The sequence below is a fragment of the Ochotona curzoniae genome, unplaced genomic scaffold, assembly GCF_017591425.1.
Source record: "Ochotona curzoniae isolate NIBS_2020 unplaced genomic scaffold, NIBS_Ocur_1.0 contig_3520, whole genome shotgun sequence".
Classification (NCBI taxonomy): domain Eukaryota; kingdom Metazoa; phylum Chordata; class Mammalia; order Lagomorpha; family Ochotonidae; genus Ochotona; species Ochotona curzoniae.
This window is the reverse complement of record NW_024465894.1, coordinates 7,759,951-7,898,680: the sequence shown is the minus strand read 5'-3', so window position 1 is coordinate 7,898,680 and position 138,730 is coordinate 7,759,951. Positions and strand designations below refer to the sequence as shown.

At 50.8% G+C, this 138,730-nt stretch overlaps 5 protein-coding genes and 1 long non-coding RNA gene across 11 annotated transcripts; 4 read left to right on the top strand and 2 right to left on the bottom strand.

Moving 5' to 3' along the window:
- Positions 1–2,932: 2,932 nt before the first annotated feature.
- L3MBTL1 (L3MBTL histone methyl-lysine binding protein 1) lies at positions 2,933–27,637 on the top strand. 4 transcript variants are annotated; one of them, XM_040981452.1, is made up of 21 exons: positions 2,933–3,068; positions 3,300–3,526; positions 3,945–4,086; positions 4,324–4,468; positions 4,626–4,743; positions 5,336–5,429; positions 10,034–10,122; positions 10,921–11,025; positions 11,834–11,969; positions 12,257–12,348; positions 13,495–13,646; positions 14,064–14,140; positions 14,684–14,769; positions 14,955–15,065; positions 15,502–15,616; positions 16,371–16,470; positions 16,641–16,841; positions 16,949–16,998; positions 20,477–20,634; positions 21,101–21,163; positions 24,864–26,603. In XM_040981452.1, exons 1-21 carry the CDS (start codon positions 2,933–2,935, stop codon positions 24,996–24,998), a joined length of 2,532 nt encoding a protein of 843 aa, XP_040837386.1. In that variant the 3' UTR covers positions 24,999–26,603. The 4 variants fall into 4 exon arrangements, with proteins under 4 accessions (XP_040837386.1, XP_040837387.1, XP_040837389.1 ...); XM_040981453.1 differs by lacking the exon at positions 21,101–21,163; XM_040981455.1 differs by lacking the exons at positions 2,933–3,068; positions 3,300–3,526 and having other exon boundaries at positions 3,896–4,086; positions 16,626–16,841.
- A 9,590-nt stretch (positions 27,638–37,227) lies between these two features.
- Positions 37,228–49,911, top strand: SGK2 (serum/glucocorticoid regulated kinase 2). Its single transcript, XM_040981240.1, has 11 exons — positions 37,228–37,394; positions 37,936–37,993; positions 38,134–38,217; positions 39,312–39,443; positions 40,425–40,537; positions 40,856–40,892; positions 41,390–41,476; positions 43,490–43,585; positions 44,607–44,762; positions 46,659–46,748; positions 49,744–49,911. The coding sequence occupies exons 1-11, from the start codon at positions 37,228–37,230 to the stop codon at positions 49,909–49,911; spliced, it is 1,188 nt and encodes a 395-aa protein (XP_040837174.1).
- A 3,710-nt stretch (positions 49,912–53,621) lies between these two features.
- Positions 53,622–78,273, top strand: IFT52 (intraflagellar transport 52). Its single transcript, XM_040981451.1, has 14 exons — positions 53,622–53,726; positions 56,589–56,713; positions 57,287–57,374; positions 58,054–58,183; positions 58,640–58,715; positions 60,323–60,394; positions 63,918–64,044; positions 66,259–66,345; positions 68,753–68,821; positions 70,923–71,077; positions 74,564–74,651; positions 75,506–75,614; positions 76,916–77,061; positions 77,917–78,273. Exons 1-14 carry the CDS (start codon positions 53,709–53,711, stop codon positions 77,962–77,964), a joined length of 1,338 nt encoding a protein of 445 aa, XP_040837385.1. The 5' UTR covers positions 53,622–53,708; the 3' UTR covers positions 77,965–78,273.
- Positions 78,274–81,241: 2,968 nt separating this feature from the next.
- Positions 81,242–87,616, bottom strand: LOC121157324. Its single transcript, XR_005883997.1, has 4 exons — positions 87,603–87,616; positions 87,491–87,499; positions 81,690–81,825; positions 81,242–81,562 (listed from the first exon to the last, which is right to left on the bottom strand). It is a non-coding gene; the product is annotated as an uncharacterized LOC121157324 (long non-coding RNA).
- On the top strand, positions 86,973–114,764 carry MYBL2 (MYB proto-oncogene like 2). Of its 2 annotated transcripts, XM_040981448.1 has the most exons (14): positions 86,973–87,131; positions 90,165–90,258; positions 94,672–94,743; positions 95,402–95,494; positions 97,153–97,373; positions 100,999–101,158; positions 105,727–106,011; positions 107,743–108,153; positions 108,307–108,446; positions 110,952–111,051; positions 112,080–112,193; positions 112,896–113,000; positions 113,608–113,757; positions 114,265–114,764. In XM_040981448.1, exons 1-14 carry the CDS (start codon positions 87,112–87,114, stop codon positions 114,391–114,393), a joined length of 2,094 nt encoding a protein of 697 aa, XP_040837382.1. In that variant the 5' UTR covers positions 86,973–87,111; the 3' UTR covers positions 114,394–114,764. The 2 variants fall into 2 exon arrangements, with proteins under 2 accessions (XP_040837382.1, XP_040837383.1); XM_040981449.1 differs by lacking the exon at positions 94,672–94,743.
- A 4,620-nt stretch (positions 114,765–119,384) lies between these two features.
- GTSF1L (gametocyte specific factor 1 like) lies at positions 119,385–120,661 on the bottom strand. 2 transcript variants are annotated; one of them, XM_040981102.1, is made up of 2 exons: positions 119,643–120,661; positions 119,385–119,567 (listed from the first exon to the last, which is right to left on the bottom strand). In XM_040981102.1, exons 1-2 carry the CDS (start codon positions 119,917–119,919, stop codon positions 119,470–119,472), a joined length of 375 nt encoding a protein of 124 aa, XP_040837036.1. In that variant the 5' UTR covers positions 119,920–120,661; the 3' UTR covers positions 119,385–119,469. The 2 variants fall into 2 exon arrangements, with proteins under 2 accessions (XP_040837036.1, XP_040837035.1); XM_040981101.1 differs by having other exon boundaries at positions 119,385–120,661.
- Between the last annotated feature and the right edge of the window lie 18,069 nt (positions 120,662–138,730).

Genomic DNA, 138,730 nt, shown 5'->3' with positions numbered 1-138,730 from the left:
GTGACCAGAGCTAGGGTGGTCTAAAGCCTGGAGCCAGGAGCTTCCTCCGGGTCTCCCACATGAGTTCAGGGGCTCAAGGCCTTAGGCTATCCGTTGCTGTTTTCCCAGGCTATCAGCAGAGAGTTGGATCAGAGGTGGAACAGCTGGGACTTGAACTGGTACCCATAAGGATGCCAGCATGGCATATGCAGGATTTACCTGCTACCCCCACTGCATTGGTCCCCCAATAAATCTTTTTACTTTTTACTTTTTAAGTTATTTTTACTTAACAGAGTTACAGAGAGAGGAAGAGGCTAAATTAAGACACATTTAAAAAAAAAAAAAGATTGTCTATTTATTACCTGTTATACTGCAGCCGCAGGCCCAGAGAGAGGAAGATACTCTACCTGATGATTTACTCCCTAAATGACCACAAAGGTTGGAGGCTGGACAAGGCTGAATCCAGGAGCCTGGGACTCCTTCTGGGGTGTCCATGTAGGTACAAAGGCCCGAGTACTTGGCTGTTTTCTGTTGCTTTCTCACCTTCATACGCAGGAAGCTGGATTGGGAATGGCACAGCCAGAACCCGTGTCCGTTTGAGATGCAATTGTACCGCAATGCCAGCTTCCAGGCTTGTTTTCTTTAGTTCATATGTCAGAAGCCATCGCTAAATCCTGCCAAAACCTAAAAGCATCCAAACAGCAATTACACAAAATACAAATTATCAACAAGGTCGAATGACTGAAATCTAGCACAGATATTTGTTGGGCACCTGCTGCATGCCAGGCACTGTTCTAAGTGCTAGCAGTATTGCAGCAGACAAGAGTCTCTGCATTTATGTGGGCCTGACTAGTCAAACACAGAAATAAAGATCATGACACTCTTTATTTAATAACAATAAAGATTGGTGACATGAAGGATGTGAAAGTAATCAACAGTGATGAGATGGGCAGTGGTGAGAGGGGGCGAGGGCTGCTGCTTGAGACGGTGTGGCAAGGAGAGATCCTTTCTAAGGAGGTAGACTGAGTCAGCCAGGCAGAGAGCTTGGGAAGAGCATTTCATATGAGGAATAGAGAAGTCTTGAAGCTGGGAATGGTGGCCCAGCAATAGACGGAAATGATTCTGTTAAGTGTGAGAATGAAGTGAGAGGGGAAGGTGGGTCATTCTGAAGGATAAAACATGTGGGTGTTAGGCTAAGGATAACAGGCAGCCAATAGAGAATTTTAGATAGGGAAATTATAGAGGTTGGTTGACCTTTCTAAAGCCCTCCTTCTCTCTCTTTTTTAAGATTTACTTATTTATTTGAAAAGCAGTTACAGAGATAGATCTTCCATCTGCTGGTTCACTCCCCAAATACATGCAGTGGCAAAAGCCAGGAGCCAGGAGCTTCATCCCAGCATCCTACATGTGTGCACAGGCCACTACTTTTCCAGATGCATTAGCAGGGAGGTGGATTGGAAATGGAATACCTGGGATTCAAACCTGCACCCATACGGGATGCTAACACAGCAGGCGATGGCTTTACCTGCTATGCTACAGTGCCAGCACAGCTTTCTCTCTGTCTCCTTAAAAAAAAAAAAAAAAAAAAAAAGTCTTTTTATTGGAAAGGCACAGTTGCAGAAAGAAAGAGAAACAGAAAGATCTTCCATCCCTTGGTTTACTCTTCAAATGGCCTCAATGGCCAGAGCTCAGCTGATTTGAAGCCAGGAGCCAGGAGCTTCTTCTAGGTCTCCCACATAGATGAAGGGTCCCCCACGTGATGCAGGGTCCCAACAACTTGGGCCATCCTCTATTGCCTTCCTAGACCATAACCACGGAGCTAGATGGGACATTAACTGGTGCTTCTATGAGATGCCAGCACTTGCAGGTAGAGAAGTAGCCCTCGAGCCACAGTGCCAGCCCTCTGAAGCGTTCTATTAATGGAGAGAGGACTTTAGCAGGAGACAGAAGCAAAAGCAAGGAAATGACGGGTTAAGCAGTAGCTCCGGTTATAGTATTATAAAGGGTACTGACCAATACATTAGTCGTGGCCACTTTTGCTGTTCAGATTTAATTTAATTAAAGTTAGTAAACTTGGTACCTGAGTCATATTAGCCACATTTCAATGCTCAGAAGTCCACACAAATAGCTAGTAGCTACTGTGGGTACTGGACCTTTCCATCAGTGTGAAAAAGTCTGCTGGACATTGGCCAGCCCATTTAGGAGATGAGTAAATGGTGGGTATTAATTATATGTGTTATGTCGTTGATTCCCCCATGCCACATGTATTTTGCTGTTCAACCAACTGTTTATTAAATGGCTCCACTATCTTTGTTTTATTAAAGCAAAAATCAAGCCTGATTAGATTTAATTCGCTGCCTCTTTGCTCTTCAAATGCATGCATCATTTTTTTCCCAACAAATGTTTGCATGCCCACACCAAGCACTTGGGGTTCAAGGAAGTGGTACAAAAAAGGGGGGGATCTGGAAAGATCTCACCTGCCAGAGTGTTTGAAGGAAAATGAGCCCTGTTTGGGTGAGGCAGAGCGTGGTCCATGAGGGTTACAAGTCCTCAGAGAGAGAGAGAATGTCGGTGGATGTCAACAAAGAAGTGAACTTGGTGTTGGTCTGGGCTCTGTTATGAGATTACTGGCTTCATCCTGTTCCCAGGAGTCACTTGTGCATGTCACACTACGGAGTGCCCTCACACCTCCATCATGCATGACTTGACAGACTAGAACAAGTACAGAGTGTGACTCCAGCCTTCTCCTCCCACCCCCAGCAGTGACCTGGGTGGAGCCAGGAGCCAGATCAAGTTACCCTACTCCCCTCTGTGCTGAAGCCTTTGCAGGTTACTGGCCTAAGGTGGCCAACTCCTCTCCAGGAAGCCCCTCCCTGTCCTATTGCCCTCGCCCTTATAGCAAAGGTCCTCTTCTGATCAGCCTGGGGATTGCTCAGCTTGTAGGCTTTTCGAAATGGAGGGGCCGGCTGAAATGGAGATGCTGAGGACACTGAAGGGGTCTTCCACAGGGGAAGTCAGCGTGCATCTGGTGGCCAGTGACAGCCCAGGCTCTGGTCCTCACCTGCCCACAACGGCCTTCATTATTCCAGGTGGGTTAAGCAGGGGGTTGGGTGGGAAGGTCATTTCCAAACCTGCTCAAGCTGATGTGGACAGTACAGCGGGGAGATGATGACACTCTTCATTTGACCTCAGCCAAAAGGCAGAACAGAGATGACGCTTTTTATCGTCCTAGGATAACTCACGTCTACCTACCAATTCGTGTACGGCACGACTGAGGCAGCGTCCCCAGGCTTACCTGTGTTGTGTCTATCTGTTCTCAGCCAGTTCGGCCACACTTGGCCTGCCCAGCAGTACCCCGGATGTGTCCTGCTTTCCTCGGGAGTCAATCCATGTGGGTGCCCCAGAACGGGTGTCCACCAATGAACCCGTCATGGCCACCGTTTTGCCCCAGCTAACCACTGTGCCAGCGGGCAGCTCTAGTGCTACCACAGTGCGACTCTTGGAGTGGACAGAGACCGCAGCCCCGCCCCCTGGGAGCAGTGTGCGGGTCAGTAGGGATTGGTCAGGTCATAAAATCCGGTGAGGAGGAGGGACCTAGGGGCGGGGTCTGAGGCCGACCGAATGGGGGGCGGGGAATGGGGAGGACGCTGGCTGGCTGAGATGTTAGTCCCTGAGGGTGGGGCTTGGATTGAGGGATTTTAGGGATATGGTTTGCGTTGAAACACTAGGATATCCCAGCTCTGGGGGTGTGGCTTGCAATGAGGCCTCCTGGCACTGGGCCTGCAGGTGCTTGGGGGCGTGGCTCTGGGGTAGGAGGCATGGCGAGTATGGCTTCCTTGGATGGAGGCTTGAGGCCTGGTAGGGACCTGAGCTGGCATGAAATGGTGAGACGGCGACCATATTGCTCCGAGTAGGATCGAGGACTGGCACAGGGGTCGCCATCCTCAGATCCTCCCTCGCTCCAGTTCCGGATAAGTGAATACGCGGCCATCAACATGGTGGAAACGGAGCAGCCACCAAACCCCCAGCCGCGGCAAGAAGGCGTGGCCAAATACGAAGATGGCGGGCCTCCGGCCAGAGGTGGCGATGCGGGCACCCAACAGCCCGGTAGGAGCCCCCGCTCCCCAGGCCCTGCGCGGGCGCTGTGTGGACGCTGTGTGGGTGGCGCGTGAGGCCGGCGCTCCCCAGGCGCCTCGGCTGGGGGCGTGGCCACAGGTGTTGCACGGATTGGTTCTGAGATGGAGGACGCCAAGGGAGGCTGTCCAGTGCGGAGAGCCGACCCTGGTGGAACCTGAGGGTGGCTGAGAAGGGGTGGGAAGCCTGAGGCCCAGTTGGCCCCCACAGAAACCCTCCCCCAGGACACTCCGGAAGATCCCTTGCAGGACACCGCAGATGGCTCCTGTCCGTGCCAGGCCTGTGGGCCTCAGCACCGTGCCGGTCCAAATCCCGGTTCCAGCAACAATGGCTGCCCTCCGCTGTTCCAGGAGCGGTAAGGGTCTGTAGCCATACTTGCTCTGTCTCTAGGCTTCCCAAACCCCATCCTGTTGCGAGCCTGGGTACTGCGCGCCTGCGCAGCCCGGGTGGGGGAGGGGAGGGTAGGTCTCGCCATAGATTGCCCTCCCCCTCCCTCTATCCCCCCGCCCCAGGTCAGTCATAGTGGAAAACTCCTCAAGCTGCGCCAGCGCTGAGCTCTTCAAGCCCATGAAGAAGAGGAAGCGCAGGGAATACCAGAGCCCATCGGAGGAGTCGGAGCCAGAGGCCATGGTAGGAAGAGGGAAAGGGGAGGCTAGAGCCTGCATCTCAATCCCCACCATACCCTCCCTCAATGCACATCATAGGACTGGGTCAGAAAAAAAAACACCCACTCGTCCTATTTTGGGCACCCATTGCAAGGCAACTACTGAACCAGGTTGGGAGGAGATGAATGCACCATTCCCCAGGTTTTCTGAGCTCCCATCTTAATCAAGTGTTAGGATTAAGACACATTCAAATGAATGAGCTCCAAAGGTAGGTGTGTGAGCAGGTGGGAAACCCTTAGTGGGGTGCAGGAGCCAGGCCTAGGGGATCACAGGGCTCTAGCTGTAGAAGCTGGAAGTCGGAGCGTGAAGATTCTCATGGGCAGGTAAAATGAGCCCAGAGCAGGCCCCAGCTCCTCGCCGTGAGGCAGTCTGTCTGTTAGGTCCAGAGGGAGTAGTCTGTCTGCAGGAGCTGGGTTCCTGCTGTCGTTTTAGCACAGATTCCACCTGTTTGGGGCAGAGCGCTCTGTGGCTAGGGAGCCAAGCGAGGGCCGGGAGTGGGGGCTGGACTTCACTCTAACCCACAAGAACAGGAAGCTGGGATTGGCTCTCTTTTACAGGAGAAGCAAGAAGAAAAGGATCCTGAAGGAAGACCCACCACTAGCACCCCAGAGAGTGAGAAATGGAGCAGCAGCCAGCCTGGAGTGGCGGCCTGTGGGTATATGTTTGTGTGACTCTGGGAGTGTGGGTTAGGTTGTGTTGGAGGAACGTGGGTCAGGGTGGATAAAAGAGAGGCACTGAGGGGTTATTCCTAGTTTGTACATTAGTATATGTGTGTATGTTCTTGGGGTTTCTATTATGCATTTGATTTTTTCCAAAGATTATTTATTTGAGCCAATGCTGTGGCATAACAGGTAAAGCCATTGCCTATGGCACTGGAATCCCCTATGGCCACCACTGTGAGTTCCAACAGAAGGTGACCAGAGGCCTCTGTACCCACTCTGGAGACCCAGAACAAACTCCCAGCTAGCCCTGGCCCTTGCCACCATTTGGGGAATGAATCAGTGAATGGAAGATTACTCTGTTTCTCTTGCCTTTCAAATAAATGATTAAATCTTTTTATTTATTTATTTATTCATTTTTATTGGAAAGGCGAATACACAGAGGAGAGACAGAGAGGAAGATCTTCCGTCCCATGATTCACTCCCCAAGTGAGCGCAATGGTCGATGCTATGCTGATCCGAAGCCAGGAACCTCTTCCGGGTCTCCCACGCGGGTGCAGGGTCCCAAAGCTTTGGGCCGTCCTCGACTGCCTTCCCGGGCCACAGGCAGGGAGCTGGAAGGGAAGCTGGGCTGCCGGGATTAGAACCGGCGCCCATATGGGATCCCGAGCGTGCAAGGGGAGGACCTTAACCACTGTGCTATTACATCGGGCCCGATTAAATCTTTTTAAAAAAGACTATGGGCCCAGCATGATGGCTCAATGGCTAAATCTTCACCTTGCATGCACCAGGATCCCATGTGGACACTGGTTTGTGTCCAGGCTGCTCCACTTCCCATCCAGCTCTCTGCTTAAGGCCTGGGAAAGCAGATGGAGAATGGCTCAAGAGTTCGGAACCCTGTACTTGTGTGTGAAACCTGGAGTTACAGAGAGAGGGAGAAGCAGAGAGAGATCTTCCAACAACTGGTTCACTTCCCAGATGGCCCTATTTATTTATTTGTTTGTTTTAAAGATTTACTTACTTTTATTGGAAAGGCAAATATACAGAGACAAGAAGAGAACAAGACAAAGATCTTCTGTCTGCTGGTTCACTCCACAAGTGGCCACAGTGGTAGGAACTGAGCTGACCTGAAGCCAGGAGTCAGGAGCTTCCCCAGGTTTCCTATGTGAATGTGGGGTCCCAAGGCATTGGCCATTCTTTACTGCTTTCCAAGGCTATAAGCAGGGAGGTGGATGGGAAGTGGAGCAGCCAGGAGATGAACCGGTACCCATATGGGATCTGGGTGTACTTGGAGGTAAAGGGTTAGCCAGTTGAGCCAATGTGCTGACCCCATCAGCCCCATTTATTTGCTTTCTGTTATCCCATTGTGAGTAAGCCCCTCTAGTAGGGAGGTCATGCCTCAGTATCTGGTGTCTGCAGTAGGCTCTACTGGCACCATGTGGTATAGCCAAAATATGGTGGAGACAATCCTGCATTAGTCATGATTCTAATCTATCTGGGCCTCCATTCTGACCTTTCAATTCTAAGAAAAATGAGGTGGAGGTTATTCATAGTCGGCCCATCCCTTCACCACATTCCCATGTGACTCCTGCCAGCCGTAGCTAAGTAACTTGTGTCACACTTGGGATCACCCAGATGATGTGTAGCCGTTTATTCAGTGCCTTTTCCCTTTAAGACTTCAACTTCAACAGAAGGGTTTCATCCGGTTTGTCAATCTTTAGAGCCTGGTGTGGAGTATGTTTTCAATATGCTTATGCAGTTGATGAATGAATGAGCAGTTTCTATGCTGGTGGTTCCTCCTACAGGATGGCTAAGTCACAGGAGTTTCTCCTCCGGAACATGAACTGCAATATGAGGTTAGACTTTAGAGAACATCCTGCTTGATAAACCTCAAGCTAGTCAGAAGAGCCCAGCCTGTGTCCAGAGCTTAGGGCATTGTACTGACTCTTCCGACATCTGCCCATCACAGCCAAACCAAATTTTCATGGTTGTGTTTTCCTAAGGCAGTCACTTCAGAACTCAAAGGCCCAGCTCTCTGATTTGTGGTCTCTTCAGATTTTTTAAAGATTTATTGGTTAATTTTATTGGAAAGTCAGAATTACTAAGAGACAGAGAGAAAGATCTTCCATCTGCTGTTTCATTCCCCAAGTAGCCGCAACAGCTGGAGCTGAGCTAATCCAAAGCCAAGAGCCTCCTCTGGGTCTCCCACACAAGTGCAGGGTCCCAAGGCTTTGGACTATCCTCTGCTGCTCTCCCAGGCCACAAGCAAGCAGTTGGTAGGGAAGAGAAGCAGCTGGGTTATAAACCAACACCCATATGGGATCCCAGCATGTAGAAGGCGAGGACTTTAAGCCGCCAGGCTACTGCATCAGGCCTGGTCTCTTCAGATTTACACACAGGAAATTCTGTATCCAAAGTAGAGATGCTGCTTGAGACATCATCATCATCATCTTCTTCTTCTTCTTCTTTTGAAAGGCAGAGTTATACAGAAAAGGGGAAAATGTTATTGATCTTTCCATCTGTTGTGTCTCCCTGCCCCTTGCCGATGACTTCAATGGCTGGGACTGTGCCAGACCAAAGCCAGGAGTCCAAGGCTTCTTTTAGGTCTCCACATGGATGCAGGACTCCAAATAATTGGGCCATATTCCAGTATTTCCAAGGTTCATTAGTGGGCAGCAGGATTGGAATGGAGCAGCTGGCTCTTGAACCAGCACCCATATGGGTTGCCAGCACCACAGGTGGCAGCTTAACCTGATGCTCCACAATGTTGGCCCAGACACCTACAACTAAAGTGCAACTTTAGGGGTCAGGCACAATAGCTGGATAGATAAATCATCAGCTTGCAAGTGCCAGGATCCTATATGGGCGCTTGTTTATGTCCTGGCTGCTCTACTTCCCATCCAACTCCCTGCTTGTGGCCTGGGAAAGCAGTCAGGGATGACCCAAAGTCTTGGGACCCTGCACCAAGTGGAAGACCTAGAAGAAGCACCTGGCTCCTAACTTTGGATCAACTCAGCTCTGGCCTTTGCAGCTACTTGAGGAGTAAACCAGTGGATGAAAGATCTTTCTCTCTGACTGTCCTCTCCACAAATCTGATCTGCTTTTCCAATAAATACAATAAGATAGTGGCAGATAGTGGGAGACCTGTTTTAAGTTACAGGAAAGATTCCTGGTTATCACAAAGACTTACTGGTCAGGCCTCTTTTCCCTGGATCATGAGTTTGCTCATCAGAAAAGGGGGCTATAACCCTTGCTCTCACCTCAGGGTATTGGGAGGACTAGCAGAGATTAGGTATATGATGTAGAGGTCTCCAAGGCATCTCTGTACTCTTCAGTTTCCTGTGCGGGACAAGGCACAGAGGGAGTGCCGCTATATGGTAAAACAAAGTGGCTTATGATGAGAAGCTACAGACAGTGCACTTGCTACAGCTAACGACTGGTCAGAATATCAAGATAGCATAATCCAACGGAGGGATGTGGCAGTGTCAGGGGCTGATGAGTTCAGATGACGATGGACAGAGTACTGGTCAGAAGCATCTACTGTGAAATTGGGGTGTTAGAGTTTGGCCATGTCGGAGTGTGGCTAAAGGGAGAGGAACTCAGGGCTAATGTTCCTGGGAGCTGCAGAGGTGCCTCAAGATGAGATACTGAGCAAGTAGTTAGCCCATTACTTTATGGTATGGTTGGGAAGAGCAGGGGTTGGGGGAGAATGTCGCCCAGGGAGGCTGTGGTCATTGCAGTGACAGTCTGGGAAAGTGAAGTGTTATGCATGATGAGTTGGGAGTCATGCTGCTCTTCTCTGAGTAGAGAACTGGAGGGCTTTCTGAGCACATCTGTCAGTGATGTTTCCTAAGGGGCAGTTCAGGGCAGAGGAGGGTGAAGGAGACACACTGGGGCCTGTAGGTCGGGGTGCTGGCTGGTTCAGGGTTCTAGAGCTTAATGGCATCACTGGTTAATTGATGATCAGAGTAATTGCTTTGGCCTCACTGGGCAGGGTAGTTGGCTTCCCAAGGCTTGCCTCGGTGACTGAGGAAATGTAGTTGGCTGCAGGACAAATAACTTCCAGCCACTTAGGTGGCGACTAAGGGAAAAGGCATTGTGCTTAGTGACAAAGGACTTGAAGGTCGAATGATGCAGGATAGTGTCCAAGAGAGCCAGGGCCTTTGGACACAGGCCAGACTTGGTAAAGACTCAGGAGAACAGAAATGCTGTGTTTGGGGTGGAAGAATGGACTTCCTCATTTTTGTGTTTCTCCTTCTTTGACTTCATTTCTCCTCTTTTCTTTTCCTTCCTTATAAGCTTAGGTGGTACCATGATTAAGTTCTCTGGCTCAGGACTTGTCATACCTCAGCTGTCCAGGCTAGGGTCCCTCTGGGGCAGAGACTCCATGACTTCCATTAATTGCTACATTACCCAAAGGACCTCTGCTGACTGGGACTTTGGGGCGGGGGAGAGCTGGGCAGAACAAGGTCAAGGCTCATGTGTCCTGGCTGGTGGGGCCAGAGGGTTTATTTGGGAGATCAAGGCCAACTTTGGCCAGGCAAAACTGAGACAAGTCCTGCCATAGGAGCCGACCCATCTGTCTGTTTCTCACAGCATCAGGTGAGAAGAAGGAAGAGTGGACGTGGGACTCCTACCTAGAGGAACAGAAGGCTGTCACTGCCCCAGTCAGCCTCTTCCAAGACGTGAGTTGGACTGTTTCCTCCTGGGAAGTCTTATCTTCCCAATCCAGGGATTCACCAACATACTCTAACCTAGTATTTTCTGTGTCCATCAGTCCTCAGCAAACTGGCAGAATGAAAGATAGGAGGGAACTAAATAGGAGTCCTGGGTAGAAAAGGACCCACAGGGAAGGAGAGCAAGAGCAGTGGGACTTGGGCTCAGCTATGCCTGGGCGGGAGGACTCAGGCTCAGCTGTGCCTGGGCCTACAGACTTCTGAACGTTGCTGTCTGCAGTTCAGCCCTGACCTTCCCATGGCTTGGGCAAGAGGGAGCCTTGAGTTTAGCCTCCTTTTTTTAATTTATTTTATTTACTTGAAAGCAAGGGTTAGAGAGGGAAGAAAGGTTCTTCCATCTGCTGGTTCATTCCTCGAAAAGCTACAATAGGTAGAGTTGGGCTGAGCTGAATCCAGGAGCTTCTTCCGGATTTCCCATATGGGTACAAGGGCCCAAAGTATTGGGCCATCCTCTGCTGTTTCCCAGGCACATTATCAGCATGCTGGATTGGAAGTGGAACAGCTGGGACTTGAACTGGCACCTACATGGGATGCCAGCAGCTGAACCTACTGAATCAGCACCAGCTCCAGCCCCCATTTTTTCAAGGGACCTACAAGCTATTTTAACTCTGCAATAAGGATCCCCAAACACATTGTCCCTTTGGTAATACCAGGCAGGTGGGCCTAAAGACAGCTCCTTTACCAAGCCCACCAGGCAAGGATAAGGCCACATGGAAGCTGGGTCCTCTCCATTGTGTGCATTGGCAGTCCCAGACAGTCCCTCCTAACAAGAATGGCTTCAAAATGGGCATGAAGCTGGAAGGCATTGACCCTCAACACCCGTCCATGTACTTCATCCTCACTGTGGCCGAGGTGAGCTGGGGTTGGTATCTCCCTTCTGATGTCTGTCGGTGTGGGGTGATGGAGCCCATTGGGGGATGCGGGTGAACACAACCTTATCTTGGAAAGCATAGAGTCTAGTGGCTGCTTAGTTGGAACCCACACAATGCTTATTTATTTATTTATTTATTTATTTATTTATTTTTAAAATGGCAGCAAACAAAAGTGTTATGGGAGTGTGATGTCACTGAGGGATTAAGGAGCTGAGAGCTGGGGATATTGACATGAGTCATCAAGGTTCTTTTCCTCTGGAGACCCATGGTTGTATGTATAGTCAGCCAGCGACATGTCAGGGGCCTGGCGACAGCTGTGAGCAGAGAGGCGCAGGGAGGGAGCTCTGGGTTCAGCTTGAGGGAGCAGGAGGAGCAGAGAAGAAGGGTCTCCTTTGCTGCATACTGCGAGATGGGTTGTGGATGAGGAGGGAATTGCAGGCAGAAGCAGCCAAGTATGCTGGGACCATAGGACACAGAATAGGCCATCGTGTCCCAGGCATCGCTACCAGTGCAGCAAGGCCAGAGCAGTGAGGAAAAGCAGCCAAAGGAGGGCCCATCAGGGAGCCTGAGCAAGCCCTGTGGTAGTTGAGGCTGCAAAGGCACAAGTGTCCTACAGCTCACTTACCTTGCACATAGGTCTTGGGGCTTGTACATCACGGTCCTTGCTGCAGGATGGGACAGCGTGGGGCAGAGTCAGGATGGGAGGACACCAGGGAGTGACAGGTTGAGGGGCGGGACGCCGCTATCTGCGGGCACTGGAGCCCCTGTGATTCCTCTCACGGGACCAGGTGTGTGGCTACCGCCTACGGCTGCACTTTGATGGGTACTCTGAGTGCCATGACTTCTGGGTCAATGCCAATTCCCCTGACATTCACCCTGCTGGCTGGTTTGAGAAGACAGGGCACAAGCTGCAGCCTCCCAAAGGTAAGTCAGGCTGGGTTGGTCCTGGTGAGCTAGGGCGATCTCAGAGCCCTGCTACCCCTGGTTCCAAAGCCAGCCCCTCTTCATTGCATCCCGGGACTCTATCCTGGGCCAAGTTGGCTTCTGCTGACCCAGATCGTGTCCTGCTTCTGCAAGGGGCCCCTGGGCAGGTTCTTGAGGGTTGCGGGCTCCTCTGGCCTCCCCAGTCCTGCTGCTTCAGCGTGGTGTGCCTTTGCTGCGGCCCAGCCTCTGCACAGTGCTCTGTTCGTCCCCCCCACCGAGGGGCCTAGGTTACAAGGAGGAGGAGTTCAGCTGGAGCCAGTACCTGCGCAGCACCAGAGCTCAGGCTGCCCCCAAGCACCTGTTTGTGAGCCAGAGCCACGTGAGTGCCCCTGCGTCCAGCAGCTGGCCCTGGGGAGCTCCTCCTCTGGTGCTCTCAGCCACGTCTGTCTCTCTGGTCACAGGGGAGGGGCACAGCTGGCCAGGGCCAAGGGCCAGAGTGGGGAGGCTGTTCCTTCCTGTTATAGTCCAATTTCCCTTTCCAGAAATGAGACTGAATGTTTTATAAAGAAATGAGACTTATTTTGCTCACATTTTTGGAAGCTGCAAAGTTGGGTGGTCCATCTGTCGGGGGCTCTAGTGAGGGTCTCACAGCAGATGGCATCAGGAGGCTGGAAGTACCATCACTCAGAGAGGGGAGACCACAGGGATTCGGGGCCAGGCTCAGAGCTTTACAGCAACCTGCCCTTGAGGGAACTTATGGAGGGTCCTGCAAGGACTGCATTCATCCCCCAATGACTTCAGTATCTCCTGCTCTCCGGTTCTGCCACCTCTCACCCTCACCACACTGGCAACACAGGGAACCTCTGTGCAGAACATTACCGCCATAGCAAAGGGCCGAATTCCCTTGGTCTGTGGGCTCTACCATGCTGTCCACATAGGGACAGTTACTCCCCAAGTCCAGCCTCAGGTTCCCAGGTGACAGGGGAGGAGAGGGCAAGCAGACTTTACGGTCACACAGCTTACAGTCCTTCTCCCACCATTGGCTAGCATTCTGTTCTAATGCAGATCTCACAGATTGCAGTAAAGAGGAAGGGGGGGATGACACCTTTTGAAGCTTATGCCAGGACATGGCAGAAGACCAGTTAGCACTGGCTCTTCCCAGCTCTCTGCCACTCACATCATCACTTCTTTCCCTGTCATCCACTGCCACACTTGGCCTGGCCAGGTAGGGGAGACTTGAGCTCAGCTCAGCTTTCCAGATGCTTTGGGTGGATATACAGCCTTCTGCTGCAAGTACAGCCACTTCCTAGTACACCTGGGAAACAAGACATCCCTGAATGGCTCAGAGCTTGGGTCATGATTCTGCCTTGGAGGGACCCTCGATCCCAGCCTGTTTCTACCTCCCCGCGCTTGCCCAGGTCCCAGGAAGGCCCCTTAGAGAACCTATTCTTGATTGGCCAGCGGGCTCTGGGCTAGCACTAGTTTGCCTGGCCCTGGCCGTGGCAGCCCCTCTTCTTGCTCCTAGAGTCCCCCACCCCTGGGCTTCCAGGTGGGCATGAAGCTGGAGGCTGTCGACCGTATGAACCCATCTCTCGTCTGCGTGGCCAGCGTGACCGACGTGGTGGATAGCCGCTTCCTGGTGCACTTTGACAACTGGGACGATACTTATGACTACTGGTAGTAGGCGGGTCTGGACTTGGTGTGGGGTGAGGGGGGCATGCTGTGTGTGGGTGTCACGGGGAGCAGACACTCATACATCTCAGGGACCAGGTAACTGCACTCAGTCCAGTCCTGCCATTCACATCTTGGTGCAGGGTAGGGGATTCCTGACTTGCCATGCATCTGAGCTGTAGCTCAGTGTTAATTGTATCATCTCAAAATATCATGGTGAAAATGAACAAAGCCCCGTGGTTCATACCCCTGAGACATAATGATGGTGCAGAGTTTTTCGTGAATGCTGCGATTTTCCGACCTTGTCATCAGCTGTCTCTCCCTCGTAGCATGAGGATGAACCCTGGAGCTGTGCTGCTGGAGGATGGCCGGCTCAGGGCCTTGGAGTTTCTCTTGGCACAGTGACATATTCTTGGGTTTCAGGTGTGATCCCAGCAGCCCCTACATCCATCCAGTGGGCTGGTGCCAGAAGCAAGGAAAGCCCCTCACCCCTCCACAAGGTGATCCTGGGGCCTGAACAAGTGTCCTTGCCTGGGGCCTGACTGTACCTCCCTGCCCCCAGTCCCTTCCCAGGGCCTCATTAGCTGGCTGTTTAGGATCCAGGTGACAGGTGAGGGGACAGATAAATTCTGGAACCCCAGCCTCTTAGCCCAGGAGTTAAGAGCCCCTTTGATTTTAGGAGGATTCTGGCAGACCCTGACTCTACTAAAGTTGAGAGGAGGAAGCCAGATGAGCCCCTCAGCAAGGGAGCAGGGAGTGCAAAGCAGAGCATGTGTCCTTCCCTGGGCATCATCCTGGCCACAGCACCATGGAGGTGCAATGAACAGGACCATGGCTGACGCAGCCAGAATCCCGGGATGCCCTGTGAGATATGGGGGTGGGGCTGTGTTTGGCTCACACTTGGCACCCAACCACCCAAGGAGCCTGTAGATACACTTGTGTGGTAGGGGGGAAGGTGGAGATGTCCCTTCCTTTTCCTGCCTGGGGACAGAGCACTCCCCCAGTGCACCTAGGAAGCTGTTCCTTCTCTCCTTCTCCTCCAGATTACCCAGACCCTGACAGCTTCTGCTGGGAGAAATACCTAGAGGAAACTGGGACTTCCGCTGTGCCTGCGTGGGCATTCAAGGTGGTGAGTCTGTGCTCTTTGCTTCGGAGTTGAGCCCAAGAAGACATGAAGCCAGCCAGGGTGGGCCTTGGTCTTCTCCCTTTTTCTGGAGGAAGCAGAGGGGAGGTCACAGATTCCCTAGGCATAGCACCTGTGCTCATTGCTGAGCTGGGCCCTGGCCTAAAGGCAACTGTTCCCCCGCCACACAGCGACCACCTCACAGCTTCCTGGTCAACATGAAGCTGGAGGCCGTGGACCGCAGGAACCCAGCCCTGATTCGTGTGGCCAGCGTGGAGGATGTGGAGGACCATCGGATAAAGGTGGCCCCGGGACCTAGCGCTGGGGGAGTGGACAGGCCAGGTGGGCAGGGGTGAAATAGACTGCTTAGAGGTCCAGGGTATGGTGTGACACAGACAAGGCTGAAGATTCTTAACTTAGCTGGACTTAACTTCTGTGGGCTTGGGCAGGTCATTTCCCTCTGAGCTTTTATCTTCTCTGTAAAGTGGGCCTAATCCTCCCTGACCCTCCTGTGGATTGAACATGAGGTGCTAATCACGTCATGAGGAAGCCCCTGGGATTGTGCTGACCATGACTAGGCATCGTGTGATTGGTCTCTCGGATCTCCCTCCTATCCAGAATCTTGCTTCTGACAGGCCCCAGGGTTGGATGGGGAGAGGCTCCTGGAGCCAGGAGGGCCTCCCAGCCATGCTGAGCTCTGCAAGGGACTGCTGACCTCCAGGGGCATTCCCTCCACAGCTCCACTTTGACGGTTGGAGTCACGGCTATGACTTCTGGATCGATGCTGACCACCCAGATATCCACCCCGCGGGCTGGTGCTCCCAGACGGGACATCCTCTGCAGCCCCCACTCCGTGCGTACCCCCAAGGGCATGCTGGCCCTTGCCCTGCCACCTGCAGCCCCTCTGTCCTACCCCGTGCCCAGATCTGACACAGGGCTCCGAGGTCCACAGTGAGCTCCAGGTTCCCCCACTGTTGCGCCTCAGGACCGTGGCATGCTAAGCAATGCTGTAGTGAGGTGTGGAGGGGGAAGCTTGTATGAGAGTGGAGGAAGTTGTCAGGTACCCAGAGTCCTCTCAGCTGTGGTAGAGCCACATGTAAGCATGTACATGTCTGTGGAGGCAACACTGGCCTCCTGCAAGGGCAGGAGTTGGAGGACAGGTCTGCCTCCTTGCCCCACTCTCCCTATGAGGACTCTGGCCCCCCTGTTTCCTTGCTGCTACCATGCAGCTAGCTGATCCTTCTCAGACGCCTGTCTCCAACCATGGGCAGAGCATCAAAAAGGTTACCCTACTCTCAAGGGTGAAGAGAGGGAAAGGGATGGAGGAGAATGCGGCTCTGCCTGCTGTGCCCATACCTTCCCCTAAGGGAGAAGACCTGAGACTGAGGGTCCCGCCTGGGGGTTCCAGTGAAGTGCATGAGAGCCAAGACTCCCTCCTCTGCTGAGGGGGCCCATGTCCAGTAGCAGGACGTGGTGGCACAGCCTGGTGGAGGGCCCTGTGCTTGGAGAACTGGCTCTGCCCACCCCCTGGAAGCCATCCCTTCCTCCCCGTGGGCCCCTCTCCCCTCCCCAAGGACCCAGAGCTCACTGTTCTGCTTCTCTTCCAGGGCCCAGAGAGCCCAGCTCCGCCTCCCCTGGGGGCTGCCCCCCTCTCAGCTATAGGAGTCCGCCTCACACCAGGACCTCCAAATACAGCTTTCACCACCGGTGAGCGAGGCTCCTGCTGGCAGACGCTCGGGCGTGGGTTAGTGCGGGTTTCACGTACAGCCCGGTGTGGGCCACCAGGGGTGACCTGGACATTCTCCAGGTGTGGCCAGGGCCGGGGAGGGCTCAGTGGGGTTAGGTGGATCCAATCAACTCAGATCTTCTCTCTGCAGAAAGTGCCCCACTCCTGGGTGTGATGGCTCAGGCCATGTCACAGGCAAGTTCACGGCTCACCATTGCCTCTCGGGCTGCCCACTGGCAGAGAGGAACCAGAGCCGACTGAAGGCAGAGCTATCAGACACGGAGGCCTCGGCCCGCAAGCGCAGCCTCTCCAGCTTGTCCCCGAGGAAGAAGCCTCGCCACCCCGGTGGCCGGTGCGGAGCCCAGGAAGGCGGGGCCAGAACTTTCAGGCTGTGGGCCTCATGTCCTCCCCAGGCAGGGCACAGATCGCCTGCCACAGGCTTGCTTCCTCTCTCTGCAGGATCGGACGCCCTCCAAAGTTTCAGAAGATTCCACAAGAGGATTTCCAGTGTAAGTCCCCTCTCTTCCTCCTGCTGCTCCCGAGGGTCCTCGGCAGGTGGCCCGGCCTGTGGGGCAGCACGCCTGGGATGCTCTGAGCACCAAAAGTGGGTGGGAAATTGTCCCTTGGAGATACTCTGGGGGCACAGAGCAGTAGCAGGAGCGCAGCAAGGGGCTTTGAGGGACCTTGGGCTCCAGGCCTGCTTCCCCAGGGCTTGGCTCTGAGTCTGTGGATAAAGCACAGACCCTCTCCGAGCCTCTGTTTCTTCTCCGGCCCTGCTGTTTGCCGGATCCAGTCTGCCTGGGAAGGAGGCCATGGCTGTCACTTCCTAGCTGTGTGACCTTGAGTAAGTCGCTTGCCATCTCTGAGCCACAGTTTCTCCACTTGAAAACTGAGTAAAACCTGCCTCCTGAGTGTCACCACCTGAGAAAATAGTGGTTACCGCTGCACCTGCTGTCAGACAGGTGCTGTGCCTTCTGACACTAATGGTCTACTCTTATTTTTTTTTAAAGATTTATTTATTTTTGTTGGAAAGTCAGACATACAGGTAGGAGGAAAAACAGAGAGAAAGATCCTCTCTCTGCTGATTCACTCCCCAAATAGCCACAATGGCCGGAGCTGAATCGATTCAAAGGCAGGAGCCGGGAGCCTCCCCTAGGTCTCCTACATGGTTGCAGGGTCCCAAGGTTTTGGGCTATCCTTGACTGCTTTCCTAGGCCACAAACAGGGAGCTGGATGAGAAGAGATTAGGTGCCACTGAGATTAGAACCAGCAGCCACATGGGATCCTGGCATGTTCAAGGCTAGGACTTTAGGCACTAGGCTATGGCACCAGGCCCAAGTCTCCACTCCTATCAGGCGCCTGGAGGTCTATGTGAGGCGAGCAGTGTGAGGCTCAGAGGGTAAATTAACAGGCCCAAGATGATTCACTGTGTGAAGGACTGATCTGACATTGAAACTTGGATCCAACTTCTACTACCTGCTGCTGGTGTGTTGGGGAGAAAAGCACCTAACCCAAACCTCAATTCACCTCTCAGTCCGCTTGGCATTTGTTGGCACAGGTTGCTATCACAAAATACTATAAATGGGCCCAGTGCAGAGGCCTAATGACTTGCCTTGAACACGGCAGTATCCCATATGGGCATCGGTTCTAACCCCAGCAGCTCCTCTTTCCATCCAGCTCCTTGCCTATGGCCTAGGAAACTAATCAAAGATGGCCCAAAGCTTTGGGACCCTGCACCCATGTGGGAGACCTGGAAGAAGTTCCTGGCTCCTGGCTTCGGTTTGGCGCATTACCAGCCGTTATGGCCACTTGGAGAGTGAATCATTGGACAGAAGATCTTCCTCTTTGTCTCTCCTCCTCTATATATATCTGACTTTCCAATGAAAATAAATAAATCTTTAAAAAGATACTATAAACCGGGTTTGGTTCATTGCAGAGTTTCTGGGCAGGACCCAAGCACTCTGGTTCTTTAGGATCTGCCCTGAGACCTAGGCAATGTGAGTGACTATGGAACACGGTCATCAGAAAACACAGCCCCGAAGTAGTCAGGTGGCCTGTTACGGGCTGTGAGACCTTGGGCAGAGCATGCATTGCCGGGGGCGGGGAGGGGTAGCAGGTCGGAGCCCAGTGCCCCCACATAAGTGAAGTGCTTAGCTGGTACAGTGCCACTGCTGTCACTGGTCCAGGTCTTAGCCGGCTTCTCTTGGTGGAGCTGGAGGGCAACTCTTGCAGCTTCAGACCTAAGGATGAAGGCATGGACTTGAGAGGCTGTCACTGCAATGTCCCTGTTGTCACTGATCGGCCTCTGCTGTAGGGCCAAGGCATGCCCACAAGAGGGCACCTGTCCACTGTGTAGAATTCTTGAGAAGTCCTTCTAGGAGATGAAACTGTAGCCCAGAGAGAGGAAGGATGAGGCTTTGGCCTCCAGGTACTTCAAGGACAGAGACTGTGTGTCCACCAGCTCACAGAAAGCATGCTGGTCACTCTGGGTTTTGTCCTGGGGAGACTCTCCCACATCTGTCCTTAGGCTTTGCTGCTGAGCTGCCCCACTCATTGGCTTCTGGCCAGGACAGTTCCTGCTCTTTAGGTCCCAGAGTGTCCACTGTTGGAAGGAACCAGGACAGCCTTTTCTGACCTAGTGCTAGGTAGATAAGGCCACAGAATTGCCCATGACAGCTCCTGGCTCGAGCTCTGGAGGAGAAAGAAAAGGACGGAGGAGGTTCCTTGGCAATCGTGATGTATCCTCCAGACTCCCATCCAGGATCTGGGCAGGACCAGATGCAGGGTTTTAAAGAGGGAGCACTGCATGGTTAGGAAACCAAGCCTGTGGCAGGTGAATGATGTTGCTATAGGGAGGGCTGTCACAGAAGATGTTGAATGTGTCCCAGGTGGATGACAAAGGGGGCTGGATGGCAGTACAGAGGAAGCAGCTCTTGGTGATACTGCAGTGGAGCTGTTGGGGCATGGGCAGGCACCATGGCATGGGGCTTTAAGCAGAATCTCAAAGGAGAATGGCATCAACAGGGCTCCTGATGAAACCAGAGAGGCTCAGGCTGAAGTCAGGAAAGAGGGCAGAACGCTCTGTGAGGGACAGGGCATGGCCTTGTAGAAGCAGACACTGCAGGTGTATTCTTGAGCACCTAGGATTTGTGCCATGCAAATCAAGGCAGTTTTCCTAGACATGGGAGGCTGGACAAGCCCTGTGGAGAGTACTCAGGCTGCCCAAGGCCACCCGTGGCTAGGGTCAGGCTGGTGAAGGCCAAGTAACGATGCCAACTGCAGTGGCCAGGAGCTCCTTGGAGCCTCTGTGAGGCAGAGGCCTGGCATGATCAGGAAGTAAAGTCATGAGTGATATGGGTCACGGGCTGCCCTCTAGTACTAGAGGAATGGTACTGGTATGCAGATGCCACTGAAGACCAAGCCTGTGGGCACAATAGGGAAGAAGAGCTGGGGCGTGGCACCATGACAGCAGCCTGCAGAGTGGGCTATGGACTGGTTGAGGCAACTTGGATTCTGAATCAGAACCACTCCAGCTTGGAGAGAGTTGACTGAACTTAGAAGGACTTAGGGAAAGGAGGGCAGACAGAAGGGACCTCTTCCATCATGGCTGAGCTTGGTTGGGCATTAGGAACTGTTGAGGCATAAAATGCCAAGCAGACACCAGATGCAAGCATCCTTGTGGGCCCCAAGTGATACAACCTCAGACTGAGAGTTCGCTCCAGATGAGTGGCCTGTAGGGCTGCCAGGATGGACCCACTTTACCAAGTCAGAAGTCAAGGGACACAAATGAAGGCCAGCTCTTGGTTCCTTGTGTTCAGCTCTTGTGTTCAAGGGACACAAATGAAGGCCATAAAGGCCAGCTCTTGGTTCCTCCAGGCTCTTGGGAGGTTCCACAGGGTCCTTATGCTTGGCCAGACCCCCAAATAAAGAGAATGCAGGACCAGATGGGTCCTTGGTACCAACCCACCAACCTCTTTTTGCTTGCAGCACTCACTCCAGATGCAGTACACCAGTCCCTCTTCATGTCGGCCCTATCAGCCCACCCGGACCGCTCACTGTCCATGTGCTGGGAGCAGCACTGCAAGCTCCTGCCGGGAGTGGCGGGCATCTCGGCCTCGACCGTCGCCAAGTGGACCATCGAGGAGGTGAGGAGCGAGCGTCCTTTCCTCTTCTTCCTCCTGCTTCCTCTGCCCTCTTGCCAGCTTCTGGCAGGATGTTCACAGGAGCCCTGCTCAGCATGGTTGGGATTGGGCCCAGGACTCCTCCCAAATCTACCTCCTGCTCATCCCTGTTTTCCACAGTTCCTTCTAGCTGTGTGCCTGGGGCTAACAGAGACACTGTCCTCTGATAGGCCCCCATTAGGGGAGGTGGTGCTGTGCTGCTTTGTCCCTGGCAGTCCAGTGGGAAAGTCAGACTTTTGCCATGTGCTTTGGGAGCAAGGAGAATGCTCTTTTACACACCCCAGCCCAGAGCTACACCTGCCCCACTGCCCTCTCACCCCTGCCCAGGCTGCTGAGAAGCAGCAATGCTGAAACTGAGACCACATGGGCCAGCTGCACACATGCTCTGAAGTGCCAGCCCCTCTTCAGTGTGGCTCCATTGGTTCCCCAGGTCTTCGGCTTCGTTCAGACCCTAACAGGCTGTGAGGACCAAGCACGCCTCTTTAAAGATGAGGTAAGGTGCAAGTGCGGAGTGGGAGCCCGAGGTCACCATGTTCTCGGGGTGGCAGGAAACCGGTGTCCCTCACTAGCACTGTTGCTGCCCAGCCAGTCACAGAGACCCACATCTCAGGGGAAAAAAATCTGGCCTGGACTACGGCCTGGTGTTGTGGGGCGGGGTCATGTGTTCTGTGTCATCTTAAGGAAGGACACATCTTGGAGACAGGATCCTTTCACTCGTCTGCACTATGCCTATCTCCTCTTTGACAAACTTACCTGCACCTGTCAATAGGTTGAAGTAAACTTTGAATGGCATAGGTAGTATTTACTGCAAGGATCCTAACATACACTCAAAGTGAAGAGCCAGTTGCATATGAAAATAAGCAGCCATGAGTTGTAGATAAAGAATGCCAGCTGGGGAGTCTGGGTTGAAGTCCCAGGTCCACAAGCTGGCCCTTGTCTACCTGAGTCTTCCTGTCTGCAAAGTGGAGATAAAGTGGTTTGATCAGGAGTGCCCTACAGGGCCACTATAAGCCCTGGAAATGGTGAATGAGTCATTGTACTAGAATGTCTAGTGTAATGATGTCACTAATATTTGTGTGTATATATACAGCAGCAATCCTGTTGAGTAACTTGTAAATCATCACTATTTTTGAATGCCTGATACAGTGAGGGCAATAAATGCTAGTTTAAGAAGAGACAGAGATCTTCCATCGACTTGTTGGTTCACTCTCCAGGTATCCATAAAGGCCAGCACTGACCCTAGCCAAGGCCAGGAGATGAGAATTTGGCACAGGTCTTCCACAAGGGTGGCAGAGACCCAAACACTCTGCCATCTTTGATTGCTTTTCCAAGGCCATCAGCAGGGAGCTAGATGGAAGTGGAGCAGCCAGCACAAAAGCCAGCACCATGTGGGATGGATGACGACTTTACCTGCTATGCTGCAACACCAGGCCCATGTGACTTAGATTTATGTATTTATCCTCCTGAACAATACAGGTGCCCTCCTTGGTATCCCCTCAACCTTGAGAAGTGTGATCTCCACTGCCCACAGCTGCCCACTCCAGGTCAGGTGGTCCTAAAAAGTCACCCATTCCAAGTGCTGGCCTGTGGTCTCAACCGTGGTGGTCACTTGGGCAAGGTCTTTTGCCTCCCTGCCTCAGCTTCCTCATTTGTAGAAGGGGTAAGACCTATACCACTTCCTAAGGTTGCCATGAGGATTAAATGTGTTAATGAGTGATGAGTGACTAAGGGCAGTGCCTGCATGTAAGAAATATTGCAAACCATTTTCTTTCTTTTTTTTTTTTTTAAAGATTTATTTTATTTTTATTGGAAAGGTGGATATACAGAGAGGAGAGACAGAGAGGAAGATCTTCCCTCTGATGATTCACTCCCCAAGTGAGCACGACAGCCTTGCTGCGCCAATCCGAAGCCAGGAGCCTCTTCCGGGTCTTCCATGCGGGCGCAGAGTCCCAAAACTTTGGGCTATCCTCGACTGCTTTCCCAGGCAACAGGCAGGGAGCTGGATGGGAAGCGGGGCTGCCAGGATTAAAACTGGCGCCCATATGGGATCCCGGGGCGTGCAAGGCGAGGACCTTAACCACTGCGCCACCTCGCCGGGCCCTGTAAACCGTTTTCTACTGTAATTCCTGAGCAGCAGGTGTTGGAGGATGGCACTTCCTCGGCCCTGCACGGCCACACTCCTCAGCGCTCATTCTCTCTCTCATTCTCTCTTTTTGAACATTTATTTCTTTGTATTGGAAAGACAGAATTTTTACAGAGAAAGGAGAGATAGAGAAAGATCTTTCATCTGCTGGTTTATTCACCAAATGGCCACAACAGCCAGAGCTGAGATGGTCCAAAGCTGGCAGCCAGGAGGATGTAATTTTAGGTAGATTATAGACATAATAATATTTTTCCTCTGGATACATTAAGGCTAAAGATTTTCTGGAGCAACTGTGTGCCCTGGAATTTAACATGCGCATGTTTCACATCCGAGGTATCATGACTGCCTCCAGCTTCTGACTCCAGCTTTCTGCTCACACACCCCGGGAGGCAGTAGTAATAACACTCTGAGAAACCCGGATTAAGTTCCCAGCTCCTGGCTTTAGCTCCCAGCCCACCCCTGACTATCTCTGGCATTTAGGAAGTGAACTAGCAGATGGAACTTTGTCTTTGAATCTGTTTGTTTCTCTTTCTCTATCTCCCTGTGTCTCTGAAACAAAGAAACATTTCTAAAAACAGTACCTGCGGGCAGTGCCGTGTTCAGGCTAATCCTCTGCTCGCAGGCGCCAGCATCCCTTATAGGAGCCAGTTCATGTCCCAGTGCTCCACTTTACATCCAGTTCCCTGTTTGTGACCTGGAAAAGCAGTGGAGGATGGTCCAGGTCCTTGGGACCTTGCACCCATATGGGAAACCCAGAAGAGTCTCCTGGATTCTGATTGGCTCAGCTCCAGCCATTGAGACCGTTTGGGGAATGAACCAGGAGATGAAATATCTTTCTCTCAGTCTTTCCTTCTCTCTGGAAATATGCCTTCCCAGTAAAAACAATAAATCTTTTAAAATAAATAAATAAAATAAAAAACAACCGCTAAGAATTTTCTATTATCCCCTACTGTGATCCATCTAACAAATTGACAGTAACTCCTTTGTATAATCGAGTCCAGTGACCAAGTCTATATACACATTTCCTCAGTTTCCTTAGAGTATTTGGTAGTTTTTGAGCCAGGAACTAAGCTAGGCCCTCTTTGTTGGTTTCACTTGTTAGATCTCTTAATTATCTTCTATTCTGGAACAGTCCCTCTCATTTTTTTCCCCCTACAGTATTCTAAGATGTCTTATGGAATGCCTCCTGGGTTTTGTCTCATCACTTCATTGTAGTGACACTTAACTGATTCTTGTAATTACCAGAAACTGGCAGTTTGGTCCAGAACCTCAGTCAGCTTCAGGTCAGCTTGGTCTGTCTGGTTTTGGCCAGAAAGACTCATGGGTAATACCGTGGCGTCACTCCAGAACACACATGGTATTTGACTTGTTATTGACACTAAGATTGAACAGAGTTCACGTGGAAACAAGAGCAGCAACTTTCAGGTTTGGTTTGTTCGGTATATTTTTTTGGTCATTTAGTTGGTTTTCGGGATTTTGAAGACTTGAATCATCCTTGCTGATGCAGAGGTTCTTGAGGAAGCCTCTGTCGGGACTAGAGGGGTTGGTGAGTCGGTGGACAATGGCAAGGCCAGCTTCCTGGGAGTGCAACACTGCGGTCAACCTGTGCCTGGCCTGGAGGATCCCATGCTTGGGCCCCTGCTCAGGTGTCACTCTCATGAAATCCTGAATAAGGTCTGCATATGGAACTCTGCATTTTGTTTTGTGCTGCGCCCCCCACAGCAGCATCTTGAAGCCACTGGTCACAGGTACTTGAGAGACTGTTTAAAAATGCAAATGCTGACACGTTGATCAGCAGAGAGAGAAGGGGGAATCCAGTGGCTGTCTTTCTTTCCTTCTCCGTCCCCATTGCTGTCTCCTTTTTTCCTTCCTTCCTCCTTTTCCTTTCTCCTGCTCCCCTTTCTCTTCCTGCCCCCCTCCCCACATATTCCTCACTCCCATTTTCTTTCTTCCCACCCTACCCCCAACACACATCCTCACGGCCCCGATCCCCCTTCCCCGTGGCCCTCTCCACCTTCTCCGCTTTCCACTTCCCTCTCCCATCCCTCAGATGATTGACGGCGAGGCCTTCCTTTTGCTGACACAGGCGGACATTGTGAAGATCATGAGCGTCAAGCTGGGCCCAGCCTTGAAGATCTATAACGCCATTCTCATGTTCAAAAACGCCGATGACACCTTAAAGTGACTGGCCCAGGGCCGGGGCCTCTTGCAGCTTTCGCTGGGCCTCCAGCTCCAGCTGATGCTTCTGTCCCCACTTGCATTCCTCCTGTCTCCATCTGTGCCCATTCTCTCTGTCTGACAAGGGCTATTCCCTCCTAGAAAATGCATGGAGCCTAGGGGCTCTGGGGAAAGTGGAGTCCCAAAGCTCATTAGCCACCAGGCACAGTAGGCGGGATGTGACTGGGCTGGGGGCGTCACTGATGGGGCAGGTTGGACGGCCCTGGCCTAGACAATCTCCCCTCCCCAGCCAACTTATCTGGTCGCCAAAGCGACTTTTTCTCAGTAGTACAGAAGAGTGAGGAGCGACAGAAGTCTAATTTGAGGTCCTTGTCCCCACGTGACATCCCCAGACTGCCGTTCTACACTCCCTTCCTGCCACCAGCACATTGGCTCTTGAAGGCAGCATCTTCCCTAGGGCCCCCAACCCTTTCTGCTGGCTTTGCTACCCTCGTTTGGCCTGCTTTCCTGGGCAGGGTCCCCATCCAAGGCCTAGGCAGCCCCACTGGCCTTCCCCGTTAGGTGTGTGGGCCTCAGAAAGTTGTCCTGGGATCCACTGGGAATCTGCGACTACCTTCCTCTCCTTTAGCTTGGAAGTGGAGGACACTAGGGCCTATATGCCTTCTTGAATGTGTCCCATTCTGACCCACTTGGCATCATGGTGGCCCATTCCTTGTTCCTTCATAGGGAAGGCAATGAGCACTGGGGTGCGGCCAGCAGAAGCGAAGTCTCCACTGACGTTCTCCACACGACCATCTGTGTTGGGCCTGGTAGTATCCCTGGTAGGAGGCCAGCCAAAGGGTCTGTTAGTCCATCCCAGGTCTCTTCCCAGAGGGGCAGCTTGGTGGATATATGAGCACCTTAGGCTTGGCACGGCACCAAGCAGATGTCAGCCAAAGTTTTACTCATGGGGTGAAGGCCGTGAGCCATCAGGGCCTCTTTGCCATGAGAATGTAGCACCATGTCTGGCACACTCCTCCCCTGTGACGTCACCTTCCACCTGCTCCTTACATCTTTGTTAAACACTTAACTCTCAAGGAGTGTTACAAAGGCCAGTTAAGGTTCTGGCTGAGAAGGTGGACTCTGATCTTTGAACTTTCCAGGTCCCCGAAGCCCTCCCACTCCATAAGTCTTGCACTGCCACCTGGAGCCCTGTGGGGCATCTGGGATTTCCGCTCCCTGTTTGAATGGGGACCTAGCCTCCTCCCAGCCACTGCCAAACTGCCTCCTCTGGAGGGCCAGAGGCCCTGCAGGAGCCAAGCTTCCCTGCCCCCAGGTGCTGAGAGGAACCTGCAGGGTGTGGGGCAGGGGCCTTCCCCAAGGCCCTTTTCTCTCAGTGGTGTGTGTGTGCGTGTGCACTGTGTGTACGTGTATGTGTGTGTAGGGCACTCTCAGCAGTGTTTGATAGGGTGCTCAGCGTTGTGAAACGTCAAGGGCTATTGTTGTTCAAGTACAAAGCTTTATTTTTTTTTTCCCCTTAGAAGCGGGACACCCAGTGCTCTGCTGCTTTCCTGCCACGGCCCCAGGCAAAGGCCTACCCCTGTCCCCTGGGTGAGGACAGCCGTGCAGCTCCCCCTGCTGACCTCTGTTGCAGCTCCAAGCACAACTGTCCAGGCAGGGCACCAGGCAAACCCATCCATGGGGTGGGGCCTGGGTGGAGAAGAAATGCAGTGCCCTGTGGCCCAGGCCCCTCTCTCTCATCTCAGTCCACCTGGGTTGTGGCAAAACTCATCAGCCACTGGTCCCCCACCTGCTCCTGCACTGCTCACGGGTTTGTGGGGTGTTCATAGCTGCTGTGGGGCACCAATGAGTTTCTAAGGAGAGAGGCGAGGGTGACTTTGCCGAGCAGGTCTGCCAGCCTTGTAATACTTGCCTCTGTGAACGATTGGGTGGTCCAAAGGCCTTGGAGAAAGAGACTCTTGAGCTGCAGAGCCTCAGCGCTGTCCGCAAGTGCTGAAAGCAAGTGCTTGGTGGCCAGAAGGCTGCCTTCTGCTCACCTCGCTGCCCCCGCCCCTCGCCACTCTGAACCCAGCTGAGATCCTGGCCCCTTGTCATGGGAACACAGCAGTGGAGCCAGCAGTGGCCGCCCAGGCACCCTGTATCTATAGCAGTGGGTATCACACAATGGCCTGTGCAGGCTCGCTCAGCCTCGCCCAGCCCTGGCCTGGGGCAGGGAGGACCTTTCCATGCGGTCTCTGAGGCAAAGGGAATGAACCCATAGTTTGCAAATGAAGCCTTCTTGCACCTGGGTGGCATTGTTTCTGTACTTGCCTTTTGTGCATGTGTGTTCGCGTGTGCGTGAGCTTTCAGAGAATCTGCTAGTGTCAGCTGAAGCTACTCCAGAGGGAGAACAAGTTGCAGGAAATGTGATGTGATCTGTCCGTGTGCTGAAAACATCGTAAATAAACGTGAGCAACCGGGTGACATTCAGTGGAGTCTGTTTCATTCTCCTTTGGAAACAGACAGAAAACATAAAACAAGCAGTAGCCAAGAGACTGTCTAGTTTCTCTTGCCATGAATTAAGGATCCCAATGAACCCGACTTATGTTAAAGGTAAGAAACAAAAAACATACTCCAGCAGGCAGATCGCTTCCAAGTGCCAGCAATAGGAAGCCCAAGCGTAGGTATGGGGATGCCTTCTAAACTGTCAAAGAGACAAAACTGCACACAAAGCCTCTGATTTTTAAAGGAGCATCATCCTTTAGGCTTGGCAAGGTCAACCCGAACAGTTAGAATGTTCTGTGCCTCCCAGAAGTCTCTAAGCAGGCAGGAAGGTTCAGCATTGCCAGCTGTGATCGCCGCAGCCTGTCCCTACAGACCTTTGCCTGCAGCCCCTGCAGATGACCCAGGCGAGACTGCACACTGCCAGCCCTCTGAGAGCCCATTGTCTCCACACCTGCTCCAGCAGCTTGCCTGAAATAGCACACTGTGGCCATGGTAAGCTCAAGGTCTCTGGCTTTACCATGAACGAGAGAGGCTCTCGGGACTACACCCAGAAAGCCACTAGGCTTTGGGGAAGCTTAGCTCCAATTTCCCTTTCACCCTCTTACCTGCTCCATTGTGTCAGTAGATGGCATCCAGAGAAGATGGAAGTCACCAAAAGGAATAACCCCTGTCATCTGCCACCACATCCATATGTGTCCCCCTGCTCCACACCCATCCTTCCCTTCTCCTTCACAATGAAAATCTTGATGTGTCCGCCTGCCAAAAGCGAATCCTCCACCTGCCATGATTGCTTTAAGAGAACAAAAGCATTGAGAGACACGAAAGGGTTTTTGGCAACTTGAAATGTGATTGCTAAGATAACCAAAGCTTGAAAGTTGAGGATATTGCCCAGAAGTAGAATGAAAAGAGATGACCAAGGAGTAGAAGGAGGAAATCAGGAAAGCTGGCTAGAGGTCCAGTGTATGACTAAGAGGAACACCAGTAGGTGAGGAAACAAGATAAACTGTATTGATTACAGAGTCAAGGGGCAGGCTTTGGCTTTTGGCCTGATGGTTTGTTCACATCCAGTCTTGGAGTGCCTGGTTTCAATGCCCACCTTCAGCTGCCACCTTAAACCTCCTGTTAATGCAGATCCAGGTAGGCAGCCATGAAGACCCAAGTGTTCAGGCTCAGCAGAAAATGAAGCTATGTAATGCGGCATATTAAGATAGCATGAGGGAAGGAAGCAAGTTAAACACTTGGGTGACCTCAATGGAGTTCTTGGCACCTGGCTTTGGCCCAGCCATGGTCGTTGTGTGCATCTATGGAGTGAGCCAGCAGGTGGAAGCTCTTTTGTCTCTGCACGTAACGTATATAAATATATACCTGAGACCATCCTGTCTGATGCTGATGAAGTACATGTGCTAGTATATATTGTTTTAAGTTTTTTTTTTTTTTTGAGAAGCAGATTCACAAAGAGCAGGAGAGATAGAGAGAGATCCTCCATCTGTTGGTTTACTCCTGAAGTTGCCACAACAGCTGGAGCTGAGCTGATTTGAGGCCAGGAGTCAGGAGCTTCTTCTGCATTTCCAGTGCAGGTGCAGGGTCCCAAGGCTTTGGCCCATCCTTCACTGCTTTCCAAAGAGGCAATAAGCAGGGAGCTGGATGGGAAGTGGAGCAGCCGGGACATGAACCAGTACCCATATGGGATGCCAGCACATGCAAGGCAAAGATTTAGCCACTGAACCATTGTTCCAGGCACAGTGAAGAATATTTTTAGACTGTTATTTTTTAACGCTGAGAAAAGGAACTTTTGTAGAGTTGTAAAATATTTGTTTCCAAACTGAGAAGTCATACTGAATATCCAGCTTAGTGCAGAGAAAGAAATGACTCCAAGCTACATTATCAGAAAATCTGAGAATATCAGAACTAACTGTAGATCCTAAAAAATTTTCCAGAGAGACTATCCAAAGAAACAGAAGTCATGAGTGCTCTGGGTTTTGTAATATCAGTTCCTGAAATGAGATGCGTCCTCCCAGTCCTGTAGGAAGGTGGAACCATAGTTGGAGCCGCCCAGCCAAGCTGTGAAGGCAGAACATTTTCAGTTTCAAACGTTTCCCTCCTGTGCGTCTCCCCGGGAAGCCACTAGAGCACATGGTTCGTCAATGTGAGACAGCATGGTCTCAGGAATGAAAAGGTGTCCAACAGAAGGTAATGTAGCATATTCACTTAGAATGGGGGAGAAAGCAAGATTATCTCAGCTGATACAGAAAGAGTGTGCAAAACCAGCCAGACACAAAAGGGCCAGTCCTATGATACCATAGATATGAAAGATCGAGATTGGACACATTCGTGGAAAGTAAAGCAGAGACTGCTAGGGACAAAGGTAAGATGTGGGGTTACTGCTCAGCAGTTTCAGAGGGTGTTTGAGAGATAGCGGACTTGTCAATTAAACCAACATAAAGTTGCAGAGATTTAAAAAGATAGTGGTGATATCATGCATGTACTTGGATGTCACTGAACTGTATCCTTTAATGGTCAAACTGGAAAACTTAGTTAGATATGCGCTTATTTCCTGCTATAATCCACTTACTGAATGAAGAGGAAGACAGAAGATCCAGGAAGCAGAGCACCTAACAAGACCCAGAATTATGGGAGAAGCAGGTTGCAACTGACCCAGGCTCTGTTGTCTCCGTATGAACAAGGAGGTGAAGAGTTCGCTGAAGGATGGGGAAAGCCAAAGAAACCAAAACGGATATGCTAATACATTTGGAATACTTCCTCAGTTCTACCAACGGAGTACATAAAATTCTCCACAAGAGAGAATTACCCACCTTCAGCATGTATATTAAGTAAATGGAATTTCTTAAACCACGAAATGAGCTAAGTATAGATTATCATCAGGGGAAGGAGAAGTGTGTGTTTAGTTTGGCAAGACCTCAACACCCAGGCTCCGAGGTATGAAGGAAACCTCTTGAAATGCCAACTGAAAGAAGGAAAAAAGGCCAGCGCAAGCCCACTCATTAGAAATGTGAAGATAAAAACCAAAGGGAACAGCCTTTTTTTTTTTTTTCAAGTAAGAAATAGGAGGGATCTGGGGGGGGGTCCCATTTGATTTAAAATATACCTTTACCACTTTCTAAAAAATACTGAACCAAGAACACTGGAGCTCATGTCTGCCAGCACAGGAACTCTGTTAGCCCAAGGGCCTGGCTCTCTGCCCAGCTGGGTAACCTGTTTCAGTGTTGATCCTGGACCCATTATCCCACTTGCTGTTGCTAACTGAAGGTAAAAGTAGTTATGGGGAGCCGGAGAGAGGACCAAGGAGTGTCACAGTGGACAGAGCATTCATAGAGGTGGATTCCCTAGGTTCACTATCTTATATCTGCCTTCTCACCAACTGAGAATGGGTCTTTGATCTTCATACTAAGCTATAGAATTCTTCCACTCGAAAGGTCTTGATTCTTTTTTATTTTTTTAAGATTTACCTATTTTTATTGCATCAGATCTACAGAGAGGAGGAGAGACAGAGAGGAAGATCTTCCAACTGGCTGCAATGGCTGGAGTTGCGCCAATCCGAACCAGGAGTTCGGAGCCTCTTGGGGTCTCCCACATGGGTGCAGGGTCCCAAGGCTTTGGGCCATTCTCGACTGTTTTCCCAGCCCATGAGCAGGGAGCTGGATGGGAAATGGCACCATCAAGACACAAACTGATGACCATATGGGATCCTGGTGCGTTCAAGGCAAGGACTTTAGCTGTTAAGCTACTGCACCAGGCCCAAGAGGTCTTGATTCTCTGGTGCAACACCATTGTGGGAAATGGCAGGTCCAGGTAGCCATATCTGTTGACAAGTTCTTACAGAATTTTGCTTGATCAGTTGAAATTAACCCAGTACTCCCACATCAGGGAGTTCACCAGACAAGGGTGCAGGAAAGAAATGCAAAAATGTTTTCTGAAGCTTCGCAAAGGAAACCTTAATGTCTTACACACCTATTGAAAGACTGAACCTGTGTGTAATCTCTGCCGCATGAGAAAAAATGAATTGCTGAACAACATGTATAAAGAATAGGTCACTTTTCTGAAAAAAAAAATTAGCAAATCATGTAGGATGTGGGCAAAAGTCTGGAAAGATCGTCTCCTTAGTTAACAGCAATTACCTCTGGAAATGAGCTTGAAGATGAATTGGAAGGGAAGTTTTCACGCTTTTCTTAGTCTTCCATATGTTGAAAATTTTCTACTCTCAGTGCCATTATATGGGTTTATAATGGGAAACAGCAACCAACGAGCTCTGGGAGTCCAGGAAACAAGGGGAATTTGGTGGAGCCCCTGCTGGTGGCAGAGCTCTGGAAGAGCCAGGATCCCAGGTCCTGCACTGATTGGCTCTCTACACCTGGGCTGGCACCTCCCCTCTCTGGATGGAAGCCAGACAAGTGCTGATGTGTGTGTGGTTGTGGGTGAGGGGTGTGACCACACAGGGCCCCTCCAGAGCAGTCAGTTCTGTATGGGAAAGTTGTTGACATTTTCATTGGGGAAAAAATAAGGCAATGTAGGAAGTAGTATCAAAGCCAGACTCTGAGATGCCTACCTGGGAAGTGTCACTGGGAAGGGCTCTTTGCACATGTCCACTGGGCTAGCCTCCTGCTCCTGCCCTGAGGTAGAACCCTTGACCTGGTGGCCTTGGGTCAGCCATGCATGTTCTGTGCAAGGTGGGAGGAGCTGAGCCCTGGTTCCTCAGTGTTCCGAAGGGCAGAACTGGGCATAGGTCCCAACTCACCTGTGACTCACCTCCCAGGAAGATGCCAGAGCAGGGGAGCCCTGGGAAGCAGGCTTTGGCTGATTGCAGCCAATGGCCAGAGGTGGTCTCAGTGGAGAACCAGCTGTCCCTCCCTGGAAGGGCTAAGTCCTGGGGCTAGTGGGAAATGGCAGAGAGGAAACCTGACCTGGTAGACAGGTCTTTGTATTGTCAGTTCTCCAGGTTGGAAAAGGGTGAAATCACAGAGTGATTTCAGAGAAGGGACATGTGATGATATTGAAGAGGAATTCAGAGACCCTCCCTGGAATCAGAACACATAAACCATGCTTATCATGTAGTTCCTGTGCAGCTCAGGGAGTGGAATTCCTATGCAGCTTAAGTTGTGCAGAACCTTTTAAAAGTTTCCAGGGGGTGGGGGTGGGGGGACAGCACTGTGGCCTAGCAGCTAAAATCCTGAATGCGCCAGGATCCCATATGGGTGCCGGTTCTAATCCCAGCAGCTCCACTTCCCATCCAGCTCCCTGCTTGTGGCCTGGGAAAGCAGTAGGACAGCCCAAAGCCTTGGGACCCTGCACCCGTGTGCAAGACCTGGAGGAGGTTCCTGGCTCCTGGCTTCGGATCAGCGCAGCACCAGCCGTTGCGGTTACTTGGGGAGTGAATCATCGGACGGAAGCTCTTCCTCTCTGTCTCTATCTATATGCACCTTTCCAATAAAAACAAATAAATCTTTAAATTAAAAAAAAGTTTCCAGGGTCCGCAGGGCAGGGCCATCCAGGAGCCAGTGGACACAGCCAGGTTTGGTAATTCACGTCCAGCAGTTAATCAGTAACCGGAAGGTCCTGAAGCCAGCTCCTAGCCAGCTGAACTGGGAGGTTGAACTCAAGCTGGTTTGGGAGTCAAAACAAGTGGATGACAGGTCATTCCTGACTCAGACGGCCTCTGGGCAAGTCAGGATTGCACTTCAGGTCAGAAGGACTATGCAGAGGAGAAAGAGGACAGAACCGTGCTCAAGGGTGCTCCCCAGGACTTGAGCTGAGACCCAGAGTTTTCTGGTAAGAAACCCAGCTGGAGTGGGGCACTTATCTCCTGGTGTGTTGGACTGCTGATGGGTTGGTCACCTAATTCCTTGCTAGCTATGTTTACTTTCCCTTTGTTGTCTCCTAACTTGTTCCTCCTTCCTTTTCTTTCTTCTTTTCTATTTCCTAACCTCTTTTCCCCAACTCTGCCTTGTCGACTGCTAAACTTTCTTTTTCCTTACTTCCCTCCTGCTTTTATTCCTTCTTTTACTAACTTCCTAGATTCTTTCTGAAGTTCCAGGCCACCAGCTTTGGGGTCGCACTGCCTGGGTTCATATCCCAGGTGTGTCATTTTCTGTCTCTGTGTATCCACAATTTGATTTCCTCCTCTTCAAAACAAAAATCGGGAGAGCTTCTAAGCTGTAGCGTTATAGGAACCAAATAAAACTGAGCTGGCACTTGAATGGGGCAGGTGGGTAAATGAATACCTTGCAGTGAAGACAGGAGCAACCACAGAGGCAAGCACAAGGATCAGAGCAAGAGCAGCCAGGGCTAGCAAGTCTCTGAAGAGACTTCCAGGGAAGGCAAATGAGAACAGAGAAGGTTATCCAAGAACTAGTTTGACTGGTGGAAGCAGAGTGTGGGGAGGTGTCCATAAAGTTCGTGGACAATATATGAAAAAAATTACACATAGATTTCAAAATAACTTGCATGAAAATTAACTTATCTTTTCATCTTGTTTTTCTACAAATTTCTTGAAGTATCCTAGCCTAAGTTCAGAGACAAGGAGAGAACCAGAAACAGAGAGATAGATTTGGTAGCTGTGAAGTGTAGTTTGATGAAACCATTAAGCTGGTTGTGATCAATTAAGGAGTAAGTATAGACAGGGCTGCCAGGACTGAGCCTGCAAGCTGAGCAAGTCAAGTGAGTGGCAGACTCTTCAAAGAAGTTGAGTTAGACCTGGATGAATTCTCCCCTGGCCAGGACTTGTGGAAGCCGCTGCTCTGTCTCATTGGAGTGTTGGGATGAAAGCCTATTGGGAATAGGTTCAGGAGAGACCAGTGGAAGGAGTGGAGACAGAGTCCAGACCAGTAAAGCGAAATGGAACAGCAACTAGATGGGTGTGAGGTCCGTCTAAAGTAGCCTTTTGTGGGTTTTAAGGTTAATACTGTCACTATTATTTTGCTGTTATGAATAATGCTGCCAACTGAAGGCCTCATTATGCTCTTGTTATTGAAAAGGAATGTCCTTGTCCTGAGTATGTGTTTTGTCAACATGACATCCTGCCGATCTGTGTATTGGTTCAACATTTCTGTTGTTTTCAAAGATTGAAGACTCTGATCTTGTTCACTAGAGTTTTCTTGGGACAACCTCTCCAGGTGCCTTGCTTTCAGAGAACCACCAAGACCACTGGGCTCAGTTCCCTGTCTCACCAACCACCTCAGTCCTAGCCCTATGAGTCTCTCCTCTGTGATGTCCTATAGCCACACAGAAAGTACCAGAAGGGAAGCATTGTGTTAGACCAGTGAACACTTGCCCATTTCTCAGAAGCCCTTGAGAAGTGGAAGGGCCACCATGATTACCTAAGGATTCTTCTAGGCAGCAAGGCCTCCAGGAGCCATGGTGCACCTGGGACCTTGTTTCTTAGCAGCAGAGCTCTGGACCAACTAGACACAGTGGACTAGACCCCTTAAAGGGCGGGCAAGGAGGGGCCTCAAGGGCCAAATGCACAGGAGTAGTCTAAGACCAAGACCAGCCACACCAAGCCAGAGACTTGAGCTCTAGGTTTCTCTCTCTCTCTCTCTCTTTTTAAGATTGATTTATTTTTATTGGAAAGTCAGATTTACACAGAGAAGGAAAGACAGAAATAAAGATCTTCCATCCTCTGGTTCACTCCCCCAAATAACCACAATGGCTGGAGCTGAACCTATCTGAAGCCAGGAGCAAGGAGTTTTTTCCAGGTCTTGCACACAGGTGCAGGAGCCCAAGGCATTTGGCTGTCCTTGACTGCTTTCCCAGGCCATAAGCAGAGAGCTGGATGGTAAGTGGCACAGCTGAGATATGAACCAGCATCTCTGTGGGACATGCTGCCACTTGCAGTGGGGGACTAGCCTATTGAACTACTTTGCCAACTCTTCCCCACAACCAGGTTTTTCTTGAAACATCTGCAGGTCCTTGGTGTCCTAGGGCTCTTGGCTTCTCTGGCTGACAACCCAGGTACCTCTTCTTCAGTCCCAGGTAGTCAACATGGTACCTAGGTAGACCTTGGGGATCGTATTTTCTTGCAGGCCCCTACTTACATACATTGCTGTGCACACAGAGAAATTTACCAATATGTACCAATAAGAACACAGCATGTCATACCTGTATATGGGATTCCACACACATATTAATAGACACTACACTCATCTGCAGTCACAAGTGAACACCCACATGTGTACATTGACACATGTTCATTAACATACATAAAAACACACCGATACTGCAAAGAGACACAGCAAAACACACCCATGTACAAATGCTGAGAAGTGCAGTGATGCACACAGGGACATATCGGCAGTGTGGTCACAGGGTCACCCATGTGCAGCCTTTGCTACACAGACATGAATTCCCAAAGTACACAAAGGAACACTGAAGTACATCAGTGTACAAAACACAAGCACATGTAGCACACACACACACACACACACACACACACACACACACACACACATCCTGAGTCGTATGGTCTCATGCATTCTAGCAAGCCTGAGTCTGCAGAGCTCTCCCGGGGCCATTGCCTGCTCCCTCCAACCCCTCTCCACCCAGGGGACTGAGGTTTTCTCGCCCCCTCCCTGTGCTGATGGACTGCACGTGACGCTGACCAGCCCCTCCTTGCTGCAGCAACGGGAGTTCCGCACTCTGTGCTGGGGCCAGCCCGGCACCAGGCAGACACTTCAGCCCTTGTTGGGAGAACAGAGAGGCTCTCTTGTCCACTGCGTGTCCTCAGTCCCGACTGCCAGTTTTCTCTGGACGTCTCTTCTCAGGCTGAGCAGGTAAGAGTGAGGCCAGCCCGGGGTCATCAGGTCAGTCCAGGACCAGGAAGGCATGGCCCCATGGGTGCCAGCTGAACCCAAGCCTTTCTGGACCTGGCCACTTGGCAGCTCATTTAGGACTTGGCGGGGCAGGGCTATCACTTTCTCAGTTCCCACAAGGCCATAGGGTGGTACCTCTAGGACCCCTGTTTGTAAGGATGGGAAGTCTACCCAGAAAGAGTGGCTCGCAGGCGTCTTACCTCCTTGGCTATTCCCCATCCTTGATGAGACTTTGCCCAGGGAGGAGGCACCTCTGACTCTTTGTCTCCACCCCTCCTGAGATATGTGATGAGAAGGACTGTGTGCCCAGGGGACATCATTTCTTCTCTTATCCATGCCGGAATTGTGTCCTCGGGGTAGGAGTGTGGCACCTGGGTCGTGGCAGATGCATTGTGTTGGGAAGGCGGGGAGAGCAGTCATGCCTGAGGACCCAATGGAGGAAGCTGTCCCTCCCCTCCCCAGCTTTCTCCTGAGTGCTCCTCCCTGTGTCCCCAGAACCTACCCCATCACAGCTGCAGAATGGCCTCTAGCCCAACCAAGACCCCCAGCACCCAGGTGAGTGGTTCTTGGTCTCCCACTCTTGACTGACAGAGGCAATTACTTCTTCCCAGGGCAGCAAAATGCCATTGAGACATGGACCGGCTTTGGGGGGCTATTCTGGACCCAAGGTCTGGGTGGAAAGAGGGACCACAGAACTGACAAAGAGAAACTCTTAGCAGAGAAATCAGGAAGAGGGGACTTTAGAAAGTAGATGGGGTAGAAAAGTCTTGGGGTTCATTGTGTAGACCCCTAAATCTGAGGCCCAGCCTAATTATCTTGGAGACCTTGGACAGTCCCTCTGTGTCCCAGCTTCCTCCCGCTCAGGATTGGCACAACAGTCAGCAGCCTCCAGAGGCTGTTGTAAGAAGCTGTGAGATGGTGGATAAGTGAATGGGGAAGGGTGGGGAGTGTAAAGAGATCAAGGAGGCAGTGGAGCTAAGGGGATCAGGGAGGGCAAAGGGAGGAAGCCTGCTCATCCCTCTCCCCTCTTTGTTTAAATGTCTTCAGTCCACAGGGACCAGTGGAAACATCAACCTGGGACCCTCAGCCAACCCGAAGTGAGTTCTGATCTCTCAAACTACTTTTGCTTCCTGGGCTTCCCTAATACCTGTCTCCCTTTTTCTTGCCTTGGCAACAAAATCCCAAGTTCTCTGGTCTGGCATTCAAGACCCTATGCCATCTGTGCTCAGGACCCTCTCCTGGCTTTTGCCCATGCATGGTTCTCTACCTGGAATGTCCCCAGACACCTGCATGGTTAGTAATTCCTCACCCCCAGGCCCTTCATGCAATGAAGACCTGCCCATGCAATGTGTCTTGTGTTATCTTCTCTGCTTCTTCCTTGTGGGTAACTCTGAACCCCTGGCAGGGAGAAAGAGTCTTGGAGGTGCCCATTTGGCTGGGAGCAGGTGGGTTTCCTAGGTGTGGCTCCTGGAAGGCCCCCATATACCACCTAGCTCCAAAGCCAAAAAGAACCCTAGCTCACACAGAGCAAAGACCATTTGGGAAGACCCAAGGAATGGGGCAGTAGTCACAGCGAGGTCTCTGGGCTTGTAAACACGACCCATGTCTTTCTCTCATCCTCCTTCTCTTGTCTACCAGTGCCCGGCCCACAGACTTCGACTTCCTCAGGGTCATTGGCAAAGGGAACTATGGGAAGGTGAGTAAGGGAGAAGGGCATAGGTGGGGACTAGATCTCCCATCCTTCACCTCCCCAGCCTGCTGCTGCGTGTGTAGAATGGAAGCAGGCTGTGAACACGAGAGCCAGGGTCCACAGCCTGCCTTGGTGCTTCTGCTCAGGTGCTGCTGGCCAAGCGCAAGTCGGACGGGATGTTCTACGCCGTCAAAGTGCTGCAGAAGAAATCCATCCTGCAGAACAAGGAGGTACCAGTGCCGTTCCTCGTCTGGGCTCTCACCTCTGAGGGGTCCAAGGACCTGGGTCACAGGTGGTCCCAGGAGGCAGAGGGTAGCCCTTCCCAAGGCAGGCAGGCCATGCTGCATCCCCTAGAACACTGCAAATCTCTCCTTTCCCCTGAGAACTTCAGGGCCTCTCATGACAACCCATCAATGCTGTGTTGGTACCAAGACTTCCATCTGTGTAACGTGGGAGCTGCACCACTCATTCTCCAAAGGCCCTGCAGGTTAAGGCCACCTGGATTTATTTAAAGATTGATTTTATTTATTTATTTTTATTGAAAAGACAGATACACAGAGAAAAGCAGAGACAAAGAGAAATATCTTCTCTTCACTGGTTCACTCCCCAAGTAGCCACAATGGCTGGAGCTGAGTCAGTCCGAAGTCAGGAGCCAGGAGCCTCCTCCAGTTCTCCCACATGGATACAGGGTCCCAAGGCCCTGGACCATCTTCTACTGCTTTCCCATGTCACAAGCAGGGGGCTGAATCAGAAGCAGAGCAGCTAGGACATGAATTGGTGCCAATATGGGATCCCAGCTCATGCAAGGAGAGCTCTTTAGACACTAGGCCATCATGCTGGGCCAAAGCCACCTGGATTTCTACCTAGAAGCCTTGAGTTTGAGAGAAGATCAGTAATGTTAGCCAGGACCTCATGGGGGTAGGAAGGGCTCCCAAGAGCAGTGGCCTTGTTGCCAGCCTTGGCTGTAGGATTCTCCTGATTTGAAATGAAGATGGGATGTGTGAGTGAGGGAAGCCGCAGGAGCAAAGGTGGAAATGTGTGTAAAGGTGAATAGTGCAGCCCCACCTCTTTGTTTTTTTCTTTGTTTTGGAAACGTATGAAGAATATATGCTTTGCTTTTTGCCTTAGGAGGCAGCAGTTTCTAATCCAGGGACTGACTAAAGATGAGAAGGGCACTGAGCCCAGGACCTGGCCCTGTAGGCAATAGGGAGCCACTGTGGAGGGTTTGAGCAAAGGCGGGAGAGGGTCCTAGGCAGCCAGCCCGGGGTGGTGAAGCCATGTGGAGCGTGACATGGCCCCACCCTCTGTCTGTGTGACCCTACAGCAGGGCCACATCATGGCAGAGCGCAACGTGCTGCTCAAAAACGTGCGGCACCCCTTCCTCGTGGGCCTGCGCTACTCCTTCCAGACCCCAGAGAAGCTCTACTTTGTGCTCGACTATGTCAATGGCGGAGAGGTGAGTGGCCCTGAAAGGTAGGGGCGGGGGAAAGGAGGCCTCCCCAGAAGCTGTCCATCCCTTCCATGCCCACTGCGTGCCAAGTTATGGAATGGTTTCACCTTGTCCTGAAGACGGACCCACTGTGTAGCTGAAACAGCTTAGGCTCAAGAGGTGACTCGCTTGTTCCCAGCCACCCCGCCTGTCCCTGGTGGAGCTGGGTTTGCTTGACTTGCCAAAGGCTGCCAACAGGAAAAGGTCAACGTGAAGAGTTGCTCAGTGCTCCAGGTTTGCAGGGCTCCCATTTGGACACCACGAGCTACAGGCTAGAGACAGGCCCTGTGCCACACAGAGACCTGCACCGCCAGTTGACCCTGACACAGCTGGGGACAAGCAGGGCTCCCTCAGGACATCACTCTGTATCTGGGCACACTTCAGTGATTCCAGGGCTAACCAGGTGCCGGAGGGGAGTTTTTTTTTTGTTTTGTTTTGTCTTTTGTTGTTGTTGTTTTATCCTGTGTACCAAAGTCAAGGGCTTTCTAGGCCAGAAGAATAGGACAGAGCAAATGGTCCACAGACAGACCCAGCCTAGTCCCTCATGGTAGCCATAACCAGGTTCACTGAGTTGGAGGGCAGGCACAGCTTTGAACCACCCAGCACCTAACCCACACTCAGCCCATCGGGTGCCGCATGGCCCTGGGCCAGTCACCTGACCATTCAGAACCCTCCCAGTTTTCCCATTCATGAAACTGGCAAAACTGTTGCTACCTTGAAGTTTATTAGGAGTCCGTGAGATAAGAGATGTGGAAGGGCCTGGAACACAGCAGGTATTTAGTCAGTGCTAATTAATCTGGCCTCCTGCTGATACTCTGGCTACTCCCACCAAACTAGGGAACTGGGCCAGCCCACCACTCTGGTCAGAAGTACCCTACAGCTCAGGGTGAGATACTTGTGCCAGCCAGAGCCCCAGAAGACCTCTCACACACTTCCTCCTTCCACCAGCTCTTCTTCCACCTGCAGCGGGAGCACCGATTCCTAGAGCCGCGGGCAAGGTTCTATGCAGCCGAGGTGGCCAGCGCCATTGGCTACCTGCACTCTCTCAACATCATTTATAGGTGAGCCCTGCTGGAGCTCAGAGCCTCCCCAGGCCCTTCTTATTCCCACAGCCATTGGTTTGTGTGGACCCCTGGATCCTGAGAAAATCCCAGTGAGCTTGCTCCTTTGAGTCGGGGCCGGGAGGAGGGCGGTCCCACAGTTGGACTGGGACTGGAGGTGTTCCTTACTAGAGCCAGGTGCCTGGCCGCCCTGGGTGTGGTGTCTGTGTCTGTAGGATCCTCCATGATTAATCTTCCCTTCAGGATCCTGAGTTCCCAGATATCCAGCTAAATGTTAAGACATCACAAACTCTATTGTGTTTTGTTTTGTTTCTGCAGAGATCTGAAACCAGAGAACATTCTCTTGGACTGCCAGGTTGGTATGTGTGTGTGTGCATGGCTATGCATGCAAGTTGTCTAGCCATGAATCTGTATTCATGGGTGTGTATACATCCAACATGTGTCCAAATGGTGGCAGATACATTTCAATCAATCTGTACATGTGTGCCTGTGTGAGTATATACAGAAGTGTGCACTGCATGCACAAGAGGTCATGTGTACGCGTATGTGTGCAAGGTTTATGGGTGTGTAGGATCCTGTAGGATCCTGGCTGTGGCAGGGCGCAGGCTGCTTGGAGTGCCCAGCCCCGTTATCCCGCAGAGCCAGGCTGGAGCTACCACTGTGGCAAGGATGGGTCTACAGTGAGCTTAGGGCACCTAGGGACATGCCATATTCCCAAGTATACCTTGAGTGGCTTCCAGCCTATACTGGACTTTAGAACCTCCAGCTGCTCCCCTGGGTTGTGGCAGGCTGTGCTTCTCTGTTCTTAGGATCTTAGATCTCCCTTCTGCCCCCGCCGTCCCTCACCTGCAGGGACATGTGGTGCTGACAGATTTCGGCCTCTGCAAGGAAGGTGTGGAGCCCGAGGAGACCACGTCCACGTTCTGTGGCACCCCCGAGGTAAGTGGAGGTGATAGGCTACACATGATGGAGGCCTCGTCTCTGATCAGAGCTGACTGAGAGAGCTCTGTCTCTCCGTTCAAGCACTTCCGTGAGCTGGTTGAGCACTGAGCATTGATTTTCCCATCTGTGTAATGGGGTCACCAGCTCCCGGGAGTGCTGGGAACTGATCAGCTAGCTGCTGGAGAAGCTCTTCAGCGGGGCCGTCTAGCCAACAGAAATGCAAACCACACATACAATTTACAAGCGTCCAGCAGCTGCCGTTGTACAGTCAGAGATGACATCAATTTTAATCATGTATTTTATTAATCCAGGATATCTAATCTTATTTGGATACACAGTCAACATAAAAATGGCTGAAATAGCTTGTTCTCCTGAGTCTTGGAAGTCTGGTGTGTACTTTATGCCGACAACCCGTTTCCATTTGGCCTAGTCACATTTCAAGTGCTCAATAGCCACATGTGGCTGCTGGTTGCTGCGTTAGACAGCACTGCTCTGCAGGGTACAAAGCACAAACCCACCTCCCTCTTCCAGCCCCTAAGCACCTAGAGAGCTCAGGTTTGTCAATTTCAGCAGTAATTCACACACATCTGTCTGTCCTATAGCCTTGGGATTAAAATCTTTGGATTCCGACCCATCTTAGAGTTTGGAGCTGAAGCGGACTTAGACTTGGGGTTGGGGGAGAGGGCTGAGGCTGCTGAACTGGGTGTGGGACAGGGTTTGATTGCCCTGTTTTTCTCCATGTGCTTGAAAACCTGGCTTCTGGGTGCCAGCTGGGCTTCCTCAAGGTGCTAGCAGGACAGCTGGTGGACAGTTGACTGCTCTGAGCTACAGACACTGTGATTGCCTATGATGAGCTGTCCGCTATGCAGAGCTGCTTCCTCTCTCCTCCCGTCCGACCGCTGCCAGAGCCTGGCAGCCCAGCCATCTCTTCCTCGGACACTGCCAAGACCATGAAGGAGACACGTTCCTCACACATCATTTCTCCTATAATTTGGCCATGGCCATGGGGTTAGGGGACACAAGGGTCATGTGGTTGCTCCCCGCATTCAAGGTGCTGCACCTGTGACACACATTTTCCTTAAGACAGCTCCCCAGGCCAGGTTCTGAATCCGCCTTCTACAGAGGAGGAAACCGAGGTTCCAGCTAAGCGACCTGCCTGACACCGCATGCTGACTAGGCTCTGGTCTGAGTGGTTCGCCGGCCTTCTGCAGGCCCACATGGCTTACACTTTATCTGTAGTCTGTCCACTGCTCTGTGAGAGGACTCCAGGGACTCCCTATTCCAATGACCCTGGATAACTTCACACAATCAGAAGAAGGCACCCCTTCTAGACAAACTAATTGAAAAAATCACCCCTTGTAACCAAACAGTAATGTGGCAGATACCCTACTGGACTATGGTTATGGTTTGGTGAGTGCAATACACCCAGAATTTCAGTCCCCTCCACTTTAAAAAAAAGTATATTCATTTGTGGGATGGACAGATACTCATCTATTAGTTCATTCCTCAAATGACCACGACTAGGCAGGGCTGAAGGCTGAGAGCTAGAAACTCAATCCAGTTCTCCCATGTAGGTGGCAGAAACCCAATTACTTCAAGCATGACCGCTGTCTCCCTGAGTCTGCATTGGTAGGAAAGTGGGAGTCGGAAATTAGAACCAGGTGTCAAGCCCAGGCACTTCAATATGGGACCCAGGTGCCTCAACCAGCATCCTGCTAGGCCATGCCCTCCCTTGTGGTCACTTTATCCCTTTGGCTGGTACTTGTGTGTGGTACATGTGCAGCTGTACAGAGCAGTTCCATGTGATCTGATCTCCCAGTGTACCCAGCGCACAACAGAGGGTCCTGCACAGGGCCAGCATGTGGTGAGTGGCTGCTGAATGAACCTGCAGGCAGCTCTGCCTGTCACAGCAGGTGCAACCCCTGGCCATCTTCTCCTCCAAGTGCTTGGTCTGCAGAGGTAGCAATTAAGACTGTAGTTCCCTTCAAACAAGTGTGTTTCTCCTAACAGTACCTGGCTCCCGAGGTGCTTCGTAAAGAGCCTTATGATCGGGCTGTGGACTGGTGGTGCTTGGGGGCAGTCCTCTATGAGATGCTGCACGGCTTGGTGAGTGGGGCTCCCCTGCCAGCAGGCACTTGTGCTTCTGGGATGAGCTGAGGCGGGGCTCCCTTTTTTGAAACTCTACACAAAACTAAACCATCCAGCTCCATGTTGCATCCAAAAGATGATTCCACAGTGAATGTGAGAATTACTTATTTTTAAAAAGGTTTATTGATTTTTATTGCAAAATTAGATATACAGAGAGGAGGAGAGATAGAAAGGAGGATCTTCTGTCCGATGATTCACTCCACAAGTGGCCGCAATGGCTGGAGCTGAGCCAATCCAAAGCCAGGAGCCAGGAACTTCTTATGGGTCTCCCACACAGGTGCAGGAACCCAAGGCTTTGGGCCATCCTTGACTGCTTTCCCAGGCCACAAACAAGCAGCTGGATAAGAATTGGGGCTGCTGGGACATGAACTGGTGCCCATATGGCATCCCAGAAGTTGCAAGTCAAGGACTTTAGCTGCCAGGCCACTGCACCAGGCCCGAGAATGACCTATTTTTTTCCCCAGCAATGTTAGCATAGCACTTTAGAGTTTATAATATACCGTCTCACCTTGGTTGCCTCACAACAGCGTTTGGAGGCTAGCCTTGCAGAAAATGGAGTTGTTCTTATTTGTCAGAGGGAGAAATTGACCAAGAGAGGTCACAATGCTGATAGCAACTCCCTCAGATTCCAACCCCAGGCTCTGCGTGCTCTAGGTAGAATCTTGGGCCTGGCTGCCTTCCCGGACTTGGAACCCTGGGAAAAATGCCAGTCTCTCTGGATGGTTGCTGAGCAAAAAGTTGTGGCACTCACTGAATGAGGAGAGGTGGGATGGGGGTCCTGCAGCAGGGTCCTTGAGCCTGGTTGTGGTGGGGACAACTCTCTCCAAGGTGCAGGAAGTATGGAAAGCCTGTCCTTGTGAGCCACTGTCCCAAACCGGGGTCTGGCTGAGTCTTCCCAGCGATGCAACTTGCCCCAAGACTCCCTGAGACCCACTTGTGCATGGATGACCCTCCAGCTTTTCTCCCCTTGTCTCTCCAGCCACCATTCTATAGCCAAGATGTGGCCCAGATGTACGACAACATTCTGCACCAGCCACTGCAGATACCTGTGGGCCGGACAGTGGCCGCCTGTGACCTCCTGCAAGGCCTTCTCTGCAAAGACCAGAGACAGCGGCTGGGCTCCAAAGCTGACTTTGTAGGTGACCTGCCAGCCGACAGGGCACTGGCGCCTGTTGGGGCTGCCCACTTCCTGCACACATGGCTCAGACCACAGTGAACTGCATCTGGCTGCACCTGAAAGCCAGGCTGCTAGCAATGTCCATCTGGAAACTCAGTACTGCCACTAGCTGGCAACTTTAGTTTTTCAGTGTGTTTTCATTTCCTTTGGAAGACAAAGAGACAAGCAGGCAGAGAGCTTCCGTTTGCTCTTCATTTCCCTAAATTCCCCCAACCCCTGGCTGGATCGGACCAAAGCCAGGAGCCCAGAACTCCATCTGGGTGTTGTACATGGGTACCAGCAACCCAGGTACTTGTGCCTCCCAGGACGTGTATTAGCAGGAACTGGATTAGAAGCAGAAAAGCTGATACACAGAGCAAACACTGTGTAAGGGCTGCAGGCATCCACACATCCCGAATGTCTGCCCGCTGATAGTTTTCTTTCATTCTTTAAGTCAGTCACTATTGACTGAGTACCTGCTGTGTACCAGATACCAAGCAAGGTGCTGGGGATTCAATCCACTGGGTCTTTGCAGTTACGAAGCTCAAGGTTAGGAGAAAATGTCATGTACAATTATCACAAAGTGTTCTAGTGACGGGAAGGAAATAAACAAGGAAAATCCAGCTCAGCTCTGGTCAGTCTGACCATCTGGGGAGTGAACCAGGGGATGGAAGACCACTCCCTCCATCCCTCTCTCACTTTCTGTAATTCCTTCAAATAAATGAAATCAATTTTTAAAGATATATTAATTTTGGGCCCGGCGCGGTGGCGCAAGTGGTTAAAGGTCCTCGCCTTGCACGCCCAGGATCCCATATGGGCGCCGGTTCTATCCCGGCAGCCCTGCTTCCCTTCCAGCTCCCTGCCTGTGGCCCGGGAAGGCAGTCGAGGACGGCCCAAAGCTTTGGGACCCTGCACCCGCGTGGGAGACCCGGAAGAGGCTCCTGGCTTGGGATCGGCATAGTATCTGCCGTTGCGCTCACTTGGGGAGTGAATCATCGGACGGAAGATCTTCCTCTCTGTCTCTCCTCTCTGTATATCCGCCTTTCCAATGAAAAAATAATAAAAAATAAATCTTTACAATAAAGATATATTAATTTTTATTTGAAAAATGTTTACAGAGAGGAGAGACAGAGAGAAAAACATCTTCCATCTACTGGTTCATTCCCCAAATGGCTGTAATGGCCAGAGATGAGTTGATCCGAAGCCTGGAGCCAGGAGCTTCTTTCAGGTCTCCCACATGGGTGCAAAGTCCCAGGTACTTGAGCCATTCTTCACTGTTCTTCTCCCAGATGCATTAGTGGGGAACTAGATTAGAAGTGGAGCAGCCAGGACATAAACTGATGCACATATAGGATGTTGGCACTTGGAGGTGGAGCCATAACGCCAGTCCCTAAAGAAATCTTTTTTCAAAAAAGAAGGAAAAAAGATGAAACAGCAACAACAACAACAAAGAAGAAGGAGTAGTGAATCATGCCCAGGACTGAGTACTAAATTGTGGGTCTTGGAATCTGCGGTTTTTGAGGGACTTGACTTCTTAAACCTTCCTTAGGCATTGGTCTGCTTAGCTCTGGAGACTCAGAATGAGGCAGAGCTGGTGAAGAGGTCCTCAAATTTCCCTGGGATTCTTCTTCCCAAGCCCAGAACAGGCCCCTCTTGCCCTGCTGGTGGCCATGCCTCCATGTCCAGTGCAGTGGAGTAAGTCGACACTCGGGAAAAAGGCCTGGGGTTCTGCCTGATGGCAAAGGCGAGAGGCTGCAGGAAACCTGCCAGCTAGCGCAGCACATCCCTTTCCAGTTGGAACTGCGGAGGGTGTGGAGGTGGGGGTGGGAGTGCCCTTGGCAAAGGCCCCTTCTGATCAGTGCCTTCTCACAACAGCTCGAGATTCAGAACCACGTGTTCTTCAGCCCCATCAACTGGGATGACTTGTACCATAAGAGGCTGACGCCACCCTTCAACCCCAATGTGGTAAGAGATTGCAGCCTTTAGCATGCAAGATTCCCAGGTTTGGCAGGGACCCGCTGTCCATGGGGATCACAATGTTGAGGGTCCACGAAACTCAAGGATCTGTCCACAAAGCCGCACGGGCAGCTCGAGCAGAACTGGTTCTCGGACACACACGTGCTGACTGCTGGCTGAGTCAGTCCGCCACTCCTTCCTTTTAGCACCAGGAACGCTCCTGGCAGGTGCTTTTACAGCCTCTAAAGTCACACACACCCAGGCAGAGCCAAGCCCCACCGGAACATTTTTACCTTTTCCTGTGTTTAGAATTTTTCCTGATAACAGAAATGACACTTCTTTGTGGGAAGTGTGTAAAACAGAAACTAAAAGCAGTAGTGGAGAATTGCTGTTGGCAGATTTCCTTCCAGCCTTTTTTCCTATGTGTTTTTATATTGTTGGAGTCCTTCCTTTCTTTAGCTAAAACAATCGGATTATTTGCTCATATCACACAGAAGTTTAGCGTTTTAGTGGTTGTATAATATTTTTCCTTTCCTTTTTAAAAATTTATTCATTTTATTTGAAAGTGAGAGAGAGAAATCTCCAAACCACACCACTCAAATGCCTGCAACAGCCAGGACTGGATCAGGCTAGTCCCCATGCAACTGACAGGGACCAAGCCACTGAAGCCATCACCTGCTAACCCCCAGGAGTTAGCTGGAATTGAGAATGAAACTGAAACTCAAAGCCAGTCACCCCAATACAGGATAGGGGTGGCCCGTGTAATGCCTTAACTTCTATGCCAGAATGCACACCCCATAATATTTTAATCTTAAATTGGTAGCACAGAGAATGGTGAACTCTAAGCTGTGAACTCTAAGCTGTGAACTCTAAGCTGTGACCATTATTTTCCTCCATTGCTGGTGATCATTGTAGCTAAGAATTCTGATAATGTCCTTAAGTTTCAGAAGGGAAATTGCTGGGTCCAATGTGATTGCTGTTTTTTTGTTTTGTTTTTTAAGATTTATTTATTTTTGGGCCTGGCGCAGTGGCGCAGTGGTTAAGGTCCTCGCCTTGCACGCCCAGGATCCCATATGGGCGCCGGTTCTATCCCGGCAGCCCCGCTTCCCTTCCAGCTCCCTGCCTGTGGCCCGGGAAAGCAGTTGAGGACGGCCCAAGGCTTTGGGACCTTGCACCCGCATGGGAGACCCGGAAGAGGCTCCTGGCTTGGGATCGGCATAGTATCTGCCATTGCACTCACTTGGGGAGTGAATCATCGGATGGAAGATCTTCCTCTGTGTCTCTCCTCTCTGTATATCCGCCTTTCCAATAAAAAAAAAAAAATCTTAAAAAAAAAAAGATTTATTTATTTTTATTGGAAAGGCAGATGGGAAACTGGATTTGGGAGCAGTTCTGGGACCTGAACCCAGGCACTCCAATATGGAATGTGGGTTTTCTAAGTAGCATCTCAGTCACTGCCCCAAACACCCTTCCCCTCAAGACATTCTTGCAAATGGAAACCATGGTCTGTTTGGGTTCATAGCCTGAGACCTGCATGCTCAGGCAGACCTACACAGTCCCTTTTTTTTTTTTTTATTATTATTAACGTTGTATTATGTGATACAGTTTTATAAGCACTGGGGAGTCCCCCCGCCCCTCCCATACCCCTTCTCCCATACACAGTCCCTTAATATGTTCCCTTGCTTGTTTGTAACACGCAGGGCACAGAAGCTTCTGCACATACGAGATCTTCCTCACCAAGAGGCTCCCTAATAGGCAGCCTCAAAGCTGGTGGCTTTGATTTTGTTCAGATTCTAGGGGTGGCGTTTCCCGTTGGGGACAGGCCACCTGGCCTCTGAAAAGTTCTCACGTGCCTGGTCAGTAGTAGTTGATGACCCTGGATTACCTCACTCACATGTCTGGGAGTTGCCAGGCTGTCACAGCAAATGGGGTCCCTTGTATGGGGCCTCTTGCCCTCCTGTATCCTAGCTGGGACTTATTCACATGTTAGCTCCAGGGTTCCAGGCGCAGAGAAAGAGACTTGTCCATGTGCAGGTTTCAAGCCTTTGCTGGTGGCACATTTAATAGCATCCCATTGGCCAAAGCTGCCCAGGTGGCTCTCCCCTGTGGGAGGGGTGAGGGAACAGGCCTGTGCCCTCTCCCCAGGTGGGAACTGGAGGATGTGCCACTCAGGACCTCCTCCAGAAGCACCTATGCAGCTCCTGGTCATCTCTGCCGCGTGGCCATGTTCTCATTTCCCCACGGCCACCTGCTTTGTGCTTCTCCCCCACAGCATGGCAGCTCCTCGGAAGCAGGGATCCCTCTGATTTGTTCTCCTGTCTTCCCAGCTCCAAGAGTGATGCCTAGTGACACGTTGACTGACTGGCTGGTGTGAGGGTTGGTATGGAGTAGGCTGGATGCTGAAGGATTAGAGCAGGGATTAAATGAGGCATGTAAATGTGCGGGAATGCTGTCGGTGTGGAGGCCAGGAGGCTCCCAGAAGGGCAGTCAGAACTTTTTTTGTTAAACCATTGGCTTATGCTGAGAAATGAAGTATACTTCTCATCCTCCTGCTTATGCGTGGTCTGCAGACCATGTGGAAGTTAGGGTGGGCTTCAAGAGTGGCCAGGGGGCTGCGAGTTAACCCTCCACTCTGCCTGGATTTTAGGCTCACCTTGGCTTCTGTTCCAGCCTCTTGTACTGCACGCCCTGGGAGGCAGCAGTTGATAGGGAAAGTACTTGGGGCTCGGTCACCCACGTGGGAGACTCAGATGCAAGTCCTGACTCCTCTTGACTTTGGCCTGCTACATCCTAGCTGTTGCAGGCATCAGGGGAGTGAATCAGCAAATGGAAGATCTCTTTCTCTCTCTCTCTCTCACACACACACAGACACACAACCTGTCTCTCAAAAAATAAACTTTCTTTAAAATAGGGGGAAAAAGAGGGGGCGTGGACATGCCCCCCCACACCTCCTTTCCAGTTCTGACCGCAGGGTTCCTGTCTCAGCCTTGCCTTGTTTTGACAGGCAGGACCTGCTGACCTGAAACACTTTGACCCGGAGTTCACGCAGGAAGCTGTGTCCAAGTCCATTGGCTGCACCCCTGACAATGTGGCCAGCAGCTCTGGGGCCTCGAGTGCATTCCTGGGATTTTCCTACGCACCAGAGGATGACAGCGACACCTTACACTGCTAAAGTGATGCACCTATGAAAGCACGGAGGTTGTCTGGCATGAGAAAGGAACGGCTCAGAGGAACACAGGCTTTCTGTCCAACAGCACGGGGTGGCCCAGGGGCTGGCGAGACGTCACCAAATACTCGGCAGCATCCCGCGTCCCGCTCTGCCCTCTTCAGCAAACAGCTTCCTATTCTAGGCTGGCTGTGAGATCACAAGATGGTTCCTGGGGCTCTAGCTCCCAGTGTTGTGTTTTGGGTGGGAAACGGAAGAAAGAGAGAGAGCAAAATGGCATCTATAAAGATCTTTCCCAGAAGTCTCCCTCCCCCCGTGATCTCCCAGGTACCCACTCCCCCTGAGATGGAGCCTGGGGGTGTGGCTTACTGGTTGGACACTGGGCTAGCCCTTACAGTAAAGGGATTCTGACCCTGAGGGAGGAAAGAATGCCAGGTAGGCGCCAGCACTCTTCACTAGAGAGCCTCTTGGTGTTTGGATTTCGCCCTCAAGGCATAAAACACTAGAGATGTGACAACCCTAGAGGGTGTTGCCTGGCAGCTTTTATTGTTCCATGTCCGTTAGTGTCTTTATTGTGGGCAGTACTGAAATACGTTATTGGGTTTGGCTGCCTGGCATCTGAACTCTTTCCTGATTTCAGAGAACCCCCCACTGATCTCTTGAGCCCTGATGAAGGGCAGTAACTGTCTCCACTTCAAGTCGCTGGAATGTTTGAGACTGACTTTCTCAGGCTCCAGGAACTCTGGGGCCAGGCACGTGGCCCAGGGTGCCACCTGCACTGACTGTGTGACTCAAGGAAAGGACTAGGATGCTCTTTCCAGCTGTAGCTGTATTGACTTCCTGGTGTAAGACAACAGTGGCAGCAACGGCTGCCACATTTCCTCTACAAAGCAGTGCCACTGCCCCAATACAGAAAGCCTCCAGCCACATCCTCCAGCTTTCCCAATGATTCCCACAGCTTTTGATCCCTTCAACACACTCCTATTCTTGCTTCACTGGCCTCAGTTTCTGAGTGTCTGCCCATCCTATACCAGTTTCTGGTAACAGACTCTTTTGTGTTTCATTGACACAACTCTAAGGTAAGAATGACCACTAGCCTATCTTTTTTTTTTTTTTTTAAACCAATGAAGAAATAGAAAAGCTGTTCCTTGCCTGTGAGTCACAGAGCTAGTTAAGGACAAGAGTCCACTGAGCTGGCTCCAGGGCTCTCCCAGGTGAGCTCTGTGCTGGCTGGCCTCTCCCTCTGAGGCCCAAGCACAGAGACTGCCAACTTGGCTAATAAAAGCCAGGACAAGCACTGGCTGGCAGAGGTCACTGGGTGACCAGCCAGGTCTGAGCCTGGCTTCCAAGGTCCTGCTGGGTTCCTCCTGACACGGGAAGCTCAGGCCTTGGACGGAACAGGAGGCGGCTGCAGACTTGGTGAGCTGGCCATCCATGATACTGCCTGTGTTCGGAACTAGCCCTTTCTCTAGGTGACCGACTGGATGGGATGAGCACATCCCAGCTCCTCAGTCAGGACACCCCACACTCATGGAGTGATGCATGCGGCCCGACTGCCGTCTGGAAGGCAGTGGATAAGGTCTCCAACGCTGTGGCTCCCACCTCACAGTGGACTTCCTAGCCTTCTGGTTTGGGGATCAGACAACATACTTTCTTGGGGTCAGTGTGTCCTGATGGTTTTACTGCCTTTCCCTCCTATTTTTGTGTACCAAGTCCCCTGCCTCAGGACTCATGGGGATGAGGCTGAGACTGTGGGAAAAACATCAGCGATGGCACCTGCTGGAGATGACAGTGGGGTTGAGAAGAGAGCTAAGAACTCTGAAACAAACACTCCTGGTCTCCACCTTAGCAGTGCCTGTTTACTGCCAGACACGGACGGTGGTAAGGGGGAGCTCAAAATCCCAACCTGCCAAAGCCAAGTGCTTTGCAGCGTCTTAACTGTCTGAAATCTGATCGTACTGTCAAGAGCACATACTCAGCTGTGGGTCGTGAAGCACATGATTCTAGCTTTCGTAAGACTGTAAAAGGTACAACCAACTTTCACCAGGACAGGAAATAAAAATGAAGAAAAGCAGCACTGTGCCTATGCTTACTGAGCAAATTCCAAGTTTCATACGCATCACCTACAATCCTCACAGCAAATCCACACTCAGAAATTATTAACTTTACTTTACAGAGAGATGAAGCAGTTCGCCTAAGGTCACTCAGCTGGTACAAGGCATAGCTGCGAACTGAACGTGGTGGCCACCTGCCATAATGCCCTTTCTCTCTCTAGACCTGTCACCAGTGGGAACAGCACTGGGGCAGGTGGTCTTTTGGTCTTCTAGCAAATAACAACTGTAAGACAGACAGAAGAAGGATCTCCAACATCAGTCCCAACCTTCAGCCGACATATCACTTTATCTCGCACTAAAGACATAGCTCGCCCAAATGTGCACCAAAGCATGGCCTCCCCAAGAAAATCTCAGCCTTCTTAAGCTTGCAGTGACAGCAGTACTGAAGAGGCGACACCATGTGTGGGTTGTAATATCCTGAACACCTTCAAAATAACTATAAATGTCAGTCAAAGCCACAATTGCCGGCTCCCATCAGACACAGCCTTTGATGCTCCCATTTGTTTTTTTTAACATTTATTTATTTTTATTGGAAAGTCAGATATACAGAAGAGAAATAGGGAGATCTTCCATCCGACGATTCGCTCCCCAAGTGGCTGCAATGGCTGGAGCTGTGCCCAACCGAAGCCAGGAGTCAGGAGCCTCTTCAAGGTCTCCCACATGGGTGCAGGGCCCCAATGCCTTGGGCCGCCCTCAATTGCTTTCCCAGGCCACAAGCAGGGAGCTGGATGGGAAGCGGGGCTGCTTGGATTAGAACCGACGCTCATATGGGATCCCGGTACGTGCAAGGCAAGTACTATAGCTGCTGGGCTACCGCGCTGGGTGCGACGCTCCCATTCTGGAGGCGATCGCAGGGCAACTTGCGTGGGGTCACGGTTCATGGGCACAAAAGTCTGTTTGTGCCCAAAAAGGCCGTTCCCAGCCCTTGCCTTTATGAACGTGCCCCTCTTTCACAATTTCCTGATACCGTTATATTTTTCATATTTGGACCTAGCCTGCAGATGCTTAGAGGGCGATGGGTTTCCCTGGGGAGCTCCAAGATGCGGGGTTAATATAAACACCCCCTTGTGACCATTCTCACTCCCCAGTCCGATCTCTTCCGCGAAGTCTTCCCTGGCCTCCTAGTGCTCTCGCATCACGCATTCTGCGTTAGGCCACCAGGGAGTGGATCCCACAAGCCTGCAACCCACGGTCCCTAATAACAGTCCTTAATAACAGCCCCACTCCATCTTAAGTGACAGCCGCAAGGCCCCACCCCCGACGGCCCCGGGCGGCTCTCTGCGCCTGCGCCCTGGGGATGGATGGCCATTGAGGGGTTCACTAGTCCCCGCCGGAAGCCTTCAGTCCTCTCTTCCCTCAAAGTAGTCGTTAGCTTGTGCTCTTAGAGTCCTGACACCTTCCCAAGCTTCTGATAACAACAGCTATTAAGGAAAAAATGAATCTGGTTTCTTTAACCGGAACGTTAATTCCCATCGTGTTTAGATTCACCCCCCTCGCCCAAAATAATGGTACAGCCCCGTCCACTCACCTGCTCCCACTCCCGAGCGCGCGCGACGTACGGGCCCCTTCCGCTCTGTCGTCATCACGTGCGTCGGAGGTGGCGCCACGTTGGGCGCACGCCCGCGTCTGGGCTGTTGCTAAGCGGCCTAGGAGACCCGAGCTCGGGATGCTGGGCGACGTGAGGTGAAGATGGTGAGCGGGCCGCAGGTGAGCAGGATTCCGATCCCGGCGGGCTGGCCTGGGCGCGGGGCGTCCTGGAGGCCGGCGAGGGTCCCCGGGCCAGCCCCGGTCAGCGCAGGTATCGTCCTGGACCGCGTCTCCCTCACCCCTGCTGGGTGCAAAAGAGCGTTGGACAGACACTGTCGTGGTAGCCACTGTGATCTTTCACTCGGTTGCAAACATGTTGATTTGACGAGTGAGATTTTTAATGAGGAAACAAAGGCGGTTGGACCATGCTGATTCTTGGGAAAGATATTTTTAAAGTCCTGCCCCGAATTAAGGAATCTTAGCCGAGGGTAGCCCCGGCAGGATCAGCTGTTGACTGGCAGAGGTGTTGGCGTTGGCTGCAGAACACCACATCCTGTTTGTAGGAAGCAGAGGTGTGGCAATGCCATGGCTGTGGAGGCCGACGTGGAGATGTCCAGGAAGGCAGTGGCCAAGTTCACTGTGGCGTAGTTTGTGCAGCTTTGAGCAAACATAACAGGATGCTGTCTCACACACACACAGACAGTGGGAAAGTAGGTGTGTCCGGATGAAATGGGACGTGTAAAGATGACTGTGTCACAGTAGTGGCATCTCGGGGGATTGGTTTTCATCAGGAAAACAATGGTTTTAAAATTGCACTGCGGCCCGGCGTGGTGGCGCAAGTGGTTGGGGTCCTCGCCTTGCACGCCCAGGATCCCATATGGGCGCCGGTTCTATCCCGGCAGACCCGCTTCCCTTCCAGCTCCCTGCCTGTGGCCTGGGAAAGCAGCAGAGGACGGCCCAAAAGCTTTGGGACCCTGCACCCGCATGGGAGACCTGGAGGAGGCTCCTGGCTTCGGATCGGCATAGCATCGGCCGTTGCGCTCACTTGGGGAGTGAGTCATCGGACGGAAGATCTTCCTCTCTGTCTCTCCTCTCTGTATATCTGCCTTTCCAATAAAAAAAATAATAAAAATAAATCTTTAAAATTGCACTGAGGGCCCAGTGCAATAGCCTAGCAGCTATAGTCCTTGCCTTGCATGCACTGGGATCCCATATGGGTGCTGGTTCTAGTCTCAGCTGCTTTACTTCCCATCCAGCTCCCTGCTTGTGGCCTGAGAAAGCAGTTGAAGATGGACCAAGGCCTTGGGACCCTGCACCTGTGTGGGAGGCCCATAAGGAGCTCCTGGCTCCTGACTTGGATTGGTTTAGCTCTGGCCATGGCATCCACTTGGAGAGTGAACCAGCAGACAGAAGATCTTTCTCTCTGTATATCTGAATTTCCAATAAAATTTTTTTTAAAAAATGCACTGGAAGAATAAATGTGAGACTAGCCAGGAATATTCTTAAGAGTAAAGATAAGGGGCGTGGGGGCGAGATTAGCTATTCATCAGAACAAAGTATATAACAAAGGCACAGAAATTAAATTAGCATGGACTGGGGCAGAGACTTATAGGCAGGCAGGATATAATAAAATTCAGAATAAGACCCAGTTCCATATAGTGTTTTATTATGTAATCCATAGGATGTTTTAAAATAAAACTGAAAAAAACAGATGGTAATGAGGCTCATTTTGAGTAACAACGTAAGTTCCACTTGGACCAAATTTGTTTGTTTAATTATTATTATTTTATTTTTGATGATGTTTACATAGCTGGCTAGGGTGGGAATGGTCAAGGATTAGGGGAAAATAAATGAGAACACTGGTTCCAAACTTCCTTTCTTCTTCCTGTATCTGGAAGATGGGGGAGGGACAGGGGAAAAGCCACAGCCAACCGCCTCAGTACCAGGGGATGGGAATGACCGCCCAATGTCATCCCAGGGTCCACGATGTGGAGCATGCTCTGAGGGTACTACGCAAGTAGTTTCAATAGTTCTGAAACACTCCGAGGTTGAGGGACTCCTTCCAAGGTCCATTGACTGACGTAGTCCACCCCAGAGTCTCCATGCATCCAGGTACCTGCTGTCAACACTTGGCTGCGATAGCTTTCCAGTTTGTTCTGCCCTCCGTCCTCTGCTATGGTACTAGACATCTTCTGCAGGCCTCAGTGGACTGCCATATCCCCCACGTGCACCCAGGCATGCTGTTCACTGCTCCGTCTTAGCCACCGAGAAGGCTCGGGTCTGACACGTGCACTCCATTGTCAGACTACAGACCCTGCGGTATTCCCTGTAGTTGTAGTTCTGAGTCTGGCAGTCCAGTTATGGGGGAGTGGACCAAAATTTAAAGGTGAAAAAAATGACGTTAGGAAAGTACTGGAAGAAAGCATTGTTGGGTGTATTTGTAATCCTGAAATGACAAAAACTCTTTCCAGTGTGTCATGCAATCTGGAAGCTAGAAAGAAAAAGATGAATACTCTTGGCTTTGTAAAATTTAAAATGTATATGGTGTTGTCGGGCGCTGGCACCTGCAGGAGTGTGTGCATGGCGCTGTCGGGCGCTGGCACCTGCAGGAGTGTGTGCACGGCGCTGTCGGGCGCTGGCACCTGCAGGAGTGTGTGCACGGCGCTGTCGGGCGCTGGCACCTGCAGGAGTGTGTGCATGGCGCTGTCGGGCGCTGGCACCTGCAGGAGTGTGTGCACGGCGCTGTCGGGCGCTGGCACCTGCAGGAGTGTGTGCACGGCGCTGTTGGGCGCTGGCATCTGCAGGAGTGTGTGCATGGCGCTGTCGGGCGCTGGCACCTGCAGGAGTGTGTGCATGGCGCTGTCGGGCGCTGGCACCTGCAGGAGTGTGTGCATGGCGCTGTCGGGCGCTGGGACATGCAGGAGTGTCCCAGGCAAGTTGCAGTTACATACCCTTTCGTAGTAACTGTGGAAGGCTTTTTCTCCATGTTTTTGTTTCGGATATCATTGCTGCTTTCCTTTATTTCTGATCTCTCTTCCTAAGGCAAGCATGGAGAAGGAACTGAGGAGCACCATTCTCTTCAATGCATACAAGAAGGAGGTGTTCACCACCACCAACGGCTACAAGTCCATGCAGAAGAGACTTCGGAGTAATTGGAAAGTTCAGAGGTAACCGGGTCTGTGCCTGTGATTTTCCCTTCCATGTGAAGGTGGCCTGCGTGGTAAGATGACTAAGTCCTTCTTTTTCTATGTAAGATGTATTTTTTTTTAGGTGGAAGGAATTCAATGTAAAGATTGATTGGAAGTAATTATTAAAATCTCTTTCACATATTGAAGATATTTTTTATCAATTAAAAAATATTTTGTCATCCTCCAAATCCCTGTTTTAACTTGGGTCAAAGCTTCAATTCAGAGAGAGGGTAAATGAGAATGGGACTATCCCTGCCCTTATGGGGGTGTGTGTTCTTGGTAAGTCAGACACGAGGAGAGGTAGATGTGGTTGAATTAGCAGTAGGTGGACTTTGTGCTTTAGCGTGGCCTCCCTGGAGCTCCTTGGAAGTGTTTGAGGAGAGGCCTGGTGACTCGTGGGACACCTCTGCAGGAGAGTCCCTCCCAGAGGGCGAGGCTAGACCAGAGTTCCTCCTCAGGAGGCCGCTGGTACGACTGAGAGGCTAAAAGACTTCATCATAAAGTTGGCTTCAATAATAGAGCTAACACTTGTTTTTAAAATGTCGTTTCTAGCTTAAAAGATGAAATCACATCCGAGAAGCTGATTGGGGTGAAACTGTGGATTACAGCGGGGCCAAGGGAAAAATTCACTGCGGCTGAGGTGAGGCACGTGCATCAGGAGGCGGTGCGGGCGTGAGTGAGCGTGGGCGCTGACACGCGGGCCTGGGAGAGCGAGCACGGGCGCTGACATGCAGGGTGAATGAGCGTGGGCGCTGACACGCGGGCCTGGGAGAGCGAGCGTGCGCGCTGACACGCGGGCCTGGGAGAGCGAGCACGGGCGCTGACATGCGGGCCTCGGAGTCCTCTTTCCCACCTGTGGTGTTGCTCTTAGGCGGTCACTGGTCTGTCCTTGTCATGGGGATGTCGTCATGGTTAGCTGAGCTGATTGCTTTGCGGCGCCTTAGCGTGGCTGGTTACATATCAGCCATCTACTTTCTGCCTGATGCTTTGATATTATGGAAACCAGAAAAAGTCATTAGAAATTATGCTGGGTTTTCATTCTGTTTCATAGACTAAAGAATGATAAATGTGGGGCTGGTGTTGTGGCATCATGGGTTAAGCCACTGCCTACAGTGCCTTTGTGGGTGTTGCTTGGAGTTCTGGCTGCTCCACTTCGACCCAGCTCCCAACAGAATAAATTTCATGTTGTCTCCTGTGCATTTATGTTTAAATGACTTCTTCATTCTCTGACTAGTTAAGGTCTTATTCGCAGTATTATAGACAGAAATCCTCTGAGTATATAGTCACAGATCCTTTTTCTTTTTTTCACCTTTCTGTAGTTTGAAGTCCTGAAGAAGTTCCTCGACAGTGGTGGAGACATCCTGGTGATGCTAGGGGAAGGTGGAGAATCCCGATTTGATACCAATATTAACTTTCTGCTAGAGGAGTATGGAATCATGGTTAATAATGGTAATTATTGTCCTTCTGAGTAGGGGCAGGGACAGGCATTTGGCTGAGCAGCTGAGACGCAGTTAAGATGCACGTATCCCGAATCGTAGCATCTGGGTTCAGGTTCCTTTGGCTTCCAATTCCAGCCTCCTGCTAAGGCGGCTCCTGGGGATCAGGGGCTGATGGCTCATGTTAGTTGGATTCCTGCCACCCACTTGGGAAAAGACCCGGATTGACTTCCTGGATGCTGTGACTTAGCTCTGTCCTGGCCATCCTGGACCCACTGCTACCACGGATGTGTGTATATGGTCTGGCATTGTGTTCTGACCAGCAGCCTGAGCCTTCCGAGCCTGGGCCTCTTCCAGTCCACAGGGAGGAGTGTTCCAGTAGAGTTCCTTTCAGGTTAAAACTTGTGTATGTCTATATGCTGTATTTATTTCAAATTTAAAATGCGCCTTCCCTTCTCTTCCCTTGAAGATGCGGTGGTTAGAAATGTCTACTACAAATATTTTCACCCTAAAGAAGCTCTTGTTTCCAACGGAGTCTTGAACAGGTAAGTGTGTTAAAAGGCGGAGAAGTCCTCATTAACAGCACCCATCTCTCCCCTGGGAGTCTTCCCCTTCCCTTCTCCATGTTCCTCTCTCTTCTCCTTCCGTCTTCAAATAGTGTTTTATTAATGTTTAAAATGTTCACTTACTTGAAGAGTTACATGGAGAGAGGAAGAGACAGAGAGAGAGGGAGATCTTTCGTCTGCTGGTTCACTTTCCAGATGGCTGCAATGTCTGGGGCTAGTTCAGGCCGAAGCCAGGAGTCTGGGGCTTCTTCCAAATGTCCCACATGAATACAGCTCGACTTCTGCTTTTCAATGCATATTAACAGGGAGCAGCCGGCCAGGGTCAGAAGTGGAACAGCTGGACCTCCAGTTGGTGCCCATGTGGGTTGTCAGCATCCCAGGCAGAGGTTTTACCAACTGTGCCACTGTACCGACCCTTATTTTACTATTTTTCATTATACTGCTGCTTCTTACATGTCAGGTTGTATTCCTCCAACCTTGAAAACCTGACTGTGTGTTGATCTTTTGTCAGGATGCTTGTATTTGCAAGTAACAAGAAAACCTTATACAAGTCAGTTAAATAATAAAGAGGCTGTGTTGGTTCATGTAATTAAAAAATCTCAGAATCAGAGCAGGCTTTGAGTATGGATTGACTGAAAAGCTCATGTCATCAGGGCTCCAGTTTTAATTGCTCTTGGTTCTATTGTCCCTACACATGGCTGGGTGGTTTCACCACTCCCACGACTGCATGTCAAGTTCAGGATGAGGGGCTGTGCTGCAGTGCCAGCACGCCCAGCAAGGGTAGCCCTGGGGTTTGCTGCATGTAAGCTGTCCTTGGTGGTAACCCTAGCCCTAACCCATCCTGAACTGGCTGAGTGCGTGTGTCTAGTCATCCTTGGGAGGCTGGAGTGGAGTCTGCACCCTTTGGTTCGAATCCTAAATCCTAAGTCAGGGGGATCCTTGAGGGTAGCGTGAGGCAAACGCCTGAGAGAGCAGCACCGGATGCCCCTGTGAACTTAGAACGGTATTCAGACTTCTTCACTCCAAGCTTGAATTTGTCCCATGCGTGCTGGAGATACAGTCCAGCATCTAGACTGTGGACTCAGGAAAGAGGAACTGATCCTGCCACCGTGGTGCTTTTACAAGCTTCCCAAAAGAGGTGTTCATGCGTGATGCACTTTCGTTCAGTTTTAAACATTGTCATGGAGTGGACATTTAGCCTAGCAGTTATGGTGCCAGTTGAGATACCCACACCCTGTTCCGCGTTCACATGCCTGGGTTTGGATTCTGGTTTCCTACTAATGTGCACCCTGCAGCGCAGATGAAGGCGCAAGTAGCTGAGTGCCTGCCATTCAAAGGAGACCAGAGTGAATTCTGGGCTCCTGCCTTTACCTGGTTCAGTCCTGGCTGTTGTGGGCGTTGGGGAGTGAACCGTTGGTTGGGAGCTTTCTGTGTATGTCTCTCTGTTTCACTTGCCTCTCAAAAAAAAAAAAAAGCTACCTTAAAATCTGTAAAATCTTTGCATCTAGTTTATACGTGCTATTAATGAATACAGCATGGAATTCCCTGGTTTTTTTGTTGACTAGATTTAAATTCTTTTCTTCAAGGGAAATTAGCCGAGCTGCTGGGAAGGCCGTGCCTGGCATCATTGATGAGGACAGCAGTGGGAACAATGCACAGTGAGTGTTTGCTGGGACCACTGTGAGGGGGACTGAGCAACCTCAAGGGCTTTGTTGTTTCAGATGAAAAGTTGTCATTTCTGATTACAAAAATAATCCTCTCCTCCTTTCAATGCCCCACACCCCTCTCTCCCCCAAAAAACCAGTTTGTTTGAACAATGGAAATGCTATACTTTAACAGTATGATGTTGTTGTGTTTAGATTGTTTTCCTGTTTGTAAATACACAGGTGTTTACCTAAACTTTTCTTTTTGTTTGTTTTCCCAAGAGTTGGAGAGGCAGAGATAGGCGGAAAGTTTCCTTCCATTGGTTTGCTCCCATGTGCCTGCAGGGGCCGGGGCTGGGCCATTGTGTTGAAGCCGTGAACTCAGTCCAGATCTCTGAAGTTGTCACCCTGCAGGTGACAGGGGCCCAGCTCCTGGAGCCGTCGTCAGTGCCTCCCAGGTGTACTTAAGCGAGAAACAGCAGTCAGGAGCTGGAGGGGGCCAGGTGTCATGTCCGGATGCTCCGATGTGTGTGGCACAGGCTGCATGCTCCTCCTAATGCTTCATCCTTTTAAATGAATGAAATTAAACATTTCCTGATTTGTTTAATATTCCCTTTACTGGACATTAGATAGTTGATAATATTTTTTTTAGAATACGGATTGAGCAACTCTAATTTAAAAAAACATGAAATCGTGAAATGCTCCAAAGTCAGGAGCATCTGCGTGCTGATGTGACACCGTGAGGGACGTTTCGTACCTTCTCTCGTGTGGTGGGTCTTGGTCAGAACATAAACTACCTTTAGGCTGTGTGTGCAAGACATAGGTGAAACAAACAGATTTTGTTTGTATGTAGATTTAGATCACATTCCTCATTATGTATAAAAATATTCCAAGATCCCCCCAAAACACCCGAAATCCAACACACTGATCCCAATGTTTCAGATGAAGAATGCCCAACCTGTACCGCCTAACGTAACGTGGACTGAGTATTTTCTGTGTCATGTAAACATATGCCTCATTTAATCTCCACCACATTCCAGAATGTTAGATGGGAAACAAGTCGTAACTGCTGGAGTGCACATATTTGGTGTCAGAACTTAGGTGAGGGAGATACAGAGAGAGATAAGAATTCCTCCATGCTCTGCAACACTCCCCAGATGGCTACAACAGCAGGGACTGGGCCAGGTCAAAGCCAGGTGGCAGGAGCCAAGGAGCTTCTTCCTGGTTTCTCCTGTGGGCTCAATCACTTGGGCTGCCTTCTGTGTTTTTCCCATGCCATTAGCAGGGGGCTGGATTGGAAGTAGGGCAGCTAGGACACAAACTGATGCTATTAAAGTGGTTGGCATTGTAAATGGCTGCTTTATCAACTATACCACAACATCACAGCCATTAGCCATCTTTATTTTTAAGAAACAATTTGCTAATATTATTTATTTCAAAAGCAGAGAAGGGGAGACAGAGAATCTTCCATCCACTGTTTCCCTTCTCAGGAGCTTATAACAGTCCAGACTGGGATGAGAAGTCAGGAGCCATGAACTCTGCTCTGGGACTCACATGTGGGTGGCTGGAACAAAAGTACCCGCACCATCATCTGCTGCCTCCCAGGCACATTAGCAGGAATTTGGATCTGCAGTGGAGTGTTCAGGACTCAAATCAGGCACTGTGATGTGGAATCTGGGCTTCCTACACATCAGCTTAGCCTACTGCACCCCAGCTGTCACCCAGCCACTTTCTGTTTATCTTTTTCTTTTGTTCCCCATTTGTAATACTCCATCTCCATGTGCTGCACATATTTTTATAATATCTCTATGTGTTACAAATATTTTTCCAAGTTTAGTTTTTTGTTTGTTTGTTTGTTTTTGTTTGTTTTGCTTTGCGGAATTGTATCTGGCAGAAGTTGACATTACTTTTAAAGCTTTATGTGTATTTATTGGAGAGGCAGAGAGGAGGAGAGCACGGGAGCATTCTTCTGCACCCCATCCAGTGGTTGCCTTTCGAGTGTCTGCCTTGGCCCTGGGGGCTGAAACCAGGAGCCCATGGGAGGGGCGGGAGCCCTAGTCCTCAGGCCTGTGCACTAGCAGGATGTTGGGGTTAGGAGGCAAAGCTGACATCAGAACCAGACACTGTGATATGGAATGCAGGCTTGCCAGCTAGCATCATAACGTTAGGCCACATGCCAGCCATTGCCATTTTTGTGTAACTGAAAAGCATATTAAAAAGTTTTAGTAATTTGGGCGCAACACAGTAGCCTGGTGGCTGAAGTCCTTGCCTTGCATTCACCAAGATCCCATATTGGTGCCGGTTCATATGTTGGCTGCTCCACTTCCCATCCAGCTCCCTGCTTGTGGCCTGGAAAAGCAGTCAAGAATGGCCCAAAGCCTTGGGATCCTCTACCTGTGTGGGAGACCTAGACCTGGCTTCGGATTGGCTCAGCTCCAGCTGTTGCAGCCACTTGGGGAATGAACCAGTGTTCAGAAGGTCTTTCTGTCTTTCATCCTCTCTGTAAATCTGAGTTTCCAATTAAAAATAATAATCAATCAAAAAAAAAAAAACTTCTAAAAAAAGTTCTTGCAATGTAGAAATAATAGAAAATGGGTTAGAATCAGACCCAAAGCAGTAATTATTAGAGAATAGTAGCAGTCAGGTTTCAAGTTATTGGGGATAGATGGCATAATTTTGGCTAATCATTTGGAATAACATTGTCATTTTTCTGCTGTACTCCAAACTATATCCTGGATAGATTTTAAATGAAACCATAAAACTACTAAAAGAAAACGTAGGTAAATATTTCATAATTACAGGTAAGTATTTCATAATTGTGGAGGAGGGAAGACCTTTCTTAGTGCAATACCTTCTCCCACCTTGTAGCCACCTGGCTTTGTTTCAGCTCCTTAAATATTCTTAGCTCGTATTCACTGATCTTGTTTTCATCTCAAAGACATGCTGTTCTAGAAACCTGTTTCCCAAGCTTTTTACTTTGCCTATCTTTCTCAGGGGAATGGTTGTTTAAGGTTTAAGTCTTAAAACTTAGCAATTGTCCTCCCCCCCCACTTTTTAAAAAAATTTATTTTACTTGGAAAGTCAGAGTTACAGAGAGAGGGAAAGATCTTCCATCCATTGATTCATTCCCCAAGGGCTACAGTGGCCAAAGTTGGTTCAATCTGAAGCTGAGAGGCACGAGCTTCTTCCAGATCTCCCATAAGGGTGCAACGTCACATTTGGAGAGCTCGCCAGCCAGATCCCAGGAGGGAAGGCCCGCCAGGGTCACGGGCGTGCAGTTCAGTTCTTAGGCGAGGCCTCTTCCTCCCTCCACAGTGGCTGCTGTAGTTTCCACGTACAACTCTTTCCTGTTAGCTTACATTCATGTCTGCTAAATGCTTTCATAAACTTGTAGTTCAAGTTGTCTCCATTTTTGAAATAACAAAGCAGAACCTAGAAGATGGAGAATCAGCATTGCTAAAGAAACACTGAAATTGTTCTCAGAATTTTTTTAACACCTGATTTTAAAATCTCAATATGTTTCCTTCATTTCTTACAGGGCTCTCACCTTTGTTTATCCTTTTGGCGCCACACTGAGTGTCATGAAACCAGCAGTGGCTGTTCTGTCCACGGGCTCTGTCTGCTTCCCACTCAACAGACCCATTCTGGCTTTCTATCACGCAAAGGTACAACCTTTCTCAGATAAGTGTATAAATGTTCTTATCTTTGAAGTAAAATTACCTTGCCATTTCCAGAGAGGCTTTCGGTATGTTCTCATAGCCTTGGTGCCAGTCCTGCGACAAAGTATTTCTGGTGTCTTCACACTTCTTGTGGGGAAACAGTGCGTTGTCTAGTGATGATCTGAGTGTGGTCACTCAGCAACAGTGTAAGCAGAAGCCATTCAGGGAAGAAAAGAATGAGCAGATATGGGCCCAGCACTGTGGTGTAGGTGCTAAAGCTGCCTGCAATACCAGCATCTCATATAGGTGCCCGTTTGTCCTGACTACTCCAGTTCTGATCCAGCTCCCTGCAGATGCACCTGGGAAAGTGCTGGACGATGGCCTGGGCTCCTGTACCCACACGTGAGACCTGCAAGAACCGCCTGTCTCTTGCCTTGGCCTGGCCTAGCTGTGGCCACTGTGGTCATTTGGGATTTGAACCAGTGGGTGGGAGATCTCCCTCTGTCTCTCCCTCTCTCTCTGTAACTCTACTTTTCCAATAAGTAAACCTTTTAAAAGATTTATTGCGGGCCCGGCAGCGTGGCCTAGCAGCTAAAGTCCTCACCTTGAACACGCCGGGATCCCATATGGGTGCCGGTTCTAATCCCGGCAGCTCCACTTCCCATCCAGCTCCCTGTTTGTGGCCTGGGAAAGCAGTTGAGGACGGCCCAAAGCCTTGGGACCCTGCACCTGTGTGGGATACCCAGAAGAGGTTCCTGGTTCCCGGCTTCGGATTGGCGCAGCACCGGCTGTCTCGCTTACTTGGGTAGTGAATCATTGCAGGGAAGATCTTCCTCTCTGTCTCTCCTCCTCTCTGTATATCTGACTTTATAATGAAAATAAAATAAATCTTAAAAAAAAAAAAAGAGAGATTTATTGGAAAGACAGAGTTACACAGAGAAGGAGAGGCAGAAAGATCTTCCATCCACTGGTTTACTGCCTGAATGTCCACAATGGCCAGAGCTGATTGATCCGAAGCCAGGAGGCTCCTGTAGGTCTCCCACACAGGTGCAGGGTCCCAAGGCCCTGGGCCATCCTACACTGCCCTCCCAGGTCACAGACAGGGAGCTGGATGGGAAGTGGAACAGCCGGGATGCAGTGCAGTGCTCAAATGGGATGCTGATGTTTGACTGTGGAGGATTAGCTCGTGGACTCTTGCACCAGCCCCAGCTGTGTTTGTTTTCTGGTGTGTTGATAATTATAACTGCTCATTATGATAGGTATACCCAGAAAAAAGGAATTTCACTTTGGATTTTTTTTAGTATAGAATTTTCTCATAACAAAAGCAGTATTTGCTCACAGTAGAACACCAGAAAAACAGAGATGAGAACAGAAAGAGGAGATTCCCCTTGCCCTTCTCCACGAGACTCCCAGCCTTACTCCCAGCCTCCCTCCCTGCTCACCCGAGGCTGCACACTGAGCTAGGCAACGTGCGGTGGACTTGTTAAACCTAATGTCATCATAGATACTTTTTCCCCACATTACTAAAAACCTTTTTTAGTATATAATGTAACAAATGAAAAGGCTCATTATTTTTAAAAATTTTTATTTGAAAGGCAGAGTTACAAAGCAATGAACAAGGAAATCTTCAATTCCTTGATTCTCTCTGGCTGCAATGGCCAGAGCTGGGCCAGGCCAAAGGTTGGAACTGGTTTTGGAGTTCCCTGGGAAAATCTTTTCCTGGAAGATCTTTCTGTCTCTCCGTCTTTCTGTAAATCTGACTTTCCCAATAAAAATAGATAAATCTTTAAAAATAAAAACATAAATGAATCTTGGGAAAAAAAACTCTTAATATTGAAAAAAATGTAAGTAATAGGCTTTTATTTCTTGCATGAATTATTCATATTGTGGCTCAGTTATGCTTGTATCTTGGACACTGTTGGTACTCAACGATGTCTCTTAACACTGTGTCGACTGACCTAACAAGGGGACATGCTGTAGAATCAGCTTACTTTGTCTTGAAGTCAGATAAAAACGTGGAAGGATGTAAAATGAGAGGCAGGCTGACGTGTAGTTGCTGTAAGAATTGATTTTTCTAGACTGTTAAAATGCTGTTATGAATTGACACCTGCTGGTCTTTACAGTAGCTGCTAATGTAGAGCTGATGATGATGGGATGGGGTTCAGGATACTCGCAGTGTGTTTCAGCTCTCAGTACCTGACAGTGCTTTGTCATCCACAGAACCAGGGGGGGAAGCTGGCAGTGCTTGGCTCTTGTCACATGTTCAATGACCAATATTTGGATAAAGAAGAAAACAGCAAAATCATGGTAAGTGTTTCTGTCTCATCACAGTTATATATAGCGTGTAAGTTTGATATTCTTGTCACTTAGAGAAATATTGGTCAATTAATTTACTCATTTCAAACCAACTTTTCATACCCATCATATGACAGTCGGTCAGAATGCAAAGTATGAGGCCCGGCACGGTAGCCTAGTGACTAAAGACCTTGCCTTGTGTGCGCCAAGATCTCATATGAGTGCTGGTTCTGCGCTGATCCGAAGTTGGCAACCAGGAGTGCTGGTTCTTATCCCAGTTGCCCTGCTTCCCATCTAGCTCCCAGGCCACGGCTCTCTGATTGTGGCCTGGGAAAGCAGTCAGGGATGTCCAGGACCTTGGGACCCTGCTCCTATGTGGGAGGCCTGGAAGAGGCTCCTGGCTCCTGGCTTCAAATTGGTTCAGCTTCAGCCATTGCGGCTGCTTGGGGAGTGAATCAATGGACTGAAGAACTTCCTTTCTGTATATCTGCCTTTCCAATAAAAATAAAATAAATCTAAAAAAATAGAAAAAAAAAAAGAGTGCAAAGCATGAATCAGAATCAGATGTAGTCCCTATTTTGAAGTACATGGGAATAGATCAGTGAATGCAGAGGTAATTGCTAAGCATGCCGAGATTATGGTGGAAGCTCACCCAGGAGGGGTGAGAGGCAAGCACCATGAGGACCTGGGCCTCCCGTGTTAACTAGGGACCCTGAACTGTATGCTCAACAACGCGGCGATCGCTTGTTAAGCTTTCAGTAGCCTTGGGCACAGCCAGCTCTGTGGACAAGAGGAGGCAGCCAGGCAGGAAGGTGGAGGCGTGTTTGGAGAGGAGGGGCTGTGGCCTGAGAGCTGGTCTACAGGATTGCATATAGGACCGGTCACTGAGTGGGGAAGGCAGTGAAGGCACTGCAGTTGCTCAGACGGGGGCGGGCAGGTGCCACATCCCACGTCGAGAACCTGGTACACATGCTGGCGTCTCACTTCTAATTCAGCCCTGGATTTTTTTTTTTTAAGATTTCCTTATTTTTTCTGGTGGCCTGAGTCCTTGAGAAATCCACATGGAGTTCCAGGCTCCTGGCCTGTGGCATCAGTCTGGCCTGGCACCCATGTGGGAGACCCAGAAGAAGCTCCTGGCTCCTGGCTTTGGACCAAGCCCAGCTCTGGCCATTGCTGCCAATGGAAGAATTAACAGTAGTAGATAGAGGACCTCTCTCTAACTCTACTTTTTAAATAAATCATAAAATCTTTGAATAAATAGATGAATTAAGTTCCTACTCTTATCACATTAAACAGAGTTTGCTTTGGGATTGTGACCAGGTTTTGATAAAGTCTAATCTGTGATTAGGTATCAGAGTTCCCTAAGACAGACTATTTTTTGCCTGAGTTCAGCTCCAGCTGAGTTCAGAACTCGCGAAGGGTGCGTGGATGACGCACTAAGAGAAAAGAAAGACTGACCACTAGGATTTCATGATCATAATGGACAATTCTCGAAAGCTGTCCACTTTATTTATACAAAATCAGTCAAACTCTGGCTCAGACTTTTTACATCATGGTCAAGTGGGTGTTTCTAAGGATTATTCTGTCATTTGTTTTACCTAAAAACAATAGAAGTTCTTGCTACAATTCTTATCCTACAACTTAATCTTGTATCACAAAGAAAAGGGGAACCTAAAGAGTGAGGAAAGAATGAAACCCTAAATACAGGTCCTTTGATTAGCATAAGGTCAATGGGGACAGCCAAGACAGCAGGAATAATAGAAGACCCTTTTGCAAAACATTATTACTGACATTAACCTCCAAGCTCACATTGACTAAAAGGCCAGCCTCACAGTAGCAAACAATGCCTGGATGGATTAGAATTCTTCTGCAGGGTGGTCCGGTGTCCATGCAAAAGAAGGTGGAGCTGCATTCAGGTGGTTGTAGAGACATTGTTTGCCAGGCATTGTTTGCTACTGTGAGGTTGGCCTTTTACTCAATGTGAGCTTGGAGGTTAATGTCAGTAATAATGTTTTGCAAAAGGGTCTTCTATTATTCCTACTGTCTTGGTTGTCCCCATTGACCTCCATGCAAAAGAAGGTGGAGCTGCATTCAGGTGGTTGTAGAGACGTCCACAGGGCCCTGCCAAACAGCGGGAAGTTCCTTGCGGCCCTGCCTGCAATGGGCAATACTCTTCACACCTTCGTGTCCCCCACATCCACTGCACGGACGCCAACAATTTTTTTATAATAAATATTGCACATGAAGACCTTTATATTTTCATGTTATTTTACTAATAGAGGGCTGCTTTTCCTTATTGAATCAATGGTTTACATTTTTTCTCTTTATCAGTTTTCTTGAGTGACTTCATTTTCTCTGTTGCTGCCTCTCATCTGTTCCAGGTAACTGACTCATCCTGTGTTTACTTTTTAACACGCAGGATGTTGTGTTCCAGTGGCTCACCACAGACGATATCCACCTGAACCAGATTGATGCCGAGGACCCCGAGGTACGAGGTGATGTCAGTAAGACCGTTCTTAAGGAAGGAAAACCTGACCCAGCTGAAATTGTTAAGCACCGCAGACAGGGCAGACAGCAAATGTCTGTGTTACCTTGTCTATAAAAGAAAGATAGAAAGGCTTGATGCCTTCTTGGCAGAGAAAAACTATAGTGTACAAAATAAATAAATCAGGGTACAATGGCTCAGTGGTTAAATCCTCCTTGCCTTGCAAGCTCAAGGATCATCTGCAGGCATCAGTTCATGTCCTGCTGTTTCACTCCGATCCAGCTCTCTGCTTGTGGCCTGGGAAAGCAGTGCAGGGTGGCCCAAGGCCTTGGGACCTTGCACGCATGTGGGAGACCTGGAGGAGGCTTCTGGCTCCAGACTCCTGGCCCCTGGCTTCAGATCAGCATAGCTCCAGCCACTGCAGCTGCTTGGGGAGTGAAACCAGTGGATGGAAGATGTTTCTGTCTCTCCTCCTCTCTGTAAATCTGCCTTTTCAATAAAAATAAATCAATCCTTTTTTTTTTTTTTACTTTTTTTAAAATTCTTTTTTTCTGTTTTATAATTTGTAGGTGTAGGACTTCCTCCATCTCCCACTACCCATCCCTTTCTCTGCCCCCAACATTGTCCCCTGTGTTTTGTAGTAAAATAGTCTACCAGGTCGTAACTCCAACTATCTGTTCTTTACATGGGTCAGGACCCTCTTGGCAGAATAAATAAATATATTTTTTTAAAAGTAACCATAACTTAACCATAAAATTAATTGGGATGGGAGCCCATACATCTGTATGTATATGTGGATTAGGCCAATATTTCAATATATTCTCTGCCCAGACTTCCAAAATGAGTATCTGTTGAAGAAACGCTTCTTTCAGAACTAGGGAATACTTTTTTTTTTTCTTAAGATTTATTTTATGGGCCTGGCATAGTAGACTAGTGGTTAAATCCTTACCTTGCATGCATTGGGATCTCTTTTGAGCACCTGTTCATGTCCAGCAACCTTGCTTCCCATCCAGCTCCCTGCTTGTGTCCTGGGAGGGCAGTCGAGGAAGGCCCAGAGACTTGGGTTCCTATACCTGTACTGGAGACCCGAATGAGGCTTCTGGCTTCAGACTGGCTCAACTCCAGCTGTTGCTGTCACTTGGGGAGTGAATTATCTTTAATCTGCTGGTTTACTCCCCACATAACTGCCGTGGCCAGCGCTGGGCCAGGTCAGAGCCAGGAGCCTGGAATTCCATTCAGGTCTCCTCCATGACGGGGACAGGTGCTCAAGCACTTGGGTCAAAATCTGCTGCTTTCCCAGACAAATTCACAGGGAGCTGGGTTGGAAGTGGAATATCCAGGACTTGAACCTGCACCCAGATGGAATTCTGGCATCATAGGTGGAGGTTTAACTTGCTGCACTACAATGCTGGTCCCTTTTTTTTTTTTTTTTAAGATTTATTTATTATTGGAAAGGCAGATTTACAGAGAGAAGGAGACACAAAAAAGATCTTCCATCTGCCAGTTCATTCCCCAAATGGCCACAATTGTCATAGTGGCTGAGCCGAACTGAAGCTGGGAGTCAGGATCCTGTTCCAGGTCTCCCACACAGGTGCAGGATCCCAAGGCTTTGGACTGTCGTCCACTGCTTTCCCAGGCCATAAGCAGGGAGCTGGATGGGAAGTGGATCTGCCGGGATTAGAACCGACCCCCGTATTGTTTTGCTTTTAAGACTATTTCTCTTGGGCCCGGTGCGATAAAAGTACTAGCTAAAAGTAGTGGCTAAAGTACTCGCCTTGCACATGCCAGGATCCCATATGGGTGGGAAATGAGTTGATGGGGGTGTAAGGTTAACTGAGCATTTCGGATCAAGGATGATGAAATTCAAAAGAAATTGAGCAGTGTGGGTATGTGTTTCTCCAGTATGCATAATAGGAAATTTGGGTAGCCTGATGGGTTTTATTATGCCTTCCATAGAAAGTGGCGTTTCTCAGTCTAGTTAACGGTGACCCTGCATGGTGAACTCTGAACAAGCGAGTTCCGCACATTGAGACCTGAGCCACTGGAGGCCTGGCAGAACAAAGCCTCTGGCTCCTGCCCTGCTGACAGGAACGCTGTCTTTCAGATTTCTGACTACATGATGTTGCCTGACACAGCCACGCTGTCCGAGCGGCTTCGGGTGTGTCTCCAGGAGGGCGATGAGAACCCGCGGGACTTCACCACGCTCTTCGACTTGTCCATCTACCAGCTGGATACTGCCTCCCTCCCCAAGGTCATCAAGTCAGTACCCAGGACCCTCTAAGCTGCCTTGCCGTCCGTACTGAGCATGCAGAATGAAAACATGAACCTGGGGATGGGGGTCAGGGTCATGGCCAAAGTGGCACACCAGACGAGTTATCAAGTCTTTAAGAGGCCGACTGAGAGAGGAGTAGGAGTGCGGGGCTGGTGCCCAGAGTTGGCAGGCAGTTCTTAGCCCCTGTGTCCCAGCCACTGTTTGCAGTTCAACTGAGCTACTGTGCCTAGAACTTAGTTTCATGGAAGATGCAGGCACAAGCTCTGATACGGAGTTATCGTATAGATCTTAAATGCAAAGTATGAATTAGAAGCAGGAACGTGATGAAGAAAGGGAAATTGATTGTGATTGAGGTGAATGACAAAGTCTTTGTGGAAGAGCTGTTCTTTTAGCTGCATGTTGAATCATTCAACAAATGTTTCTTGGAGACATTGTGTCTGCTTGACCCTGTGCTGTGTGCCTTGGGTTGGTGAGAAGACTGGAGAGGTGGAGGTGTCAGAGGAGCATGTCCTGCAGCCAGCTTGTTTCATGAGCAGAGGCCCAGCCGCTCACATGTGCCATGTGTGTCCAGGCTGGGTTGTCAGCAGGGTGCTAAGAATGACCTCGCTAAAAGCCAGGAGGGACATGCTGGAATCTGATTTCCAAAATAATCCAATTTCTTGAAGCAGTCGGTATAATCAGCAGTTAGACTGTCACAGCAGAGCAGGAAGGTAAGAGGGGAACTGGTAAGAGCAGTAGCTGAGGTCTTGAGAGATGATTCGGGAAAAAAGAATCCATGGCACGCATCCATGAGAGGCTGAGATGGACATGCCTAAGAGACTCCTTTCTCCCTGACAGATTGGGCGACTGACAGTGCCCTAGAGTGGCCCTGAGAAGGCAGGAAGAGAAAGATGGGTCATGCCAGGTGCTCTGTGTGTGGTGCAGCTGAGAGGTTCCCCATGAACACAGGCCAGTCAGGCTTGGGTAGAGATGGCACCGTCTACCAGCTGTCAGGAAGGCTGTGGGATGCTGTGGAATGCTGGGGACCCGCTGCGCAGTGCTGAGGCTGGTGGGGTGCAGGTTGGCTCTCACAGCTGCCAGTGCCACAGAGACTGCACTTTTCTTCTTTTTCATAATGAGGCATCTTACCTCTACTGTTGCCTTAGGTGTTTTATTTGTTAATATTTATTGGAGGGACAATGAGAGAGACAGCATTCCTGTTCACCAGGCTAATCTCCAGATGCTCACAGCAGCCAGGGCTGGGCCAGGCCACAGCCAGGAGCCAGGAGCTCAGTCTGGGTCTCCCTCAAAGTCACCGGATGAGAGACACTTGGACCATGTAAGCGAGAGTGAGGAGAAAGGTTGGTGTGAAGAGAGAAGGGGAAGAGAAGTTGGGATAGGAGGCGTTTAGATGAGCGGGATCGTGGTTTGGTAATACAGAAGAAACATGGGGAAGGTGAGTGCAGAAGACATGAAAACTCAAAGCTCTTTGTGTCTTTGGGAGTTGTTTTTGGATGAAATGTGAAACATGATTATTAGGCGAAAATTACTGAGATTTTTGATAGAAGTTATATGGGGGAGGGGCAGTAAAAACTATGCAGAGATTTCAAAAATTTTTACCAAAATAAATATATTTTAATTCTGTTTTCCCTGTGCTGCTGAAAGTTTTTTTATTTGAATGGCTGAGAAACAGAAAGATAGAGCCAAGACAGAGAGCAAGATCTCTGGCTGCTGATTCACTCACCAGGTGTCCACAGCAGCCTGCACCCTGGGACTCGGTCCAGGTCTCTCACACAGGCAGCCGGGTCCCAAGTTCTTGAGCTGCCAGTTGCTGCTCTGCAGGGTGTGCTTAGCCAGAAGGTGGAAGTGCAAGCAGAGCCGGACTCTGCGCTCAGAAACCGAGGCACTGGGAATTTGGATGTTTATATTCCAAGCAGTGCCAAGTCCTTGCCCCTCTGAACTTTTTGTAATCCTTCATTTAGGGGAGTGAGAGAGGGAGAGGACAGGACTGGGTCTCCCATATATGGTCTCCTGTGTGTGATGCTGCAGGCCTCCTAGAAGCTCGTGTCTTCTGCAGGCCAGCCTGGTTGTGTGTTTTCTCCCAGCATTGTTCTCCCATGTGGCTGCAGCCAGGTGTGCTGATATATCCACTTAGCCACTCTTGTTTTGTCAAACAGATGGGATAAAAAAGAACAAAAGGTTCTTTCGTTGCTGCCCAAGAATTATGGGATTGCATGTGCTGGTCTATGAAGTAATTGATAACTATTGTTGTGTATATGTTTAGCTTGTATTATAAAACCTTCTATGTGATATCTGAAAGATATGCCACCAAGTTAAATTTCCCAAACATCTATTAAGCACCTGCTCCTGCCAGGAGCCTGCAAAGACTGTTGCATTTAGCACCAGTGCTAAAAAGTGGGGCATAGTTCTCATGTTTCACTTTTCAGGAGGCTGAAGCTCAGGGAAAGGTAGGAAACTTGCTCAGAGTTAAGCAGCTGCTCCGCAAGCATCTGATGACGTCACTTCTTAACCTCCTGCTGCACTTCCCTCCTGTTCCATATCACTGATAACTAACATTCATGGAGACCCATCCTGAGGCAAATGCCATGCTATTCCACTCTCTCTTTCCTCTTTCTGTAACTCTTTAAAAAAAAAAAAAAAACAAAAACCAAAAAACGGGCTCAGCACGGTGGCCTAGCAGCTAAAGTCCTCACCTTGAACACACTGGGATCCCATATGGTCGCCAGTTCTAATCCCGGCAGATCCACTTCCCATCCAGCTCCCTGTTTGTGGCCTGGGAAAGCAGTTGAGGATGGTCCAAAGCCTTGGGACCCTGCACCTGCGTGGGAGACCTGGGGGAGGTTCCTGGATCCTAGCTTTGGATCGGCGCAGCACCAGCCGTTGCAGTCACTTGGGGAGTGAATCATCGGACGGATGATTTTCCTCTCTGTCTCTCCTCCTCTCTGTATATCTGACTTTGCAATAAAAATAAAAAATAAATCTTAAAAAAAGAGCATGCTTTCAGTCCTACATAGATAATAACTGTTATTACAATGGAGAGGATTCCTGAAAGGGCCCATACAATAGATACAGCAACACACGTCACAGTGCTGAGCCACCACTTTTTTTTATTTTTAGATTCAGGCAGAGGCAGAACTCCAATCTGCACCATCCACACTGGGCCAGGTAGAACCTGTAAGCCAGGCACTCAGCTGGGTCTCCTTGAGTGCCAGGGACTCAAGTACTTGAGCTGTAATTTGGTACCTCTCACGGTGTGCATTAGCAGGAAGCTGGAGAGCACAGTGGAGCTGGAACCTGAACCCAGACACTCCGATATGGGATGTCAGCAGTCCATGTGGTGTCCTAACTGCAGCACCAAACGCCCATCGCTGACTCCGCACATTTGATGCAGAAAACAGTGTGGTGGTTAGTGGTGCTTTGTGACAGCGTCTCAATGTGGTTCCTGCTTTTTAAATTTTATCTTGTTAACACAGGGCTCATGAGCAACTGAACGTGAAACACGAACCACTTCAGCTCATCCAGCCTCAGTTTGAGACGCCGCTTCCAGCTCTGCAGCCTGCGGTGAGTAGGTGTGCTTGGTGATCTGGTGTTGGCCTTACCTCGCCAGCCTGGCAGGACTGCGCCTAAGCTCTGTCAGCCCCCAGACCTGTTAGTATTCCACAGGGGCTTCCATGTGGTTCACTGGTGACATCAAGGGCATGGCTTTTCTGACTGCTAAGTGTTTTTCCATCTCATGGGGTTGGGGAGCTTATATGAGGCCTCTGAGGTGGAAAAGAGGAGGGATTAGGCACTAATAGCACAATTCTCTTTAACAGTCCAGAGGAATGTCGTATGTCTAGGTAATTTCACAGCTTTTCAGCCCAGCATTAGCTCAACTTGCCTTATATTCTGCAGTGTTGTGACCCAGTTGACTTCAAGTTGGTGGCTTGAACTTGGCTATGGTGGGAGTACTTATACCCCCAGAAAATGGCAAATGTCACAAACAAGCTTTCAGTTTTGAAAACTAGTGGTTTTAACACTTCTACCAGGACCCCATTGATTCATATCTACACATTTTGTCTCCAAGTTCTATACTGGTTATACAAATGTATGTCTGTTTTCCCAACTTATTTCTGTCCCTGGAGAACTCATAATTAAATGGGAAATAAGTTGTTAGCATGGACCTCGCCTGAAGCTTTGTGGTGTTGTGTTGAGTGACTTGATAACGGTTGCTCAGCTGGTTAGTTCAGTGTCATAACTGAGCTTGCTCTGGTTGGTTGCTCCCAGTGGATGTAATGGGTGAGAGCAGAGCAGGAGGAGGTGGTGGCTGTGCTGCTGGCTCAAAGCCAGGGCCAGGGCTGAGTTGGCCCCTCGTTCATACCACGACTAGCTATGCTCCGGACGGGCTCTTTCATGAAAGACTTTGTTTCCTGCAGGTTTTCCCTCCTAGTTTCAGGGAATTACCTCCTCCTCCTCTGGAGCTGTTTGACTTAGATGAGACGTTCTCCTCTGAGAAGGCACGGCTTGCTCAGATTACCAATAAGTGTAAGTTGGCCACTTTTTATATTTTGTTTTCTTTCTCGAGTTTTATTTACCCATGAGCTTCTGAGATTTGGTCTGAGTGAAAGCTTTGAGTTTGTCTAATTGAGATTCGTTAGCCCAGTGAGTTTGAACATGGTGCCAAGTAAGAAGTCAGAAGTCTCAGAATTGATCCCCTAGACCTGGCCATCCGGTGAATCCTGCAATTACTAAAAGGGTAGCAATAGCTGACCATCCTAGATATGAGAGAATTGCAAAACGTTCCTAGAAAACAGAATTAACAGAAGCTTGTTTTTTGTAACATACTCTGAAATCTGTGCATCATTTTTAAATTATTTTGATGATCTTTACATAGTTGATTAGGGCACAAAGGGTCAAGAGCTACAGGAAAGTGGGTAAGACCATTGTTTCCACATTCTCACCGTCAGTTTCCACCCAGCCTCCCACCCATCCTAGGGTCCCCAGTGAGGGGCATGCTCCGAGGGCACTGCTCAGGTGATTTGGTAGTTCTAACAGTTCTGAATTGGTGCTGATCTCACCATTCCAAGCATGATGAAATCACTCCAGAATTTACTGGCTGACATAGTCCACCTTAAAGTCTCCAATTACCCAGATTTTCACTGCCTACACATGGCTAGGGTAGTTGATCAATTTGTTCTGTCCTCTGTTGTGGTACCCGATGTCCTCTGCAGGTTCCGATGGACTGCTGTATCCTCCAGGTGTGCGTCATTTTTTGTGTAATATACATTTTCCATGAACTTTTTGAAGAAAAAAATGACAATTCTTTTCACCAAAATAGATGTGTTTTTCTGTTTTCCATCAACTTTAAAAAATATCCTAGCATGGGGCTGCTTAGGAAGGTTTCACAGAGATGTTTTGTTGGAAGTATAGTTGTTTCTTTTTATTTCCTATTTTAATAAATGTTATTTTAAAATAACCGCATGTCCTTTTCATATTGGCCCTTTCTGCCTGCAGACAGTGTAATTTCCTAGTGGTGACTTCTGTTCTTTGTAACAGAGGAAGAATAGATCTGGGCATTAAGAGAATATTAATTTGGCTTTATTTTTTAAAAATGTTAGTTTGGCTTTATTCTAATTAAGAGTGTCACATTTTTGTACTAATTCATGAACGCAGTATATCTGCAATCTCAGTTTGTCATTGTTTGAGTCTTGCAGTCTTACTGCCCTAGAGAAGCAAGCAATCTTGAGAGATGTGGAACGAAATAGTTGCCCCTAAAACACAGTACATTTGGACTTTAAGAACAGCAGAAGTTAGGAGTTTTATCTAACTACCCCACCTGTGTTTAGGTACGGAAGAAGACCTGGAATTCTATGTCAGGAAATGTGGTGACATTCTTGGAGTGACCAGCAAACTACCAAAGGACCAACAAGATGCCAAACATGTCCTGGAGCACATCTTCTTCCAGGTGGTGGAGTTCAAGAAGTTAAACCAGGTACACAGCTGACAGCCCCTGCGGTAGAGCCCTACAGGGGCTGGTGTCCTGCCTAGACTGTGCTTCTGGGGATATGTGACATTCATCCATTCTGCAGTGGCTGTCAGTGTCTGCTAGGCGACCAAAATAGTGATTTCTGTGTTTTCAAAGAATGTTTAAAGACTTAAAAATACAGTCATGAAAAATTTTTAAAAATACCTTGATGATTCAGAAAAAAGAAAAATGTTATAAAGTAGTGTAGCAATTCTAATCTTTGTTACAACCGAACAGATGCACTGCTCTTCAGCAGTGAAATGCGATATGGGGTCTTGGGTGGTTTCCTGACAGCACTTCCCCTGGTGGCAGCCAGGGCGCTTGAGTGTCACCACGTGATGTTCCCGTTGAGCTGAAGGGGGCCTGGGTCCCCAGGCAGCTCAGCTCCTCAGCCTGTAACCTCACTGATGCAGTGACCGTGGTGGGGCGGGGGCCCTTGTGGCCCTTCTGTTGTGGAGTGGGGCTGAGGCAAAGGGGCTGTGCGCAGGGCCGCCTGCACCCAGGTTGCAGGCCTCTGAGGCGTGTGTTTGATGTCACTGTCTTCATGGAGGTGTTGGGGAAGCAGGCGGTGAGTGCCTCACCTGTTATGATGCAACAGTGAAGGGCCTCAGAATGAGGTGGTAAGAAGCATGGTAAGGTCCTTGCGCTGAGCACTGGGTTGCACTGGGTTTCAGCATTTTCAATTCTAGATAGCATGGGCTGGAATCAGCCTTAAAACCAGAGGTCTATGTGTGTATCCCAATTAATCATGATTCATAACCTCTCATTTTTAGGTTTTTTTTTTATAGAAACATTAAAATTCTGTTTGATTCTCTCACACAGGAACATGACGTTGATACAAGTGAAATGGCATTCCAGAACAATTTCTGAGGACTGTGACTCTTGAAACATTGTCTGTCTCCTGATACTCTTTTGTAAGCTGCTTTCCAGTTGCTCCTCGGTCCTTCAGCTGGACTGTCTCTACACTCTGCTTTGTGAACTGGGAAGTCTGTGCATCTTTCATGGTACCCAATGGGGTACGGGCTTTCTAATTTACAAAGTCTATGTAAGATATGTTCCATTTAAAAAATTATCTGCAATACTCTTTTATAATTCATGAAACAGTTTTTTAATTGAAGTCTTTTTTTTAACTCTCACGTCTGACTTTGAGTCCCTTATTAAAGGCACACATCACTCTGAGGTTTTTTTGGAGGCAGTTTTCTGGACTAGTTCAAAAGGATACAAAACCAGCTTAACCCACGATCCGCTTACACCACAGGACCTGAGGGAAAAGATAAGATAGTAGTTAGAGATCTTCCTTATAGACATGACTCACTGCTTTATTTCCAGGCTGCCCAGGACACACCATTTAAGGGGTGTAGTCTTTACCCACACTTCCTTCCCGCATCGAAACTCTTAAAGCACTCAGTTCTGTCATCAGTTTAAATTATAATGTCCCAAGGAGGCTGTCTGATGTTGTCCTGTGGTAGTAGAAGAGACGGCACCTACCTGTGAGGGGAGGTTTATGTATGGAAACGCAGAGAGCTTTGCTGGAATACACTGGGAACCAGCCTTGGGGAATCCCAAAAGCCAGCTTAGAAGAGCGCAGAGCTGCTGATGGCATGTAAGGGATGTGGTACAGTGAGAATAGTTTAGCTGGTGGGAACCAGCAGAAGAAAAATCATTTAGGCGAGAGTGCTGTGTCACCCCAAGAGGAAGGAGGGTGTGATTGGAGGTACTGGCACAGGAAAGGACATTGGAGACATAGAGTCTAGAGACTGAAAGTCAGATGGGCAAGAATTAGGACCCGATGCCCAGGCAGACTGAGGAGTAAGCAATTCTAGATTTTTTGTTTGTTTGTTAAACTGGAGCTGTTTAGGTGTGATGAATTCCTACTTTTTTTTTTTAAGATTTATTTATTTTTATTAGGGCCCGGCGCTATAGTGTACTGGTTAAACACGCCGAGATCCCCATATGGTCACTGGTTCTAATCCTGGTGGCCCCACTTCCCATCCAGCTTCCTGTTTGTGGCCTGGGAAAGCAGTTGAGGATGGCCCAAAGCCTTGGGGACCCTGCACCTGCGTGGGAGACCTGGAAGAGGCTCCTGGCTCCTGGCTTCGGATCGGCTCAGCACCGGCTGTTATGGTCACTTGGGGAGTGAATCATCAGATGGATGTCTCTCCTCTTCTCTGTATATCTGACTTTGCGATACAAATAAAATAAAAGATTTGTTTATTTTTATTGGAAAGGCAGATTAGCTTTACAGAGAGAAGATGAGACACAGAGAAAGATGTTTTGTCTACTGGTTCATTCTCCAGATGGCCACAATGGCTAGAGCTAAGCCAACTTAAAGCCAGGAGCCAGGAGCTTCTTCTGGGTCTCCCACACAGGTGCAGGGTCCCAAGGCTTTGGGTCATCATCGACTGTTTTCCCAGGCCACAAACAGGGAGCTGGATGGGAAGTGGAGCAGCTGGGACACAAACAGGCACCCACAGGGGATCCCAGCACCTGCAAGATGAGAATTTAGCCACTGAGCTATTGTACCAGGCCCAACAACACCTTATTTTTTAAAGTTATGTTTATTTTCATTTATTTTAAAGATGAAGAATTACCATCTGGTACTTCATTCCCAAATGCCCACAATAGCTGGGATTGGATGAGGCCACAGCCAGGAACCAGGAATATACATCCTATGTGCAAGGACTCCAAGCACCAGAGCCATTGCCTGTTGCCTCAGAAGGTGCACATTAGCAAGAAGTTGAAACAAAAGCAGGATATGAACCTAAACCCTGGTCCTCCCACATGGGATGTGGGCATCTCAGTGGTGCTTTACCTGCTGCACCAGCCACCTGTGCTGGGTGGCAGGGGCCACAGCAGGTCACACAGGTGGAAACAGAGCTCCATGCCTGAGACTGAGGAAGGCAGCTGGCCGCAAGAACTGAGTTAGTCACAAGGAAAGGATCAACTCAAATTCTGCATTTCAAATGATTAAAGCGCTGTTCATAGGTTTTCATTCCTGTTTTCTCGACATAACTGCGTCCTTGTCCAAGGCTTGTTCAGAGTACTCAGAGGGCAGGGTGCTGCAGTCTGGGCAGCCATGGACAGCTTTAGGAAATGAGGGAGCAGTTCAGAATGCTTTCTACAACTGTCTCCATCGGTGGCGCTCTTTGTGGTGTTGCATCCCATAGCACTGACAGGTGAGGTCTCCATACCCTCCCTCTGAATGCTTTTGCCTCCCTCCTCAGCTTTGGAGCCCAAAGCCTCCATATGTACAGGCAGTGTGAAGCCAAGTGGGTAGCCCGCCTGGATGCTGTGGCTACCGCAAAGCCCAGCCAATCCAGCATCAGCTGGCCAGGATGACGACTAAGAGTCTCCAGAGGACTCCTGCCCCAGCTATTAAGTCACCCAGCCTGTAAGCCATCTCAGTTGAAGCTCGGATATCATGGAATGGGGACAAGCTGCTCTGTGCCCTTCTGAATTCCAGACCCAGAAACTCCAATGAAGACAATAAAATGGCAGTTTTTTCCTTTTTTTAAGATTTATTTATATCAGAAAAGCAGATTTACAGAGAAGGCGAGACAAAGATCTTCTGTCCACTGGTTCATTCCCCAAGTGGCCATCACAGCCAGTCCAAAGCCAGGAGCCTTTTCCTGTCTCCCATGTGGGTACAGGGTCCCAAGGCTTTGGGCCATCCTCCGCTGCTTTCCTAGACCACAAGCAGGGAGCTGGATGGGAAGCGGAACAGCTGGGACCTGAACCAGCACCCATAAGGGATGCCTGTGTTTGGAAGTGGAGAACTAGCTAGTTGAGCCAACGCGCCAGCCCCTACAATGGCAGTTTTAAGGCACTGATTTGGAGTGGTTGGCAACAATACCTAACAGAACTTACAACTGTAGGATGTTTTTGAAGCCTTCTGAATGTAGTCTCAACTTTCAAGCCAGAACGGAGAGCACTTACCAGCCTGTCTAGGGTCACACATTGTACTCTTTTAGTTATTTTAAAAGATACTACTTGAAAGAAAGAGGAAGTAATGGATCTTCCACCTGCTGGTTCGCTCCCCAAGTGGCTGCAATAGCCAGAGTTGGGTCAGTCCAAAGATGGGAGTCAGGCACTTCTTCCCGGTCTCCCATGCAGGGGCCCAGGGCTTTGGGCCATCCTCTGCTGCTTCCCCAGGCTGCAGGCAGGAAGCCGGATGGGAAGAGCAGTAGCCAGGACAGGAACCCCACACTCAAAGCACTCATGTAGGTTGCCAGTGTCACAGCGCCACAGTGGACACGAACCTGCACGCATATGGGATGCCACACCTGGAAGTTGAGGATTAGCTGAGCCAATAGACCGGCCCCCACTCCCGAGTCTTGCTTCCCGCCACCGTGCGTTGTGGAAGGCAGCAGGTGATAGTACTGGTTGGGTTCCCACTCCCACCATCCCTGCCGCCAGCTCCACTCTTGAGCACCTCGGAACGAGCAGATGGGAGCCTTGTCTCTCTGGCCTTCAAATAAAACAAGGTAAAGAATGTTGTCTTTGTCGGCTGAGTTTCCTTGTGTCTAACCCCCCCCCCCCCCGACGCGATTTCTTTTAATGCCTTCAAGACACATGGAAAACAAAACAAAAAAAACCTTGGTATGTGGCGCACACACACTTTAACAAAACACCTAATAAGGCACCACCATCATCCTGGGCCTGCCCTCCTGTAGCTCACTAGCTAATCGCGGAGAGAAATGGAACCTAGAGAGTCGGAAACGATGACCATGCCTGCGCTTGCTGCTTTTCCCGGGGTGGGGTGCTTTACTCCGTGCGCTCGGAGAAGGGGAGGCTGGAGAGAAACCTCCCCCAGCAGCTCCGCAGGCGACCGGTGCTGCGCCCCGGGCTCCAGCGTGCAGGCGCCTCGGTGACGTCAGGGGCGCGACTCCCGCGATGCCCTGCGCGGCGGCGGGCGGCAGTGGACTCTTGGGCGTTTCCGGCCTCGGCTCCCAACGAAGCCCCTCGAAAGCCTTCGCCCCGAGAGACTTGAGAGAAGGTGGTGCCGCCGGTGCGGCCGCGTTGGACGCTGCACAATGGCTCTACTATGTGTGCACTCTAATGGCCACCTGGAGGATGCGACTCCTTCGTCCCAGTCACACCCCCCCCCCCCGCGTTCGCAGTCCAGCTCGAACGGCAGGTGGAGGTCAAAGGGGAGCTGGGCGGGGGCGGCCGGGAAGCCGGGGGAGTCCGCTGTGTCCATTAACATGTGAGAAGGGAAGGTGCGCCTGCTGGGTTACCTGCCGGGCGGAGCCGGGGCAGCTTCTGTCCTCCCGCGGTGCCTCCCTTCTGGTCCCGGAGGTGCTGGGACGGGCCGGCGTGCACCTGGGAAGTAACCCAGACCTGGCACTTGTGCCCCATCCCACCTCTCCTCAGGCCCCAGAGATCTGGAGAGGATTCATAAGCCGCCGAGCTGTTGGGCTTGGCCGCTGAGGTGAGCACACAGCGGGGCAGCGTGCCCCTGGACAGACCCGCGCGGAGTTGATGGCCCTCACTGCTCCCAGGGGTGAAGGAGGCTCCCCTGAGGTCAGGCTCGCCGAGCTGGGCTGTATGCTTCCCCCTACTTTCGGTTCTTTAGTATCCCATTTCTCTGCAGCCATTGTCCCTGCCAAGTGACTTGCATTTTCTAGAGCGTTCTATGAATTCAGGCGCAATGTGTCCTGTTTGGCTTCTTTCAGCATAATCATTTTGGAATCCATATACATTGCTGTTCTTTTTATTGCTGAGTAGTACTCCACCACAGGCATATACGTGTTTTGTGCCTCCAGTCATGTGTTGATTAACATTGGGCTTGTTCCCAGTTTGGGGCTACTACAAACAAAGCTGTGTACAAGTCTGTAAAATTGTGTGGACAATCTTTTTTCCTTAGGGTGGCTTGATGGGTAAGGTTTTTTTTAGAGATTTATTTTTTATTTTATTATTTTTAAAGATTTATTTATTCTTATTACAAAGTCAGATATACAGAGAGGATGATCTTCCGTCCGATGATTCACTCCCCTAGTGACCACAATGGCCGGTGCAGCGCCAGTCGGAGCCAGGATCCAGGAACCTCTTCCAGGTCTCCCACACAGGTGTAGGGTCCCAAGGCTTTGGGCTGTAATCGACTGCTTTCCCAGGCCACAAGCAGGGAGCTGGATGGGAAGTGGAGCTGCCAGGATTAAAACTGGCGCCCATATGGGATCCTGGTGCGTTCAAGGCGAGGACTTTAGCTGTTACGCCACACTGCCGGGCCCAAAGATTTATTTTTTATGTGTGTGTGTGTATAGACCCAATCCTTGGCTTCCCAACACAATGCTAAACTCTATGTCTGGAACTTGAAGTGGGAACCACTGTGGAATGACTATGTGGCTGGACCCTCCCTGTCGAACGAGGGAAAGGCCAGGACAAGATTCCCAGCAGAGTGTCCTCTGCGCGGCCCCCGGGGGCCACCCCCATGTGCGGCCGTGCCCTGGAAGCTGGGAGGCGCCTCTCCCAGAGCCGTGTGCTAGACGGATGCGAACTGGAGAGTGCACACTGCAGACATCAGCAGATTCCATCTGGCACCAGGTGATCTAAGTGCTGCTGGTCGGACTCCAGGCCCTGACAGCTCTGCTTTAGTGGTTAAATGGCCCCGGTTTCGATTTCCAGGTAGAGTCTGCAGTTGCTCCCTATCTCCTGCCCTGGGCAAATACCTGACCCACAGTGCAGCTCCTGCCCGTGTCTGAAATGGGACCAGCCATCCATTTAAGAGTGTGCTGCAAGCAAAGCAGCTTCCTGGGCCTGAGGGAAGGGACAAATAGGGTCAAGTGTAAATCCTTGAAGGGTAACAGTTATAAAAATGGCTAACAGCAGTACAGTAGTTTCATTTAATATATAATAGGCTAGAGGTAGTTCTCTGTAAACAGTTTATTTCATCCTATAAACACCTTTTAAGTAGGTACTGATGTAGTGACTAGCAGCATAGTCTTAAGGTGAACTTTGTTAACTAATAGGCCTTGCAAAGATTTTCTCATTCCTGGAGCAGTGAAGCCGATGACTGCTCAGAACTATTAAAATCACTCAAGTAACATCCTTGGAACACTCTGCCCATGTTTGTCAGTGTGGAGTCCGCTCAGTCTGTCATGCGCATCAGTCTATACACACACTGGTGGTACAGTCGCCTGGTAGGGTCTGTGCCCAGCCCATCTTCTACTAACCCACCAACCTAGGCCCTTAAGCACACCAGTGGGAACTAGTCAGGTAAGGGAGTTCCCCTAGCTCTGATACCAGGCCTACTCTCAGCCACGGATTTTTTTTTAAAGATTTATCTTTTAAAATTTTTATTGGAATTCACTCCCCAAGTGGCCACAATGGCCAGAAAGAACTGCACCAATCCGAAGCCAGGAGCTTCTTCCGGATCTCCCACGTGGTGCAGGGTCTCAAAGCTTTGGACCATCCTAGACTGCTTTCCCAGGGCACAAGCAGGGAGCTGGATGGGAAGCAGGGACGCTGGGATTAGAACCAGCACCCATATGGGATCCCAGTGTGTGCAAGGCGAGGACTTTAGCTGCCAGGCTGCTGTGCCAGGCCCCCAGCCACAGATCTTATGCAGTGCTGGTGGTTTCACTGACCCTGCCTGGCATGGCCCACCCCCTGTCTTGGCCTTTGCCATTAGATAACTGCAGCCTGGCCTGGCCCAGCCTGCCCTCAATCCTAGTTCTTGTTGGTAGGTGCTGCAGCTTAGTGTTCCCCAGCCCGTCCCCATTCCTGGTTCTCATGTGAACCAGCCCAGCCTAATGTGGTCCAACCCCTGCCCTGACATTCACCAGCAGGCGCTGTGGCCTAGACCTGCCAGGCAAATTGCCCTAGCTTTTGCAGGTGGTTGATGCCAACTACCCTAGCCCAGTTGTCTCACATAGGTGGGTACCTTAGTCTGACTGAGAGTCATCCTCTGGTGCCCCCTCCCTCCGCTCCAAACCACCCAGTCTTAGCCCCCTCATTGATGTAATAGTGCAGTGGTCTGGTCTGTTGAAGTTGCCCAGAAGTCACTGCTCACCTGTAAAGTAATTTCTTAATAGTCCCTCTTCTCTGGGCAATCCACAGCCCCCAACGTCCAGGTGGCACTTGTGGGCCCCAGGCCTCATCTGTCTCCTATCCCTTTCTAAAACAAAGGAAGTTATAGGAGCTTCAGCTGTTTATTTATTGAGCTTCAGTTACTTGACCCAACTCTGGGTCAGACATGCACAGCATTATATTTTTGTCCTTTCTCTGTCAGTATAACTCACGTTCCAAAGAACCGCAGGAGTTAGGAGGGAAGCCATTTTCTCGTCCCTTGCAACAGACAGCCAAGGTATTGTGCCTCAGTTTCTCCATCTGCTAGAAGAGGGTAATATTAGCATCTAACCCACAGAGCTGTCATAAGGATTAACTGCATTAAAGTACGTTCACAGGAGACAGATGCTTGGGACACCCTAATACAACATCCGACTGCATCTGACTTCAGCTTTCTACTGCTGTGTAGCCTGGGGAGCAACAGGTGATGGGGTGACACTCAGGTGGCTGGATCCTTGCCACCCACATGAGAGACCCGGATGAGCTCCGGATTCCTGGCCTTACGCTGGTGCAGCTCTGGCTGTTGAGGCCATTTAGAGAGTGAACCTGAGATCAGTCTGCCTCTCACAGACATTAAAAAAAGCAAAATAAATGTAAAATTTGCACACATCATGGGCCAGTCCAGATGTGGACACTGGAGCTCAGGTTAGTTAGGTGATTTGGATTGGGAATGGCACCTCAGGAAGTTTGGCTGTGGAGGTTTCTAGTAGCTGGCTGGATGCACGGCAGTTTAGCCCGAGGCCTAATGGGCTAGGAGGCTGGACGTGGGCCTGGTGGTCTTGTCTCCTGCTGTTGTTCATTTACCTACATCTCAGCTCTTCCCAGGAAGCCCAACTGGGCTGCCAAGTGGGAGGTAAGCAGGCACTGACAGCCTGAAATGGAAAATCCTTGTTAAACCTCTAGCAGGAGATAAACTGGCACTTAAGTCAACACACCTTTCCCTCCTGGATCAGGTCTAGTGTAGGGCTCTGGGACTCTGGGGGAGAAGCTGCAACGGGGCTCACAGTTCAGAGGGAAAAACGCCCAAGTCAGCAAGGGTGGGCAGCCGACCACACTCACCAAGGATAAACAGGAAGCAGCTCGGAGGAAGGGGCGGCACTTCCAGGCCCAGGGTGGTCCCAGCGGAAAGCAAGAAGACTAGGGACGTGGACGGGGGACTGTCCTGGGGAGGGGGGGCAGTATCTGGAACCCTAGGGTCTGGAGGTCACGCAACACAGCCTCAGCAGGCTATTTTCTTTCTTTTTAAGTGGAAGCTTTTGCACCGCTTGCGATTGATGTTACAATCATCCCATCCAAATGGCCTTAGGCAGAGAAGTATAAAGATTCTCCACCTTTACTAGAGGCGGCAAGCGGGCCGAGAACCCAGTAAAGCCTGTTGTAAAGAATTTATCCTGAGGGCTAGGAGCAAGGAGGCAAATTCCGGAGACGCTGGCTCAGGTTTGCACCTGAGGAGGGGCGCTCGGAGGAGAGGGTCGAAGGCGCATTGAGGGGCCGCCCTAAGAAGTGGGTAGAGGCGGTCGGCACGGAGCAGCACTTTGCGCCCGGCCCGACCCCCGTCCGCCAGGTGGCCGACCCAGCTCGACCTTGTGTGTCCGCAGAGGAGCAGCGTCCGGCCTGCTAGCTACGCAGCACCTGGCCCCGGGCGGCTCCGGCGGAGCCCCGGCGCGCAGCCCCGCCTCGGCCTTCCCGCAGGCTCCGCCTCCGCGCCCGCGCGCCAGGCCCGGGCGGCGCCGACGCGCTTGGCGGGAGATAGAAAAGTGCTTCTGTGCGCGCCGGCTGCCGCTGCAGTTCCTCTGAGCGGGCGGCAGGACCCGCGGACGCGCCGACGCTGCCGAGCGGGGTCCGGGGGGCCCGGGAACCCGGAGCAGCCCGCATTCAGACCCCGGCCCGGCTCCCGCTCCGGTCTCAGCCAACTGGTGGCCGAGCGCGGCGCGGCCCGGGCCGGGGGGGATGTCTCGTCGGACGCGCGGGTGAGCCGAGCCGGGCTGGCTGGAACTGGGGTGGGGGTGGGGAGGGGTCCACTTCCCTCTCTCTCCCCTTCTCCGACCTCCGCTCCCGCCCGCACCCTCGCCGCGGGTCCCCCACTTGGCACCAGGATTGAGTTCCTGCGGGAAATGCCGCGTCCCATGACTGGAAGCGCGCAAAAGCCGAGGGGCTGTCGGGGGAGCGGGGATTCGCTCAGTTCCCGGGACCTGCTGGGCCTCGGAGACGAAACGCGCGGGTCTCCGGGCACTCTGGCCAAACCGGGAGTGATGTCATCTGTCTCCCGCCTGATTGCGGGGTGGGGGTGGGCCGGCCAGAGTCAGCTGGGAAGGCCTTTGCGGGGCACGGAGGAGACCTCTGCAGCGGGAAGACTAAGTGCGGGTCCCGGCCTGGAGGTGGCGTGGGAGGGGGGCCCAGGTCGCGCCAGCCTGGCTGGGGATTCTCGTTTGCCGGCGGACAACCCCCAGCCTGCTCCCCGGTCCGGAGCGGGGTGCCCGGGTGAGGAGGGGGCCCCTTTGTCTCCCGCGTGGGTCCTGCCCCGAGGCCTCCCTTTCTGTTCCCCACGAGGAGTTTGGGGCAGCCGGGGTGGAGGGGCTGATGTGCTGGCGGCCCCTGGGGCAAAGGGAGGAACTGCACGGTCTCCATTTTAGTCCCCCCTGAGAATAGGTAGCGGCCGAGTGGAACCTAGTCCCAGAACTGCGGGTTCGCAGGGTGCTTGCACCTGTGTGCCCTGGCCCTGGCCGCTTCCTCCCTGCTTCCTTGCAGCCCCCTCTTGGGGAGTCTTGGGTGTCTCCTTGGGCTGAGGGGAGGGCCTGGTAGCTCTCCTTGGAGCCTCTTTCTGGAGAGGCATCTGGCCCGCGGAAAGTGGACAGGGCAGCTGGCCCAGGGCCTGACTGCGGAGCGCGCCCATGTCCAAGGCTGCTCCTGTGCGCTTGTCAGACCCTGCGCCGCCTTGAGAGTCAGGAGGTGTCATTCCTGGATGCCGTAGCCAGGTGCTCAGCCACGTCTCTGCCCTTCCCAGGGCACTCCCCCAGCCCAGCCCTGGGCACATTGTCTGGCTCTGGTGCCCCAGTGCCCTGCTTCCGGCCCAGCCTCTGACTCATAGTGGCCTGGAGTGGAGCCCAATACACTGAAGGCACTGCCTTGCCTCTGCTTTCCCAGGCTGGCATCACCAGGGCAGGACTGGAGGGTACTGAGTAAAGGGGCTTCTCGGAGCCTGCCTCTGTGGACTTGGCAAGTGGCGTGAGCCCTGGGAGCCTCTTGTTTCGGAGCGTGTGGACGCCCTGTGACTAGGGGCCAGTGGCAGCTCCCTCTCAGTGTCCTGGGAGTCGGGTCAGCAATGCCGGGTAGAATTCTGAATCCTCTGTGACTGATGTGTTGCTGAGTGTGGACATTGTCCTCTCTTAACGGGCTAACAGCAACTCTGCCAGTTTACTCGTTCTTTTTTTTTTTTTTTAATATTTATTTATTGTTTTGAAAGTCATATACACAGAGGAGGAGAGACGGAGGGGAAGATCTTCTATCCAATGGTTCATTCCCCAAGCGCCTGAACCAGCTGGAGCTGAGCAGACTCGAAGCCAGGAGCCAGGAGCTCTTCCAGGTCTCCCATGCAGGTGCAGGATCCCAAGGCGTTGGGCCATCCTTGACTGCTTTCCCAGGCCTAAAGCAGAGAGCAGGATGGGAAGTGTAAAGCCGGGGTTAGAACCGGCGCCCATATGGGATCCTGACGCGTGCGAGGCGAGAACTTTAGCCGCCTCGCTATCACGCCAGGGCGTGGTTACCTGTTCTTGTATCTAGATCTTGCCTGAGCAGACATTTCTAAGGGGTGCCCACCCTGGTCGGGGCCTCATGGGAGGAACGTAGAGGTGGGTGGTGGTCGGGGGGAGCTCAGCGACAGTCTGTAGAGGGAAAGGTGCCAGGGTTAGGAGGAAGCCGTCGTCCTCTGGGGTGTCTTGGCCTGTGCTTGGGGTGCTTCTTGGGCGATTTGGCCGTTTCTGAATTTACAAACACCTGTGCTAGTGAGCTGAGAGGAGGGGAGGGAGGAGATGGTGGGAGAGTGACCTCTGTTTTGTGAACCGTTCAACTGAACACAAAGTAGGAACCGTTCAACTGAACACAAAGTAGGACTTTTTAGAGCCACTTGAGAAATTGCCTCTTGGACACAGCATATGCATCCAGAATCCAAAGATGCTGACACCAATTTTTTTCTTTTAACTATGCCTTTGTTTAAGGAAATGCAACAATGAGCAGTTATTGAGAGAATATTTAAGACGTTTTTTCACAAATATTTAATATTATAATCTTGGTGCCTGAGGATTACAGACATCATTAGTTTTGATCCATAAGTTGTTTTTTTTTTTCTTTTAAAGATTTTTTTTTTTTTTTTCGAACAGAAACATTTATTTGCGAAGGAACCAGATGAGCAGGGAAGGGGAAGCACCTCCTGAAAGAAAGCCTGGAGGTGGGGTTCCTCTCGAAAGAGGAGGGGGAGAGAGAGACCCCTAAAGATTTTTTTTTTAATTGCAAAGTCAGATATACAGAGAGGAGGAGAGACAGAGAGGAAGATCTTTCATCCAATAATGATTCACTCCCCAAGTGACTGCAACGGCCAATGCTATGCCAATCTGAAGCCAGGAGCCAGGCACTTCCTCCAGGTCTCCCACATGGGTGCAGGGTCCCAAGGCTTTGGGCTGTCCTCGACTGCTTTCCCAGGCCACAAGCAGGGAGCTGGATGGGAAGTGGAGCTGCCAGGATACGAACCGGTGCCAATAGGGGATCCTGGTGTGTTCAAGGCGAGGACTTTAGCCACTAGGTTACTATGCTGGACCCAATTAAATTTTTTTTTTTTAAAAGAAAGGCAGAGGAGTCTGTGTCTTCAGAAGTGGGAGAAGTAAAAGCTGACAGCCCCACCTGTTTTTCTGGATTGGGGTGGCCGCTGCGGCCATATGTGGTCCCCTTACATTGTTAGTGCTGTAAGAGTGTGTGGATGCTCTCTGACCTTCAGCCTGCTCTTCCTGCAGGGAGGAGCTGGACGAGCTGCACTACCAGGACACCGATTCCGACGTGCTGGAGCAGAGGGACAGCAAGTGTAAGGTCAAATGGACCCATGAGGAGGTGAGTGCTAAGGCAGCTGAGGAGGTGAGGGGTCCTGGTAGCCTGGGGAACTGGCTGTTGATGCTGGATGCCCCGTCAGGTTGTAGACTGTCATTGTTGTGTCACAGGTTGGCATGTGTGATACCATCATGGGTGTAGGCTGGACTGCCCCCTGTACCCCCCAAAATTGGTTTATTGGAAAGCAAAGCAACACACAGAGTGGGTGGCATGAACCCGAGTCCTCAGGCCCCGACTGCTCTCCCAGGCCACAAGCAGGGAGCTGGGTGGGAAGCGGGGCTGCCTTAAACCAGTGCCCATGTGGGATCCCTGCACATACAAGGTTTGAGCCACTAGGCCATTGTGCGGGAGCCCTGGCCTGAACTTTGAAAAGAGGACTAACAGACATTCCAGCCACTGGTTTATTTCCTAAACATATGCAACAGCCAGGGCAGGGCCAAGCCGAAGTCAGGAGCTGGGAACTGTAGCTGCTGTGGCCAGGATCCCATTATTTCAACCTTCTCCCGCTGCCTCCCGCGCAGTGGCAGGAAGCTGGAGCCCACACGTTAATATGGGATGCCCCTAGCCATGTGCCCATTCTGCCTCATTTCCCTTGGTGTGTGTAGTTTCCCATTTTTTTAAAAAATTAATTTATTTGTATTGGTTCACTCCCTAAGTAGCCACACGGTGGGAGTTGAGGCAATTCAAAGCCAGGAGCTTCCTCCAGGCCTTCCATTGCAGACACAGGGTCTCAAAGCTTTGAGCCGTCCTCAGCTGCTTTCCCAGCCCACAAGCAGGGAACTGGATGGGAAGTGGAGCAGCCAGGATTAGAACTGGCGCCCATATAGGATCCCAGTGTGTGCAAGGCGAGAAGTTTAGCCACTAGGCTACCATACCCCATTAAGAAAGTTTGTTTTTGCCTGTTTGCTATTGGTGTTTTTTGTTTTTAACTTACTGTATAATGGTATAACTGTCTTTAATCACTTCAGATGTTCCTTCAGCTGAGTGCTATGCCTGTCTTTTCTGTCCATCATACTGGGGACCCAGGACGGAAAATTTAATATTTTGTGGGCTTAGGAGAATAAGCAAGACTTTTTTTAAGGTTTAGATTTATTTATTTTGAAAGAGGTGGGGGGAGTCAGATATTTCATGCAATTGTTCATTTCTCGGAGCAGGGGACCACAGCAGTCAATGCTGAGCTGGCCCAAGCCAGGAGTTTCCTCTAGATCCCCTACATGGGGACAGGGACCCAAGGACTTGAATTATCTGCTGCTGCTTTCCCAGGTGTGTTACCCAAAATCTGGGTTGGAAGTGAAGTAGCCTGAACTAAAACTGGTGCCCATTGGGATGCCTGATGCTGTAGGTGCCACAGCACTGGCACCTAAGACAAGTTCTTGACCCAGAACAGCTCTGTTGGGATGGAGAGATAAGGTCACTGGCATGGCCATGAGATGTGCCTTGGCCTTTGCTGGACCCTGGGAGGGCCGTGTTCATGTCCATTGTGCTCCATGATGTACCTGCAGTGCGTAGTCTCTTCTCATACAAGGCTTACAGCCTGCCAGGGCCTAGAGTCCGCATGGGCCTGTGTGAGCTGGGTGGTGCCGCTGATTGGCCGTGGTGTTTTGAGGCCAGATGAGGATTTGAAATTCAGCCCTGGGGGAAGATAAGCTGTATAAAGTGTCCTGGGGCACAGCTGGGCCTGGAGTGGGGTGGAGGAACAGGTACTTGAAGGGCTGATGGAGATGCAAGGTAGATTTCCTGGAAGGCCTTGGGCTGTGCTGTGAAGTTCTGGGCTGGTTTCCCTGGCCCCACAGGCCAGGGGAGGTTTTAAAGCTGGGGAACTGTGTGGGTGGAGATCCCTTCCAGCCCTCTGCTTGGGTAACCTCCTGGGAGGTTTTCCTTGTGTTTTATGTGAGCTAAGGAAATCCTGGGAAGAGATTGGGGCAGCTTGGGGCTAAAAGAGCTGGGGGCAGGGCCTGGACTGTGGCACTGTGGCTTTAGCTGCTACCTGCCACATCGGAGGCTCCGATCCAGCCCAGCTCCCCACTCCTGTGCTTGGCGGAGCAGCACAAGGTGGCCCATGTACTTGGGCCCATGCCAGCCAAGTGGGAAACCCTGATGGAGTTCCAGGCTTCTGGCTTTGGTCTGACCCAGCCCTGGTCTGAACCCTTTTTCCTTTTAGTATTTATTTATTTTTATTGAAAAGGCCGATTTACAGATAGATAAAGATCTTCCATCCACCCACTGGTTTACTCCTCAAGTTTGTCACAATGACCAGAGTTGAGCTGAGCCTACAGCTTCTTCCGAGTTTCCCACGAGGGTGCAGGCTTTGGGCTGTTCTCTGCTGTTTTCCCAGGGCACAAACATGGAGCTGGTTGGGAAGTGGAGCAGCCGAGACACGAACCAGCACCCATATGGGACCCCGACATATGCAAAGGGAGGGTTTAGCTGCCGAACCATTGCTGAGTCCCATGTATATTGTATTTTTATAAAATTGAGAAATATTGTCTCCTACCTTGGTGCCTCAATTGGCTAACCCTCCCCCATCAATTGCTAGGATCCCATGTGCATGCCAGTTCTAGTCCTGGCTGCTCCACTTCCCGTCCAGCTCCCTGTTTTTGGCCTGGGAAGGCAGCAGAGGACTGCCCAGTCCTTGGAACCCTTCTCTTGCATGGAAGACCCGGAAGGGGATTCTGGCTGCTGGCTACAGATCAACTCAGTTCTGGCTGTTGGGGCCATTTGAGGAATGAACCAGAGAATGGAGGATCTTTCTATCTCTCCTTTGTAAATCTACGTTTCCAATAAAAATACATAAATCTTTTTTTGAAATACATTATGTAGCAGCAGCTGCAGCCATCTGACCCACAGTGCTATGAGTTTTAGCATGTGTTTATAGCTACAGATAGCAGCAGTTGTACTCCAGAACATTCCACCACCCCCAACAGAGCCTTTATTCTTGCTGTCCCTGTGGTTCAGTCACTCCCTCCTTTTTGTTCCTGCAGCTCAGTCCACATTTTCTAGAATTCCGTATGCGGGCATCATCTGGTGTGTCCCCATTTACGTCTTGCGTCATCGTCCCGGGATCTGCTTTTTGGGTCATAGAGCTCCTTTTTTTTCCCCAGTTTTTTTTTTTTTTTTTTTTTATATATATACGTTTTTATTTTGAATTTCTGAATTATGTGGTACAATTTCGTATAGACTGGGATTTTCCCCCCAAACTCCCGCCCCGACAGGTTTTCCCCATTTTACTACAGTGGTGAAGTCCTTCACAAGGAATCATAATTCCATCAGCCTCTTATTTAAGTGTGCCCTGACATTGCTGGTACAGTGTCAGACAGTCTGGCATCCCATTGTCTATGCATGTCCAACAGTTTCATTGGGAGTCCATCTTCTTCTGGAAGCAGGGATGCATGCTGCAATACCCCCACATCTGGATATGGTAGACCCCAGTACTCCATCATACATTTCCATAATTGAGAAGCCATGAAACAAGGTCAACAACTGGTATGACGGAACTTCTTTTCAGGACACTGTTGTCTTCCACCTACGTTCCACTCCCTGGGTCTCTGCATCTCCAGGGCCGAGTCTGGTCACTTCTGGCCTGGGTGTGGTGATGGCCTCTCGTGTCTGCTCAGCCTTCTCTTGTCCCTTTTCTTATCTTGCCAGCAATGAAGGAACTCTGTCATAAGCATGTGGTAGTATAAAGATTTATTTGTTTCTATTAGAAAGGCAGATTTACACAGAGAAGGAGAGACACATCTTCTGTACACTGGTTCACTCCCCAAATGGTTGCAATGACCAGAGCTGAGCTGATTCAAAGCCAGGAGCCAGGAGCTTCAAGTCTCCCATGTAGGTGCAGGATCCCAAAGCTTTGGGCCATCCTCCACTGCTTTTCCAGGCCGTAAGCAAGGAGCTGGATGGGAAGTGGAGCAGCCAGGACATGAACTATATGGGATCCTGGTGCTTACAGCAAGGGGAGGACTTTAGCTCATTGAGTTGTCACGCTGGACCCACACATGTGACACTGTAAATGCCCACTGCTCTGATGCCTCAGTGGCTGAGCCTGCTGTGCAGGGTGAGGAATTCTATGAGATCTGGTGCCTTCCAGAATCATCTTGCATCTCTCATTCACTTGCTTTCTGCATTCTGGCAACCAATTCCTCTGTCTTTCTCAATAGACAATTATCGAGGGCCTCTGTGTTACATGCCCTGCAGGGGGAGTTCTCCCGTCTGAGATTTTGAGAAGCTCTCCCTAGACCGTAAGCCCCTTAAGGTTCCTGCTTGCTGCTTTGTCACTCACCTGGCACACAGCAGGAGGTCATCCTAGCACAGGGTGAGAGGCACTAAGCTGTTCTTACAGGGCCTGGTATCTCGGGTGCCTGTGGGGCAGCTCCAGAACCCTGCGAGTGGAACCCTCTGTCTTCCTCTTGTTGCCAGGACGAGCAGCTGAGGGCTCTGGTGCGGCAGTTCGGACAGCAAGATTGGAAGTTTCTGGCCAGCCACTTTCCAGTGAGTATGGCAGGGGACTCTCTTGGGCCCAACAATGGGCCAGGGACTCGCCCTCTGCCAAAGAGGAGAAGGGAGTACCTTATTAGATGCTTCCAGAGGAAACCCGCTTCACAGGAGGCCTGGCTTTTCCTAGGGGGAGTTGTGGGGTCCCGGAGGAAGCCGCCAGGCACAGCTGCCTTCTGCCTCCTTGTGTGTAGGGCTGTGCAGGGTCTGTGGCTGGGCCGGTGGCATGTGTATTTGCATCCCTTCCTGTGCGGCAGGTGGGGGCTGGGTTCCTTAACAGTGAAGCTGCAGCTAGGGGCAGGTGGGGCTTCCGCAGCTATTATAGGCCCAGGCTGCAGGTGTCTGTCTTCTGGCTTCCTGCCTGGGTCCCCTGGGCTGCTGCTGCTGGTTCTTCTGGGAATACTAACACTTCCTGAGAGCAGTGGTATCGGAAGCCCCTTGAGGCTGAGACAGAGTTGGTTCGGGTGGAGGATGGGCCCCCTAGTGCGCCTTTGGTTGTAGCAAAGGGCAACCACATGTGTCCTAGGCTGTGGGGAATGGTGCCCATCCACCTGGTGAGGGCCGGACCTCATTTCCTGAGCCCAGTGCTTTGTTAGAGCCCCAGCCATGGTTCAGAGGTTCTCACAACTTCCTGTTCTTTCTGTTCTCCTCTCAGAACCGCACTGACCAGCAATGCCAGTACCGATGGCTGAGAGTCCTGAATCCAGACCTTGTCAAGGGGCCCTGGACCAAAGAGGAGGACCAGAAGGTAATTTTGAGCACAGGCTCACCTGTGTGCCCTGGGCTTTGGTCTGACTGTGGGGCCACAAGCACAGTGAAGCTGCTTGGCCCATTGCAGGTGTGTCTGTGCACCTGAACCTGGGAGTGAGTGAGTCTTCCTTCAATTGGTCTGGATGTTTCCGCACTCCCAGCTCGAGGCCCTGGGTCCTGATTCTCCGGGTCTCCAAGCAGGAGCTGGAACTGTTGGGCACAACACTTTGCTTCGTGATCCCATCCGTAGGGGGAAGCACGGACAGGGTCCCCCTTCACCTAGAGCTGTTACGAGTGTTGGGTGGGTGGTACATGTGCTTGCTGGGCATGGCAATGGCTTACAGTGATTGTGACCGGAGTGCCTTTTTCTGGGCTGAGCAGTCTAAGTAGTGTGTGTGTGTGTGACTTGAAAGGCAGAGAGCTGCATCGGCTGGATCACTCCCCAGGTAGCTACAATAATGGAATGTTGTAGGCTGAAGCCAGGAGCTGGGAGCTTGCTCTGGGTCTCCCATGTGAGTGGTAGGGTTCTAAGCACCTTGGCCCTCCTCTGCTGCTTTCCCAGGCACATTAACAGGGAGCTGAGTGGAGCAGGTGGGTCTTGAACCAGAGTCCACATGGGATGCTTGTTTTGCTGTGGACTGTAACTTTACCACATAAGTCACATAAGCAGTGGCCCCAGGCCTTGTTCTTTTGGTTCCCACAGTCATGTGAGTGAGTGCCAGCGTCACCAAGACTCTGGGAGTTCTAGGGGTTCCCCCCAGGCTAGAAAGAGCTCCTGGGCCTTCTCTGGAGTCCCTGGTTCCTTCAGATGTCACAGGAAGGCCCTCCATTGGGCACATACAGCCCCAGGGGAAAGAGGTCTTTGAAAAAGGAACTAGATTTTTTTGTGTGTGTGTTGTTACAGTAAATGTATCTGTTTTTGTTTTATTTGAAAGGCAAATGCCTACAACAGCCGGGCCTGTACCAGGTCCTCCAGGAGACAGCAACTTCATCTGGGTCTCCTGTGTGGGTAACAGGGACACAAATACTTGAGCCATCGTCTGCTGCCTCCCTGGATGTGGGAGGCATCAGCTGTAAGCTGGATCAGAAGTGTAACAGCCTTGACTCAGACCAGGCCTTCTGATAATGAGATGCAGGCACTGAAAGCAGAGGCTTCACTTACTGTACTGTATCACCTACCCGAAGTTTTTAAACAATTACAAGTGAAATTTTAGGTGTGGAGTTGGTAATCACCATGATGGTGCCTGCATTCCTTATCAAAACCCTTTTGCCCCAAAGTGTCCTCTCTTCTATGTGCACAAGAGTGTGTGTGTCCAGAGTTCAGGAGGAAGCTGGCTGGGAGGCTGTGAATGCTGTTTCTGGTCTGAGCAACTGGGGGTCAGTTTGCTCAGTAAACTGGATTGGCCGACCAGTGGCTTGGGCTGCCACCTGGTGGTTACCAAACACGCTGTATGGGCCCGTGGCAGCCTCAGCAGGAGGGTCTCTACCTGACCTTGGTTCACTTGGGCCTCCTGTGGGGTAGGAGCCTTTGGTGTCATGGACCCCTGCAGGCGGGTCCTCATCTCTGCTGTGTGTGTTGATTGGGTTGTGCTCTGAGCAGGGAGACAGGACCCTTGTCCCCTGGGCTCACTGGCCTCACAGAAGCTTCTCTCCAAGGTTATCGAGCTGGTCAAGAAGTATGGCACAAAGCAGTGGACCCTCATCGCCAAGCACCTGAAGGGCCGGCTGGGGAAGCAGTGCCGTGAGCGCTGGCACAACCACCTCAACCCTGAGGTGAAGAAGTCCTGTTGGACCGAGGAGGAAGACCGCATCATCTGCGAGGCCCACAAGGTGCTGGGCAACCGCTGGGCCGAGATCGCCAAGATGCTGCCTGGGAGGTGAGGGGCTGGGGTGTGCAGGCTAGGCTTCTGGGAGGTGATAGGCACATGTGTGCGGGCCTCCCCGGGAGTGCTGTGGCTTTGTGTGATTCTCTAACCCACACCCTTAGCTGTAGGACCTCCCTAGACGCTGATAGGAAGGGTTTGCTTTATTTTTCTTAGCTTTATTTTTATTTGAAAGGCAGATGACAGAGAAATCTTCCTTCTACTGGTTCACTCCCCATATAGCTGCAGTGGCAGGAGTTGGGCTGGTCCAAAGCCAGGAACCAGGAGCCTCTTTTAAGATTTATTTATCTTTATTGGAAAGACAAGGACTTTAGCCGCTGGATTACCATGCCGGGCCCTGCTTTATTTTATTTTTTTTATTGGAAAGGCAGATTTTTTCAGAGGAGGAGAGGCAGAGAATGATCTTCCATGCACTGGTTTAATCCCTAAGTGGCCACAGTGGCTGGAGCTGAGCTGTTCCGAAACCAGGAGCCAGGAGCTTTTTTGTGGGTCTCCCATGGGGGTGCAGGGTCCCAAGGCATTGGGCCATCGTCTACTGCATTCCCAAGTCACAAGCAGAGAGCTGGATAGACAGTAGAGCAGCAGGCATTAGAACCTGTGCCCATATGGGATCCTGGTGGATGCAAGGCAAGGACTTAGGCACTAGGCTACCATGCCAAGTGTCAGGAGCCTCCTCTGGGTCTCCCACATGTGTACAGGGGCCCAAGGGCTTGGATTGTCTTTCACTGCTTTCCCAGGCACATTGGCAAGGAACTGGATTGGAAATGGAACAGCTGGGACTCAAACCAATTTCATGTATGGGATGCTGGTACATTTAACCTATGTCATAGCAGCAGCAGGATATTTTCATCTTTTTCTTCTTTTCCAGTTCTTTAGCTTTACTTTTTGGGGAAATTTCTTTGACTTTACCTTCTATTACTTCTTTGGAAATTAAATTTTTACAAGGGCTTACATTTTTTTTTTTTTACTGACACCCTATTTTAAAATTTATTTTCATTTGAAAAGCAGAGAGGAGAGAGGTTTTCCATCTGCAGGTTTACCACCCAGGTGAGCACAACAGCTAAGGGTGGGCCAGGCTGAAGCCATCAGTCCAGTGTCCACCAGCTCTCTCCCAAGGCTGGCGGTAGCCTGTGCGTGTGCCCATCATCTGCTGCCCCCAGAATGCAAATTAGCAGAATGTTGCCTTGTCGACAGTCTCCAGGACTCAAACCCGGCACCGTGTGATAAGGCATGTTGGCATCCCAGGGGACAGCATAATTTGATGCACAGTAAGGCCAGCCCCGTTCTGGGACATTTTTTTTCCCTTTATTTTTGACAATCTTTACATAGATGATTAGGGCATAAAGGGTCAAGGGCTACAGGAAAGTGGGTAAGACTGTTTCCATATCATTGCTTTTTTTTTTTCTTTTTTTCCTTTATCTGGGGTAAAGGGGGAGATACAGGGAGAAGGCCCACCCAACCTCCCACCTATCCCAGGTCCCCGACGTGGGGCATGCTCCAAGGGTCTTGCTCAGGTGGTTTTGATAGTTCAACAGTTATGAATTGCTGCCAGTCTTCCCATTCTAAGCACGATGAAGTCATTGCAGAATCCACTGATTGACATAGTCCACCTTAGAGTCTCCATTTGCCCAGTTTTTCACTACCAACATATGGCTGGGGTCGTTGATTGGTTTGTTCTGTCCTCTGTTGTGGTACTAGGTGTCCTCTACAGGCTCCAATGGCCTGCCATATCCTCCATGTACACCTGGATATGCTGTCCACGCCTGAGCCTCTGAGGAGGCTCGGCTCTGAGACTTGCACTCCATGGCAGACCATGGAATCTGCACTTCTCTTCATGGTTGGGGTTCTGAGTCCGACAGTTCGATTGGGGAGATCCCCAAAGAAACTCAGACCAGATTCTTGTGTGTACTCGCCAGTACAGGACCGTGCGCAGTTCATCGCCCCTAACAGCTGGTGGTTGCAATTGCTGGGTTGGTTCTGTTTCCAGCCCTGTCTTCCGCTTGAACCAATGGGAGCTGCAGTCCAGCCTGATTCTGCCCACTTCATACTTGGCCTTCACACAAACCATTGGGAGCTGCAGCCTAGTCTGAGTGCCTTCACACAAACCATTGGGAGCTGCAGCCTAGTCTGAGTGGCTCCCAATAATCCCCACCAGGTCCAGCCCCTACCCTGGTTCCCGTGCTTGCCAGTATGAACAGTATACAAGTCCAATCTGTCCCACATCCCATTCAGCTTTCATACATGTCAGTGGGCATTGAAGCCTAGTTCAACCCAACCAACTCCATTATCTAGCCCACACACATGCTGGTGGGTGCCATTCTGTCCAGCCACATCTGCCTCAGTCCTGGTTTTCATGCTCTCCAGTGGGAGGGGTAACCCAAGAGGAAGGTGCCCACTATTTCCCTACTGGACCCACTCCTGGATCACGTACTTTCCAGGTGGTTCTTTAGTATAACTTGACAGAATTAGCCACCAGAGCCAGCATCTGCCATCTGGTGCTGCGACAAAGCCTAACTGATTTGTGCTTGCACCAGTAGGGACAGTCAACCAAACCTGGCTGTTCCCTGATCTGGCTCACATGAGACCCGCATATGTTGTAGCCCTGCCCGGTCTGGTCTGCCCCCATTTCAACTCATGCTCTCCAGTGGGCGAGGTGTGAAACTTTTTTTTTTTTAAAGATTTGTTTTTTATTTTTATTGGAAAGGCGGGTATGCAGAGAGGAGAGACAGAGAGGAAGATCTTCCGTCCCATGATTCACTTCCCAAGTGAGCTGATGCTATGCCGATCCGAAGCCAGGAGCCTCTTCCGGGTCTCCCAGGCGGGTACAGGGTCCCAAAGCTTTGTGCCGTCCTCAACTGCTCTACCGGTCCAGGGAGCTTGGATGGGAAGTGGGGCTGCCGGGATAGAACCGGCGCCCATATGGGATCCTGGGCGTGCAAGGCGAGGACCTCAACCACTGCACCACCACGCTGGACCCAGAAACATTTTTGAAATCCATATATATGAAAGGTTTTCAGAAAGTTTAGAAAACATTATGATTTTTTTTTTTGCTTTCTTGATTTATTTTTTTGTTTTTGTTTTGAAAAGCAGAGTTAGAGGAAGATCTTCTATCTGCAATTCACTATCCAGTGGCCAGAGCTGGACCAGGCTTCAGCCTGGAACCCCATGTGCATCTTCCACATGGGTAGCAGGCCATTTTCACTTCTTTACCAAGCATGTTGTCAAGGAGCTGACTTAGAAGTTGAGCAGCCTGGCACTCGAACCAGTGCTTGTTTGGGATGTTGGTGTTGCAGGTGGTATCTGAATATGCTGTGCCACCACACCAAGCCCCCAAAATAAAGATACCTTTTTTATCCCATTTCCACTAACTTTGCAAGTGCCTTTGTACATTGATGGATGAGACTCCTCATGACAAGCTCCTGTCTGCTTAGCCTGTGTGCCCCCCTTCTTGCGTTGTGCTTTTGCTCATCTTGAGGTCGGTGGAAATGCTCTCAGTGGTGGAGAGTTATGCCAGCAGGACTTCTCCTTGGAGCTGATGCAGCTGAAGTGGGGGCCCCTGCTGGGTGTGGGGTTCCCTGCCTCCGGCCTGGGATGCTGACGTCCTGTTTGCTCCCCGCAGGACGGACAATGCTGTGAAGAATCACTGGAACTCCACCATCAAAAGGAAGGTGGACACGGGAGGCTTCCTGAGTGAGTCCAAAGACTGCAAGCCCGTGTACTTGGTGCTGGGGCTCGAGGACAAGGACAGCCCCCAGAGTGCCCAGTCTGCGGAAATCCAGGTGGGGCCGCTTGGGGGCAAGGGTTGGCTGGTTTGATGTGTGTGTGTGTGTGTGTGTGTGTGTGTGTGTGTGTGTGTGTGTTTTAAAGATTGACTTATTTGAAAGGCAGAGTGACAGATTTTATCTGCTGGTTTACTTTCCAAATGCCCGCGATAACCGGGTCTAGGCTAGGCCACAGCCAGGAGTGCCAGGAACTTTATTATCTCCCATGTCGGTGGCAGGGCTCAGGTACTGTCCCAGCACAAAAGCAGGATGTTAGGTGAGAAGCAGGGAGCCTAGATGCAAATGGCACCCAGTGTGGAATGCTGGTGTCATGAACCGAGGCTTACTCCATGAGCCACAAAGATGGGTCTGCAGCTAGTTTGATGTTAGATTTATCCCAGCCCACCTCGGCGAGTTCATCAGTTTCTGTCACAGGATGCTGAGGCAGGTGCATGTGTCTGGCACCTTCCTGTGACACATGTCTGCTTGTAAGGTACATTCGTCTTTCTATTTCCTATGGAAGGGTCACACCTGGTAAGGGGTGACGTCAGGTAAAAAGTTGGCTTTGGCCTTCTGTCCTTGGAAACTGCTTCTTTTTTTTTTTTTTTTTTTTTAAGATTTATTTTGTTTATTTGAGAGAGTTACAGAGAGAAAGAGACATCTTCCATTCACTTATCCACTGGTTGGGTCCCTCTTCAAAGGCTGTAGTTCCCTCTTCAAAGCCAGAAGTTTGTTTGGGGTCTCACAGGTGGGTGTGGGGTCTTAAACACTTGAACCATCCTCTGTTGCTTTCCCAGACCATTAGCAGGGAGCTTGACCAGAAGTGGAGCAGTTGAAACTTGAACTGTTGCACATGTGCGATGTCCAGATGCCCACTGTGGCTCATTGCCAGCCCAAACAGCTTTCTTTCATATATATATATATATGAATGTTTGCACCAGTGAGGACTGGACAGAAAGCAGAAGCTCAGAACAGTCCAGGCCTCCCACGTAGACTCTAGGGACCACGCTGTACTGCCTGCTAGAGTGGATGTTAGTGAGAAATTGAAGTCACAATCCTGGGCTGAAATACCAAGCAAGGCATGCCAGTATGGGATGTGGGTATCATAATTCCCAATCTGAGTAACTTCCTCTAAAAGTAAAAGGTGGAGGAGGGGCAAGTGTTGTGTGGTGGGTTAAGGTGCCACCTGAGCCACCAGCATCCTAGTGCTGGTTTGAGTCCTGGCAGCTCTACTTGCCTATTTACAGTCCAGCTTCCTCCTGCTTTGTCTCAAAAGCAGAGGATGATGGCACGGGGACTTGGAGGGCCCTGCTATTCTGATGGGAGACCTGGGTAGAGTTGACTCCTGGCTTCTGCTGGATCTAGCCCTGTCCTTTGTTTGGGGACTGAGCCAGCAGATGGAAGTTTCTCTCTCTCTCTCTCTCTGCTCTCATTATTGCTCTGTCAAGTACATGAACAATAGGTAAAAAGCATGTTGGTAAAAAACAGACATACAGATTTATATTCTATATTAAGATTTGTTATGTTTAGTACAGGGTTGAATTAGGAAGTCATGTGATCACCTAACCACCATGATCTAGATACGGATGCTCTCTTGACTTCCAAAGTTCCTGTGTGTGGCCAGCTTCTGACTCCCCACCCAATGGAGGCATCTGCTTCCTGGTTTGCTGGTTGCCTTTCCATCTTTACCACAATGTGCATGGAGAGTGTGGGCCTGGAGTCGCCAGGTGGTGTGCACCAGAGCTTGGCCATTTTCTTGTGTGAATGGTTTGAGTGTGTTGAGTATAGCTTGGTAAGAAACTGCTAGACTGGCTGCCCATGCGGTTAGCTTTTAAAGAGTTCGTGGCAGCTCCTGCCTCCCGTTATACCTGCCATAAGTGTGTGACCACATCTTTATCTTACCTCCTTGTCTGCTGTCGCTGTCCATTTCTGTTCTCTTGGCGGCTGCAGTGACACCAGCCCCCGGTGAGGTACGACCCCTTACGTAGCCCGGCTGTTGGTCTGCATGGCAGCAACTGGGTCACGTGCCTCAGTGTTCTTGCTCTACCCATGGGGAAAAGTCACGCAGACCAGGGAGGTCACGTGGCTCCTCCAAGGTTAGGCAGTAAATGGCGGCACTCTTGTCCAAGCCTCCGCCCTCTCCATGGCACTGCTGTGTCTCCAGTCCTGTGGGATCTTGCTTTCAGCTCCATGGAGAACAGATTGGGATTTGGACAGACCCCAGGGCAACTTGAGAGCCTTTTTGGGGACTTATACCTTGTCAGTGAGAGGACACGGAAGTGCTTGCCCGTGGAGGCAGGAAGTCAAGGTGCTGGAGCAGAGGCCGGTGCCCAGCTTTACTACCAGTGTGTTAGAAATGTCAGACCAGGGGCCCAGCGGCGTGGCCTAGCGGCTGAAGTCCTCGCCTTGAACGTGCCAGGGTCCCATATGGGCGCTGGTTCTAATCCCGGCGGCTCCACTTCCCATCCAGCTCCCTGCTTGTGGCCTGGGAAAGCAGTCGAGGACAGCCCAAAGCCTTGGGACCCTGCACCCATGTGAGAGACCTGGAAGAAGTTCCTGGCTCCTAGCTTCGGATTGGCATAGCATCAACCGTTGCGCTCTCTTGGGGAGTGAATCATCGGATGGAAGATCTTCCTCTCTGTCTCTCCTCCTCTCTGTATATCTGACTTTACAATAAATAAATAAATCTTAAAAAAAAAAAAAAAAAGAAAGAAAGAAATGATAGACCAGTAGCAAGCGGCCAAGGAGTTACCTGGTGGAACTGAATCAGTTCCTGGGCCTCCGGATTCACTCCAGTCTCCCTGCAAGGGACCTTAGTAAATCACTTGAGCTTGCTTTTCTTTTTATACATTTACTTTGTTTATTTGAAATGCAGAGAGAAGGGCCTGACAGCGCCCACCTGCTGGGTCGTTCCCCGGATGCCCACACGCACACAGCCTGATTTTGGCCATGCTGAAGCCAGGAGCCTGGAACTCCCTGTGGGTCACAGGGGCCCAAGTTCCTGAACTGTTACCTGTTGTCTGCCAGGCTGTGCCTTGGCAGGAAGCTGGAGTGGCGAGCAGAGCTGGGGCTCAGCTGCGCCATATGCACTTTCCCCAAATGTTTTCTGGACTGCCTGGGTCTGCCAGGGTAAACACGCCCATTTCCAGGGTTCTGCCTGGAGGCCTGTGGCTGCAAGGGATTTCCTACTGATTTTTTAATTTTCTTATTGTTTGTAATGTTTATAAGCCATATGCATTTTTTTTAAGATTTATTTTTATTGGAAAGTTGAATATACAGAGAGGAGGAGAGACAAAGAAGAAGACCTTCTATCCGATGATTCACTGCCCAAGCGGCTGCAATGGCTGGAGCTAAGTTGATCTGAAGCCAGGAGCCTCTTCTTGGTCTCCCACATGCAGGTCCCAAGGCCTTGGGCTGTCCTCAACTGCTTTCTCAGGCCACAAGCAGGGAGCTGGATGAGAAGTAGGGTCGCGAGGGTTAGAATTGGCACCCATATGGGATCCTGGCATGTGCAAGGCGAGGACTTTAGCTGCTAGGCTACCATGCCAGTCCTTATATGCTTTTTTTTTTTTTTTTTTTTTTAATTTGAACATGCTTACAGAGAGGTAGCGGAGAAAATGAGATCATCCACCTGCTGGTCGCTCCCTAATGGGTGCAACGACCTTTGCTGGACCAGGTTGTAGCCAGGAATGTCATCCAAATTTCCTACATAGGTGTGACGGCTCAAGCTCTTGGGCCATCTCCTGCTGTATTTCTGATCAGCTGGGAGCTGGATCAGGAGTGGAGCAGACAGAACTCTTAAATGGTGCCCATACAAGATGTTGGCCTTGCACGTGGTAGCTTTACAGGCTACACCATAGCACTGCATGCAACTTACTGTGTTTTGTTTTGCATTTTATGTAAAGATTTATGGGCCTCGTGTGATGGGCTAGTGGCTAAATCCTCACTTTATAACTGCAGTCGCATGGGAGACCTGGAAGAAGCTCCAGGCTCTTGGCTTTGGATTGGCTCGGCTCAGGTCATCTTGGGGAATAACTCAGGGGATGCGAGATCTTTCTGTCTCTTCTTTCTGTAAATCTGCCTTTCTAACAAAAATAAATAAACCTTTAAAAAAAAAAACCCGACACATTTATTTACCTGCATTTTTCAAAGTTTTCATTTTGAAATAATGTTAAGCGTTCAGGAAAGTTGCCTTTACCACATTTGTTCTTTCTGTAATAGTGTTTTAGTTTTCTTTCCCCTCCTGAGCCTTCTGATTGCTGCTTGTTGCTTAATGCCCTTCTCCGCCTCAGTCCTTCATTGTGGGTTGTGTCAGGGCTAGGACACTCGTGTCTGTGACTGCATGCACCTGGGCCAGTTCAGGCCTTGAGTCTCATCTTCCTGCACAGCTTGCCCAGGTGCAGCCAGAAGCAGGTATGTTCTCATGCTGTCGCCAGCTTGTCTTGGTCTCATGAGATTAAGAGTGTGGGGCTCGTCGTCTTCCAAGTTCCCTCACTGTTAAACTTGGTGTGTGTGTCCTGCTAGAAACTACTGCCTAATTTGTACCTCAACCAGAAAATCCAGACTGTCCCCTATGTGACCCGCAGGGCAGTCTGGTGACCGGCTGGCCACCGGCGCCCCCCGTCGTGAAGGAGGAAGAGGGCAGCGAGGAGGAGGCCGCCCCTGCCCCGTCTGCAGAGCTGGCGTTTGTCCCTGCACAGCCGGAGAGCCTGCGCACTCCAGAGCCCTCGGAGGAGTTCCCCAAGCGCGAGGACCAGGAGGGCTCCCCGCCGGAGACAAGCCTGCCTTACAAGTGGGTAGTGGAGGCCGCCAACCTCCTCATCCCTGCCGTGAGTTCCAGCTTCTCAGAAGCCCTGGACTTGATCGAGTCGGTATGTGGCTACCTGCAGCTGGCAGTGCTGCTTGCTTCGGCCTGTGTCCTGTTCACTGCTTTGTGCCACTGAGGGTCTCGGTGCTGGGGGCTGAGTACCAGGACCTGGGCTCACTGAGGTGGCCTCCAGGCAGTACTGGTGGCACTGCGTGGAGGATAATTGGCACGCACCAGCATTGGGGAGAGTGATGTTTGCAGCACCACGTGGTTGGGCTTCCTGGAAGAGGGCATCAAGAAAGGCTGGGGTGGAGTGGTGAGTAAGTTCTGGCACTCAGGAGCAGACACCCTCCCCCAGCCGAGACTGCACTCGCTCTGGTGACAGGGCAGGACAGGGGCAGCCCTCTGGACCCACCATCCCAGCTCCTGCTGCAACAGCCAGTCCTGCAAGCTGGGACCGAGTACCCCGCACCCCTACCTCCCCATGCGGGGGGCATCCAGTCTCTGTGCTGAAAACAGCTGTACTGTTGCTTTACCTTCTGCTCAGCCCGAGTTCAGTCCCTGGGGCATCCTCAGTTGTGTCTTGGCCCTGAGGGTGAGGCAGTGCTGTCTCCAGGGGAGGGTCTGCTCTGCTCCTTGCTGACCCTGAGTCTCACACGTGGGCTGCACCACCTGGGGTGCCTGCTGTACCCCTCAGGGACTGTCAGCTGCTGCTCGGAATGGGAGAGTAGCACTGTGGCTCCCCCTGCAGCCCTGTGGTCTAGGTGCTGAGCAGCTGTGGAGGTGAGAGCTGGGCCAGGCCTTGCCTAGCACCCGCCACCTCCCTCCTGATGGCCACCGAGGCAGGGAGAGGTCACCGTTTTGTTGTTGAGGACCTACGCTGTGCTGGCCCATGCTTAATACAGAGCAGGTTACATGTCCCTTTGGAAATGCTTGGGATCGAGTGTTGGGAATTCTGGACCATTTGTGTAGTTTGGTTAATATTGCGGAAATGAGAACCAAGTACAAGGTGAAATTTGTTTATGTCTCTTGTATGCATTGCTTAAAGGTGATTTTGCATTGTTGTTTTCATTTTGTACATGAAACAAGATTTCATGGCATGGAATCTTCTACTTGTAGTTTTTTTTTTTTCCCATACTAAGAAAGTGTCAGAGTTTAGGATTTCTAGATTAGGGATGTTCACTCTATATGCAGGCACTGAGTGTGCACTTGGTGCCCGGCTTGCAGTGGCTACCCAGTGTGTGCCCCTCATCTGTTAGCAGTCTAGGACGTGGGTGGAAGAGTTGCTCACCTGGGCGGACTTCCTCACTGAAAGGGGAGGAGGTTGGTAGGCTCAACTTCGGCACCTCCAGGGCTCCCTGTAGTGGCTGATGGCGAGTCAGGCGTCTGCAGAAGTCGCCCCAGGCAGCCCTTGGAAAGTGTAATTCTGTCTGTTGGATGCTATCAGTTCTGGGTCTCCCTGAGGCTGGAACCTGGGCTTGCGGTGAGCCTGCTTGGAGCTGGCCTCGTCCGCCCTTAGGAGTGATCTGTCCCAGTCTCCTGCAAGTCCTGGTCAGCAGAGTTCTTCGGTGGAGTCTGGGCCTAGACACTCTATGTAGGGGCCAACGTGGGGCTCTCTGCAGAGCCTTGTGTTGTAATCGCTGTGTACAGGTGGCAAGATGGGGGCTGAGGGAGCGTCTCGTGTGTTCTGTTCAGTGACTCGGCCGGGGAGGCCTCGGCTCAGAGGTGGGTGGGGAGGGTCACAGTCATACTGCTGGGTAACTGTGTGGCAGCTGCATTCCCTCCCTCTGTGCAGGACCCTGATGCCTGGTGTGATCTGAGTAAATTTGACCTCCCTGAGGAGCCTTCGGCAGAGGGCAGCATCCATAGCAGCCCAGTGCAGCCTCGGGCACCGTCCCAGCCACAGGCACTGACACCGCGCCAGCCGGCGGGCCCGGCGTCCAGCGTGACCGAGTACCGCCTGGATGGCCACACCATCTCGGACCTGAGCCGCAGCAGCCGGGGCGAGCTGATCCCCATCTCCCCCAGCACGGACATCGGGGGCACGGGCATGGGCACACCACCCTCGGTGCTCAAGCGGCAGAAGAAGCGGCGAGTGGCACTGTCCCCTGTCACCGAGAGCAGTGCCAATCTGTCCTTCCTGGACTGCAACAGCCTCACGCCCAAGACTACGCCCGTCAAGACCCTGCCCTTCTCGCCCTCCCAGGTGTGTGCTCCACAGGCGGGTTTCCGGCCAGTACTTAGGGAGCGCCTACATTTTTCTCCGTGATGGTGTCCCTGGAAGTTGAGAGAGCCCAGCGGGGGTCTTGAAAATCCATAGGCAGAGATTAATCCTGTTGTCCTTTCTCTCCCGTGGCAGTTTCTGAACTTCTGGAACAAACAGGACACCCTGGAGCTGGAGAGTCCCTCCCTAACGTCCACCCCAGTGTGCAGCCAGAAGGTGGTGGTGACCACACCCCTGCACAGGGACAAGACACCGCTGCACCAGAAGCACGCTGCGTGAGTGCGCTCTCCTACCTGCCCAGCCCTGCCCACACAGCGCCAGCCTGGCTGTCCCAAGGAGACCCCTGAGGGTGCCCTTGTGGCTGTTACAGTGTCTTCCAATTCTTCCAGTTTGCTTTCCCTCAGTGTTTGTTTCTCTGAAAGGCAGAGTTAAGCAGGACAAGCTCTTCCATTTATTGCTTCTCTCCCAGATGGCCACAGTGGCCAAGGCTGAGCCAGCCCGAAGGTGGGCACCTGGATGATCCAGGGCTTGCATGTAGGTGCTAGGGGTCCACTCAGGCCATCGCCCACTGCTTTTCCAGGTGTGTTAGCAGGGAGACATGACTCAAACTGGCACTTGTATGGGATGCGAGTGTTGCAGAGGTTAACCCCCTGCACCACCACACTGGCCCCATTTTTTAGATGAAAATTTTTTTTTTTCTTTTTCCCTGTGCCACTTACAAAATCTAAATGGCCATGGAATATGTGACCCTGTGGTCTCCCCGTGTGTTTGGAGCTGGAAGGGCAGGTTAGCTGTGTGGGAATGGGTTCCTGAACAGGACAGCGGGGCTGCAGTCCCCATCTCTGGGATTCTGTGTCCCTGCCCTCCAAAGCCAACACAACACAACGCCACCTCATCCCAGGCCAGCTGTGCCCATTCCTGGGAACAGTGTCTGTGCGAGAGAGAGACTTCCCTGTTCCTCTGCTTTCCTCGTTGGCTGCAGGAGCAGCAGTGAGGACGTTCTGTGGCCTCGGCACTCCTCCGTCCTGGAGAAGTGGAATTCATCCAGTGGTTTAAAGATGCTTGTCCCTGGCATGTGGCTCTTGCGGGTTTCCAACAGTCTGAATATAGATGCCATGTTTATTTTTAATTTTCTGTTTCATTTTGGATCATTTCATTGACACATCTTCAAGTATGCTAACATTCTGCCATTTCTTTTTAATTTTTTTTTTTTTATCTGAAAGAGAGAGATCCCCCATTTGCTGGTCCACTCTCAGATACCTGTAACAGCCAGAGCTGGACAAGGCCAAAGCATGGAGCCTGGAGCTCCAGCTGGACCTTCCCTTGGGCTCAAGCTCTGGAAAGCAGAGCTGGGACTTGAACACCTGCACTCTGACAAGGATGAGGGTGTCCCAAACACCTGCCCCTAGTGACTTTGTTGTAGCAAGCCCTCCCTCCATCGGTCCCTATCTCTCATCTTCACTTTGTTAGCTTGAGCCAGTTCCTTCACCTTGGTGGGAATGGTGTGGCCTGGTATGCCAGTTGTGCCTCCTGTTGTGCGCTGGTGCCTCCTCCAAGCAGCCTGGTGCACCCCACTTTTGAGTCAGTGCTGTGGGTTTTTGTTATGGGCTTGTTCATCCTTGCTGATGCTGAGGAGGTTTCAGGCGTGGGTCATGTGGCCCAGGAACTTTGTGTCATGGTGATGCCACCTCATGGGACTCGGGGTTGACCTTTAACTGTGTTCTGAACTGTGGGACACTCAGGTGACCTGCAGGGACCTCTGTTTGCCATATGCAGGATAGCAAGGACTCTGTGGAAGCTGTTGGATTTCAAGTCCTGAGAAAGGCAGGGAACTGTGCGTTCTCCCTAGTTCTCTGGCTTCTCCAGAGTTCCCTGGGGGACCCCAGGTTCTGACAACCAGGGTGTCTTTTTGCATCCTTGAGGATCAGCCAGGTGGTGTCTCCCCATGGCTCAGGCCATGCTGCATGAGGGGCTGTGCTGTGGAGCCTGGCACCTGGCTGCAGAGCTGAAATTGGCCCTGTGTCCGCCCATACCTGCCCCATCGTTTGCTCCCAGGCAAGGGCCATGCATGGGCCGTTCTCTCCCAGACAAAGGATGTGTTTTGATAATTCTGCCTCTGAGCCTGAGTGTTCCAGGGTGTCTCCGCTCTGGTGTACTCACTGGGGTGAACTGCCAACACCTGCGGAGATGCTGGGCTTGGTGCCTTTTTTTTTTAAGATTTTATTTATTTGATTTTCCATCTGCTTGTTCACTCCTCAAATGGCTACAACAGTTAGGGTTGGACCGTACTGAAGTCCAGAGCCAGGAGCTTTCCCTGGGTCTCCCTCCCACATGGGTGCAAGGGCCCAAGGCCTTAGCCATATTCCACTGCTTTCCCAGGCCTGTTAGCAAGGAGTTGGGTCAGAAGTGATGGACTTGAACTGGGGCTCTTGGCTGCCGGCCTGGCCTCGCTCTCTGACTTCTGTGTGTGCCCTCTATTGTACATCCTCTGGAGAGAGGTGGGGCAGGACTGCAGTCTCGTGATTCTAGCCTGCCCTGCCACCTCCTGGAGCCTAGACTGTGGCGAGTGGCCTGCTCAGCCATCCACCACCATCCATCACTGCCTGTGGCTGCTAGCTGGCCCCTCTGCGACTCTTAGTTACCTTCTGTTTCCTGGAATGGCCTCCCTCTGAGCTCCGGATGTGGACCTGGGTGGAGGTCAGAGTAATGGACAGCTAGCTAGCTCGGTGACCACCTGTCCCCGACCCCCACCACTAAGCTGCCTCCTGTGACCCCTGCAGGTTCGTGACCCCCGATCAGAAATACTCCATGGACAACACTCCACACACGCCCACCCCGTTCAAGAACGCCCTGGAGAAGTATGGGCCCCTGAAGCCCCTGGTATGTGGTGTTGGGCACTGCTGTGGGTCTTTGTCCCTTGGGTCTCATCTGATCACTGTTGGGTCCAATTGACCTGTGGATAAGCTGGGAATTGTCAGGACCCACTTTCCTAGGCACCTTTAGTGTGCCTGGCGGCCGTGGGCCATGCTGCCCACCTGGTTTCTTTAGCATGTAGAGGACACGGGTGATAGTGTCCTGGTGTAGTGCTGGGGAGAAAAGCAGGGGAGGGGGTGAGTGCCAGAAAGATAAAGGCCAAGGGGAGGTGGGCTCTGTTCCGTTTGCACCTAAGCCCTTTGAGTAACACCTCCTGGTCCCTCAGACCACACAAGGAGTCACTCGGGGTCCCCGCTGGCCAGCATGGATGTCCCTTCTGGGCGTCCTGCTGTAACACTGAGCCCTTCCCCACTGCCCATGCCCATAGCTGATCTGCCGCGTTTCTCCTGGAAACAGCAGGTGTTGGAAGATCCTGGGAGGTGAGAGAACAACCCAGCCAGAGAGAGCCTCAGCCTGCAGCCCGCACCCCTGCCTATCCTGTGGGAGGCTCTGGGACAGCAGGGACTGGGTTGGGCTGCAAAGCCAGTGCTGTGTGGGGACTCAAGGGACAAGGGTCTGAGTGGACAGCCAGTGAGGTGTGTGGAGTGCTAAATGGTTAGTACCTGCCTGTTTTCATTGGAGTCGAGGTGTGCGGCCAGGCAGCTTGGGCCATGGAGCTGAGTGAATCGCTAGTCAGCCTGGGTTGTGGGCAGAGGCAGGCCATCTGGTCAACAACTGCATAGCCTCAGGCTGGGCCTGAGCTTCCAGCTACACAGATGACTATTCCTGCCAGAGGCTAAGCCACACCTACCTCAGGGTCAAGGTTGCCATCCCCTTGTCCCAGGCAGAACAGTTAGTGGCCATGAGTGCTCCCTGTAAGGTAGGACTAGGCCCCTAGCCTCTGTCCTGGCATGCTCCACCATGCCAGCAAGCAGGCTGTGTCTGGCACCTGACAGCCTGAGTGTGGGACCTCCTGCCGTTCCCCCCACCTGTAGCCTCAGACCCCACACCTGGAGGAAGACCTGAAGGAGGTGCTGCGCTCCGAGGCCGGCATAGAACTCATCGTGGAGGACGACCTGAGGCCCGAGAAGCAGAAGAGGAAGCCTGGGGTGAGAGGCTACGGGATGCTGGGGACAGATGCTAGACTGACACGGCGGGATGGGGCCTGGGGAGGCGAAGGGCATCCTTGTGAGGGTCAAGTCTGTGAGCCAGGAACTCAAGTGTGGAAGCTATGAGGGACCCCCAGCTGCAGGAGGACCCCAGTTGTGTGGACCCCAACTCTCGAGCCAGCCTCCTTCCCGCTGGCCTTGTGCGGCTCGCATAGGAGGATGGGGTGGGTGTGGTTAGGAGGGCAGCTACAGGGACTCCTTACCTGAGTGGACTCAGCGCCTAGTGTGTGGGTGGACTGAAGTTGGCTTTAGGCCCTCAGGGTGGCGGGAGTGGGTGGCTGTGAGCCAGGGTGGCAGCTGTTTAGGACCATGATGCTGGGTTGGGGACATCACCCTAGAGCCCCTCCTGGGGTGGGGCAGACCCCTGGCTGGTTTCTTGGTGCAAGCCGAGAGGGTTGGAGCATCCCTGGTAGCAGGTGTTTATGCTGGGTTCATACCACCTGTGTGCTGCTGTGCTCCGAGACCTGTCTGGGGGAGGGGTGTTGGTCCACTCCTAGTGAGGAGCTGGCAATCAGCTGTGTCCTGTGGACTGGGGTCAGAGATGCCAGAGTCACCCAGTGGTGGCAGATCTGCCTGTTGCAGGGTCTGGTTCTGGGGCCGTCTATGAACCCCGTCCTGACCACAGCCTTCCCCCCTCCCCAGCTGCGGCGGAGCCCCATCAAGAAAGTGCGGAAGTCTTTGGCTCTTGACATTGTGGACGAGGATGTGAAGCTGGTCATGTCCACGGTGCCCAAGGGTCTGGCTGTGGTAAGGGTCGGCCACATCCTGGAACACAGAGGGCTCTGGGAGGTGGGTCTTGTAGGTCTCATAAGTACAGCACTCTGGGTCATTGCATGGAAACCTCTGACCCGGGATCCCAGCCAGGCAGGGGTCCCAGCATCCTGCATGCAGACCTGACGCTGGCATTGGCTGGGCTGTGTGTCCTAATGACCACAAAGGAGGAGAAAAGTGTCTGCCCAGATTTAGCTTTGGCCAAGCCTTGGGTTTCAGTCCGATTCCCGCCACGGGCTGCCTCGGGTCGTTTCCCCTGAACACTGGCTGGAGGATGGGGCTGAAGATCCCCCTGGCTGCTCAGCTTCCTGGTATGCAGGCTTAGATGGGCCCGAAGGTTCTTACAGTCTTTTTAAGTAAGAAAGATCTGTTAAAACATTCTTTGCCTATTCTTTTGAGTCCAAATGGTTACAGCCCTCCTCCCACCCAGAGGAAACCAAAGCTTAAGAAGTGGCCCTTCTGGCATCTCCGGAGCTACAAGGTCCTGTGGCAGGGGGCGGCCTCCCTGCCGGCCTCCCTCCCTGCCGGCCTCCCTCCCTCCCTTCCTGGCCAAATGGTGATTTAGGCTTGGCTTTGATTTCAGCCAACCAGCATCGCCTCAGGTTCCACCTGCCACACCCTGTCTGGAATCAAAGAGGACAACAGTCTGCTCAACCAGGGCTTCCTGCAGGCCAAGCCGGAGAGGGCAGGGCCAGCGCCGAAGGCCCGCAGCCACTTGGCAATGCCCGCCCCGGTGAGTGCTCTCAGCCAGCTCCCCTCTGGACCTCCACGCAGGCCAATCCCCGTGATTGGCTTTGCTTGAGTAACTTGCTCCCTGAGCTCTGGCCACAAGCCTCCCCTGATCCCATACCTGGAGACAACCCTGCTTCAGTCCCCTCCCATGGCTGAGGCCTCGTGACTAAGCTGCCAGCTCTATTTGGGTTACTCAGGATGTGTCTGACCTCAGGCAGGCTGGCCCTGCCCCTGCCTGCCACTTGCAGCTTGTCCTCCCAAAGAGGGTCTGCCCTGGGGTATGGCCAGGTCTGATCTAGTGCAGCCTCTTGGCTAGGAGTTGGCAAAGCCTAGACATGGGGAGCGGCTTTGCCAGGGCTGCTCAGCAAGGCTCGGGAGGGCGCCTGACTTCTGGGATGGGAGTTTGTGGAGTCGGGGGAACACCGCTGCCTGCATCCCTGGACGGGACCTTCAGCGTCTGCCAGGCTCTTGCTGTCCCTGCTGCATGGTAACACCTATCTCTCCTCAGATGACCAGCGCCTGGAAGATGGTGGCCTGTGGGGGCACCAGGGACCAGCTCTTCATGCAGGAGAAGGCCCGGCAGCTCCTGGGCCGCCTGAAGCCCAGCTCAACATCTCGGACCCTTGTCCTGTCTTGAGGGCTTGGCGGGCGTGAGCCACTCTTTCGTGTTTACAGGGGTGTGGGTGTGAGAGCCACCCACGGGTGACTGCCTTCTGCCACCAGCCCCTCCCAGACTGCTCAGGTGGGGGCAGAAGGGTCACACACTGGCCACGCACAGCTGCGGGCGGCTCCTGGTGCTGACAGAACAAAGTCCTGCCCCTGGGTCTACCTGTTTCCTTCCCCGTGTTGCAAGGGGCCCTATTAGCTTCTCCCAGGCTCTGGCCGGGCCTCATCTCAGACCCTTGCCTGGGACAGGGAATGTATGCAGGGGTGCTTCCTTCTTGTCCAGCTCCTGTTGGCTTTTTTTTTTTTTTTTTTAAATTTTAAAGAATAAACTAGTTTTTTTTTTTTTTCTGTGTGTTGCCACTCTTCCCCCCGAGAGCCTTCTCTGGGCACCTGGATCTCGGCCTCAGTGCTCCTGGTCTGGCCTTGGCCTTGGCCTCTGCTGAGCCAGGTCGCCAGGTCAGACCAGACAGGGACTGCCGGGCAGAGTCTTCGGGCCACAGTGGCTAAGGCTGAGCGCAAGTCAGGGCAGGCCTAGTGGCCCCAGACCCCTCACGTATGGCCTGGCCTGTGCCCCCCAGCTCTGTCCCCAGCCACACTGCAGCCCGGCAGACCTGCAAGAGGACCGACCTCTCCCAGCCTGTTTCAGGGCCCCCTTCCTGGGGGAAAGTGGGGATGTTGGTGTCGTCTGGGTGACCTCTACCCGCCACGCGCGCATACAAGGGGTGCCCGGCCGCTCTCCCCACTTGAAGACTTGGGGTAGTCTCATGCAGCACTGTGGTGGTGCCTGCCTCTGGCTAAAGATGCAGATTCCTGGGCCCTCCAGCCTGGGAGTGAATTGCAGGTCTCACTTCTTCAGAATTGGCCCCAGGCTGCCCTGGCCTCTGCTTCCCCAGCGTCCTGCCCTGCCCCTAGTCTTGCTGTCTCATTGCCAGGTGCTGCAAGAAGCCTCAGAGAAGGGTGTGTCCTCCCCATGAACTGCACAGTGGGCTGTTGGGTTCACACATGACACACATTGAGGGTCCTTCAAGCCCCCCTGCTCTGCCTACTTCCCCACGCCAGGCCTGGTTCTGGTGTTTGAGGTAGAGCACTTGGGTGGCATGATAGAGCGCTGGGCTACAAAGTAGGGGGTGGAAGGGGTTGCTGATGACCACCAAGGAGGTGGGAGGTGACAGCCATGACAAGGTTGGACTGTCCTGGCCACCATGGTGGCTGGGAAAGGACTTGGTGCCTGTATGGTTTGGGGGTGACTTCGGTAATCCAAGGCCCAGCCATCCTAAGAGCTCTTGGTCACGGGGCTGATGGAGGTGGCATGTGCCTCTAGGCTGGGGATGAACATAAGCAGCTAGAGACGGCGTGGAGAACCTGGGGAAGATTGGGGGTGCTGGGGTCCTCTGGTGGATGAGCAGATGTTATGGGAGGATGTGGTTTTGGGTAGTGTGGAATACCAAGATGAGCTGGGAGCTCCCTGGGTATGGAGACTGGTTGGTCATTCCAGTGCTGGCCAAACCCCATAGCTCCCTGCAACCTTGTGTGGGCCCCGGGGGCTGCCAAGCTGGGGGAAGTGAGAGTTTCAAATTCAGACCCTCACAGGTGGGTAAGGGTATCCCGGCCGACTCGGTCTCGGGGGATGTGGCCCAGCTTGGAGTACCTGAATGGCTGATGAGACTCGGGAAAAATGGCCACTCAGTGTTACGGTTAGCTGTCAGGTCCTCATGCTTTGTTACCAAGCAGGAACTGTGTGAGGGAACCTTATGGTTGATGATCAGCTCAATGAGGGTAGAGACTGGGGCAGGTGGAGGCCACAGGGAGCGGCCTGAGCCTGGGTCTGGACTAGCCTGTGGGAAGGAGAGGGGGCTTGGCACTGAGAAGTTTGAATCCCAGAGGCAGGCAGTGAGGGGAGGCTCCATGCCCATGCGGTGGTGTGCCTGGAGTTGCTTTACCTTGTATCCCACATGGTAAAGGAGCCATTTGCATTGCTTTCCAAGATGTTCCTGCTAGGTGCTTGTCAGTTTTTTAATTATTTAAAGATTTATTTGAAAGTGGGCCCAGTGGCTAAATCTTTGCCTTGCACACACCAGCATCCTCTTATGAGCGCCATCATGTCCCGGCTGCTCCACTCCTATCCAGCTCCCTGCTTGTGGCTTGGGAAAGCAGTCGAGGACGGCCCAAAGCCTTGGGACCCTGCTTCTGTGTGGGAGACCCAGAAGAGGCTCCTGGTTCCTTGCTTTGGATCAGCTCAAGTCTGGCCATTGTGGCTGCTTGTGGAGTGAATCAGTGGACAGGTGGTCTTACCTCTCCTTTTCTCTGTAGATCTGACTTCCCAATAAAACTAAGTAAATCTTATAAAAAAATTTTTGAAAGTTACAAAGAAGGAAAAAAGATAGCCTCACCAGCCAGCGCGGGGCTATGCCAGAGCCGGGAGTTTCTAGGTTTCCCATGTGGTGCAGAGTCCCAAGGCTTTGGTCTCAGGCCCCAGGCAGGGAAGTGGAACCAGTAACCATATGGAATCCCGGCGCATGCAGAGTGAGGCCTTTAGCCACTGGGCTACCACACCAGACCCTACACTTGCTTATTTTGAAAGAGGAAGATCTCTATGTGTTGCCTCACTCCCAAACACTCCATAGCATCCAGGCTTGGGAGTGAGGCTGCTTACTTGGCTGAATAGAGCTCTGGGGCTCTGCCTTTAGTTGTTTTGGAATTCAAAAGAGAACAGGAAGTCATGAAAGTGCTGTTCTTATTTTCAGTTGCTTCTGTTGGGTTTCTATTAGATAATACAATTGGGAAAAGCTTTGTGCTGGACCGATTCATTCTGTGCAAGGTTGGGGTGCTCTGTTGCCACCTGGTGGCCATTGGTGTGCTTGCAGCAAGGAGCACTGGCCTTAGCAGGTCCTTGCGTTTTTCCACTCTTGGTGCTTTCTTGATCATCCTCACTAAAGCGGTTTTCTGAGCTTCACTTTTAGACTTCTGCAAATGGGAGAGGGAATTTGGCTACTTGGCAGCCTGCTCTGTTGTTGGGTAGCAGTAGTGAACACTGGTTCTTTGCTAAGAAGAACTTCTCTTCCTGGTAATAGAAGTGATAGCAGTGATGGAGCTGGGGTGCGTGGGAAGCCGGTGTGTGGGGAGACCCTGGGTGGGTCAGTGATGTGGGTCACCTGAGCTGACCATCCTCAGCAGACCCTGTCCTGAGAGGTCTGCAAGCTTAGCTGTCCCTAGACATCAAGGAGGTGTCGCTTGGACCAGGACCATGATGAAATGCCTCTGAGTTGAACTGTGTGTGCCCACCAGTGGCCAGTCATGTCTTGGAGCCCTCCGAACACAGTTCTTCCCCTGATGTGGACTCCCGGTTTCAGCTTCTCTGATCACGGGTTTCCTTGTGCTGGGGACTTAAAAATGGAAGCTGAGCTTGTTTTGGAGTCTTGGAATCTGTGCTTTGTGTTTTCATAATACTTTGTTTTTCTGGCTTTGTCTGAGCTTTTTGAAGACCTCTTGTGTGTGTCGCCTACAAATGTTCAGGTTGAAGGTGTGTAGTGGACAGGTCAGTTTGACAGCCAGTGCCAGCTTGGGCGTAGGTGCCCAGTGCACCCCCTGATTAGATAAGGTGGGTTGGGAGGATGCATGGGGCCATGCCCTGGGCAGTAGTGCCTGCCCTCTGCCCAGTGAGCAGCCAGGCTTGGCACTGCATAGTTGCTCGGCAGATGTCTCACTTGGGGGATGAACCAGCAGATGAAAGACCTCTGTCTCTGTAACTCTGCCTTTCAAATAAAATGTAGGCGTTAGGGGTGGATGTGACCTAGGGACCATATTAGAGTACTTAGGTTCAGTACTCTGCTCTCCTTGCCAGTGCAGATGCTGGAAGGCACCAGTGATGGCTCAGGTAGCTGGGTCCCTGCCACCCAAGTGGGATGGGAGGCTGCACTGAGTTCCTGATTCCTGGCTGTGTCCTGGCCCAGCCCTGACTGTTGTTGGTGGGCGTTTGGGAAGTGAACTAGCAGATAAGAAATCTGTTTCTGTGTATTTAATTATGTATGTAAATAAATAACACGTCTTAGCTTTGAACCAGATAATCTGTCAGAGGTGCTAAAGGGCCTATAGGGAGGAGCATCTCTCCCCGGTAAAGGGAGCCTGGTCACACTCCTCTGGTGGCCTTGGAGAGAGGCTCCAGGCATGCCGTCCTGTGCTCCCCCCAGGCAGTTGAGTAAGACTGTTCAGGCTTGACTCTTACCAGGAAGCCAGACCCAGCCCTCTGCCTGTTTCTGCACTTTCATTGGAACCTGCTTTCATTGGCTCTCCTATCACCCAGGGCTGCTGTCCTGTGGCAATGCCAGAGCCCAGAGGCAGCCACCTACACTGCGTGGAGGACAGACTCACATCCTCACCCTCTGGCCCTTGATCCAAGATGGTTGCCAAGTTACTTGGTAGGTCCTAACCTCCTTGGCAGTGCAGAAAGCGCTTCCCTGCTGGGTCTCTGAGCCGCGTCCTGTTTTCATGGTGTGGCCATGTGGTAGGTGGTGCACGGAAGTGGGCCCTTCTGATGGAGTTTTACTGATCTGCTAGTAATGCTACAATGTATTGCCCTGCACCTGCCTCGCGTTCTGCCTAAGTTATGTGGGGAAATGGAATTTAAAGACCATTTTGAGGCAGAAGTTTTTTGAAATACTGTTAAGTTTCTTCCTAATAATATACATTTTCTAGGAACTGTTTGAAGTTCCTGCTTCAAAAATCCTAGGACCAGAAAGGACTCTAGGAGTGGAATCTCACCCAGTCCAACGCAGTGTACGTGCGTTGTTTTATAGCTTTCCTTCGATTGACCCTACAGAGGTGTGGTCGCCTTCCATCCTTCCTGAAGTAATCCCATTGCCCACTCCCACATACACACGCACTTTGGCCAGGGGAGCAATTTAGAGCCTTTGGGATATCTACCCGTACACTAGGTGAAAAAAGACAAGCTACCCGGCTGGGGCGTACTTTGCACACCTTTTATTCCAACGAGTTGCATGTTGCACACGTGTGATGGATGCACATGGGGTCCTTCGTGTGGCTGTCATTTTTACTGTCCTGGTCTGAGGATCTTCAGGGCATTGGTCTCCTCTGTTGCCGACTCCCTCACATCACTTTGACAAACCAGCTTTTGTGGGACAAAAGTCTTCAGAATGAACAGCGGGTGGCAGTCGGCACCTTCGACGTTCCAGATGTCGGAACTGGAAAGCCAGGGGGAGAGCTGCAGGGGATCCTTGTGTGGCTCTGGGCCTGGGAGGTTGACTTGCAGAGGGCTCAAGTTGTTCTCTTCCTCCACGGAGCTTCTGTTGACGCAGGACGCCTCGTGCTCTCCCAGCTGCTTAATGGGAACCACGTGGCAGGCGTTGTATTTGCAGCTGGCCATCTTTTTGGCTTTCTTGGGGTTCTTTCTCCTACAGGATGCCAGATGGTACTGGAATCTGCTGAGTGGAATCCGGTGGTGCGGATTGTAAGGGCAGATTTCTAAGGCTTCTGGTTCCATGAGGGATTGTTCTTGGAGCAGAGTCTTGCACTGCCCGGAATCTCCTAGAAAAAGTCCTTTGGTAACCGGGTGGTTGTCCTCTGCCCAGCGTTGGCCCTTGGAGCTCTCTAGGCCAAGCTCCTTGTTCCTGGAACCACCGGTGGTGGATCAGAAGAGGGGCCGGGGGTCGTCAGCAGTAGCTACGCCAAGACCACAGCTAGCCGACGGCACTTGAGACAGACAAGCTACATCAAGCAGATGTAAGAGCCAAAGACCGCCTCAGCTGCACAGGAAGGTGAAGGAGACGCACCCAACCCCTTCCCTGAGAGTGAGAGAGATGCTGTGATGTCAGCAGCAGTCACAATGGGCAGCTTGCATCATCAGGTAGAGGTCACTTCCTGTCTACTCTTGGGCAGGGTGGGTGGCTTGGGGAAAGCTGCTGTTTAAGACTGATTGTGGCCTTCTGTGTTGCGTCGATTTGACTGTCCATGTTGAGTATGCTGTGCAACAGAGCTGGATTTAAGTCTCTTACGTTCTCTATTTTTCTTGTTCCTTCTTTCAAATAGTTTTTTTTAATGGCCATATTTTCCCACTATTTTGTACCACCTGTCATTTCTGAGTGGTCCCTCCATGTCTTAACACAGATAACTCATCAGAATTTGAAGTTTATAAACATTTTACCACCTTTCAGGAAACCAAAGGCCCTTTTCTTTACTTACTCCTCTCCTGATTCCTCATTCCCTTTAAGAGTTTTCAAAATTTCTTGAAAAAGTGTGTATGGGAAATAAATGTTCCTGGAATTCAAATAATTTGTGTGTGATATTTTTGACACCTAATTAGATGCTTCCATAGGGCCAGTTGTGGTGGCTTAATGGCTGAATACTCACCCTGCATGAACCAGGATCCCTTATGTATGCCAGTTCATGTCCCAGTGGCTCCATTTCCCATCCAACTCCCTGCTTGTGCCAAGAGGAGAGGCGGGGTTGCCGTGAGCGCTTAGCATGAGCTGCACTCTGAATTCCTGGGAGGAAAAGTAGGCAGGAAAGGCTAATTGAACAAGGAGTGGAGGGGGAGAATGGCTGGTGCCTTAGCCAGCCTCAGCTGAGGCTGCTGCTCTGTGGGAACAGGAAGACGGGCAGAGTCCTTGGGGGAGTCCCTTGCATTGGGGATTGCGTCCTCAGCATTGGGGACATTGACATTTTTGGGGTGAGCAGGTGGCTGTTAACCCAGTACTTTCTGTAGGGCTCAATGGTAATGGCCCACTTAGACTAGCTTAGGGTCTGACTGTACAGGACTGGGTAATACCTACTATGTCCCACAGGAGGTAGGTGGTCATAGTTAGCGGTATGTGATGAACAGGTTTGTTTTTTGTTTTTTTATTGGAAGGTCACATGTACATGAGACAGTAAGATCTGTCTGGAAAAGAAGATTAAGTACAGAAAGATCATCACTGCAATGGCCGGAGCTGAGCTGATCTGAAGCCAAGAGCCGGTAGCCTCTTCTGGATCTCCCATGCAGGTGCAGGGTCCCAAGGCTTTGGGCAATTCTCTATTGCTTTCCCAGGCCACAGTAAGGAGCTGGATGGGAAGTGGAGCAGCTGGGATTAGAATCAGCGCCCATATGGGATCCAGGTGCATTTAAGGCAAGGAAACTAGCCAAAGGGTTATTACACCAGGCCCAGGCTATATATTAAGATTTATTTTTATTTGGGCCCAATGTTATAGTCTAGTGGGTAAAGTCCTCGCCTTGCACTGTTGATTCACTCTCTAAATCTGGTTGCAAAGGTCAGAGATGGGCTGTTTTGAAGCCAGGAACCAGGAGCCAGGAAGTACTTCTGGGTCACCTGTGTGGATGCAGGGGCCCAAGGACTTGGGCTGTGCTTGACTGCTTTCTCATGCCATAAGCATGGAGCTGGTTGGGAAGTGGAGCAGCCGGGACTTGAACTGGTACCCATATGTTATGCTGGTGCCACAGGCAGAGGCTTTAGCCTATGATTCCATAGTGCTAACATTTGATGGGAAGTTTTTGTTTGAGTTGTCACATGAATTTTGATGCATATCAGCTGGGCTAATCAGAAACATGGGTGGCAGCTGGCAGAGCGTGTCAACCAATCGAATAGGTGCTGTGTCTCCTGCTGCCCACCTGCCAGTTTTTATTCTAAAAAAAAAAATAGGAATCTTATTTTTAAAAGTTCAATAAACCTTGTAAAAATTTTTAATTTTTAAATATTTTATGTTATTTTTTATTGGAAAGACAGATATACAGAGGGGAGAAAAGACAGAGAGGAAGATCTCCTATCTGTTGACTCACTCCCCGGTGGCCACAGTGGTTGGAGCTGAGCTGATCTGAAGCCAGGAACCTGGAGCCTAGTCTCGGTCTCCCACGCGGATGCAGGGTCCCAAGGCCTTGGGCTGTCCTTGACTGCTTTCCCAGGCCACAGGCAGGGATCTGGGTGGGAAGTGGGGCTGTCGGGATTAGAACCGGCACCCATATGGGATCCTGATGGTTGCAAGGAGAGGAGCCTAGCCTCTAGGCTACCGCGCTGGGCCTTCTCCTCACTTTTGTTTTTAAGCGAAACTATTCCTTTTCATGTGGGTATTTAAGTTTCTCTCTTCAAATAAAGTCTACACAATTAATGTGGGGAATGATGACTAATAGTTAAAGTAGCAAATGAATGAGAAATGCAAAATGAACAAGGTGTTATCCAAGAAAAGTGCAGTTTGGGAAATAGTGTTTTAATTAAGAAGGAGGGGAAAAAGTCTTGGTGAGATCACTGGAGTCAGAACCTGGCCAGGGAGTGGACCCCAGGTCCTCTGGTCCCACCCAGAACTGGGCCAAGAGGAACCCCGCCTGTTGAGAGGCACCTGCTGCAGGGCTTGGAGGCCCAGCAGTTGCAGCCCTCCGACTACCAGCAGAGGGCAGCAGGGCCCCACTTCTGACGTCCCTAAAGGTTGTAGGACCGGCAGCGGGGTGGGGTGCTGGGTGACTCCCCCAGGGGACTCGGATTGGTTTGGATCCACCCGAGTTAGGGATCCTCAAATGTGGGTTTGGGCCACCTGTCCCTCAGAACTCCATAGGGGCTTGTTAACTGTGTAGGTTCTTGGACCTCCTAAGGCAAATAGGTGTATCTTTGCAGCTCCAGATGTTTGGGATGGGAGATGTGGGGGTTCTCATGGTGAGGCTGTGGCCCTTGCTCCAGGGAGGTGCAGTGTGTGTGTGTGTGTGTGTGTGTGTGGTTATCACACACAGCAAGTGGTCAGATGGCATTTTGACCCACCTTTTACTTAATTGAGTGGAAAGGTTTTAGAAAAACATTTCTCATCTATCTACCCATTTGTCCATTCACCATCATCCATCACCCGCCCGTCCAGCCACCATCCGTCTACCCACCCACTTTCCAATACATCGCCACTAAACCCTTGCTATGTGTTCCTTCTGGATATGTGGACAAGACAGACCCCACCTCTGCCCTCCCAGAATCCACGCTTTTGTGGAAGAGCCAGATCACAGCAAATAATCCCTTAGCTATGAAATGACGACTCAGCCAATGCTTTGGAGGAGGGCTCCAGGAGAGTGCAGGGAGTTTAAGGGAGGATGTGAGAGAGTCTTCCTTGAGAAAGTTAGACTTGAGTTGATCTCAATGGTGAGCAGGAGTTAACTGAGCAGGGATGTGTCAGGCAAGGAAGCCTCGTCTGCAGAAACTGCAGGTGGAATTGAGCTCTTCATCTCGGGCACACTGCAAGAAGGCAGGGTGGGTTGGCAGATGTGGGCCAGCGTCCTTCAGTCTTCACCTTTCTCATCCTCAGAATGAGACAGGACGATCTGTCTGGCAAAGACTAAGTGTCCTGACAGGCCTGGGGCCTCCACTATAATTCCCAAAACATAATTGGTGTCAGTGTGTGGGATGGACCTGGACGGGACCGAGGTGGTAGAGAGCCTGAGTGGAGGGATCTGCCTGCCTACAGTGACTGGCAGGAATCTGAGGGCTCCCAGGGAGCCAGTGCTGTGCTGGTGTGCTTGGCTTCAAGCTCTGGTTGCATCTCCCGTTCTAACTTCCTGCTAAGGCACGTCCTGCGAGGAGGCCGTGACGGTCCCAGTCATTGGTCACTGGCACCTGCATGGCGTATCTGGATTGAATCACTGCCTCCTGACGTCTGCCTCACTCAGCTCTGGCTGGTGGGGGCAGTTGGTGAGGAGACTTCTATGTCTCTATGCCTTTCTCTCTTCCTTCTTTCTTTTTAAATAAAGATTTATTTATTTTTTATTGGAAAGTTAGATAGACAGAGAGGAAGATCTTTCATCTGCTGATTCACTCCCCAAGTGATTACAATGGCCAGAGCTGAGATGATCTGAAGCCAGGAACCAGGAGTTTCTTCTGGGTTTCCCATATGGATGCAGGATCCCAAAACTTTGGACCGTCCTCTACTGCTTTCCTAGGCCACAATCATGGAGCTAGATGGGAAGCGGGACCGCTGGGATACGAACAGGTGCCCATATGGGATCCCAGTGTGTGCAAGGCAAGGACTTTAGCCTCTAGGCTACTGTGCTGGGTCCTGTGCCTTATAAATAAATAAATAAATAAATAGCAATGCCTTGGGGGGAAAAATGAGGAGTGAGGTGTGGGGAAACTATGGGTGGGGTGGGGGCTGGTGCACTTGACTGACCGTGGGGCCTGAGGAGTGTGTTTTAAGTAGGGCGAGAATTACTGCTAGCATCAATTCTCTTGATGAAAACAAAGTGAGATTGGAGAGTCTGTTGCTCTCTTTCCCCTGGTCCGGATGACTAATTATCAGAATCATTTTTGCAACGTTACCGTATATAGCCCTGCCATTAGGCAGAAGCAGGAGCTGGTGGAAGCCTGATTCATTCCGAAACCCCAAAAGATAGAAGCCGAGCCTGCTTCGAGCGAAATGACTGTGAGCATTCAGTTGAACTCAGCTGTTGCCACAGGTGTGACACAAAGCAGAGCGCCTGCCTCAGCTACCCGGAATGTCTCGGGGCTGCTCATGGCCAAGCTCTCGGCCAGGTGCAGAGCAAGTGCAATGAGTCGTCATGCTGGGGAGGGGAGGGCATGAGACCCTGGGCCTGGGAGCAGGATCGAGGGATGGCTTCGCTCTGTGTCGAGCCCGTGGCCTGGGCTAACTCCCTCCCTGCCATGGGTCTTGGTTTCCCCAATCTGGGAAAAGAAGGACTAGACCAGAGGATCATTCTGGTTTTGAGGGTGTTCCGTGGGGGTGGGTTACAGGTGTGATTTGGGATGCCTCCTTTGGTTCTTCTGGCTCCAGTTTCCGCTTGGATGCTTTAAGAGTCTCTGAGAGTTGGTTTGCTTTCCTTCCCCATTGTTGATTGCTGTCCACCTCGGGAGTCCAGTGACTCCGGACCTCACTGAGGACAGACCAATCTTGACTTTCTTCCTGTGTGCCAGCAGTTTGATCTGGGGATATATGAGGCCACCGTGGCTAGTCTGAGGATAGCGATTTGAGGAGTGGACCTAGTGTGGAAAAGTATAAGTCCTGGAGTTCTAACCTGGGGCATATGTAAGCCAGAACTACAGTCTGACTCAGTGGGCCCTCAAGCCCCCGAACCCCTTCAAAGTCATGTTCCTCCTCTGAGCCTCAGCAGGGAACATTCGTGAGCTAGAAGCAGAGCCAACACGGCTTGGTGCTTTGTGAGTGCCAAGTGCAGAGCTAGGCACTTGACTGTGTGATGGCCTTGCTTCTTCATCTTGACTGTGTGAGGGCACAGGTGGCATGTTGCCTCCAGCCACTTTGTTTTGAGCCTTCCTTGATTTTGGGAACTGACTCCGCACTAGCTCATGTAATCTTCATGGTATCAAATAATGACATTAATGAATAGTTTTTAGACTTGGAGGTCTCGGATCAAAGCAGTGCCTGTTGTGTGGGTGAGCAAGGGAGTTCTCTGCCTGCCCTCCACTTCCTGGCCTAGGACTGGCAAGCAGGCAGGTTTCATTGCCCATAGAGGCTTTCCACAAGCTCTGTGGTGTAAGGCATCCTGCACCTGAACTGAACTGGGTGATGTCCAGGGCTGTCGCTATGTGTGACCTGCTTCCCCAGCTGCCTTGAGCACCTGCAGTGTTTACTTTGAAAGTGTGTGATTTTTGCCCATGAACAGTGCCCTTGAACCTAAGCCAGACTAGATCAGATGCATGGCAGGTGTGTCCTCCCAAGCACTGTAAGTGTGCTTGCTTGCTGCCATTGGTTGTCTGACCCTGAATGAAGAGTTGGTTGTGTGTGTACCTGAACCTCACCTCCACACGGTAGGATTGCCAGTGGGTTTAGTGACCTGTGTCAGAGATGATAGCACCTTGACTGTTATTATAATTTTGTCTGCTTATATTTGATGTAAATATTGTTTGTTTATATCTTCTAGCTGGGGGTTCATTTTCCACATGCACACCATGGCTGAAGACCTAAGTCACAAGCTCATTCTGGGTCTCCCGTGTGGGTGGCAGGGGACCCTAGATAAGTGAGCCCAGTTACCTTCCAGAGCTCATATTGGCAGGAATGCTGGAATAGGAATTTAGGGATCAGAGCCAGGGTTCCAGCCAGGCTTTCCCGTAGGGGGTGTGGGTATCACAAGTAGCCACAATTTTATTTATTTATTTATTTTTATTGAAAAGGCAGATCAGATTCACTGGTTCACTCCTTAAATGACTGCAATGGTGAGCCGATCCCCTCCAAGTCCCCCACATGGGTGAAAGGAATTGGATGAGAAGTGGAGCAGCCAGGACACGAACTGGCACTCCTATGGGATGCCCATGCTTGTTGGCAGACAATCAGCTAACTGAGCCATTGTACTGGCCACAATATGTATTTTTATAAGCATTTATCTATTTTACTTGAAAGTAGGAGTTACAGAGAGAGGTAGAAGGAGATAGAGGTCTTCCAACTGTTGGTTCACTCTCCAGGTGGAAGCAATGGCCAGGGGTGGGCCAGGTCAAAGCCAAAGCCAGGAACTTCATCTGGGTCTACCACATGGCTGGCAGGGACCTAGGCACTGGGCCATCTCCCACTGCTTTTCACAGTCACTAGCAGGAAGCTTTGATTGGAAGTAGAGCAGCTAGGGCATGAACTGGGATGTTAGCATCACAGATATGGCTTTACCACTATGCCACGTGCTGGCCCCTTCTGTGACGATTTTGAAGAACTATTAGGCATGGATTTGAAGGATTTTTATACCAGAATAAACCTATCTTAATGCCTTTTTCATCAGTTTCTTAAAGTCCCCTCATAGTTCTACGTCATTACTTTCTTGGAGGCCTTCGCTTTTTCTTCATTTCCTCTTTAGTTCACCACCAACATGATCACTTTGCAGGAGGAGTTGGAGATCTATAAGAATCAAAAGAGAAAACAGATGTGCCAGGTGGTGGCTTCCACTCTTTCACTGGTTAAAGAACTGACTCACCTTCAGCACCTATAGCCGTGCTACAGTGCATGTGGTTTGAGTCCATTACTCAGGGCAGTAACAGATGAACTCATGTGCAGTCTTGGAAGTTGGTTTACAAACAGTGTTGGCTTTGCAGATGGAAGTCGCCCATGGAATCATCGACTCGGCCTCTGCCTTCCAGGCTTCACTGTCCCATTCTGAAATTCACTTGCTTTTCTTGCGGTTCTAGAATCCCAGCCTATGGAGTTCCATCCAAGGGTCAGACCCTTCTGGGAGGAGAGAGTTGGCACTGGGGTGGTAGGCTGGCATGTTCGAGCTGCTCGTGCTCCCAGGAGCTGAGGGCTTTCACGGCTGGTTCCCTCCCTCCCTTTGTTTCTGTTTTGTATTACAGGAGCATAGACAATGGGAAGCTGTCACCTGAGGTCAGGATTAGAATCCCCAGATGCTCTTTACTTTCAGAATTCACAAAGGATTTCTCCTCTGGCACCCTCGGCATGAGGCCTCCTTTATTCCAGCACTGTGTGTTGAAGACCTAGGTGTGCACAGAGGCACTCCCCAGGAAGTAAAGAGGAAGGATGTGCAATCCCCAAAGGGGTTGGGGATGGGCGTGGTGACAGCCAAGGAGAGCCACACAGGGAGGGTGGCGGGACTGGGAAGGGATGGGATCAGGGAAGGACTTGGTCTTTTCATTAAAAAGCACATAATGTATTTTAATGCAAAAAGATGAAAATAGAAGTACCTCCCAACCTTCCTCCCACAAAACTGTCACCTAGGCTATTTTTCTGTGTGTAGTTTCTAGACAATGCGATAGACGGAAATGCTTTTGTAAAATGGGAATTTTTTTGAAAGTTGAAGCCCTAAGAAGTAATTTTAAGAGCAAACACTTATCCTAGCAGTTAAGACACCCATGTTTCATATTGCAGTCCTTGAGTTCAATTCCTGGCTCTGGCTCCTGACTGCAGCCTCTGCTAATGTGGCCCCTTGGAGACAGCGTGATGGCTAAGAAATGGGAGACCAGGATCCAATTTCTGTCTCCAGGCTTTGACTCCTGGGCAGATCTGGTCATTGTAGATGTTTGGGAACGTGGAACAAGCAGGTTGGCGAGCTCTGTTCATCTGCCTCTCTGCCTCTTAAAGAAAAATTCTTTGAAGGAAGTTACTTGACATAAACGGAAGAACGGGAAATAAGCAAAATCAAAGAAATTTCTGAATCTCAATCAAATACTGTGCCACCATCAGTGGAATTAATTCCTAAAACATTCCTCCAAGTTAAACAAGAAATCAGGGAAAACATTACAATTGGAGCTAACATTGTAAATGGATGCAAATATCCATATGCTTTATTGTATTATTATAAACTCAATGGTGGCATTCTCAGATAAAATGTTTAATCCAATGATGGGACTTTTTGAAAAAAAAAATATGTTTGTTAATTATTTGAAATGTAGGGCTGCAGAGAGAGGGGAGAGAAAGAGGAAGAGGTCTTCCACCTGCTGGTTCTCTCACCAAATGGCTGCAAAGCGAGGCTGCTCTAGCCAGGACCAGAGCGAGGAGCCTGGGAGTTTCTCTTGGGACTCCACATTGGGGTAGGGATCTAATGACTTGGGCCACTTTTCACTGCTTGCCCAGGCATGTTAGCAGGAGGCTGGATCAAAAGCGGAGTAGCCAGGACTCAAACTAAGACCCACCTGGGCATCTACATGGGATGTTGGCACTGCAGGTAGCGATTTAATGTGTTAAATCATAGCACCAGTCCCAATGTAATTTTTTTTAAGGAAAGTAACACAAGTCTTTTTCCAAGTAAATCAGAAGACAAGTATAGCTTTTTTTTTTTTTAATTATTTATTATTGGAAATTCAGATATACAGAGAGGAAAAGAGACGGAGAGGAGGATCTTCCATTTGCTGATTTACTCCCCAAGTGACCGCAACAGCCAGAGCTGAGCCAATTCAAAGCCAGGAGCTTTTTCCAGGTCTCCCATGTGGGTACAGGGTCCCAAAGCTTTGGGCCGTCCTCCACTGCTTTCCCAGGCCACAAGCAGGGAGCTGGATGGGAAGTGGAGCTGCTAGGACACGAACCAGCACCCTAGTGGAATCAAGGCGAGGACTTTAGCCACTAGGCTAGTGTGCCGGGCCAGACAATCATAGTTTGTAAAAAATGCCACTGAACTTTCCCATTCTTGTCCTTTCTGAGTCCAATCTTCACAGAATGTGTAAGAGTTAGTGCTGTGAGTTTTGACAGATACATAGTCTTGAATTAAGCAAGAGGTGCCCCACTGGGCACCTTCTCACCCAGACCTTGGCTACCGCCGATCTGCTTTGTGTATCTGTGCTTTTGTCTTGCCTGGAAAAATCAGCTAGTTACCCAGAAGGTAGTTTTCTACCTTCCTGGGGATTGTGCTGTGCGTCATCTGTTGCTGTGTGTGTCAAGCTTCCACAGCTGTAAGTGTTGCCTCCTTTGGGTAGACGAGTACCACCTGTTTGCCTAGTCACCGGGTAAAGGACGTTTGGGTTGCCGGCCTGTTTGAAAAAAGCTGCTGTCATCATTGCATCCAGGATTTTGCATGAATATCTAGAATTGAAATGACTGGGGTATACGGTAAGTGTTCCATTGCGTAAGAAGCCACCAAACTCTTGCTGAGTGGCAGACGCATTGCATGCTGGTGGGCGACGTACAAGAGTGCCGGTTGCTCTCTGTCCTCCCCAGCACTGGCCGTTGTCAGTTTTGCAAACTAAGTAGTTTTGATAGCTGAGATGTACTTCACCACAGATCTAATTGGCGTCTCTCTGAGAATCATGCTGGTAAATGGTATGCTTCTTTTTAAAAATGAGTAAATCTTCTTATCTTTTCAAGATTTACTTCTTTTAAAGCATAACGACAGTCCCATCCGCTGGTTGATTCCCCTAAGGGCCCCAAGGGTGGACCTGAGCCAGGGTGAGTTTAGGGATCAGAAACTCCATCTGTGTCTCCCACATGAGTGGCAAAGACCCAAGCACTCGTGCCATCCTCTGTCTTCCCAGAAACCTTAGCAGGAAACAGGTAACTGGGGCTTGAACTGGCACTGTGATGTGTGATGCAGGCATCCCAAATGGTGGCCCAACAGTTAGGCCCTAACACCTGCTGCAAACGGTGTTTATGTGTTGCTATGAATGAACTCTTTGCCATGAAGAACAGTTCCTTAGCCTCCGACTTTTCTCCATACCCTGTTCCTTGTCTCCATTATTATTTTTATAGTTGTGAGATTAGTTTGCGCACACTTTGGGTTTCAACTCTAACAGGATTCATTGCTCACAGCAATCATTTTGTCCCAATATCTCTACTGACAAGTTCTTTATCTTTATTTCTCTCTGAATGTACTAGATTTTATTATTAAGTTGTTTTACTTTAAGTTGCTTTGATGTGATATATACTGGTTTATTAATGTTTCAGAATGTCTCTGGGTCCTCTTAATACTTAATTTCTGTGCAAACAGGATCTTGGTTAACAGCATTTGTAATACCTTAAAAAAGTTTATTTGGAGGTGAAAGAAACAAATGAGTTCTTCAGTTTGTTGTTATTTCCCAAATGGCTTCCGAGATCAGATGAGATCAGACGCGTTCAGGCTGGTATGGCTTCAACAGCCAGCTTTGGGCCAGGCCAAGTTCAGGCATCCAGGTCCGCCATGTGGGTGACAGGAAGCCAAGTGCTTGCTGTGTGATCCATTGCTTTCCCAGGAGCATTAGCAGGGAGCTGGTTTGGAAGAAAAGCAGCTGAGGTTCAAATGATGCTCAGACTTGGGATACTGTTGTCACAGGTGGCTGTACCACAGTGCATGCCAGCCCTCCCACCATTTTATGCTAAGTGCCCATTCCTCCCAGATCTTCTGGTTTCGACTGTCCCTGAGCCTGAGGTCAGCCTGGTGGCTTGTTTTTCTCTTGTGTAAATAATTTACTTCTTCTTTTCTTTTTTAATGCTGCAATACTTGCAAATTTATTACTGAAAATTCATTTTTATTTCCTTACTTGTTTGAAAGTCAACAGACCAAGACAGATTTTCCATCTGCCAATTCTTTTTTTTTTTTTTTATTTATTTTTATTGGAAAGGCAGATATGCAAAGAGGAAGATCTTCCATCTGCTGATTCACTCCCCAAGTGCTGCAACAGCTGGAGCTGAGCCATCCAAAGCCAGGAGCTTCTTCTAGGTCTCCCACATGGGTACAGGGTCCCAAGGCTTTGAGCCATCCTGGACTGCTTTCCCAAGCCACAGGCAGGGAGCTGGATGGGAAGCAGGGCTGCTGGGGTTAGAACCAGTGCCTTATGGGATCCTGGTAGTTGCAAGGCAAGGAGCTCAGCCTCTAGGCTATTGTGCTGGGCTCCCAAATGTTGATTCTTCAGATGGCTTTAACAGCCAGGGCTGGAACTTCCTCCAGGTCTTCCACATGAGTAGTAGGGGACTAAGGACTTGGACCATCCTCTACTGCTTTCCTAGGCCATTGGTTGGGAGCTGGATACAAAGTGGAGCAACCAGGACACAAACCAGCGCCCATATGGGATCCTACTGCTTGCAAGGTGAGGATTCAGCTGTTGAGCCATTGCACTGGGCGCTTGTTCCATGTTTCTAACTAACATGTTTATTTTGCTCTGTCTCTTCTCCTTTAGGCCAACCGTTTTGGGCATTTATTGTGCTTTTTTGGAAAATATTTATTTATTTATTTTTATTGCAAAGGCATATCTGCTGGTTCTATCTGCTGGTTCACTCCCCAATGAGCTGTAACAGCTGGAACGATCCAAAGCCAGGAACCGGAGTCTATTTTGGATCTCCCACAAGGGTGCAGGGTCCCAAGGCTTTGGGCCATCCTGGACTGCTTTCCCAGGTCACAAGCAAAGAATTGGATGGGAAGTGGGGCCCCTGGATTAGAACCAGCACCCATATGGGATCCTGGTATGTGCAAGGCGAGGACTTTAGCCACACGGCTCTGCACTGGGCCCTCCCAGTTGTGTATTAGCAAGAAGCTGCAATCAGGAGTAGAGCTGGAATTCAAAGTCAGACAGTAACCAGTGCAGCTGTTCTCCGTTGAGATTTCCCAGCGTTCCTATTGTCAGTCACCTTCTGTGTGATTTTTTTTTGAGGTTTCTCCTCATTTTGTTTTTTTGTTTTCATAGTTGGAGCTTTCTCCCAGTGTCTGATGATCCCAAGCTCTGTTCACAGTTAAGGGGGCATCGCTGGAAGCTCTTGGCTGTTGGACCTCACTCTGGGCAGGAGCAGGGATCAAGGTGTCCTGTTGGATATCCCCGTGTGAATGCTTCCAAGTGTTCCCCCCCAGAGCCAGTCCCATAGGGCATCCTTGCTCTTCTGCTACAGGGTCCCAATCTCTCAGCCAGCTGGGGTGTGGGTAAGGAAAGAGTCTCTGTCCCCTACTGTTTAGCACGGGGATTCACACTTAATTCTGGTGTTTTCAACACAGCATCGCCTGCCTGTCATGAACCATGATTGACATTGATTCTTGAGCCTCTGGCTTTGCTCTACAAGGAATTAATTCCTCGCCCTTCTGATAAGTGAATGTGTGTTGGTGGAGGGGGAGGCAATATCTTTGGCTGAGCAGGGTCAGGAAGGGGGCCACGTTCTGAATCCTCATCCCACAGGCTCGTGGCTGCTGCTGCTTCCAGCCTCTCGTCTGCCAGCCCTCAGGATGGCTCTGGCTGGCCCTGACTTCTGTCACCACCCTCCCTGACAGGAACATGGACATGGGGTCTCTACAAGGCTTATATTATGAACAAACTATGCATGGATTTAAACCATTTATTTACACCAAAATCAACCCTATCTATCTATCTATCTATCTATCTATCTATCTATCTATCTATCTATCTATCTATCTATCTTTAAGAAAGAGAGAGAGAGATCTTTCATCTTTTGGTTTACTCCTCAAATGGCTGCAGTGAGCCAATCCAAACTTGGAAGCCAGGAGCTTCTTCTGGGTGTACGGGCCCAAGGCTTAGAGTCATCTTCCACTGCCTTTCCAGGCCATAAGCAGGGAGCTGGATCAGACGTGTGGAGACTGGGACTTGACCCAGAGCCCATATGGTATTCCAGTGCCTCGTGTGGAGGTTTAAGCTGTTCTGCTACTGCCCCGGCCCCATAAAATCATTTTCTCTTTTCTTTTTTCATTTTATCTTTTAATTCTATTTTTTCATGAACTTTTTCGATGCACCCTCCATTTTCTTTCTTTTTGTAAATTATAAGTAATCCATTCAGTTTTTTAGAAAGATGTGTATTTCAAAGGCAGAGTGACATAGAGAGGGAGAGACAGAGATTTCCCATCTGTTAATTCACTCTCTAAGTGATCTTACTGGTGGAGGCTGCGCCAGGCCCAACCAGGAGTTTCATCTGGGTTTCCCACGTTGGTTTCAGGGGCCTAAGGCATTGGGCCATCTTCTGTTGCCATCTGAGGCACATTTGCAGAGGGCTAGATTGAAAGTGGAGCAGCTGGGACTTGAACCATTGCTCAAACGGGATGCTCAAACAGACAATGGCTTAACTCCATGTGCCACCGTGCTGGCATTTGCCTTCCTGTCTTTGAGTCTCTTAACATCTGTTATATCTCTCTTTTAATCTCATTTCATCATTTTCTATTTTTACATTTGTTATAAATTCATGAGTCTTTTTTTTTAAAAAAAGATTTATTTTTATTTTTATTGGATAGGATAAAGGCGGATATACAGAGAGGAGAGACAGAGAGGAAGATCTTCCGTCCGATGATTCACTCCCCAAGTGAGCGCAACGGGCCGATACTATGCCGATCCGAAGCCAGGAGCCTCTTTTGGATCTCCCAAGCGGGTGCAGGGTCCCAAAGCTTTGGGCCGTCCTTGACTGCTTTCCCAGGCCACAAGCAGGGAGCTGGAAGGGAAGCGGGGCTGCCAGGATTAGAACCGGCGCCCATATGGGATCCTGGGCGTGCAAGGAGAGGACCTTAACCACTGCGCCATCGCCCCAGGCCCCCATGAGTCTTTTTTTTTTTTTTTAAAGTATTTACTTGAAAGGCAGGACATCAAACAGACAGAGACAAGGGAGAGAATATGAAAGAGAGAGACATCCTCTATTAGCTGGTTCATTCTTAATATATGATCAGAGCAACCAAGATTGAGCTAGACTGAAGGCAGGAGCCTAGAAATCCACCGTGGCCTCCTACACAGGTGGCAGGAGTCGGACATTTAGGTCATCTTCTATTGCTTTGCAAGGTGCATTAACAGGAAGCTGAACAGGAAGTGTGGTAGCTGGGACTCTAAGTGGCATTCTGATATGGGATGTGACGTTGCAAATATCAGCTTAACCTGCAGTGTCACAAACTAACTCAAATTTGAGTTCTTTCATGCTCTCTGGGTTTCAACTTGTTTCTTTGGGTCTCTTTTTTTTTTCATGTTCAATCATTTTATCTTTGAAGTGTTGTGCCCCTGTATCTTATTTATAATCTGTGGTTGTGTAGCACATAGCATTCACGTGGAACTGACTTCCAGTCTCAGTGTTAGGTTTTCTTCTAGATTGGAAGACGACTGTCCTTTGAGTTCTTTCCTCTTGGATTTGTGCTTGCAGAGTTGCCATCACAGTTTTTCACTGGTGGTTGGTTATTTCTACCCAAGTATTCTTTTTCTTGCTGGGAAAATTACTTTTGGACTAATTTCCCATGTATCTGAAGCATCTGAGCTATAAGTTTGAGGTTTGGTTATTTTGTGTTCCGAACACCTTCTCTTTAGTTTGGGGTCATGCTGGGATAAGGACAGAGATGTGCAAAAGCTCACTGAGGCAGTACCACAAATCTCTTATTTCTGAGATTTTGTTAATATAATACCCTAGGATTATAGCTCCTGGGAGAATGTGGCAGAGTGAGGACTCATTGCTCTGGGCCTCAAGAAGAACCCAACCCCGCATTGTGGACTACATTAGCGAAGCAGCTGGGGTGTGCTCTGTGGGACAGCTGGGGCTGAGTCAGGCGGGTGTGACAGGACAAGGTGTCATGGTGTGCGGCATCCCTGGTCCTACTGGGCATCGTGAGTGTGAGCGTGAGTAAGTGGAGCCAGAGAGAGCCAAGTGCCCCTGTGGCTGCTTTGGGAATGCATGCTGGGACTGGGAAACTGAGGTTGAGGCTCTAGAAGCGCCTGACCAGGTGGCTGGAGCCCGATTCTGTCACAAGGTCAGGTTGCCAGGGGCCATTTGTTGATGTTTCCAGGAGGATGAGAGGAATACATCCACTGAACACGAGGACGCTCGTGTATTACATCCAGGATGTGTTCCAAGGCTTCAGAAATGCTCTCTTTTGTCTAATTAGTCATTGGGACCATGTCTCCATGGAGACCATTGTGCCTGCTCCCACAATAGAAATGTTTGCATCCATTAAAGGGGCACAGTCGCCAAACGTTAGCTGCAGGCCCGGGGGGGGGGGGGCTTTTTACATCATTGCCACGGAGGTTGCTGAAAAAGTGCAAGGAGAGAAGCAAAGTGCTGTCCTTATCCGTGTAGAAAGATGCCGTTCCTTGTACCAAGCGTTGTACTAAAGGAGCACTCACACCTACAATGAAAGCCCCAAAGTGCAGATTCATTCTTTTTAAAGAAATTGTACTTATTTTCATTTTATTTGAAGGAGAGGGAAAGAGAGAGAAAGAGAGAGAGAGAGAAAGAAAGAGAAAGAGAGAGAGAGAGGAAGGGAGAGAGAGAAAGAGAGAGAGAGAGAGGTCTTCTATCCATTGTGTCACTTCCCAGAGGGCCATAGCAGCCAGGACTCGGTCAGCCAGGAGCCAGCATCTTCACCTGGGTCTCCCACTTGAGTGGAAGGCCCCGCATGCTTGAGCCATCACTCGCTGCCTCCCAGGATGAGCATCAGCTGGAAGCTGAAATGCGGAGGCGCAGAGCCCAGCCTCACACCGGGCACTCCTTAGGGGTGTGGTTGTCCTGATGGCTTCTTTCCTGTGGCTCCACATTGTCATCCCGTGCCATCTTTTTTTTTTAATGTGTCAAAAATTCTTTAAAAACTCATTAATGAATGAAGGAACTGGTCAAATGTTAAACTAGTTTGGAACAGAATGCAGGGACCAGATGTGAATGCCAGGCATCAAGATGGTGGAAGTGCGTTGTTTCACAGAGGCACAGCTGGTTCCTCCAGGAGAGGCAAGGGGAGTGGGGAAGCATGTAGTTTTTTTTATGAAAAAATGTATATGGGACCCCGGAGGAGTCAGTACAGTGAGGGAGTGATCTGATGGACAGGTGGGCAGACGAGGGAGTGGACAGGACGGGGCTTGTGACCTGAGACGACTGCCCTGCTGAGTGGCAGGAGGCTGCCAGGGCGACACCTGCCTCTGCCAGGTGTCCCGAATGCTCTGCACAGGTCCCATATGTGGGAGAGCTGTGGGCACAGAGGATGCGAGGAGACCTCCCAGGAGAGGGGAGTGAATAGGCAGCCTGTGAAAGGCCTGCAGCAGCCCACCATCCCTTTCAATGGCGCCAGAGCTCTTACTTCCACCTTGGAGCTGGGAGCTGCAAAGGGCTTTTGTGTTTTCCTTGGCTGCTTTGTGCGCTGGGGCTTCAGAACTGATAGAGGCTCAGCTTGTTAGACACTGGCCGTCCGCTGAGCTACAGAAAGATCCCGCAGCGTGGAGCCCAGAGATGCCCACGGACCGCATGTGCGGGGAGAATTCACTCGAACAGGACCGACATCACCTAGAATCATCTCCCACCTGGGTTTGGGAGCAAACCTCACAGATCCTGTCTGCCTTTGAGTGTGCTGGCTGGCCTGTCATCGCACACATAGCTGTGTCATTTTCAACACCCCAGTCCCTGAGATCAGAAGTATAGGAAGGGTTGTTGGCAGGAAGGAGCAGCTGTGAGTCCGACAGTGAGATGGAGAGTGCAGTTACAAGACACAAAGACAGCATCGTGGGGCCTCTCGGGGTCAGAATAGAGCTGTCTCCTGTGTCTGGCCTAGTGTGCCTCCCAGCAGCCTTGAGTCACCTGGGCAGGGGTTCTGGACAACAGTATAAACTTCACAACCCTCAAGTTCTGGGTTTAATTCTCTGCTCACCATTTGGGTGGAGCAGGGGGTCGCTCTAGACAAGTTACTAGTCCCCTCCCCCTTTTTTTTCTTTTAAAGATCTATTTATTTTTATTAGAAAGGCACAGATCAGATTTACAGATAGAAAGAGAGATAGAAAGATCCTCCATTTGCTGATTCACTCCCTCAGTGGCTGCAACGGCCAGAACTGAGCCAATTCAAAGCCAGGAGCCTCTTCCGGGTCTCCCACGCAGGTGCAGGGTCCCAAGGCTTTGGGCTATTTCTCACTGTTTTCCCAGGTCACAAGCATGGAACTGGATGGGAGGTAGAGCAGCCAGGACATGAACCAGCACCCATATGGAATACTGGCGCCTGTGAGAGGAGGACTTTAGCCGGTAGGCTACTGTGCTGGGCCCCACTTGGGTATTTGTAACATTCACTGGCCATGCAAAATTGTAGGTTTAAAAACTCATCTGTTTGGGGCCAGGTATGGTGGCTCAGTGGTTAAATACCTTGTGTGTGCTGGGATCCCATATGGGCACCAGTTCGTGTTCTGGTTTGTCTACTTCCCATCCAGCTCCCTGCTTGTGGCCTGAGAAAGCAGTAGAGGTTGGCCCAAGGCCTTAGGACCCTGTACCCGTGTGGGAGAATTAGAAACTCCTGGTTTAAGATCAGCTCAGTTCTGGCCATTGTGACCACATGGGGAATGAACCAACCGATGAAAGAGCTTTCTCTCTTTGTCTCCTTCTATAAATCTGACTTTTCAATGAAAATAAATGAATTTTTAAAAACTAATTATACCTGTTACAGATTGATTGAATTTCAAATTACACCTGTGATAAATGACATTGAGCGTTTTATACAGCTCCCGGGCTAGACGTTCCCCACCTGTGCTGGGGCCTGGCGGGTTAAATGAGCATTTACAGAGCATAGAGTAGATGCCTGTGAAAAACGAGTCGCTACTAGCGGAGAGGTGAGTGATGCTCAGTCACAGGCACTGACACGGGTGCTTCTCCCAAACCTGCAGAGAGGGAAGGAAGGCAGATCCACAGGGGCACCCGCGAAGGTTCTGTTGCCAGAGATTGTGAAATCAGACAAGATGAATGGACACCACTGGAGGCCAGGCTTCTGGATCCAGTGGGCTGTGGCTCCCCCGGGGGCTGGTCCTTCTTGTGCAATGGAATAGGATTACAAGTGCATTTAAGCTAGCAGGCAGCAGCTTGGTGGACTGGTGTTGCGGGAAGCTGGGCCCAATCATATAGCCTTCTTGTTCCCACTGCTTTGTCCCTAAGGAAAAAAAATCAAGCTGTGGGCAGTCAGGAGCCTAGGTTGTGTGCATTTTTTTTTACGTGTAACCTTATAGGCTATCTTATCATGATGATACTTGTATCATGATAGCATCATGCTA

Coding starts and splice junctions, on each gene's coding strand:
- L3MBTL1 (XM_040981452.1), top strand. CDS start 2,933: ATGGAGGGGCCGGCTGAAATGGAGATGCTGAGGACACTGAAGGGGTCT. Junction 13,647..14,063: donor GACGATACTTATGACTACTG/GTAGTAGGCGGG, acceptor CTTGGGTTTCAG/GTGTGATCCCAGCAGCCCCT. Junction 14,141..14,683: donor GCCCCTCACCCCTCCACAAG/GTGATCCTGGGG, acceptor CTTCTCCTCCAG/ATTACCCAGACCCTGACAGC.
- SGK2 (XM_040981240.1), top strand. CDS start 37,228: ATGGGGAAGGGTGGGGAGTGTAAAGAGATCAAGGAGGCAGTGGAGCTA. Junction 37,395..37,935: donor GGACCCTCAGCCAACCCGAA/GTGAGTTCTGAT, acceptor CTTGTCTACCAG/TGCCCGGCCCACAGACTTCG. Junction 44,763..46,658: donor TGGGCTCCAAAGCTGACTTT/GTAGGTGACCTG, acceptor TTCTCACAACAG/CTCGAGATTCAGAACCACGT.
- IFT52 (XM_040981451.1), top strand. Junction 60,395..63,917: donor AGCAGTGGGAACAATGCACA/GTGAGTGTTTGC, acceptor CATTTCTTACAG/GGCTCTCACCTTTGTTTATC. Junction 77,062..77,916: donor AGTTCAAGAAGTTAAACCAG/GTACACAGCTGA, acceptor TCTCTCACACAG/GAACATGACGTTGATACAAG.
- MYBL2 (XM_040981448.1), top strand. CDS start 87,112: ATGTCTCGTCGGACGCGCGG. Junction 87,132..90,164: donor ATGTCTCGTCGGACGCGCGG/GTGAGCCGAGCC, acceptor CTCTTCCTGCAG/GGAGGAGCTGGACGAGCTGC. Junction 108,447..110,951: donor CTGCACCAGAAGCACGCTGC/GTGAGTGCGCTC, acceptor TGACCCCTGCAG/GTTCGTGACCCCCGATCAGA.
- GTSF1L (XM_040981101.1), bottom strand. CDS start 119,919: ATGGAACCAGAAGCCTTAGAAATCTGCCCTTACAATCCGCACCACCGG.